The sequence below is a fragment of the Telopea speciosissima genome, chromosome 6 (assembly GCF_018873765.1).
Source record: "Telopea speciosissima isolate NSW1024214 ecotype Mountain lineage chromosome 6, Tspe_v1, whole genome shotgun sequence".
In the NCBI taxonomy this organism is placed as follows: Eukaryota; Viridiplantae; Streptophyta; class Magnoliopsida; order Proteales; family Proteaceae; genus Telopea; species Telopea speciosissima.
In genome coordinates this window covers 67272191-67397661 of record NC_057921.1, presented here as the reverse complement: position 1 = coordinate 67397661, position 125471 = coordinate 67272191, and the positions used below count along the sequence as shown (strand labels likewise).

The 125471-nt window shown below is 38.9% G+C and overlaps 12 protein-coding genes, 2 long non-coding RNA genes and 1 pseudogene across 24 annotated transcripts in view; 6 read left to right on the top strand and 9 right to left on the bottom strand.

Moving 5' to 3' along the window:
* Positions 1–2612, bottom strand: part of LOC122666128 (U-box domain-containing protein 44-like) — a 10551-nt gene extending 7939 nt beyond the window's left edge. Inside the window, exons 1-2 of the mRNA XM_043862252.1 lie at positions 1161–2612; positions 570–873 (exon numbers count right to left, since the gene is read on the bottom strand). Of these exons, the coding sequence (XP_043718187.1) occupies positions 570–873; positions 1161–2390 (1534 nt within the window). The 5' untranslated portion in view covers positions 2391–2612. The remainder of the gene's footprint in view (positions 1–569; positions 874–1160) is intronic.
* Positions 2613–6538: 3926 nt separating this feature from the next.
* On the top strand, positions 6539–15887 carry LOC122666130 (annotated as a pseudogene).
* A 1178-nt stretch (positions 15888–17065) lies between these two features.
* On the bottom strand, positions 17066–17963 carry LOC122666142 (mavicyanin-like). 2 transcript variants are annotated; one of them, XM_043862271.1, is made up of 3 exons: positions 17884–17963; positions 17653–17847; positions 17066–17474 (listed from the first exon to the last, which is right to left on the bottom strand). In XM_043862271.1, exons 2-3 carry the CDS (start codon positions 17843–17845, stop codon positions 17083–17085), a joined length of 585 nt encoding a protein of 194 aa, XP_043718206.1. In that variant the 5' UTR covers positions 17846–17847; positions 17884–17963; the 3' UTR covers positions 17066–17082. The 2 variants fall into 2 exon arrangements, with proteins under 2 accessions (XP_043718206.1, XP_043718205.1); XM_043862270.1 differs by having other exon boundaries at positions 17653–17862; positions 17897–17958.
* A 2544-nt stretch (positions 17964–20507) lies between these two features.
* Positions 20508–20937, bottom strand: LOC122666143. The gene is made up of 2 exons (XR_006333498.1): positions 20667–20937; positions 20508–20554 (listed from the first exon to the last, which is right to left on the bottom strand). It is a non-coding gene; the product is annotated as an uncharacterized LOC122666143 (long non-coding RNA).
* A 5451-nt stretch (positions 20938–26388) lies between these two features.
* Positions 26389–29843, bottom strand: LOC122666141 (calcineurin B-like protein 7). The gene is made up of 8 exons (XM_043862269.1): positions 29717–29843; positions 29496–29578; positions 29255–29314; positions 29009–29117; positions 28810–28862; positions 27987–28067; positions 27784–27896; positions 26389–26845 (listed from the first exon to the last, which is right to left on the bottom strand). Exons 1-8 carry the CDS (start codon positions 29784–29786, stop codon positions 26764–26766), a joined length of 651 nt encoding a protein of 216 aa, XP_043718204.1. The 5' UTR covers positions 29787–29843; the 3' UTR covers positions 26389–26763.
* Positions 29844–31289: 1446 nt separating this feature from the next.
* Positions 31290–37471, top strand: LOC122666086 (protein FAR1-RELATED SEQUENCE 5-like). The gene is made up of 5 exons (XM_043862196.1): positions 31290–31300; positions 33063–35005; positions 37129–37201; positions 37304–37364; positions 37457–37471. The coding sequence occupies exons 1-5, from the start codon at positions 31290–31292 to the stop codon at positions 37469–37471; spliced, it is 2103 nt and encodes a 700-aa protein (XP_043718131.1).
* Positions 37472–39205: 1734 nt separating this feature from the next.
* On the bottom strand, positions 39206–47001 carry LOC122666140. 3 transcript variants are annotated; one of them, XM_043862267.1, is made up of 3 exons: positions 46291–47001; positions 39556–39730; positions 39206–39335 (listed from the first exon to the last, which is right to left on the bottom strand). In XM_043862267.1, the coding sequence occupies exons 1-2, from the start codon at positions 46999–47001 to the stop codon at positions 39569–39571; spliced, it is 873 nt and encodes a 290-aa protein (XP_043718202.1). In that variant the 3' UTR covers positions 39206–39335; positions 39556–39568. The 3 variants fall into 3 exon arrangements, with proteins under 3 accessions (XP_043718202.1, XP_043718203.1, XP_043718201.1); XM_043862268.1 differs by having other exon boundaries at positions 39206–39356; positions 39569–39730; XM_043862266.1 differs by lacking the exon at positions 39206–39335 and having other exon boundaries at positions 39434–39730.
* Positions 47002–51425: 4424 nt separating this feature from the next.
* LOC122666127 (uncharacterized protein At4g10930) lies at positions 51426–65044 on the top strand. Of its 5 annotated transcripts, none has more exons than XM_043862248.1 (15): positions 51426–51491; positions 51934–52137; positions 52805–52890; positions 55767–55857; positions 56162–56211; positions 57447–57516; positions 57622–57731; positions 58133–58198; positions 58419–58978; positions 59390–59473; positions 60549–60624; positions 61174–62476; positions 62578–62652; positions 63034–64140; positions 64510–65044. In XM_043862248.1, exons 2-15 carry the CDS (start codon positions 52069–52071, stop codon positions 64753–64755), a joined length of 3993 nt encoding a protein of 1330 aa, XP_043718183.1. In that variant the 5' UTR covers positions 51426–51491; positions 51934–52068; the 3' UTR covers positions 64756–65044. The 5 variants fall into 5 exon arrangements, with proteins under 5 accessions (XP_043718183.1, XP_043718186.1, XP_043718184.1 ...); XM_043862249.1 differs by having other exon boundaries at positions 51428–51491; positions 52023–52137; XM_043862250.1 differs by lacking the exon at positions 51426–51491 and adding an exon at positions 51869–51933 and having other exon boundaries at positions 52023–52137.
* On the top strand, positions 56219–56654 carry LOC122666144. Its single transcript, XR_006333499.1, has 2 exons — positions 56219–56413; positions 56588–56654. It is a non-coding gene; the product is annotated as an uncharacterized LOC122666144 (long non-coding RNA).
* Positions 58564–88062, top strand: LOC122666129 (probable inactive ATP-dependent zinc metalloprotease FTSHI 1, chloroplastic). The gene is made up of 16 exons (XM_043862253.1): positions 58564–58575; positions 76356–77209; positions 77284–77368; positions 78346–78780; positions 78957–79010; positions 79121–79186; positions 80389–80484; positions 80570–80698; positions 81224–81276; positions 82933–83128; positions 83552–83666; positions 84576–84850; positions 85377–85460; positions 85739–85851; positions 85943–86192; positions 87781–88062. The coding sequence occupies exons 2-16, from the start codon at positions 76479–76481 to the stop codon at positions 87964–87966; spliced, it is 2868 nt and encodes a 955-aa protein (XP_043718188.1). The 5' UTR covers positions 58564–58575; positions 76356–76478; the 3' UTR covers positions 87967–88062.
* On the top strand, positions 66055–68144 carry LOC122666132 (pentatricopeptide repeat-containing protein At3g49240, mitochondrial). 2 transcript variants are annotated; one of them, XM_043862255.1, is made up of 2 exons: positions 66055–67878; positions 67918–68144. In XM_043862255.1, exons 1-2 carry the CDS (start codon positions 66090–66092, stop codon positions 68058–68060), a joined length of 1932 nt encoding a protein of 643 aa, XP_043718190.1. In that variant the 5' UTR covers positions 66055–66089; the 3' UTR covers positions 68061–68144. The 2 variants fall into 2 exon arrangements, with proteins under 2 accessions (XP_043718190.1, XP_043718189.1); XM_043862254.1 differs by having other exon boundaries at positions 66055–68144.
* LOC122666137 (E3 ubiquitin-protein ligase SINAT5-like) lies at positions 68545–74748 on the bottom strand. The gene is made up of 3 exons (XM_043862265.1): positions 74437–74748; positions 69763–70149; positions 68545–69148 (listed from the first exon to the last, which is right to left on the bottom strand). The coding sequence occupies exons 1-3, from the start codon at positions 74623–74625 to the stop codon at positions 68786–68788; spliced, it is 939 nt and encodes a 312-aa protein (XP_043718200.1). The 5' UTR covers positions 74626–74748; the 3' UTR covers positions 68545–68785.
* Positions 88063–89477: 1415 nt separating the features above from the next.
* On the bottom strand, positions 89478–108562 carry LOC122666134 (CLP protease regulatory subunit CLPX1, mitochondrial-like). Of its 3 annotated transcripts, XM_043862261.1 has the most exons (17): positions 108550–108562; positions 106682–106686; positions 100199–100634; positions 99669–99731; positions 99365–99464; positions 99092–99171; positions 98694–98744; positions 97958–98032; positions 97767–97844; positions 97064–97120; positions 95154–95224; positions 94959–95058; positions 94674–94778; positions 93579–93641; positions 92544–92666; positions 90769–90936; positions 89478–89619 (listed from the first exon to the last, which is right to left on the bottom strand). In XM_043862261.1, exons 3-17 carry the CDS (start codon positions 100586–100588, stop codon positions 89548–89550), a joined length of 1596 nt encoding a protein of 531 aa, XP_043718196.1. In that variant the 5' UTR covers positions 100589–100634; positions 106682–106686; positions 108550–108562; the 3' UTR covers positions 89478–89547. The 3 variants fall into 3 exon arrangements, with proteins under 3 accessions (XP_043718196.1, XP_043718195.1, XP_043718197.1); XM_043862260.1 differs by lacking the exons at positions 106682–106686; positions 108550–108562 and having other exon boundaries at positions 100199–100985; XM_043862262.1 differs by lacking the exons at positions 99669–99731; positions 106682–106686; positions 108550–108562 and having other exon boundaries at positions 99365–99465; positions 100199–100363.
* LOC122666135 (UV-stimulated scaffold protein A homolog) lies at positions 105894–108543 on the bottom strand. The gene is made up of 2 exons (XM_043862263.1): positions 108343–108543; positions 105894–107735 (listed from the first exon to the last, which is right to left on the bottom strand). Exons 1-2 carry the CDS (start codon positions 108541–108543, stop codon positions 105984–105986), a joined length of 1953 nt encoding a protein of 650 aa, XP_043718198.1. The 3' UTR covers positions 105894–105983.
* A 5754-nt stretch (positions 108563–114316) lies between the features above and the next one.
* LOC122666115 (aspartyl protease family protein 2-like) lies at positions 114317–115824 on the bottom strand. The gene has a single exon (XM_043862229.1). It carries the CDS (start codon positions 115802–115804, stop codon positions 114368–114370), a length of 1437 nt encoding a protein of 478 aa, XP_043718164.1. The 5' UTR covers positions 115805–115824; the 3' UTR covers positions 114317–114367.
* Positions 115825–125471: the final 9647 nt, after the last annotated feature.

Genomic DNA, 125471 nt, shown 5'->3' with positions numbered 1-125471 from the left:
ATCAAACACCATTTTGCAACCCAGAAACGTTATTCTGCAAACAAAAACACCAAAATACGTTTTTGGTAAGAAATGGAACAGAAACACGCGTAACGTTATCAAATGATGCCTAAGTAACCTAATGAATTTAAACACTAATACTGATTAGACTAAACTTAATTACACTCAAAACAGAACTCAACCAAGCTAATAAGCATCCTAATCTAACCCAAACACTTAACCAAAGGCGCTAATCTCATGTTAACCCTATGGACCTAAATTTAAGCTTATAATTGGTCCATTATAGACAAGAACACTTAATACAAAACCCATAACTCATTAGTAGCAAAATAAGAGCAACTTTAGACCGGGCCTGCATTATCGTATCATGAGGGTTTCTCACTGCATAGATCCATATCCTCAATTATAGCATATTAATTGTCACAATATAGTGATAAAATTGTAGTGGTGCTTCTATGCTTCCAGTTTGTATTTTACACGAGTTTTATCCCCCTCAGACCTATGGTTTTATCAATGAAGTTGTGGTTATTCAAAACAATTTTTTTTTTTAAAAAAGGGCAAGGAAGTACCTGAAGAAAGACGCAACAATAGAGGCTTGAAATAGTTTGCCCTTGCCATCTGTACAACATTCTGATCAAAAATTGAGAGATTATCCAAAAGCTCCTTCGCATCTCGGGCAGCTTGTGTATCGTCTTGGCTTGTCATGGTCACCAAGAGGAATATGCAGCCCTGAACCTTCCCAATGTAGTGGCGTACCACTTCATTTTTTGACAGTTCCAAAAGCAGTGCTACTGCTAACTTACTTTCCCCAATACGACGTGCAAGGGACTTAACAATAGATTCAATGGCATTTTCTGTATGAGCAATTTTTTCCTGCACAGCATACACATTGTCTTGAAAAAGTACATAAACTAAGAAAAACCATCTTTCTAACCATATCCAAGCTTTATTGAGAGATGAAGGTTTTCCTTGTAGGCTACAAAGTACCAAGGATGTCATATTGAGAGGATTTCTAGGCAAAACAAGCCAAAAATAACTACTTCATTTTATTAGAAAAAGAAAAAGCAGTGTATATAGGTCAAGCTAGTTCTTAGAGAAGTCCTCTTCTCTGTTTTGGCAATAAACTGAAAAAGAGAGACAAACTGGAGGTAGAAAAGTACCTTGCTATTATTACTGTCCCTTGCTAGAATGCAAAGAATGACCAAAACATGATTCCTCATATCACAATTTTTTGTAGCAAGAAGTTTGATGAGAATAGGAATATAGTCCTCCAATACTACCCATTCCCGGTGCAAGTCTCTTTCTTCACAAAGTTCCTTCAGCTGGCTAAGGGAATTTAGCACTTCTTGCTCATCATCTGAGAGGAGTTTGGTTTTCATGGAGGCAATTGTAATCATTGTGTTCCTATCTTTCCATTCTTCAATTGATTGTCGCAGAGTTTTGTTAGGCCGTAAAATTGATGTGTCCAGTGGAGTCACGGTCAAGGGACAAATGGTGTTCCCCTCTGCAAACCACTTCTGTATTGCACTTCTCTCAAATGTCTGTCCAGAGGAAGTTTCCACAGGGTCCACCATAACTTCTCCAGTGATTGGGCAGTAGAATGACTGAAGAGGTTCCAGCGGTTGGCTACCTAAAGAGTTTCGCTTGATGATATATTTGATCTCCTTCTCCTCAGGAGATGAAGCAGCATCAGCCCTTCCAAGCAATGCAATGATCTGATCCATTTGTACAGCCTCAGCCTTGTCCTTCCTCAGCTTTGTTTCTTCTATCTCCTTCTTGAACTCTTCGAATTCCTTCTTCAATGCTGACTGTTCAGGTGGAATCCCAATAGCCTCTGCAATGAGAACCAACAGATTATTTGCATAAGAACGGTCAACAGTCCTCTCCCGTATTCCGGACTCAATTTTCTTCAGTATATCGTCCTCTGCTACAGCTGCCCTAAACTCTGCTCTCAGCATGTTATCTTGCAGCTTGCTGATCTCTTCAGTGATACCAATTGAGAGATCCAGTGAAGCCAAAGGGATGAGGCCCAATGCCCGACTGATCTCTCTTGTGGTGTCCTCTAAGGACTTAACAATCTTACGGCAATTTACTAGAAGATAGACCTTGCTTCTCTTGCTACAGTCCAAGACGAGCTGCTTCGCAACTTTGATCTCTCGGTTAAGAATGTCAACAGCATTCTTTAAGCTATCTGAAGCATTGATATTTTTCTTGGACAACTCTGTCAGAACAGGGACGATCCTCTCCAAATAAGTTGAAAGTTCAGCAAAATTTTCCTTTTCAATGAGGACATCTTCGGCAGCATTTACTGTCTCGACTATGGCATCTACAATCCGGGATAGGACTTCCGAAGCCGGAACAAGAGAAACGTTTAGAATCATGTCCGCCATCCTGTTGCCCGCAAGCAGAAGCTACGAACGCATATTGATAATCTGGCAATAGTTACCGAACTCAATGCTAAAAATTGGCACCATGATCAAAGCCAAAATTCCCATCCTTGTTATTCATAATCACCTACATCGGTACCACCCCACAAGAAAACTTAATCACAGAAAAGAGTTGTAGAAGATATTTTCAGGAATATGAGAATTTTAGAGTAGTCCGGAAGATGATGGAACGATATTTTTTTAGATAAATTGAAAATCTCAGACAAATGCAACAGTAAACATGGAGGAACAGCGAAAGTATATTGAAGAAAGAACCAGAAAGTCTAGACCAAGATGGCAACAATTCAGGAACCTAAAACTAAAGTACAAATCACCAAATTTATCGCGCAGAATCTAAACCTATGGGTTGAACAAGGAGCTAGGACAGATGAAACAAAACAGTTATTAAGAAAAAAAATATATCAGTAAAAAAAAAAAGAATTAAAACAGAGCTAGAGAGTGTGTAGTTATTGATATACTTAAAATCTGAAAAATCTTTAAATAAAAGTAACGACTAGTTTCCAAAAAATTCTACTTGTTTCTGTCGTGGTGCAGTAAGCGAGCCGAATACCTGTGAAATCGTCAGGAAATCAAGAGAGCCTTAGAGGTAAATCCAGCAAATTTCTTTCCGCAGTGGTTTGTACGGCTGTACCTCAAGCAAAGTAGCCCAAGGGGCGTCGGAAAAGAGAGAAAGGAACTAACCTATCAGAGCAGAAAGCTTCACACAAAAAGCTGCAAATTCAAATGAAATTCTGGAAGAGTAACAGGTCGAAGACAGATAAAAACAAAAAACTACCCCAAATTTCCCCCGGAAGGGAAGACCATAATCCACCAACAAGATAATCGCCGCCGGAGCAAAGACTCCGGAAGGGAAAAAAACAACAGAAAACGGAGGACAGAGGAAGCTTTGTACCTTGTCGCTATCCCCAAACTTTAAAACAGTGCAGAGTGAAAGAGGAAGGAGTCCTCGGTCAGCAATGGGCAATCGCTACCGTGTAGACTGTATAGTACTTTTCACTACCATTACCTTCCCTGGAAGGGCATTCATGGAAACATAAATATACTGCCTATACGTTTCGTCGTGTTCGGTTCCTCTATATGTACCAGTAGATGAACGTACATATAAGAGCCAACCACCTGTCCTATTTTTCTCCATTTTGTCACGTAATTATACGTGAAACCTACATGTACGGATAGATGGTCTGGATTCAGATAGACAGAGTTTTGCCAAGGCCAGTACTCCCATGAGTCTCTCTTTTCTCTCCAAAAGATCCTTATGCCCTTGTTACGAAGGGGAGAGAGATGAACTTCAAAAGGCAGATCATGAGCAGTCTGGATAAAATATCTAGCTTTATACAAATTAAGAAAATCAAGCAAAATGTTCTTAACGTCCCATAAAACAGTGAAAACTTCCCACGACCATTGCATAGTAGGTTGGGTGAGCCATTGGATCAAGTCTGCGCAGTCAGTCCAGATGGTAAGAGGAGTGTCGAACCATGATCCTATCTACCGCAGTCCAAGCAGTAGTCCTTTTGCTTCTGCTTCTGGTGTTGATTCTGCTTAACCAAAACCAGAACATGCACATAAAAATTTGGGGCGTTGTTCTCTGTACCGTAGCACAGCCTGCGCCCAGGCACATGGAGGTGGGCACAATGACCACCCTACCCCCCTACACAGGCTGCCCATGTGCCTGGACGCAAGTTGCGCTGCGGCACAAAGAACATTCTCCCTAAAATTTTATTGTTTTGGATGATGATGGCCACCCATCCTGCTTCCCCTGCATCTTTTAAAAAATTGCCATCACAGATAAAAGAATCAACGCTTGTAAGATCAAGTAATTCCCTGAGGGTGGGTGAGGTCTGAACTGGGCTAGGATCAGGTTTTGGGGCAATCTAAGGTGTACGTGGTATAAGGTGTAGTTCTCCAATCCATCGGTTCATATTTTGAAGATCTGTTGATTATTGAAACAAATCAGACAAAATTCAAAGTAAGGGTGATCCAAATCAATTCTCGTTATTGTTGAGTTTTGATTCTCAATAGGAGGGATTTTTTATTTTTTTTTTATGAAAAACAAAAGGAAAAGTCCTGTAGGGTTGAAGTTTGGCGATGAAGTAGATCCAAAGACCTAAGCTCATATGGATATCAAAAGTTGGTAGACTTTAAGAAAGCCCAGCCCAAAAGCTAGCTTGAGAGGAAGGAGAGCCCAAAGTCTTATAAGCACACATCAAGTCACCAAGGCAACCGATGTGGGACTCAAGAGTGTAACATTCCCCCATGCTTAGAAGACAACGTCTTCGTTGGCCCACTCTAGGCAGAGAGACAACTCCACTCTAACTTTCTTGTCAAGTAGCCCTCTTATTCCCCCTTAGATCGCCTCTTTTGAGTAGTCAGAAGATGGAGTCAATGAAAACACCAATGTTACAAGCCTTCAGAGAGCCCAACCCAAAAACTAGCTTGAGAGGAGGGAGAGATCAAAGTCTGCAACCGACGTGGGACTCAAGAGTGTAACTAATAAACAATTATCGTTTTAATTTTGTAAGACAAGTAACTTCTCAATCAAAAAGGTCCAATTACTCCTCTCCTCCTATCCTCTACATATTATTATTGCTACTAATAAATTGGTTGAGAAATTAATATAAAAGGATCCTCCTTCATTTTCTATAAAGATACTTTTTTACACATTTTTACAATGAAAGTGTTTTCTTAATGGGTACATCTTCTTGTCACTTAAGTGGTGAACTAAGAAGTTGTAACCATCTTTTAATTGCTAGTTATCGTATTCCTACAAATTATTCAATGATGCATTTAAAGTACGGGTAAACACTAATTTTAAAAAAAGTTGAAAGTTACTTAATACCATATTTTAATGCAATATTTATGTGAAATGACATGATTTACTTTCATAGGGGGAAAATGTATTATCTTAAAAGGGCAAAGAAGTAAGATTACAACTTCTTAATTCACCATTTTGGTTACTGTAAGATTCTCCCTTTCTTTTATTTTTTTGGTAAGATAAGATTCTCCCTTTCTTATTAAATGATTTTTGTTACGTTGATCACCACATAAGATATAGACATGGACCAGGATATTTGATTGAATTTGATTACAAAAAATTGATGTTAAAAAGATGAGAAAAATATATATTATATTTTGAAGAGGGTTCTCTGAGCTAGTAGTCTATCAAGGGGTAGTTTTTCGTCAATAGAGGGCAAGAATGTGTGTTAAAGAGGAGAGAAAGAGAGAGTTGCTGACGTAGCCACCGTAACAACTCAGAGATACTGTTCTTAGGACAAACAATCTTCTATCTAGTTTTGTCAAGTTTTTATAATTATTTGTTATTTCATTTGGGATGTAAGGAACAAAGTAATCCATGGGTCAACCACAACTGATCCCAAGTTGGTATTGGAGTCTGTATATAAATGGCTCAGTGATTTGAACATTACTCCACCTACCATTATATCTAATCCTAGCTTATCTCCTTGTTACCATGAGTTAAACTATCTTACCCTTTAACAAAAAAAAAAAAAAAACACCTATCTTACCTGCCTTGTCTAACTTTGAAATGCATTGTCCTGTTTTAAACTGCACAGACATTTTTTAACCTCAATTAAGATTAATAGGGTGGGCATTTTGCATTTTGCTAGCAGATCAGGGATTTCTAATTTCTACTGGGTACATTACTTCCTCTGACAGCATGAAAGCAGAACTTAATGGTCTGATTCAAGGATGGCGATATGCAAATAGTACCAACATCAGCATCAAAAAATATGCAAACAGTACCAACATCAGCATCAAAGAAATTTGGAGTTTTAATATGGCCCTAATTGGAAAATTATCACCTCAATTTGCCTGCCCGTCAATTTCCTTAATTCCCTCTAATATAGGGAGGTGGATCCCACCCGGTAGTATGTTCGGGCAGGGAGTAGAGTGGTCATTTCCACCCCCTATTAGATAGAATTGAAGATATTGAGAGGCAGGTAAATTGAGGGGATAAGGATCCGACCCTAACTAACCTTCTTAACCCTTCAAACTACACTCAGTTCCCTTGGTCTATCATGAACCGGGTTTGGCAGGTTTTGTGATATCTGTTGGGTCGAAATGAGAATGAGCAAAGCTGAGTAGCTGACACAGAAGAGGAGGCAGAAAACCCCCCATTGCAACCAGTGGAGAAGTACAGATGGAGACCCAATCCGATGGTAACGACGATATCGCATCCCTTAAAGAGATGCGCCAACAACTCGAAGCTCGTATTGGAACCCGACGCCTCGCTCAGCAAGACCTCATCGCCTCTTTACAAACTCTCGCTCCCGACCTCGTTTCTTCTCTTGATCTCTCTCTCAAGGTAGTCTCTGCCTTCAATGGCCGCCAATACACTCCAACCTCAATCCCTAAACCCAAACCCAACCCTAACTTTAACCTTATCCCTAAGACACCCCCAGAGAACAACCGCCCCATCACGCCTGAGACCCGCTCTCGCCCTCGCTCCTCCGTCGAGCCCAAAACCACCGACCCCAAGAATCATGCTCCTGCTCCGTCCCCTGCAGCTGCTTCCACCTTCCGTCGGTCAGATGGAGAGAAACTGGCCGTTGACTGCAACGGAAGCCCGCTGTCCATCGTTCGTTCTATGGTTGCGGTTTGCCTATTGGAGCGGGTACCCTTTGCGCCCACAGATTCTTCTGCGGTGCTTAGGAAGCTAGAGAACGACTCGTCGGCAACCCGGGCCGAGAAGTCCGCTTTGTTTGAACTGGGTGGTGAATCTGGTTCCATACTGGCGGTTGAAATGGCTTTGAGGTCGATGGCCCACGATAATGGCGGTGTTGAATTGGAGGAGTTCGTCGTTGGCGGGAAACCGAGGGTTTTCGTTTTGGATATTGACCGGAGCCGTCTTGTCAAGGAGTTGCCAGAAAGTTCTCAGCAGCAGCAACTGGAATTGAGTTCCGGTGATGGGAATCAAGTTCAACCGCCGGCGACAGGTGGAGCTTATAGGAGTGGTGCGGTTTTTGGGATGGGAGGAGCAATGCCTAGGCCAATGTCGGATATGTGGCTTGGACCTGCCGAACCCCATCTATCTGGATTGTCGCCTGTGTTTCCGGCTGCCGGATCTCCGTTGATAGGCCCGAGGGGCGGCCCTAGACTGGGCATGATGGGACTCCCCAGAGGGATGGGTGTTCCTCCCCTCCACAGACCACCATTGGGAAGCCCAAATTCTGCCCCTTTGAAGCCGAGAACCGAAGAGGAGGACATGAAGGATCTTGAGGCGTTGTTGAATAAAAAATCCTTCAAGGAATTGCAGAAGTCGAAGACGGGAGAGGAGCTTTTGGACCTCATACATCGTCCCACTGCCAAGGAAACTGCCGTTGCCGCCAAGGTTTGCAATTCTGGCTGTCCTGTTGTGAATCACGAATACGTTTGTTTCCACATTGCGATTGCTGAATTCTCAATTGTCCAAGTTATCCTGTACTTGAATATTGAGTTAGTTTGTTTTTGTTCAGTACCAGCTGTCTATTATGATCTTACAGCTTCCTTGCCGACTCATATAAGATGGAACATTCCCCACCCTCCTTCCCCCCCCCCCCCCCCCCAAAAAAAAAAAAAAAAAATCTTCTCCATCTCCAGTAAAATGGTGAAGAGTGGCCCGGTTGTTGGTCGTCTTGTTCTTCTTTCAAAAACTCAAGTCAATAAGCCTTATCTTGATTAATTGGCGTTGGTTACCTGAATCCTGTTCCACCAATACACTCCCATTTAAAGCCATAGCAGTCGTAAGCACCCATGTCCTTCACCACTTCAACACAGGTCATCTTGGCCTTCCCTTTACCCTACTGTCACCTTTAGTTCTCATCATATCACTCTTTCTGAGTGGTGCACTGAGAAGAAAATGGTCATGGAATTGCTTAATCTACTGATAAGAGCCTCACTGAATTTTTATCCGTTGCTGTAACTGCAGCGCTGCTGTGCGTATCTTGTGGCACAACAGTGGCTATGTGTGCACAGCGGGCCCCACTGTGCACACATGGCCGCTGCTGCGCCGCACGATGCGCACAGCAGCACTGCAGTTACAGCAGCGGATAAAGGTCCTCCGTCACTAGGTTATATTTAATCATCTATCATTAATTTTTGCTTCTATCATAAAAAATAAAAAAAAAATAGTGTGTTGATTTTTTAGCTTCAATGTCTCCAAATTTGAAAGAATTAAAAAAATGTCGTACACAGAATCTGCTGATGTTCTGTCTCTTATGTCATCCGTCATCTGGGAATTTTGGTTTATGCTGGTAACATTTAAGTCTTTACGGAAGACTACATTTCATCACCAATTTTTCCCATGCACTAACATATTTTTCTTCCTTTTTCCAAGCATTATTTAATATTGTTGTTGTGCACTATTGTTTCAGTTTAAAACCAAAGGTGGTTCTCAACTAAAGGAGTACTGCTCTGCTTTGACAAAAGAAGATTGCCGGCGTCAGTCTGCATCTTACATGGCTTGCGAGAAGGTTAGTGAAGAATAGGCTTGCTAGTGTTGTTTATTGCACAAATTTGTTTAAAGGTTGTTGGCATCTAAGTTTGTATTACTATTTGCTAACACTCCTTGTTTGGTATTGATGTGCCCCCCCCCCCCCCTCTTAAGGAAAAAAAGGTCTAACAATTTGTACTGTAAAGTTGGAGCCTTTGCATTTATGATCTAAATTTGGAGTGTTTTATGATGTAAAGTTTATTCTAAGGTACTTTGGTGATTAATTGACACAGGCGGAAGGTTCAGATCTGTAATAGAGAGATCAGATCTAGATTATAGGTAGGGTAGGGATAAGATAAAGAGAGAAGACGAGGTTTTATGATCAGATTCTGATCTTGGATGAAGAGAGAGAAGAGAGGGGGGGATGAGACGGAGTATCGCGTGAGAGAGAGGAGAAGAGATGAGATTGAGAGGGGGAGAGAAAGAAGAGAAAACATTGGGGAGAGGGGAAGGGGAAGGACTCACCAAAAACCTGAGGGAGAGCGAGAGGACTGCTTCAATGCAGGTCTGGCCACCAAGGCTCCAACTTTTGTTTCATTCAATAATTCAATTCAACATGTTACAAAAGGTTGGATGCATGGTTATTTAAAGAAGAAAATGACTCTTGGACTTTAATAACTCCTAAATACTAAAACCAAGAAACTTTATGACTAACACACTATTCTAAACTAATTACTCACCTTGAAAATAACTCCAATAAAACATTAAATTACCTAGAAATTAATACCAAGTAAAATTAATTACTTAACACAAACTTTTGGACTCCTTCATAGAAACAAAGACCCAACTTTGAAAACTGAAAAGTCTAATTAAAGCACCTATAAAAAAGAAATCAACTTGATGCAGCACCAAGTGCCCATACCCGAAGGAAGGAGAAGAAAAAGAAACAGCCCTGAAATTAGGGCTTAGTTTGGATCCATAGCTTAGGTTTACATTTAGTAGGTTCTATACTTAGTTTTATTTCAGCTTATTTGTAAACTTAAATTGAACCGGTTCAAACCATTGTTCAATTTAAGTGATTTAACTAAGTGTCTTTTGTTTTAAGTTATTAGGGGTAAACAGGTCTTTAATCTTTTAAAATTTTAAGTTGTTTTAATTAGGTCCCCCCCTCCATGATTTAATTGAGGGAAGAGTTTAAATTGTATTAGGATTTGGCCTATGGCCTTTTATTATAAAAATTAAATTGTGGGGGGCTCCCCCACAAGTTTATGAATTAAAAAAAAAAATCGTATTGCTCCTTTGTTGCTGCTGCTGCTCCTTGAGAGCATAGTTGTCATAGCGTCTAAGCGACCCAAAGCATTGGAGAGGGGCAAAACTCAAGGTGACACCAATTAGGCGACCTAGGTGTCCAAGGCATCTGCCTAGGCGACGCCTTGACAACTGTGCTTGAAAGTGTACATCCTTGTGGTTCTATCAAGGTGGAAAGGGTAGGTGGATCTCCTACGACTCCTTACGCCGTGACGGCTGGGAGGGTTCCGAAGATTGAAGGTGGTTCTATCCTTCTCTGCTGTCCAAGCTTGCTGCCAGTGGATTCTACTGTAAGTTTGAGACCCAATTTTGTTTCTAACCCTCTACTTCCCCCCCCCCCCCAAAGAATTTCATAAACCCTAATCACCCTTAACCCTGTCCAGCACTAACCCCTCATCAGAATTTCATCAGATTTGGATCATAGCATCCCCAACACTTCCCCTCCATTCGATTCAGATCTGAACCACTTTCCCTCATCCAAAACCCTAATCTCCATTAAACCCCATTGAAACCTAAGAACCTTAAACCTGCCCAGACTTAACCAGCCATTAAAAACCTCCCATATTTGGATCGAACATCCCCCTCCCTACTTGGAAAACTCGATCCCAACCCTAGCCCTAAACTCCCATTTAAAACCCTAATTTCAACCTAAATTCTAAAATCCGAAACCCTAACCCTAATTTTCTGAAATTCAATTTTATTAATTAAACATCATTCAACCTACATTAATAGCTTCCCCAGGCCTGCCTATTAATATCATATAAGACTCATCCTCATATTCATAAATCTAACCCAAATTCCACCCTAATTCCCCAGTTCTGTCCATTCGAACCAGCAGCCCTTCTTAGATCCTGTTGCTTGGCCTCTAGTAGGATCCTTCTCCTATCTAGAGCTACATTACAACATATTAACTAAGCCTAGGAAAATAAAAAGACAGGTTGGAATATGAAAAGACACTTTAAGAAAATTAAACTCAGGTCTGGTGGCTCTTTGGAGTCGATTTCATGGCCCTACCAGCAATAATATCGCAGGGACTAACCCTGGCCAGCTTAACCCGCGACTGGGCTTAATTGAGGCTGGTTCTGGGCCCTGTGGGTTAGTCTAGTTCTGATTTGGACCAAAACAGCATGAGGGATCTCTTCAGGCTTGATACTGCATCATTAATTGGCTTAAAACAACTGTATTAGTATGGACAACCGATCGGCCATGGCAGCTTGTCATGTCCTTAAGTTTCTCCTGTTGTATTTCTTGAAAATTTCATTCATCTTTGGATATGGTTGTAGTTCTGTTCAATCTATATAGTTCATGGGCATAGATTCTATTATATGCCTAGATGATTTAATTTCTGGGAGCATTGATTATTTGATACACCCTGTTACTGCAATTGGGATATCTTCTTAGTTTCAGTATTTCTTGTTACAGTATTTTGTTTTTATTGAATTGTTTGTCTTGTTCAGGTTCATTTTCGGCGCATTATCGCTCAATTTAGGGGATTGCTCATTTCTGGATACTTGCCGTCACATGAAGGTAGTGTTTTTGTCTACTGTTGCTTATGATTCTGTTTAACAAAGAATTTATACTAATTTGTTATTCTGCGGACAGACATGCAAATATGTTCACTATGAGCTTGACCCAACACCAGATATGCCAGCCATGATGATGGGGACTGCTGCTCTTCCACCTCCCAAACCATTAAAGCCTCAACGGGCAGAATATTGTTCAGAAGTAGAGCTTGGTGAGCCGCAATGGATTAATTGTGATATCCGTACATTTAGAATGGACATCTTGGGGCAGTTTGGAGTTATCATGGCAGATCCTCCATGGGATATTCATATGGAGTTGCCCTATGGAACGATGGCTGATGATGAAATGCACAATCTCAATGTTCCTGCCCTGCAGACGGATGGATTAATTTTTCTCTGGGTCACCGGTCGTGCGATGGAGCTTGGACGAGACTGGTATGTGCTTAGCTTTGACAAACTCAGTAACTTGCAATTAGTATATGAATTGTTATATGGTTCTGACCAAACAATAAATATTATGCGTGGTTTGGGGATTTAATTGTTCCACAAAAAATGCGACAAATCAGTGCTATATTGCATTTCTTCTGCGTGCGCACTTGAAACAACTCTTCCCACCCCCACCCCCCCAAAAAAAAAAAAGAAAAGAAAAGAAAAATTGTGAATATAATTTAAGCTGTTATGGGACTTTTTTCTTTTTCTTTTAATGGGAGAGGGTTCTCTGAGCAAGCGGTGTAGAGGAGCATACCAATGAGGTACAACCAAATGGTTTTGTACATAGGAGGGCAGTGAGGTCATTTCCCTGAGAGAGTGTGTGTGTGTGTGCATGCGTGCGTAACCTCCCCTAGCAGGTCAGAGAACCTTTTCCAAGAGAGAGAGAGAAGGTGCTAGCATACCCTCCCCTACCGGCTCAGAGAACCTTTTCCAATTCTTATTTTCAATAGTTCTGATGGTTATCTTTCAAGCATGTCTGTTGAATGGTAGCACACAAAGCAAACTTAAGCATTTTATGCAATGAGCCTTGCTTCTTTCAGTGATCTAATTTGAGTAGGCAAGGTAGGGTTTGATTGAAGCTCTACTGGAAACTACAAATGTAAATTTAAACATATAACTGGAACTATAAAGGCAATATGCAAACTGTCTGCATAAATTCTCAAATGAAATTGTCAGTTATCCCCTCTACATGTGCATATTGAGCCTCTCACATATACACTCGATATAGTAGTGATTTGCTTGTTGGTTCATTGTTATTTTTTGTTTTATATCTTAGGTGTTATGGTTGCCATTGTAGCTTACTAGTATGATTTTGTCAAACAGTTTCACTTGCTTGAGGTTAATTGGTCTGTAGTCATCTTGTTCCCTTTATGCGGATTTGTGCAATTGTACATGGAATTCGTGCTCCTATTGATCATACCGCCTTAAGTTTCTTCATTGCCTTATGAAATCTAGCCTGATGGTATTCCAATACGCTTGAAAGAATTCTGTGGAATGTGCATCCTGGCTGATGGTATTGTTTGAGATTTTATTTCTTCTTATTTCTGTTTTCAGCACACTATAAAGCAATGTAAAGTCTTGGTGGCTTCCCTACGATTTGATCAATGAAATTCAGTTGATAGTATAGAAGTTGTTGCCTCTTTTGTCTCTCTTCTCTTTCCCTTCTCTCCCCTCTCTCCCCCCCCCCCCCATCGATCTCCTCTCTTCTTCTCCTTTCTTCCATCAATTTGGCCCACCACAGCAGAAACATCAACTGATCTGCATCAAATACTCTTCATAAAGTTGTCATTGCAAACTGACCTTTAATAAGAGATTGCTGTCCCCAACACAAAAAAGAAGGGAATGGTATTCATTCAGATGATGAGCAAGTAGAATATTTTATTCATTGTGATGTTTAAATGGCAATCTGATTAGATAATATCTTACCATGGTCAAAAGTTCATTTAAGCTCATTCACAGCTCAATTTTCTTGTATCAGTTTGGAACTTTGGGGATACAAACGTGTGGAGGAGATCATTTGGGTGAAAACCAATCAACTTCAGCGGATTATCAGAACAGGGCGTACAGGACATTGGCTCAATCACAGTAAGGAACATTGCCTTGTTGGCATAAAGGGAAATCCAGAAGTAAACCGGAATATTGATACAGATGTCATTGTTGCGGAGGTTCGAGAGACAAGCCGTAAACCAAATGAGGTAACTGGGATTCTCATCAAATTCTGTCTGTCACTACTTTCCCTGGCACCTTTGAGTTTTTTTGCTTTAGCAGGCTACTGCTAATAGAGGGCAGGCCTTGGTGCAACGGTAAGGTTGCTCCATTGGAAACAAATTCTCTGCAAAAGCAGGGGTAAGGTGATGCAGATTCATCACCGAAATGGGCTTATTTCTTTATAAATAAATCTAGGGTTGGGTTATATGTATGTTGGGCCTTTGATCCCATGGGTTTTCTATGTAATAGACCACTTTTATGGGCCTAAAAGAGGGGTACATAGGTTGCATACGGGATTAGCCCAATATTTAGTCTATTTTTATGTTTTTAATTGAACCGGTTTAAATTGGTTGCATCCAATTGGTTCAATTGGTCTAATTTAAGTGAAGTGATCCTATTGGCTAAGAGGTTCTTATATCCTATTGGCTAGTAGGGAATCTTCTTTATTTTAAGTAGTTTAAGTTGTTTTTAAGTCATTAGGACTCTATTTTGAGTCTATTTTAGTTTCCTAGTCCGTTTAAGTGATCTAATAGGTTAGGGATTGGGTTAGGCCTTTCTTTTTTAGAGTAGAAGTCTATTTTTGAGTCTTTTATATAAGGTTGTAAGGGGCAAAGCCTTGAACACGAATTTGATTAATGAAAACTTTTTGTTTGCTGCCATAGCCGCTGCCCGCTTCCGTTGAGTGTTGCTTTGTTGAGTGTGCATCCTTGTGGTTCTATCAAGGTGGAAAGGGACTGGTGGAATCCGGTTGACTCCTTACGCTGTGACGGCTGGGAGGATCTTCTTCAATTCGAAGGTGGTTCTATCCTTCACATCTGTTCAAGCTGCTGCCAGTGGAATCTCCAGTAAGTTTGACACCCAATTTCTTCTTCTAACCCTCTAATCCTTTCCCCCAATTGATCCCTTTTATTTTTTGTTTGAATCCCATAAACCCTAACTCCATTAAACCCTAGATCTTGCTGTCCAGTTTTACAGAATTTTCAAAACACTTAAAACTCTATAATACCTACATTATTAGAGTCCTATAAACCTGCCTAGCCATACCCCCTAAGCCCCCTTTCCATTATCCTAACCTAAGCCCTAGATTTGACCTAAAACTGCAATTCTGTCCTACTGAACCTACAGAACCAACAGCCCCTTTGTTCCTTGTTATTGGTCCTGGTTTAATTGGCTTCTAGTAGGGCTTTACCCTATCTAGAACTACATTATAAGGTTGTGTACATTATGACCCTCCCCAGACCCCGCAGTGGGAGGAGCCTTGTGCACTGGGTACGCCCTTTTTAGCAGGCTACTGCTAATGCATACGTTAAAGCCATTACCTTGTTATCATTGTTATCTGTTGACGGTGGTCCTTATTATGAACTGCCTTGACCCATGTGATGCAACTTGCAAGCTGAAGATATATGCATGGCATATTGCAGATGTACCCTCTGCTTGAGAGGATAAGTCCAAGGACAAGAAAGCTGGAATTGTTTGCACGAATGCACAACACACATGCAGGGTATGTTAAGATTTTCTGATTTCTGTTTTAGATTTTTCAATCTTAGCTTCATAGACATTGTTTAGGGTAACCAGGATGAGAAGAATTGTAGGATGTGATTTTGTGTGATTGTAATGTGAAATCTGGCTGAACCAGGTGGATGTCTCTTGGTAATCAATTGAATGGAGTTCGGTTGGTTGATGAAGGGCTCCGAGCAAGGTTCAAGGCTGCTTACCCAGATGTGGAGGTGCAACCAGCATCCCCTCCTAGGAGTTCCGCAATGGAAGTAGACTTGGGTACTAGTCAATTGAGGAGCCCATTTGCAGGAATGGAATCAAAGTCCACATTGCAATATGCAGATCCCTCTGGCCTAGAAGCCTTTGCCTCTGGAGAGAAGCCAATACCCACGGATGTTTGCATGGTTGGTTTGACTTAAGAAAATGTATCATTCCCTCATGATCTTTTTTCTACGTGAGGTTGTAAATGCAATGCTTTAATTGGGTCTTGTGTTTTTTTAGTTTCATAAAAGAAAGAGTTCAGGTTTTGTAGTATTAAATTAAGTTGGATGGTCCACAAAATACCACTTGGGGGTCCCAAATAATCGATGTGATATTATACCTCTATAACTGCTAACATCTTTCCTATTCATGCTTGTCAATAAATAAGCTTCTTTTCTTCTGGATATTCAAGTTCTTAAGTTTGGATTTGTTTGGCCATTCACCAATGCTGATTCAACACATAAGAGTCATGGCAGTAACTGTTCATGAATCAGACTATCAGATTCATATCCAACTAGGGGTTGGGACAGCACAATAAGCAGAAGTACGAGGAATGCTTCAAGGACCCATGGTGAAAGAGGGGAAGGGGACTGAGTTTTTCTGCATCCATGGTGGAAAGAGGCATTCGTTCACTGTGGCCCATCCTTGCAATGTGTGGGTGTTAAAAAAGTAGGAGAAGAAAACTTCCTCCGAAGGAAAAAAAAAAAATGCCAAAAAAGATTGATATTCTTGACAATTATGAAGGACCAAGTTTACTTTACACACGGTAAAGGGATTCCCTACCTTAATCATCATTGAATCAGAATCATAAGGGCATGAACGACTTCGTATAATAAGGGGTCGTCGAATTCGTATAAGAAGGGCCGGCCGGCCGACGTATTAGACTGTTGATTTCTTCCACTGGATGAAGGAAAACTTTCTACACTATTAAAACTAAATACACAACATTCCATTTGTGCTTTAATCTAAATGTGCAAACGTGCAAAGGATCCATCTAGCTTTAAGATTTATCAATTGTTGAAACCTTCTTCTTTACTAATCCCCCAACTAAAATGATAGTTGTTATGGGTCCAGCTGAGTTTCTTATAAGGGATGTAGGCTACCTGGATTGTCGTTGGTAGATGCTACAGGAACCTGGAAACAGATTTAGAGGAAACTGGAAAGAATGCATCTTTATTCTCTTTACATCTTGTAAACAATACCAACATCTAATCTCATATATATAAGACAAACAAAATCTCATGACCCCAATCACCCAAGAAAAAAAAATCTCATGACCCTTTTACTTCAAAACAGTAATGACTTCAATTATTGTCCGGGAAAATAAATAAATTTTACCTGAATACCCATCTGTAGCTGTTCTCTGTCCCTAGGTCCTAATGATATCGAAGTAGCTCTGATTCAGATCCGGGTACTAAATTTAGATACTGCTACTGACAATCATAAAGATCGTCGACCCGAGCACGGCAGCCAATATGGTTGCTGAAAGGCTTTGTAGAGGTAAAGAAGGAGATGCCGTCGGGATAGACCCAAACACAGTTGGGTAAGAAGGTGAAGTGTCTGGCAATCCGGTTGGTGCGTAAGAAGGAGGAAGGGCAGACCCATTTGCGAAAAGTACTGAAATTTGGAGCTTCTGCGATTTCTCGCAGTGACCCGGCACTCCACTGGTGAAGTAGAATCCGCCCGGTGAAGTTATGTTAAACAACGAATTGCCATCGTTCATGTATAAGATGGGATCCTTGAGGTTGCAGTCATTGAAAGCTTGCTCCGTGACTTGGATTATTGAATCTTGACTTGGTGGGTAGAGGAACACTGCGGGGAGGGAGAAATCAAGAATTTTTCAAAACCCGTGTGTATGACAATGAACAGAACAAATCAAATATGAAGAAATGGAGTTCAATCTTTTGTAAATTCCTTTTTACCAGGAATGAAAATTTTCGGATCAAGTATCGAAATGAAGAATGAAGAGAATCGCAAGGGGAGAACTTACACAGAGAATCTCCAATCTTAAGCTGGTGGTATTCAGACCAGTACATGTAGATCTGGGGATTAGCAGAACTGGGTATCCCCCAAGCATGTAAATCACCTACCTTGAATTGATAGCAAAAGACATTGCTTTGCAACAGCAAAAGAAATTGAACTGTACAGAAAAATTGGCATCTTGAAAACCTAATATTAGCCATCTTTTTTTCTCTCTCTCAGAGTCAGAGGTAGACACACACTCTCACTCTCACTCTCACTCTCTCAAACAGTTTGAGCGAAACACAGAAAATCTATTGGCTCGAAGACTGTTGGTCTTAGTGTAAGACATATGATAAGATATGGTATTTCAAGGGATCTTGCATTATTTCTTATAAACTGCTAAAAAGAAGTATGAATCAGGGTGTCAACAACACAACCACCCCACCCCAAAAAAAGAAAGGAAACTGCCCCCTGAAATTTTCACTAGTAATGGAGAATTAGTACACATAGAAAATAGAAATGGCTAAAACAAGCCAAAAGATAGGAAGGAAAAGCCATTGAAAAACAATAATGCTAACTCCACTGGAAAACCTGTTGCACAGATTTTTCAACAATTTCCAGATTTTGCTTTAAGCATTCCAAAGCCATTCCCACCTTCTTGCTCAGTGTTCCCTTGCATATTTTCCACATGTTTTTTCCAACTCATGGAAAGCCAAATCACTTGTCTCCAAATGCATTTCCCAATGAATGCAAGTTCCACAACATATTGTGTTCCAAGGTAATTTGAATAAATTCTCCATAATCTGTCATGCTTGCTTTCTGGCTTGTAATTGATCCTTCAACCAACATTTCCAGGCTCTTCACTAAGGAGGCCCGTCTTGGCAGTCACCCATGTCCTTGAATCAAAACCAATCCACTTGTCCAAACAAATCATGGTGAATCAAACATCAAGCATTTGGCGACTCCCGAAAGCAAGTTGCAGCTAATCTTTGACTAATTTTAGACTAGTACTAGAGAAACAAAGGTTGGGAGTCTTCCATCCAATAGTTTAGACCATGAACCAATTAATATTTATGAAAATCACAGTTGCATATAACTTGGAACTTGACACCATGCCATACTTCAATATGACATCTCCAGGAAGCATCCTATTCAAATCTACATATGCATTCAAAAGAAATATCATAAAATCTAGGTTATTTTAAAGAATAATTTTGGAAGAACTGCTACAAAGATAACCTTTGTATCTGATTAATTGTCCAACATTAGTATTAACTGTCTTTTCCAAAGTTAATTATATTTGTGCCATATTAACGGAATGATAAGAAGTTTCTGGCCCTGCCCCTACCATGCACAGGGATGAGGAAAATAGGACCTAACCTCTCAATATGCAACTAGTCGAGTAGGGATTATCCCAACTAATTGGGGTCGACTACAGAGGAATCATGTTTCACCATTTCTCTCTATATAAAAAGACACACTAAATGTTAACTCCTAGCCATTCAGTAGGAAAAAGATTCAAAGAAGTTTCATCAGATGAAATAATACAATTCTTCAATCAGTCTCATTCTTTAGCTTGGTTAGAGAAGATAAGAAACAGTTTCAGGGGAAAATCTTTTTAGGTTATAGCAGTCATGCATCTCAATTTAGACGAAGCCATCCTGATTCAAAAGAAGAAACAAGTTCAGGAGTCTTAAGGGTGTCTGAAAATGAAAGTATAGCTTCTTGCTAGACATGAGAAAGCGAATGAGAAAATTGACAGCTGTTTCAGCAGAAATGAAGACGAATTTGTAATGATATGAAAAGGCTTGCTCGATTGGAACTAAATGGTTACTGCAATCTTGATTGGGCCAAATCATCTCCCAACAAAATTATCCTATAGGAACTCATACATGTCAATATTTGATCACCCACTACAACGTATCCCGTCAAATTTGGAGAAGTGGTAAGAAAGGATATGCATGTGGTAGGGCTCGACCCTAGTATGACCGTAGATAGAGTTGTTTGGAAGACAAAGACCCGTGTAGCCGACCCCTTGTAGGGGAATGTTCATTGGGATGCTGCTTTGACTACTGCTTCGACTTTTTCCTTTCCTATTTTCCATTCTTCTTCCTTTTACTTTTTTACTTCCTTCTACTTTCTTTTACTTCTCTTATCTCTTCTACTATCTTAGCCTCTATAGGGTCCATGTAGCCGACCCCATTTAGTTGGGATAAGGTTATGGTTGTTGTTGTTGTTGTTGTTGTACAACGTATCCCGTCAGTGCATATGCAGAGCTACACATGGAAAGGTTCTCCTTTCTCATCCCTCCGATTAAATTGTAACATATCGATTTTATATACTTTTAGCAAATAGCAACACAGCCTCAAAACTAAAGATCGAAATTCAAAAAGTTGCAGAGTGATAATTAAACTCCATAGGTTAACATATCAAACATGATAAATAATATATGAGATCAGAGAACGAACCCCAGTAGGTAAAGGCACCATAACTTGATTCTTCTTGGAGGTAGACTTCACCCATTCGTAACGTGTCACTCCCAACCCACGTTCTCTCAACCTTTCTCTCCTCAGCCTCTCTTCTGGGGATATATTACTTTCATCAAGTCCTCCATCAGGAGGGCTAAAAACCAGTTCTTGCTTACATGTTTCTAGATCGAAGGCGTAAACCTTCCTATTCAGAGTGTTATCAGGGCTAAAAAGATAAGTAATCAAGCTATCATCGGGACTGAAGGTGATAGAAGAAGGAGCCACATAGCCAGGCAGAGGATACTGGACAATCTCTTCTACAGGGAAAAGGAAGCAATCATCCGTGGTTTGTGGGATGGTGCTGTCAGTTACAGGCATATCGGAAGAGAACGATCGCTCACGTTTCAGGTTCTTCTTCTTCTTCTCAATCTGGTCGTTAGATTGCATTACAGAGTCAGCAATCTGAAATGCCAAAGAAGCCATTAGGTTACTGATCAAAACAAGCAGGAATCAAAGAATAGCAGAAGCAATGAAAGATTCAAAATTGAAACGAGAAGGTAATTCCATAAGTTACCACTGCTAAGAAACTCTAAGACGAATAAATTGTAGAATAAACCGACCACCATCAGAAGAGCCGATCACGGGAATCGTGATCGAAACGCTAGAACAACCTATAGCCATGTATATACACACTTGTGGGAGTTCAGGGAATCAGTTAGACCAGATAACTGAAATTTATCAGAATTTCTTCGAACTAAAGCAACCGAATAACTTGACTCGATCGATCAATCATTGATAAAATTCAGTTTATCGTAGAAGATCCAGAATCGAACGGAAGAAAATTTAGGTTTAAATTTCCATTCCCGGAATAGACCTATAAAAATTAATGGAGGTATGGTATGTATGGATGAACTGTGACATTCTTCTGTTGAGAGAGAGAGGGATTTTTTTGTTTTTGATAAAAAGAGAGAGAAAGGGAGGCCACGAACCCATTATTGTATTTTACATACATGGATTGTTGCGCTTAGATTGGAATCTTTTTAATTTATAATTGTTTTTTAATTATTAGAAAATCTAGGCTCCATCTTTGACGGTCAGATTCCAATCCAAGTGTGAATGAATGAGCACCAAAGACTCTTATGTGGGTCCAGGATCTATATCACCCGTGCGGTCATTTTCATATTTTTTTTTTAAAAAGTTATTTCTGAAAGTAAGAGAAGTTAAAAAAGGGAAACCCATAAAAAAGACTCTTGTCTTGTTTCGGGTCAAAAAAGTAGTGGAGATCCGAGATCGTGATGATCTTCCTATTCCTTGAGAGAGAGAGTGGGAATCCTTACCGTCACGAACATAAAGTGATTGTTACCTGTCACCGCGCCGTAATGAGACACGTGCCATATAAAATCTCCTCCGTGGAATTGTTAGAGACCATCCTAAGTTCCTAACCTAAAATTCACTATCTATCAGTATAACCATTAATAGTTAATAGTTAATACAGTTCAAGCAGTACAATTTGTTGGTTTGGTTTAATATCGGTCAAATTAAACCAATTTTATTCTAGTATTGGTTCAAATCGAATCAAACCATTAAATAGAAGTTTGGTCTGAATTTTTATTGGTTTCCTCAATTAGATTATCAATCTGATATCAGTTTTCGGTTTGTTTCGATTTAGTTTTACATACAAATATTTAGAAAACAATATAAAGTTTTTATTATCATAAAAGTATATTATTTTTCTAAATATCACAAAGCATTTATTTTGTTGCGTGGACAAGTTATATATTCATTTCGAATGTTGCATAGAGAGGACATGATTTAAATTAACCACATGTCAAAGTGTAGAGTCTAGTTCAATCAAATACCCTTTCTTATATTGACATATATCTTTTGTATATCCATGCATGTGTACTGGCATTCTGGATATTACTATGTACTTTCATCTTTGGGAGTTTACATTCAAAAATGTCAAAAAAACCAATGACTCATATTTGTTTTGTGATTTGCAAAAGGATTACATTCCATTGTTACATGGATAATTATCCATGATTAAAAAAAAAAAAAAAAACATTTCTGATTGCTTACTAGTTTCTTATTGGTTTTTATCGATTTTGTTCAGGTTCGGTTTGGTTTTTAGTTTCGATCAAGCCATTCGGCCAATCTAATCAGTTCAGTATTTTACCGTTCTCCAAAATCCAAATTTAAAAATTGCTCGATAAAGATTTGATTTCGATTTGATCTTGTTCAATCGGTTTGATCAATCCAACCAATTCGGGTTGGATTTTGGCACCCCCTAATCTGGACTATAGGGTAATGATATATAATAAGCACATTAAATGGACTTGTTTGCATAGTTTGAGGTATCGGTATCGGATCAGCAAATTTACCTGGATCGGATTGGTATCGGTCAAGACCGATCCTAATCCGATAATGATCCACTAGTACGGCCAGGGTAAAAAAGTAATAACATATGGTTTTTTATTTATTAAAAAGTAGGGGCAAATGCGCCCAATTGTCACAATTCTGGGCGATCCCAAGATTCATCCCAAGACCGACCCAATACACCAATTCGAGATCGATCCAACATTACGAACCATGCTTGGTTGATCTCACCACAAGGTTCAGTCATTTTGATCAAAGCCCTATTGGGATATGTGGCTGCGTTATGTGCATTTACATGTCAAGAGTGAGTCAGAACTTGCTTAATTTAACACCCTCAGATTAACACATATTTAAAAGAAGGGATATTCTTATTGACGACACCATCAGATGTGCCTAACAATTCGTAATTTTATTTGTTTGCCGATTTAGTATAATATAAATTTTTTCAATGAGGATAATAGTATCATTTCACATGTATACTTGAAAATATGCATGATAATGACAATCCTACCCGACACACGTTAGCTTCTCAAGTACCTTTCTTGATGATATGTCACTTTCAAATTATTTTTGAAAACCATTTTGGGGAAAATTTTTATACATTTGTCTTAAAAATTTTTTGAGAAAAAAGGCAAAGGATAATTAAAATAAGGATCTTAAAGCAGAGTTATAAATTGTATTACCGGTACTATATCAGTCACTCGAAAATTGATATCAAGTAAGGTTTGGGTATATCATGTTGTCTTATGGTTTGAAGAGTCGGTATCAAAGTGGTCGAATCAATATATCATACTGATATAAGTTGGAGTTGGTAACGATTCGTGGCCAATCTCGTATTGGTGGATCAATACATATCAAGGGTAAATGATACAAAAAACAAAGAAGTGGCTTTTAAATGAATATAAGGGAAAATCCATCTGATATTGACCGATCTGGATCAGTATTGGCCCAGACCTATCTCATATATGATACCAATTCCTAAATACTGAGTCATATCGGGCCAAATTGAAATTAAAAAAAAAAAAAAAACTTTTTACCCATGGCAGGTGCTGTTGTGCTCAATCTTTAGGGGACACATGTTGGATCGTCCACCTCTCATTTTGAAAGGTACTCGAGAAGCCAACTAGAAGAAGAAAAAAGACTCCAAAATGTCGTCAAGCTTTAGAGGAATAGTTCTCTTCCCAAATTTCATATATACCTGATATGTTTCATGACATATCATCTTCTTAGGAAAAAGAAAGAGCTTGACTCATTCCGGATTATTAGAGAGACATAGAGTTGTGTTTGGTACATATTTTTGGAATAGATGTTGGGTATAGAATGTATTTTGAAATTTGATTCTTCTCTATTTTCTCGATTGAAAATACATTATAGACCTAAAATATGTTCTAAGAATGCATTTCTAAAACAACTTTAGATTTTAACACTTTGGGTGGTTTAATCTAGAACCAATCTAGTCCTGATTCTTATACATAAGATCATCATCTTATTGATGTGTCATAAGACAATTTAGGGTTTAAATGGTTTTAATACTAGGAATAACCAAATGGATAAGAAATATGTTATATTTTTTTTTTCCCGGTTGAAAATAAAAAATATGTTTCAGATAGGAGAAAGTTTTACCTGGTGGACTCTCCACGACCACAAATATATCATCATAACTACCTAATTCTCTATATGTTAAAAGTCCGAAATGTGTTTTCACTGTTCCTAAAGTCCCATCCAAGTGCATTGATAGCCATTGGGTGAAAAGATTTTTCTTTATATCGCAGGTGAAAGAAAATTCATGCGTAAGAATATATTTTCTCCTTAATTCTGAAAAATTGTACTGGTTTGGTTCTAGTTTATATCCTTCATACATTGAACCAAACCGGTTAATCAGAACCGAACTAACACCCACGGAGGCTTCCAATACCATTGCACGTAGGCTGCCAGGCAGGAACTCTGAACCCAAGAAGTTGGCGCACAAATAATGGGAGTACATTGGGCTGGCCCACCTATCAAAATTCATCAATTACCCAACACGTCCCAGGCCCAACTTCTATCAACTTACCCATTCCCGCCTCTTTGAGACACTCTCTCCCTCTATCTCTCGCGGTTCGTTGTCTGCAATCGCTTTTACTCTTCTAACCGGATTTTCTGCAACTAAGAGCTCTGCAACCACCTCAACAAGAACCTCAAAGCCTCTCCTTTGAACCTTCTAATGTCGATGATCCCTCATGATTTACAAACTCGACGATGTCGCATGCTTCTCTGGTTCTAGCACTATTCCTTCTTGGAGATTCATCCGTAGATTGGAGAGGTTTTGTTTTTTTCATCGAAGGATGGATCTCCGTTCATTTTCTGGGTAACCTTCAATATTCTTTTTCTACACTGCAATATTTTTTTATTTTATTTCCATATTTTCTGTTTCTTTTAATTTCTTTATTGAATTACGGACTTGGATTTCTCTATATTTTGATTCCATAAAATTCTGGATGTTGAAGATTTGTAAGTTTATCCAATCAGTTCTGATGACGTATACTTACTTTTTCTGTTAATTTGATTAGTATTACGTTTTCTCTATATTTCTAAACTGTAATTGTGTTGGCTTCATATTTGTTGTGATTTTAGCATTCCATGTGGTCAAATTTCAATCAAATAACTGACATTTGGGAATTATGTTTATTCTCTGGGAGTGAACACTGTCATAATAAATAGTCGAATGACTGCAACAAGTTATAATCGGTGTCGATCTTTATGTGTTCAGAAAATTGGATCACACTCAGGGTTCACATGTTGGTTTTGCTGAAATTTGCTATCTGGTTAAATGGAAGAACAGAAGTAACAGAATGTGTAGTAAATGAAATAGGTGAAAATCAGTGACCTGGTGAGTTAGAAAGTGTTACTTTGGTCAAATTGACTGTACTCCCAGCTGACTGCACCATTTGATTTTCACCCATTGAGATATACTCATTTTTTGAATACCATACCTAGACTAACCTACTTTACAAGGATTGGTATTTGACATTCAACAAAGTAAGCTGTCAGCCAAGAGATCTCCTTTATGGTGGATCTCTTAGACCTCCTAGGTGTGGACCATATTATATGTCATATTAAAGAAGTCCACTTCTGATGTCTGCATCCTCGCTTGACTATATCCCTTGTTCCAGCGTCACTTAAAACCTGAAATTCTTGTTCTTGGTTTCCTTTATCTCAACATGTCTCCTTAATGCGGCAGATTCAACAAGCTAAAGACACCTTCCAGCAGTTCATATTAAACCTAGGCAAGGAGGCAGCGAATGCTATAATCTCAAAGTTGGTCGTTTACCTTTCAATCGGAGCAATGATTATATACATTATTATCTACCAATGAGGCAATGGCTATATACATTATTATCTGGTGCGCAGTCCCTCTACATTACAAGGGTGTTTCTCTTTATCCTTATTTTCTTATTGGAGATCTAGCAAAAGTATCTGTTATTCATAGCCATACCCCCATGCAGGTTTTTGAAGTAAAATCCGACACTTGCTGTGGGTTAGGACTGTATAGAGGTTGGATCATGTGCACCTCATCAGAGATGTCAGAGATGGCATGCAATAATGCATCAAAGCATGTCTGGTGGGATCAGTTTCATCCAACTGACGCTTTGAATGCCATCCTGGCAGACAATGTTTGGTCTGCCCTGCACACAAACATGTGTTATCCCATGAACTGAGAGGAAATGGTAGTACCAAAAATCAGATCAACTGATTAAGAAGCTTCGAAAATGGTCATCCTTATATCCACATATATGTGAGTGATGTTTCATAGATTTGTAATGATTACTCTCATTATCAAGTATAAAAGTAGCTACAATTTGACTATGATGTTAATGCTGCATATCTCTAGAGGCAGGAGTAGGTTGTTGACATGATACATCATTCTTGTTGTCGAATAATGGTGTAATGGTTGAAAACTCATCCGCAGAACTTGATTCTTTGTAAGTGTGCAACAATGAGGACAAAAGGTTCAAGGCTTGGTAGAAGCAGGGTGCCAGAGACGGACACATGCCATCTTCAGTTGAAATCTCAAATCCATTCAATATGTACGTGCAACTCTGTGAAACTGCAGTGAGTCTATTTCATTTTGAACATTTTTACATAGCTAGGACCAGCTAGTGACTTAAACTGTGCTTCTGATTTACATGTCTTATCAACAAACATAAATCCTATGAGGGACTTTTTGTATCTTTGTTCCTTCATCACCTTAGTGCCCTAACCAAGGATGCCTTTGGTTGTTTGGTTTAAACTTGGATGGACTACTGTTCAGTTTTTCAAGTTTGTGGAGGGAAATTATTAGTTTCATCTTCGACTTCTGAATTCATTGTGAAGCTAGGAAATGCCATTCTGATATCCCTGCAAAAATGGAATTTCAAAGACTGCCACTGAGTTATAAATGAGTACAACAGAAGAACTTAAGAACATCACATGAAACCAAAATCCTTGGAGGCTTCCAAATATCATTAGGTTTTTCATAAAAGCAAGCTATTTATTAAAATCGTTTCTTTGTTACCATTAAAGCGCGAGAAAAAAGTTTTTTTTTTGTCTCTTTTATTGGCTCGATCAAATTCTTCAACATTTACACCTCTATTGAGGTTTGATCAATAGATCATTCAACTAACTTCAACAAGCTTTACACATGTATGATGGCAGCAATATGGCCAATCAATTGTAAGTACAACACACAAAATTAATTCAACCTGATAAAAAAAAATTGTACAATATAATTTATTTTCAACCAAAGTAGGAGGAAGTGTTTCAAGATTCATTTTAGTTTTCATTTTTCAGTTATTAGATTTGACTGAGTTTCCTTCAGACTCAATGAAAATATACAACTTGATTGAGCGTTCTCATCCTGATTAAGTTCAATCAACCTACTCAATCTGAGAAATACAAATGAACTGTCTAATGCTCAATTAATTGTCAGTAGAATTTCTTTTCAGAGTTTATTTTTCTTTCTCTAATGTTTAATTGTATTGTTCTTGTCTTAACTGTCTAATATAGGTCTAAGACATCTATGATTCAGCCATTACTCAAAAGAAAAGCAGAATTTATGATGGAAATCCATTTTGTGACAAGGGGTTCAGTTTAATGTCACCTCAATCAGGAGTTCCCTCACAAAACTATGGGTCTTCAGTGTTTGGGTTTCCCATCATTTTAGATCTGAAGAATGTGAATAATTTTATGTTGATGAAATGCAATATTTAAAAAGTCACATAACAAAACAATAAAAAACTCAATAAGAAATGTCTATAAGCATTAACAGAAATATGGAAACAAGGAAAGAAAGTTACTTCAAATATGGGATGGTCATATTCCTTAGTACGGATGGGTTCCGAGCCACAAGTTCTTTCCATTCTTCCAGATCAATCTTTCCGTCACCTTTTGAATCCGCTTCCAGAAACGTCTTTAAAAATGCAGAGGATATATAATTAAGCATTTGATGATCACATTATTTGTTAAATTAGTAAACATCACAACACCAAGCAGTCCTTACCTTATCAATAATAGCTTCAATTATGTCATCTGATAGGAGTAAGTTCGATTCCTCTAGAACTGCCAAGACCATCACCTTGACCTTCAGCCATGGAAGTTCAAAAGAACAAGCATGCCTGTTAGCCTTATTTCTATTGACTCAATTAAGCTTGTCTCCTGTTTTAGACTACGTATTTCTAGTGCTGAAGAACTAACATGAAAATTTATTTCACAGGATTCCATTTCAATTCAGAGTCTTCAGACCTGAGTCCTGTTAGAAATTTAAGTTCTAGTTTTGGTATCTGAAATTGTAAATTTTGCAAGGTCACTGATCTGTTAATCAGAGACCCAGTCAGACTAAGTTGGTGATGTGAGACTAAAACCCATCTACACCATATTTATCCAAGGATTTGCAGTTATTGACCCCTTGGAGGTAGGTTACTTATCCTGGGAATAAGGTAATACAGCTTGAAAACATCAAAATTTTCTTCATAAAAGAAATTACTTAAAGAGTGACTATAACTCTGCTCAGTCTTGAAAATATGCTAACATGGGCAAACTTATGCATATAAGCTAGCTGGGAATAACTGGTGATCTTAACCAAGTCCAAGGGGTACAAAATTGTACCCCAATTGCCTGCTTCAAATAGTTTCACGAATCCAAGTTAATAGTCACAATAGCCATAGTATTGATCTTTGGTGTGCTGTGTATTTTATGAGCTAGAATTTCTCTTAAGAATTTTACTGAAAATAGAATCCGGTCGTGTTAAACTGTCCCACTGCCATACCATCGTAAGCAGCATGAAGAAAAACATGATTTAGTGTTATATAAGTCTTGATCTTTACCTCTCCACGTTGTATGAACCCTGTTTGTGATATGTCATACAATCGAAATGCAACTGCAACATCAGACAGTAACATTATTTGAAAGATAACTTCAGAGATTTATATATGCATGGATTCTCACTTAGCAATGCATGCATAATGGACATATAGTACATGTGTACACTAAATAAGTATTTGATATTGAAAAAGATTTTCATACATCCAACTTTGGCTGTTTGGGATGAGTTTGGGTGGAAGACACTCAAAGATCGAACAAACTCTTCAAATTCGATCACCCCATCGTGTTTGGAGTCGAACAAATTAAAAATCTATTAAAATAGAAACAATTTGTCAGGCACAATCAAAACTGAAATAATAAGATGTTATTGTCTTTGACATGAATTCCTTTTCCAATTACATATCACGGATTCAATTATCTTAATGAATTCCAAATGCAGGAACTGACCCTGTCTGCAAGAATACTTTGCTTCTTACTGTTCCTGAATAACCCCAGTTGAAACTCTTCCTGCAAACCCAAAACTAAGCTCAATTGTTTAGGATTTAGCCACCACATCAAAGAAAATAGAATTTGGTTAGACAAGACAATTAAGTGGGATATTGAATCGCCTGGGCGTTTTTTAGAATCAGCTACAAGCTTTCATCAACTCACTACTCATCAGCAGGGAAGAAAAGATTTTGAATATTACTTTGCTTATGAATCCATCATCAATTAAGGAACTGCTTAATTTCCTGAATAGCTCATACAAAGCTTTGACTTCCTCCACGCTAACTGCAAGCAATACAAACCCAGCAAAAAGAAAAGAATAGATAAGTATGATGCCTTTGAAATTGAGTGAATATTTCATAATCCTCAGGAAAGAAAAAACAAGCATGGTTATCACTAAATAAAAATGAAAATGAAGCTTACAACATGTTTGAGCTGCAAGTGTATGGAGGTCCTTGTATCCAGACCTTCTTTTCACCCAGACACAGCCCATCAAAGGAAACTTGTACTGGAACTATGTGGGTTGTTCTTCACTCTTAACTTTGTATCCAAACAAAAGTTTTTATATTTGTCTTTTTGGGTGAAAAGAATAAAGATAGAAGAGAAGGCCATTAGGCTTTAGTGCTTTTTTAGGAATGCTAGTATGGGTTGGACTGGTGGAAGCATCTACAGTTTTCCTTGAAGGGGTAATACAGTTAGTCACACTATCAATGAGAGCCATTCAGTTGAAAAGAGTTACTCAAAAAAGAGCTTTACCTTTTATCATCACTCTTTAATAGTGAAGAAACGAAATAGTAAGGACAAAATGAACTAATTGATTCATATCAAAGTTCAAGCCTATTTTGATTTACTATATTTGGGGTTACTTCTTTCATAAGTAAAGGATGGATCTTACCTAGTTATAAAGAAACTTGAACTCAAGAGGGTTGGAGGCTTCCCTTTGAATCAAGGGAAGAGTGTCTAGAAGTCGTCACACTGCTTGTAGAGGCTAAACCGAACCTTCCTTGGCACTTCGTCGTATACTCAAGTGTAGCTCAAAGTTGAGAACCAAACACTCAAACTCAAAGAACTCGGTTGAGAAGGCACTGAGTAAGGACCGAGTACTGAATTGGGGGATCCTCCTCTTTATCGTCTGAAGGAATTAATGTGGCCCTTTGACCAGAGAATTAGAATATGAGGTACACCCCAAGCATAATATTTATAAAACATGAGATACCCATGACATAATAAATCAATCGTGAGATATCCCAAGCATAATTTCTCTAAACGTTAGGTACATTTGGTATAACCTACTCTTATTGGTTTAATGTATTACTTTGTTGCACGTTTTTTTTTATCAATGTTTTAGGAAATGAACCAGACCAGGCCTTGGATCATAAGCTTCTAATTAATTATCTGATCAACCATGGAGTATTATTCAAAAAGGATATTACTCCAAAGCAATCCTTTGAGAGAGGGTGGACCTTAGCGCAACGGTAAGGTTGTTCCATTGCAACCTAGTGGTTGTGGGTTCAAGTCGTGAAACAGCCTCTCAGCAAAGCGAGGATAAGGCTGCATACATTTGCACCCTCCCTAGACCCCACAATTCAATAAGTCTTGAGTGATAGTTGGAATCTGGTGCTCTTGATTCCTAGCAGTACCTGCTATGCTCTTGATTCCAAGTGGATTGCCCAATTTCCAAGTGACCTTTATTCATTCCAGAATTCTTGCAGGATTTTAGGTTTATTGGAGGAATTTATTCTCTTTTAAAGACAGTTTTAAGCCCTTTTTAAGAGCACCAATTCCTTATTTAACATGAAAGATTTCGTGAGTTGCTAAAATGGCATCCTTGTATGATTTTTGTAGGAATGTTTGGAAAGAATTTGTTCTCTTGAAAGGATGTTCTAGTTTTCTAGCCTTTAAGCACATAGTTCATAACTTCATATGATTTGCATAAGCTACTTTTAATTTCCCATAATAAGTGTCACAAAGATCGGTTCAAAAAACCATGACAACTATGGCTGTACTGTAAGTTATTCCCAGAAATTCCATCAGAAAAGAGAAAAAAAAAAAAAAAAAAAAAAGGTGGTTTAGGTACAGCCACAAAACAAAAAAAAATGGTTCTTAAAACAATTTGGAATTAAACCATTTACTATGATTTTACATAGCATCTGAAAGCAAAGGTTGATGATACTCTCTCTTTAAGACTTAGAAGAAATAATTCATCTCTGTATTTTATCAATAATCTGTCATGTATTGATGAACAAGTTCTGGATTCAAATATGTGAGCTGGTTCCAGCATGCCTATACCCTGAGCCCTTTCCATCATGAACTTTATTATTGGTGCGTGGCAGTTTAGATGGCCCCCAAATTTGATGCACAAATTCTGCATATCATCATTTATCAACAACGGTCACAATTTTGGGCAACTATGAAATTTCCATGTATTGTCATAAAAATCTAAAATAAATCTCAAAAAATCTAGTATGTGAGCTCAACATGAAATGAATTGAAATATTCACAAATTAAAGGGAAAACCTCATACATGATAAGTCATACAATTGAGAGAAACCATCAAATGTGATATGTAATCTATCAAGAGGATCTTAAATCTATCTAATGGACAACTCCTGCCGAACCCAGTTTTCCAGTCAAACTAATAAGGGGAATGGACCCCATTCGGACGAAGTGTTTGAGCAGGAATAGAGTGGTCATTATGGCCCCCTTGTTAGGAGAATTGGGGACTAGGCCGGGTAGGGGACTGGAGTGATAAAGATCCATGGCTGAGACGGCGAGGGAAAAGGGGACGATAGTTTCTCAAGCACTGAAAATTTGTAGTTCTATCTCTAATTTCAAAATACTTAAAAAATTCGACACGTGGCAGGGTAAAACCCAATGGTCATTTTTTTAATCCAAAATGTTGCTCACACAACCCTAACCTTTCCCGATTCTCTCTCCTCTCTCACTGCTCCCTTTCTCTCTCCGCCGATCCTCTCATCTCCTCTCGTCTCTCACTCGCGGCCGGAGAAGCCCTCGGAGACGGCAACGAGCGACTCCCTGCTGCTCCCTCTACGGCTCTTCCCTGCTGCTCACCGGAGCCTCTCTTCCTCGAACGCCTCACCCTGCTGCTCCCTCTAGGGTTCTTCCCCTGCTGCTCACCCGAGCTTCTCTTCCTCGAACGTCGCACCCTGCTGCTTACCCGAGTCTCTCTACGCCGACTGAAACTCACCCTGCTGCTACCTCTGCGGCTCTTTGACGCACGCTTGTGTTAAGGTGGTACATTTGCGTTCTGAGTTTTTAATACTATTTTATTCTTGTGTTAGACTTGCCTATGCATTTGTTCCTTTGCTGTCATGATTAAGTTTCAAGATTTTTATGATCCTACAAATTTTGTTTACAGTGTTCAACATTTCATATCCATTAGTAAGGTTTATTCTAAAATATTTCTATTTAATTCCTTGGATAGAATGTTATATATTTTAAGTGTATTGCAGTTAGGTTGGTTTGGAAGCATTTGTTGATTGGGGCATGTTTTGTGTTGTTCATTGCTAAATTTGATCAGTAAGTTTATAAATCCTAACAAAAAATATTAGCATAATATTTGTTGTTATGGTAGCTGATAATTGAATATTTGTCTTTGAATTGTAATGCTTTGTGCTGAAAGCATGAAACAGCTTTGAGTTCAGACTTAATTTTGAGGAATCACATGCTGTTTTTCTATACTTTATAGTTGGACCATATTTTTTTATTTTTTTTTAAATTAATGAATTTATTTTTTGCTATTCTTCAGGTGGGTTATGGATAATCCAATAGCTACAGCGGATAAAGACATAGGCCTAGATGATGACAGTAAGCCTAAGATTGGTATGCTATTTAATTCTGAGTATGAGGCATTTGATTTCTATAATAGTTACGGAGGAAGACTGGGTTTTAGTGTCAGGAAAGAATATGCAAATAAGAGCAAAAAAGATAAGGCAACGATAACTTCGAGAAGATTTGTATGTAATAAACAAGGTAAGCGGCAAAAAGACAAGCGTACTATTGGTATATCTAATCCTCGAGCAGAAACGAGATCTGATTGTCCTGCTCGAATGGGAATTAAGATTTTGGAAAATAAGAAATACCAATGCTATGATTTTGTTGAAAATCATAATCATGAGCTTCATCTACCATCTACCACTCACATGTTGCGGTCACAACGGAGAGTAATACAGGCCTTTGAAATTGACTTGGCCAATGATTCTGGAATTAGACCTAAGGCCATGGGTAAACGGGTGGGTGTGAGACAGAACCTTGGTTATACACCAGTAGATCATTATAATTATCTCCGAAGTAAACGTCAGCGTGACTTATGGTATGGTGAAGCGGGGAGTTTGTTACAGTATTTTGGAAAACAAACCAGGCTTGATCCCTCTTTTACCTATGGGTTGCAGTTGGATACAGAGGAGCAGATAACAAATATTTTTTGGGCCGATGCGAGAATGTTAATAGATTATGAACTATTTGGTGATGTTGTTACCTTTGATACTACATTTTGTACAAATGAGGAGAATAGGCCGCTTGGTATTTTTTTTGGATTTAACCATCACAGAGGAGTCGTCATATTTGGGGCTGCACTTTTATATGATGAGACGGTTGAATCATTCAAATGGTTGTTTGAGGTTTTCTTGGAAAGTCATGGTCAAAAGAAGCCTATAACATTTTTTACAAATCAAGATGCCGCAATGGCAAATGCAATTTCGGAGGTGTTTCCTGGAACATGGCATGGTTTGTGCACTTGGCATTTAATGCAAAATGGGATTAAGTATCTAGGTAACATAATGAAGGACGGATCAAGCTTTCTATCAGATCTGAAAAAGTGTATGTATCATTATGAGGAGGAAGTACAATTTGAGACTGCATGGAAGCAGTTAAGGACTAAGTATCAGGTTGCAAATGGTTCATGGTTAGATCATATTTATGGACTTAAGCAGAAGTGGGCCAGATGTTATATGAAGAATACATTTACAGGAGGTATGCAGAGTACACAACTGAGTAAAAGTATAAATGCTGACTTAAAGGAGTATACAAAGTCTACTTTAGACATTGTACAGTTTTTTAAGCACTTTGAAAGGGTTGTCAATGAGAAGCGTGCTAATGAATTGAAGGCTGAGTTTGAGGCAAGAAATAACCTTCCAAGAAACTCGTTTCCCCATACACCCATTATGATAAAGGCAGGAAAAGTCTATACTCCTTTAATCTTTGACCTATTTCACGAGGAGTATACATGGGTTGGTTCTTGCTACATAAAATGGAGGAATGAAAGTAATAGCTTGCGTAAGTATGGTGTTGGTATTCTTGATTTAGAGGTGGAATATGAAGTTGAGTGTGATCCATCCGAGTCTATAGTTGAATGTAGCTGTAGGAAATTTGAGACATTTGGCATCTTATGTCGTCATGCTTTGAAAATTTTGGACGTGTTAGATATCAAGCTTATTCCTAAAACATATGTTTTGAGTAGATGGACACGTGCAGCAAGAAGCATGGCAGTGGAAGATAGCAAGGGAATACAAGTTGAGGAAGATGTTAATTTGGATTCTACACAGCGTTATAGAATTCTGTGTCGTAAACTAGTAAAGATTGCATCACAAGCATCCGATTCAGTAGAGGGATATGCATTGGTGAACAATGTTGCTAGTAATTTGTGTAAACAATTAAACAATCTTGTCAATCATGCTCCAACTCCAAATCAAGGTGAGTCAACTGAGGAGTCTATGCATACTATATGTTCCTCCCAAGCCTCTACAACTCAAATATTGCTTTAATAACTTAAGTATGTGCTTAGATAAGGTATGATTGATGCAAATTCCTTATTATGTTTAATTGCTTCATGAGCAGGTGAATGTTGATCTATTTGCCTCCCAACTTGCCTTTCCTTTTGCACCTGCTACTACAACGGTGGACTTATTTACTACTCCAAATCTAGTCTCAAACTGAAAGCAAATCTTCAAATGTTGATCTGAGTTAGGGTCATATATCTATCTCTCTAGATCTAGTGAGGGGTTGTAGTCATTGAAATTTGGAATTTGAAGTCTATTATTATAAGAGATAATTTCTGTCAATCAATAGGTAGATTTTAATATTGAACTGTGGTGTTGTTTGTCATGGTGTAATTATGGAAATTGAATTGTTTTTTACTCTATTTGTTCTTTATATCATTTCATGTTTTGTGGTTCATTATTTTTATTATAGACCTTAACTAACACGATTAATGTAGATAGGTTAGTCTTTAGCTCAAAAAGGATGAGCACCTGGGTTTGTTCCCAGGAGATGATGGTTAAAGTCTTGATGGATTCTCATGTATTCATCAGTAGGATCTTTATTTACTGTTATTGGATTTCTCTCTAAATCTGGTTTCTTGATGATGGTGGTGAGACTATTTACATGTACTCCTAGTTGGGTTCTTAACTTTTTGCCTTATTTTGGCTTGGCTGCTATCCTGCCCTTTGGGCTTTATCTTTCAGTATCTTTTTTTGTCTTGCATCCCATTGTGCTTTGTCTTTCATTATCTGTATTTTGGCTTACATCCCATTGTGCTTTGTCTTTCATTATCTGTATTTTGGCTTACATCCCATTGTGCTTTCTGCTTTGGATCTTGCAACAGGCCTTAATTGGCACGAATCTCTGTCATTTTGTTATACAAAAACTAGTTGGAGAATTGAAGAATGAAGACTTATGTTTGTGTATATACTGTTTAGTCTCTTTTACTGTGGTACTCTAAAATTCACTCAGTTTTTTGGGTTGGTGATCCTATAAATCAGCTATTCACTGTTTCGGGTATCATGAGTACACTAGGTAAGAGATGAAGTGAAGTTTCAGAGTATAGGAGGTTTGAACAGAGTTCCATTGAATATGACTATGAAGTTAATTATGAGTAAGCCAAGGAACAGGTATGCTTTTTATTCAATTCTGATTGTGAGATAACTGTGGACTGGTTTTGGATAAATATAAATATGCAGTCTCAGGTTTGAAGATGATAATTTAATTAACAAAATATGAAGATGCCAGTGCTCATGCAGGGAGGGATTCTGGAAGCATCATTCCTACTTAGATGATCTTGCAGGTTTTGAACTTAGATGGATTGTCATGACCATGCAATCAATATAACCCACTTACTCGCTTCCTCCATTTTATTTGTTGACCACTACAAGTATTACCAAAAAATTTGACTGATTGATCAATTTACCTTGAAGATCTCCTATGAAGACCTGTCAAATTGTGGGTTCAGATCCTGCATGTTTTCCATCTCCCTGGTCAGTCTGTTTATATGCTGCAGATTTACACCTCAAGGCAAATTATAGTATTTATATTTTCCTGTTATAGGATGTACAAAATAATTTTGTTTCAATTGACTATTCATATTCTGTTATTCCCATTAGTCTTTCAGAATTTGCTTTTTTATTTGTTGCCTGTTACATTGGAAGGAAAAGATATGATGCCCGCATTGATCATAAATCTTATTGATGAGGGGCAGTATTTGATTGAATTTAACCGACTAAGCTCTTGTCTATATTGTTTAATAGAGAAAAAATGTGCATATACGGCTGAGAAATAACAGTTCTTCAACCTGTGATCTGCAGGGTTGGGTTTTGATTGTAACAGTATCCATTGTTTACATGAAAAGTAGAGTTCTTTCAGAGCTTTCAGCCATCTTCAAATCATAATGAATCTTGCACCCAAGAATGCTTCCCAGATGTTTATGTCCAATTCCTTTGATTGATCCTGCCTGGCCCATATGATCAGTCATTGAGATATAATTCTCTGGTTTAGATTGGTTCTGGAACTGTGTAACCATATGAGGAAACATTAACCATCAGGATTGATGACTTTCTTCAACATCTTGAAATACGGCAGCTTCTCCATTTCCATGAATGCCGAACCCATACTTGTGTAAGTCCATGATTTCACATCTTCTGAGATCCCTCAATATTTGATGAGCCAAATTCAGCTTTCCAAAATTTGAATACATATTTTTCAAAAGTGCCTCTAAAGATGTATGAAAACCAACTTCAATGCTGGTTATGTAACCATGGATGATTTCTCCCGTGATAAGGTTTGCAAGATCAGCGCAAACTTACGGTAGAACTTTGAGTACCATTTCTAGATCTCCTCTCTAAAACATTTTTTCTTTAATGCTTTTTACAGGATGTTTCTGGGTAATTGGGATGGTTCCTTATCCATTCCAATCCCAAGGGGTCAATTCCAAAACTGTCCCGATTCCTATACGGTCCTAAAACAAAGATCCGGTTCCAGTTTCTAACTAATTAATTTAGACATATTCAACGGTTCCTAGTGGTTTCAATTCTAGCCTTTCTCTATTGGGTTATCGGTTCTGGACCTGTTGGGAAACCCGTGCCATTTAACAATCGGGTCTAAAATTAACTCTCAGAAACATCTCATTTAGTAATGGAATGTGTCGGTGCCGGATTTTAGCAGGACAAATCTATTCAAGGTCTAAATTGACACCCTTTGGGGCAGAGCATTTATGGCACTAGATGGGTGTATTCTTCCTTCACCCAGCTTAAAATGTTGTGAGTAGGTTGACCATGAGGTCACATTGCACATTTCAAGTTTCAACCTCAAAATAGAGGTTTGGAAATCCACTATTTGAAAGTCCATATTGCCAAATTCGTATTCCATTAAGGGAAGCATATCTTGAAGGTGTGAACCGTGAAGTGGTATTAAAAAGAAGAAAAAAAAAACTAATATTTTATATGGTCATGATAGGATGTGTCCACGCCCACATCTAAATTCTATACACCTCATCGTTAAAATTCATTCTATTGGAATAATTAGGGGAAAGTTTAACCTTCACTTCCTCTATATGTTGAAGGTCTTATATACCCACCACTCTTCCCAGACCCCATCTAAGTGCAATTTAGATGGAGAATGGTGAAGGAAAACTCGATCCAAAAAAGATATAAACTCCTTTAAAAGGGAAAAAATGATCATCAGAATCATATTCAAGAATTGAATTATTTCAATACCAATTCCTATCCGAGTCGACAGAAATCATTTGGAGTCTAATCAAAATCGATCCGACCAATCCTATTCTAATTTTTGAATGGCGATGTTTACTTTTTGGGTAAGAGATCTCTACTTGATCGAATAGTCTTTACATAAGCATTTGGGCCAATGAATGAGCACACCTAGTATCTATCTAGGGGGCAGAAGTATCATCTCACGGTGCCCTATGAGAGGGAGTAGGAAACACCACCAAGTAGAGATATTTTTTTTATATATAGAACATTGATGTAGACCCCCTTCGACCCCTCCCCCTCTCACACATTCTCTCTTCCTCATTAATTTGTGAGCCCCGGTTGTTTATGCTGTTAGCCACTTAGCGATAAAAATCCTCTGCAGTGCCGCAGGATGTGCACAGCACACCCGGCGGTACTGCAAAGGGTCCTAGTCCGCCACTTAGCCCACACCTCAGTCAAGAGTCCAGAATAAAATAAAAGCACTGAAACAATTTAAGCAACAGGAATGGATGAGCTTTACCAATATGGTGTAATTGCAATCAAAGCTGACTTGGAGTGATACTCAGTCATAACATGAATAATTCACTTAGGCCATGTCTGATTGGATGGAAAGAGAGCAATATTTTCCTTTCCCTGGTGGGTGTGGGGGTTTTCTTTTTTCTGTGCATTTGGTTAAAGGAAAGGGCATAGTCTTCCCATCTCGTTTTCTTTCCCAAAATGAAAGGAAAGTATGGGATTCCTCCACTTTCCAGGATTTACCCCAACCAAACAGGTTATGGAAAATGTACTTTTCCTTTCCTCCGTTTTTTCATGATTTTCCTTTCCATTTCTAATCTAACCAAAAAGATCCTGAGGGAGCTGCAGAAACCAGTAGGTGACTCTCACACAATCATTCACACAAACATCAAGCTCAGAAGGCATTCTTGTAAAACATATTTGATTATCAAAGAATTATAAAGTACATGAGTTCAACAGAATTATCCCATTGAACCAAGGGATGTAATTTGAGTTTCGCAACATTGACACAAATCTTGTGGAATTACCTGCTGTACCAACTAAGCTACCCTGACAACAGATGCAAGCAACCAACATGCCTAGACTACCCAGACAACAGATGCAAGCAATTAAGCTCAGAAGGCATTCTTGTAAAACATATTTGATTCTCAAAGAATTATAAAGTACATTTGTTCAACAGAATTATCCCATTGAACCAAGGGATGTAACTTGAGTTTCACAACATTGACACAAATCTTGTGGAATTACCTTCTGTAGCAACCTAGGTAGCAACTAAGCTACCCTGACAACAGATGCAAGCAACCAACATGCCTAGAAGAGCTCCAGCAAGGACTTGCGAAGGGGTGTGACCAAGAAACTCCTTCAGCTTCCTTTTACTGATAGGGTGTCCCTGAAACAAGTCCTCAACGATCATATTAAGGACCTGTGCACATTAGCTTTTTTGTCAGTACCAGGACAGCAAATCGCAGTATGCTTAGTAGGGTGGGAAAAAAAGTACTAACCAAAACAGACAGGTAGGGTAAACAACAAATTCAGGATGCCCTAATATGTTGAGGAGAAGCTTGGGCTGACAGCTAGAAAGACATAAATCCACCCTACATTAGTCCAGTATCTCCGCAACTCAACAAAGTCTTATCCCAACTACAAGGGGTTGGCTACAAGGATTTGCTGCTGCCATTCACTCAATCTTCTGTTCAATTACTATAACCTTAATGTCATTTTTTTTTCACTACTTCAACCCAAAACTTTGAAAATTTCATGAGCAAAAACAATGGAATGTTCACAAACATCAGACCTACCACATTCTTTTGGACATCCAGAAATTCTGTGAATACAAAATAAATAAATTGATTGTAAATTTCATTTAAGAGGCCATTTCAGTTCCATACCCAAAATGAAACTTAAGGGTAGTTTGGCTTGAACATTTTGATGAATATACACAAAATATTTTGTTTTTAAACCGGGACAGACACAAAGGGTTGTTGGCTTGATTCCTTGACAATTTTCTGATCTCTTGGTCCACCAGGGCAGAGGGGATTTGAGGTAAAATCACCAAAATGTTTAAAATTTCTTCTAGAGGCAATTATAAAATTTAACACAAGGTAAAGAAATGGCAATTCATGGCCGATTTTATATTCCATTAGAAGAAGCAAAGGAAGACCCAAAGAGGACAATCAAAGAAAATGAAATTTAGAAGTGTCATCGAAGTTCTTCTCCCCACCCTCTTTTTGGATTGCTTTGCTGTCCTACTTCATACAGTTGAAGCTAATTGAAGGCCAAGAGCTTAGTTGAAGCAAACCCAATTAGAAGAGAATTCAGTTGGTGCCAATCATTGGTCTTCTTCTACATAATCTTCTAATTTATATGTGGATATGTGTTGGGTCATTGATCCCATGTATTTTCATTGTAATGGGCCTATAATATGGGTATAGGACACCCAGGCTTCCCACAGTAAGGTGTTTGGATGGATCAAACACCAACCAACCTTGATCAGACACATGGAAAGAGCATACCACGATACTCACGATAGGCAGCAAAGATTGACTTGCTCCCCCGCTGTGATCAAATGAGAATGGATAAGAGGCTCGTGGGATTAATGCTTTTCATTATTCAAAATTCGTTTACAATGTTGGACCCCCTTAATAACTTATATAGAAGAGTTGAAAACAGACTTAAACACTAAAATGGAAAGGCCTAACCTAATTCTTAACTAATAAGGTATCCTGAATTGACCAAGAAACTAAAATAATGAAGGAAACTAACTCAAAATTGGACTGAACTTGAAAAATCCTAATCCAGCCTAACTAAAACACTTAATAACAATTAAAATAAAGAAATAAAGACACTAACTTAATTAATCCCGTATGTCTAGCCTCTACCCATATTATAGGCCCACTGAAGTGGCTCATTACAATGAAAACACATGGGATCAACGGTCCAACACATACATAACCCAACCCAAAGCTTATTTCCAATAAAATAAGCCTATTTATATGATTTATATGCATCATATGTCTTGTACTGTTTGAAGTTCTTTTGTCCGGTTGCCAAGGGGAGCTTCTTTCTGTCATAATTTACAGCATTTGCAACCCATTATTGATTAAGTAAAATCAGTTATTTACTATTTAAAAACTCTCTATTAAGTTTCTACAGCTATATCATCAGAGAATAAATAATTTACTCTAGTACTTCTGTTAAGGAGTTCCTTATTGGACTATTGTGGACTACTATAGTTTTCTTAAATTTATTACTTGGACAGTGAATTATGGGAAGCATAACCAATCAGATTAAAATCCTAGCCAAACTATATCTTTTCTGATATTTTAGGGGCTGTTAGTAATCCAATAACCCTAATATCTTATAAAGTTTAGGATTGTTTGGATCTCCATGGACGGGTGTTCTGAAGGGGTTGAAAATTCTCTTTGGTTTGCTGAAATTGTAAACAGTCAGTAAGTTTAACATTCATATTGCTGACTGAAAACTAGGCTCTGTTTCCGTTGAGGCCTACATTCATTATTCCTGCAGTGTCAGAAATCATTGCGTTTTTGAGACTCTGCATCAGTTGGACTGCCAGTAGGTTAATTCTGGATAGATTTTGCTCCTAGAATCTCGTTTGGTTCTTTGTTTGGAGTCATTTATATGGTCCATAACCTTCAGGATTTCCAGTTTTCCATATTATCCAGCTCAGAGGGGGGAGATGCACTCCTTTGATATGTCATTTGGATTCGGAAAAGGAAAATGACCATGTCGGACGAGATATTTTTGAAGAAGAAATTGAAGTTATGGGATGGGTTTAACAAGGAGTTGGAAAGATGGATCAGGGCTTATATCTCCACCGCCTCCTTTCCAGTTCTTATTGATAGGGCCATGATAAATGATTTTAATAGCACAGGAAAGACTAGGCAAGGGGACCCTATAACTCCCTTACTATAACTTATGAAGGCAGACAGCTTGAGGAGAATATTTGTATGAGCGAATAATAAGGAATGTGGATGAGCCGAAAACTGAGTAATGTCAAAACTAAGTATACTGCAAAACCCATTTTGGGCAGGGAGGGCAGCCAAGTAGCAGTGTTGGGGGCATACTGGAACATTGTTTCGTATAGAGGCTTCGGGTTAAATTGTTGGAGGGGGGGGGGGGGGTGGAGAAATAAATTTAAAAAATATGGTTTCTTACTGAAATTAGAGAGCGTGTGGATGGGTGGAACAGAGGCAAGGATGTTGGCGTGCTTAGCTGTTCAGCTTCCTTTTTTCTACTTTGAAACCCAATTTGTAAGAATTGAAGAGCGGCTACAATGTAGAATCTGATAGTGATATAGAAAAGGGAAACTGTCCCAACTCTGGAGCTGTTCAGCTTCCTTTTTTCTACTTTGAAACCCAATTTGTAAGAATTGAAGAGTGGCTACAATGTAGAATCTGATAGTGATACAGAAAAGGGAAACTGTCTCAACTCTGGAAGGTGCTTATTAGTCAAAATCTCAACCTTGTTCAAATGGTAATAGAAGCTACAACATCCCATATCTCAAGGCAACTGAAGCTCTCCTTGCGGTATCAGGAATGAGTGAAAAGAATGCCAGGTTGAGGAAGGGGTGGCTGGGTCCCGAGGTGGTAGCGGCAGTGCTACAGTGGCAGCGGTGTTGGTGGAGGTGGTGCGACATGAGGGGAGGAGGCGTCGGTGATCTGCTTAGGCATCCATAAGGACATGAAACCCTAGGTTGATTGTCATTCGCTCTGATACCATGAAGGAATCAATCTTGGGAATTGGGGAATGACTTGTGTCATTATGACACACAGCCCACTTTATTTATAATAATAGAAAATGGAAAAAGACAAGAATGCCCTTAGGGCAACACTACAATATTTCCTAGGACAGAATTACCCTTAATCCCATATTACAACAAAAGGAGATACTTGTCTTTGCAATAATAAAATTCTTCAATAGTTTTTAGTTTATTTTGGAGCTGCATCAGCTTCCACCTTGCAAGTTGGAAGGAAGGGTACAATAAGGATTGGGGGCTTGGGGATTATGTTAATAGTCTTGATGAATAAGGTGCCAATGAGTCAGCGGCTTTGGAGATTCAACCATTATGAAGGAGGGTCATTTAACATTAGTTTGGGACAAGTACGTAGAAAAACATATAGAAGAATTACCATGAATTTATTGCCCATGTTGTTTACAAGGAGGGAAATGGTGAGAGGTCAGAATTTGGAAGAACAGATGGAGAGAGGTAAATTGAAGAATCAGTGTCCCAGTATCTATATGATAGCAATGGACCAGGAGATCATGATTATAGTAGTCAAGGTATTGCCTGGGTGACAAGGCAGGCTTTGAAGGAAAATAACATGGAATATAGAAAACAAACCTAGAATATGGCAAATATACATGGAATGTGGTGCTCTCCTTGAGCACGTGGACCTCACCTAGGTGTCATGGCAGCTGGCCATCGCTTTGGCGCCATGGCAACTATGATCACAATCAACCAAAATGTTTTGTAGGGAATGAAGGGAGGTTGAGTTGGAATCCATTATTAAGGAGAGATCTTAAAGGGAGGGAATTGGATGAGAGTATAGGATTCTCTGAAAGACTATATAACCAGAGAGGAAACATACATAAAGTTGATTAAAGAAATTACAAAGAGGAAGGAATGTGAAAATTCACAAAGAAAGCCTACTATAACTACTTGGTCTGCCTGGTCAAGGGTCTCATACGTATCACATACCAACAATTTTGAGTCCGCCAAGAGGGCAGGCTCTAGCCTGGATGGTGCCAGCCACTCAACAGGGCACAGAATTTTGAGGACTGACAAAAAAGGAGGTTTTGATTGCTATACGAATACTGCAAATGATATGGACGAGAAGAATCAATGGCTAAAGACTATTAACCAGAGAGAAAACATACATAAAGTTGATTAAAGACATTGCAAAGATGAAGGAATGGGAAATTTACAATGAAAGCTTACTATAACTACTTGGTTTGCCTGGTCAAGTCTCTCTCTGCCCACCCCTGTGTCTGGGAGTAGGGGCAGTGCACCGCATGTACCCAGATTAGTTCTGAGAGAATTTCATGTTGGATATATATCAATTGTTAAGTACTCAGTTACATCAATTGTTAAGTAATATAGTTTCTAATGGATAGTTAGTGTAGTAACTTCAAGTCAGTTGCCAAATTAAAGGGTAATGGATAGTTATGGGAGAACTTCATGTTGGTAGTTCTTGTAGTAATTGTTTTAACGTATAGGTCATCATCGATTTAAACAGAAAGTATGAATGTAAGAAGGATAAGAATTTGCCAGCAAAGACTTCTGTCTTATCTTTACCTCTTTCATATCTCTTCTTTCTCTAACCTCCAATAGTCACCATCTTCCTTATCTCTTATACTAACTCCGTAATTCATCATTCCACGATGAGAGAGATTCTATCATTTTCATGTGATCAGGATTGTAACAATCTCTCAGTAAAAAATATGTAAAGCCATTACCTGAATTTCTTTGGGGTTGATTGGCTTACCCCAAAGGATATAAAACTACTGGTTACTCATTAGGTTTCTTTAGGGTTGATTGGCTTACCCCAAAGGATATAACACTATTGGTTACTCATTAGGTATATATAGGTGGAGTTTGAGGTCATATAACTTGTAGAATGTTTCCTCTTGAGATCAAGTGGGAAACCTAGAAGGTGAGGAAACAAAGGGTTAGAAGAGCCAAGCACTATGAGATTCAAGAATCTACTCGAAAATTGGATCCCATTTTTCTGTCCAGGATTGTGTTCAATGGGGTTGAGCATCTGGTAATCACTACACTGCTGAACAGCTTCAATGACATCAATGGAAAACATTTTCTTGTTGCAGTTAAAAATGAAAATAGATGACCAATGTTTAGTTATAGTTTCAGATCCTAAGGGGGCTCCTGTCCACCTTTTCTCCCCACTCCCATCCCTATTGTAGAGCTTTATTCCATTAGTCCATTTCTCCAGGTTTGGTAATACAAGCCTCCTGCTCCATAACTTGTTGATACTCTTTATATTCAAGCACATAAGTATTTTCAAAGTTTTGAACCCCTCCCCCCTCATCTATAGCTCTGCCTTCATCTGCTTCTTCAATGAGAAGAAGACTAATCTATTGTATAATAATGAAGGCTCTATAAACTATAAAGCATTCTGTTCTTTTTTTTTTTCCCCCCTTTCTTTCTATGTTAATTTTTGTTCTTGCTGGTTGTCCCACTAATCTGTTGTATGGACAAACTGAAAATTCATTATGCCAAAAAGATGTGAATAATCTGGATCAAAGCCAGACTTCAACTATAAGATAAGCAATCTCACTATACCCGAAACCAGAAAGTCAACAAGCGCTCCACAATACAAACAATACAAGTGCCTCAAATACCATCCCCAATAGAATGTATGGACATACCAATGTCAAGGAAGAAAAGGTAAACCTTCCATTGCCAACTCGGGCTTTTACATAAAATAAAGTACACCTTGCAGCTAAAAACTCACCTTCCTACAACCTAATCTAAAAATGTGCCTAAGTTAGCTCCAAAAACTTCCAGACTAATCTTATTGCCTTTTCTCATGTGAGTTTGAATCAAGAAAGTAAAAAACCAAATGGATGAGTCTCAGGTAAAACCCATACTAACATCATCGCAAGTTCTTAGAAGAGTTTGAAGCGATGAATGAAGTACATATATCATGCCTCCCTCGGAGGATGGGATGGATCATCAAATAGTGGTAACTTGCAATGTTGCAAGAGATTGGACAGATGAAGAATCAAAAACTCCTCTTGCCTGCTAAAAGTTGACACCCACCAAATCCTAATAGAACCTGGGAGGTAATTGTGGATTCTTAGAAGTTGCTAAATATGCCCGTTGCCACTTATTAAAGGTTTCTTTTTTTTAGGGGGGAAAAAAAAACTGAAATGGTTCCACACCGAAACAAATAATGTATAACAAGCAAAGGCATCAAAGCATTCAAGCCAGAGACACATTACCTCTGCTTGCATCCCAGCATGGCGACGAACTCCAATTGCGTCATACATGACAATGAGACTGAAACCCAAACAAACGGGAAAGAGTGAGTCAGCCACCCCATGACAGAGTCCCACCGAAGTCGTAAGGGCCGTACATAAGGCCGAGTGAGACGAAGGCATCCCACCAGAAGCAAAAAGAATCCTAAAATCCCATTTCTTCTCCACGAAAAAATTCAAGAACACCTTTGTCGATTGAGCTATCATCCAAGCGAGAAGACCTGATACGAAAGTCGGGTTAGCCGCTAGTGTCGCCACAAAAGGGCTAATACGAAGCTTCGCAGTGGAAGTAACACTCATAAGAGCCATCCCGATCCCTCCACACTGCAGGTACTCGCCATCCCATCCCTCTGGCAATCTCTCCGGTTGTCCAATTCCTCTCACACAAGAAACCCATTTCTCCACCGTAGCAGCAAAGTCTCTGATGCCCCGTAGAAGAGGCAGCAAAACCCAAAAAGGGTTAACGGGTGGGCCGTTATTTCGGCAACTGTTCTTCGGTGTGTTGGTGAGATTCGACGGCGTACTATATGAAGCAAATATCGCACGGCTCTGTGGCTTCTTAAATTTGTTGACTTTGAATAACGATACAGAACTGTTGTTCGAATGAACAATTATAGGGCATAGGCGACTGTAAACAGAGATCCGAGGTGAAAGATTTATGGGAATGGAGTCCATAAGTAAAGTTCAATTCCCTCCGCTAATTCAAGCAGCATCTCAGACTGGGGAGAGAGAGAGAGTCGAGCGAGGAAGGGCCGAGAAGGGCTGAACAACAAGAGAAGTGGGAACTGGGAAGAACTGGGAAGAGAAGTTTCTTCCCCCCACACAACAGGGACACACCTATTATAATGAGATGAGAACTGGGGTCCCATTGAGAAAACCTCTAGAAATTAGTGAATAAAAAATTCAAAATTTAATAGGACCCAGATTCTGTGTTCGCCATGGATTTGAAGAAAACTTTTAATCCAATGGAATATAAAGTAGACTTGAAGCATTTGGGGAAAATTTTCCGAAAAAGGAATATAACTTTGTTCCATTTCTAGATACCTCTGCTGCGGTGGACTAATCAAATGGACAGTGGCTCGGTGAGGAAGACGAATGGGACTGGATCGGAATCCTCTGCTGCTGCTGCCCGTACGGCCGGCGAGCGGCCTCATACAGGCTGGCCGTAGACCCTACATGAACCCATCTGGGCAGGGTGCATGGGCGGTGGGTAGGATGATCATTTCGTCCCTACTGTGTGAGGCAACACACCGGCCACAAGGATAGGTGGCAACGGAGGATCCAAACTAGACTTTGCATAGTAGTCGTCTAATCATCTTTGGTTCGTAGGATACTACTGTGGAGTTTGGACTCTGAAATTAGGATTAAAATCATGGTATCGGATTGGTATCATGGTTTTAGTAATGCCAATACTGATTTGATATCGATTTGGATCGGTCTAGAACGATCAAGTTTACCCATGTTTTTTTCACACAAAAAAAAAGAAAAGAATTTTTTCATATTTTTATCCTTGTCCATACCGATCCACCATTACGATATTAGCCTGATATTGGTCTCCACTGATACTAATACGAATTGATCGATTCGATACCAATTCCTCAAACCATGGTTGATATTGGTCTTGATCGGCCAATACAATATTGTTACTTAAACCGTGGTTTGGATTTTAAAGTTTGGAGAATAGAATTACAAGCTCTCTTCCTCGCGCATCTCTATTTACAAAGAATTCCCTTTAGTCCTAACTCCTAATGATCCCTTCCATATTAATTTAAAATGATACAATTTTTGAAATTACCCTTATGTGAACCCTACAAAATCACACATGGGCCTCCGAGATCGGCATGGCCCACAAATAAGGGATGCAAACAAAGTGGGTTTAAACCCAACAAACTTTTAACAACCCCGGCCCACAACCCAAAATACATATACTTTTGTATTTTTTTGGCGGGGGGGTTGCGGAGGGAATAGAATCCCAAACTATATATTCAAAACATCTTTTTTTTTTTTGGGTAGAAAGAGGGCTATTCATTCATGCGCATCCAACGCCAAGCAAAGACAAACGGAATACATAAAATAGATAAATAACATGATAAGCGCAAGGTATGGATGGATATACAATATCCAAAACCAAGGAATGGAAATCGATCCGGTCTTACATGTCATTGACTGGGTCATCTAGGCTAGGGGATGGGTCACAACCACTTCCCTAGATGAAATGTTGTAGACACAGCTTAGATTAAGCGCATGCACATACGTGCCAAATGAGGGACCCCCATGAGGACCGAAAAATCCAACACCATAATGCCCACAACTACCGATATGCTGCCATAGCCTACTTTCAAACAGACTTGCTAGGTCGACAAAGGTCTGCTGAATCGGTGAGTGGATCTTCGAACGATCGAAATAAGGCCACTAAAAACCATGCAACAGCCTACTTTCGAGCATCGTTCGGCAACGGGAGAGGGTTGGTGAAGATTGACCGGCGACTGGAGCTTCATAGCCAATGATAACCGCAGTGCCACAAGCACCATAGTTGGTATCACCTGCAAACACATAAAAAAATAAAAAGAAAAAAACCTTCCACAGAGACCCGAGACATTGAAACAGAGCCTTAAAGCACAAAATCTGTAATTTTTGCCGACGAATACAAACAATCCAAATCACCAACAGAGCAGTCCCACTATGAGCAGTCCCACCATTCATCAGTAGCAACACGGTGGAAACCATGGAGACCATGGCCCCAATAGATACCAGATCAAGGAGCGTCTTCCTGGCCTTGATCTCTGCCTCGCAGGATTTAGCCATCCCCATCACCAATGCAACAGCATGAAGGGCATCAGCACCTAACATCTGGTCGCCACCATGCATCACCACCGCAGCACCGAGCATCTGGCTTGGATTGGCATCACCATGGTGATAATCTGAAAATCTTGTCAAATTTAACAAAACAGAGACTGATGAATATACAAAACATCAATCCTTAATATTGCATCCATGTATCTATGAATAACGAACATATATTTTTGGGAAAAAGAAGATTGCCAGACTACGTGGAGCTTGCGCTCAACACAGGAAGGGTGAAATAACCAGTTCACCTCACGTGAAATGAAAAACACCACGCAGCGTGACAGCAATGCCCGTCCCTAAACTTTTGTACATAAATTGGATTTGACGCAAGAGACAACTACTTAATTGATAATTAGTAAGGACATTCATTTTAATGGACCCCATTACTGGCACCTAGTGGGTCCTGATTTGGCCCCCTCGTGTGGGGCCTATAAAAAATAACAAGCAAATAGGAAAATCATACAAAATTTTAAAAAGGGCATAAAAATAGTAAATGATTCAATGTCTCAATTTCCTAATTACGTAATAAGCGAAATTATGGACCAAAAAAATTAGCGAAATTCAAAATCCTAATCTCATACAAATTGTCAAATTGTCTTAGATACATTCCCGAATACTGCCTATGAGAATCTAAGTGTCAATATCGTATTGGTGTATTGATTGATATGTATCGGTGTCAGTAATACTTGATGTCTTGATATTGATACCATACGATATCAATATGAATTGTAATTATTGGCAAAAAAATTATTTTTTTGAATTTGCACCCGATACGAGTAGATACAGCTCGATGCATATGGTATTGGTATTGACGATGACCAATATAACAACCGATATTATTACCTATGACCAAGGTATCCGAGGGAGTGTTTGGATCGACTCTTGTACTTAAACAGATGGGAGATGGATTAAGGGTAAGAGTCATTGGATCAACTTTCGTACTTAATCAAAAGGGGGATTATGGGGTGAACGTTGATACATTGTTCAATGCTTTTTTCTATTAGCATTATACACACGTAGAGGAAGAAACAAGGTCAATAGATGTTGATTCTTGTATATATAAGGTTTATGTCATTAAATGAGGGAGGAGAAGAGAGAGCATGTGAAAGGGTGAGTTCACTGTAGTCAAATAGCCACCATGGTAGATCACTATTTCAAAATTTTGATCGGTTAAATCAACCACGAGCGGTCCCAATTCTGTATGTTTCAAAGTGGTCGATTATAGGGTTTTTGGGATTAGATTTCTGGGTTTTCAGACTTGAGGGACCGATTCTCGAGTTTTTGGGATTGTGTTAGTCCAAATTGGAATCGACTTTTACCTTATTATTGAAGAAACATCCTTCTCTTGTCGAATCGTTGGTCTTGTCGATGAAAAGAATCTCTCTTGGAAATAGATTAAGAGTAGGGGCGTAAGTTTGGGTTGGGTTGGATTTTTCAATCTGAGGGCGAGTTAGGGTTGAAATTTTCAAGCCTTGGGTCAGGATCGGGTTGGGCCAGGATTGAGGCTTCAGGCAAAGATCGGTCCGACCTTGCCATTTGTCAAGTTATGCTTTATAATTTATTGTTTACATTTTACAATTTTTGTTTAGTATCTAATTATCTACTGGTTTATATAAAAATAAAAAAAATAAAAAACAAACAAAAAAAACTATTATCTATTGAACGAAAATATTTATAATTTTAAGATTGTGTTAAGTTTTTTAATCCAAAGAAAAATCAAATAATAGTATAATAGTCAATTGAGTATGAAATAAACCAATACCCAATCGCCCAAGACAAAAAATCAAGGTAAAAAACCCAATCATTGACAAAAATTAGGGTCAATCAGGGCCAACCCAGCCCAACTTGCCCCGATCGGAGTCAATCAGGGTTGGATTGGGCTGGGCAGAGCCCGGCAGGCTTGGGTCTAGGTTGAGATATCTCAGCCCGACCTAAGGCCGGGTTGGGCTTGGGTTGAGCTAAGGTTTTAAAATACCCGCCCCAACCCAGTCCTGTTTCACCCCTAATTAAAAGAAACTTTGCGTCCTAAAAATTAGAGGCCCTTATGCTTTAAACCTACGTGGGCCTACGTGGCAAAGACAAACAGTCGACGTCAACATCCAATTGCTGACTCAAACCTCTCGCCCCACCCACCACTCTCTGCTACTGCCAGCTAGTTGCCAGTCAGCAGTTACGGATATTGTCTCAGGAAACCCGCGAACCCGAATATTTCCCTTTCTTGCTTTGGTTCGCCGGGAGAAGAATTAAGGAAGAACCAGAAGAAGAATTAAGGAAGAGGTATTGGAAATGGTGGTTTTCTGTTAGTTTCAGCCTTTCAGGTACTGCAGTCTCTCTCCCACCCCCCACCCCCCCACTCCAATCTCACTCTCTGTCCTTCCCAATTGCCAATTCCCTTTTGTTACGTTATTATTATTCGTTGATAATAGTTATATTCCCCACGCAATTTCAGATGTGATCAATGTGTAAAACCCTTTAGAAATATGGACAAAATGTCCATTCCTGCAAACCCTAGACCATTTTAGCTTACAGGAAGGTGTCAGGGCCATGATTCTTGTTCTTTTTTAATGTTTAGGTGTGGGCATACGGCATATAGGGTAAATTCTCTGGTTTCCACTTACTTAGTCTTATGTAAACCAATCCTCCTCTCCAAATTATGTTTATTTTTGTCTTCTGACATTTGTTTTGGTCCAGAAGCGGATCTAGATGAATTTGTATTGAAATTTCCTCAAAGTGGCTGATCTCTGCGTCCCCATGTAATAGGTGCTTCTCTTTCTCGTAAAATTTTCATCAGAACACTTTATAAGGTCTTTACATAGTAACTGAAGGTCTTAGTTGGTTATCTCACGCAGGATCTGTGTAGATTTTACTTTGAATGCATATTATTCTTCTGACAAAATGGTGGAACTGGAAGTTGAAACCAATGGGCTACTGGAAGAAGCTAATTTTGAAGTTGGGGATGATGTTGTAAGTTACAAACGTTAACTGCTATGTGATTCAGTTTTTAATATGTTCATTCCACTCTTACTGCTGGCACCTATGATGGGTTGAATCATGAATGTTCTTTGTGATTGGATATCTAAACTTCCATGAAATACTTTTACTTTGACGTTGAGGCTCCATTAAATATACATTGAAGAAACCAAGAAATGGTTTGGGGATTTTTTTGGGGGAATTTCTTTTGTCCAGGTCCAGGGATCCTATGACAGTTATAATTGGCAAGTAATCGGTTGTTGAACATTTTTTTTGTTATTGGAGTTTCTTAGTTTGAAAATTTTTCTAATTAAAAATATCACTTGCTTATTCATCGAAAAGAGAAAGAAAAAAAAAAAAACCCTCACTTGCCCAGCTGAGCTGTTTGAAAGACAAACTCTTATGTTGCCATAAATGCGGGATATTTGGTATATCTTAGCAATTCTTTAGTTAGCAGGTTATAATCGCTGCCTTTTCTTTTAAGCAAGGTTTCCACATAGCCTATCTTATTCCCTTTGCTGCAACTCTTAGTTAAATACAAGCAGATAAGGAAGCTTGAAGGTCTTTGCTATTGTTTGTTTGACAGTGAACTTATCTACAATTCACGTTGTGTGGGTGTGAAAATTATCTGTTAAGAGTAATCTATTGTGTGTATGTGCAGGATGGTGCTGCTTTTGAGAATGAAAGATGTGGGATTTGCATGGATATCATTATTGACAGAGGAGTTCTTGACTGCTGCCAGCATTGGTATATCTTTGAATTATTCTCATTTTTAGATTTTGTAAAATTTTAGCCATTTTTGAGATTATATGCCATTTCAATGTTGTTACCAGTCCACTGTCTATCTCCCTCTGGGCAACAATGAATCTAATGCAAGGATAAAATTACTGGAATTAATGGTTGTGTACATATATATATATATATACACAAGCTATGTTCATCTAAATCTGTGGGTTCAAAACTTGGAAACAGCCTCTCCTGCGATGCAGGGAATAAGGCTGCATACATTTGCTCCTCCCAGGCCCTGCAGTAGTGGGAGCCTCATGCACTAGGACGCTCTTTTTTGCCCATCTAAGTTTGTTTCTGGTTCCCTATAGTTTATTGACAAAAAGTGAACACAATTCCAGCAAAATCTGGCCTATTGGTTTCACATAACAAGTACTATTAACTTTACTCCACAAATGGTGTTGGGCTTTACAGCTAATGCCTGGACTTAAAACATTCAAAGGTAGCATAGTGGATTAGCTTAAGAAGCAAAAATTTTGGTTACTTAGGCAGTGGCTGATTTTTTTAGCAAGATAGACTGCTTTCCTTGCTTAATTTTTTAGGTGTTGAATCATGAAGATAAGATATCTTTTGTATAACTTGTTTTTTGCCTTCCTTGTACCATGTACCAAAGCTTTCCTCCTCCCGTTGCCCCTATTTCTGCAGATTATCTGTGCTTCCTCAAACAAGATGAAGTGAAAATAATTTCTAACCAAATTTGAACTTCTACAGTACAAGCAAATCTAAGACACCTAAGAAAAGATATTTAGATAGCCAAATAGAGGAAAGTAGTGACAAGTTAGGCCCATAATGATCTCAGATAATTTGCATAATTTGGGTATCTTCTTTCGTAGTTGCTTGATTCCTGTGGGTGGCTGGACTGTTCACAAAGCCCATAGGAATGTGTTGGGCCTGATAAGTACTTCAAGGCCAAAGTATGGTAATGTAGAGCTGTAATTGAATGATCAAAACAGTACCAAAATAGGATATTTTCTCAGAGAATAAAAGCTCACATTAGAGAGCAATCACATAGCATGAAATCAGATGGCTAGAATGATCCCAAACTCCAATCAAGTTCAACAAACAATTGAAGGAACAGTTGCTGAAATTCTGAAATCAATTGGATGGCCAGCTCAGCAGAAATGGTTAAGTCCCAGTAGCAATATGACTTGGTGTAAAACAGTAAAATAGCTAATGGAATTAGGGTTTGGAGGTGAAGATAGGTTACTGATTTCAGATATGAAATTAACCTATAATCAGTAGCTAAATAGGTTCATGAAATCAGAATTCAGATGTAAAACAGGGTTTAACAAGGTAAAGGGCAAAATAGAGATTTCACTCCAGCAGACAATTGGCTGGTCATAATTGAGTGAGATTTACATTGAGTTCTTAAGATTGAATCCAAATTTCAGCCAAATCCAAAGACTGGTTTGCTTAATCTCAAAAACATGTAAATGATTTTCTAGAAGAAAGGATTCTAGTTGTAGGAAAATAGAAGAATACTTAATTGTTAATGGATGAAGAAGATGATGGAATAATAAGGACAACAAAAAATAACACCCGGGCTTCACAACGCAAGGTGGTTCAATTGGATCAAACACCAACCTACCTTGATCGCACACAAGGGGTTCCTTGATCAAACACAAGAGATCTTCAAACATGAGAGGCAAGCAAAAGCTGCAATTTCTTTACTAAATTCGTGTACAGTGCTGGTCTCCCTTACAAACTTACATAGAATACTAAAACCGACACTAAAAAGGAAAGGTCTAACCCAATTCTTAACTAATAAGGTAACCTAAATTGACTAGGAAAGTGAAATAATAAAGGAAACAAACTCAAAACAGGGCTGGACTTGTACAGTCCTAATCCAGCCTAACTAAAACACTTAATAACAATAAAAATAAAGAAATAAATACATTTAACTAAGTAATCTTGTATGTCTAGTCTCTACCCACATATTATAGGCTCATTAAAGTGGCCCATTACAAAGAAAACACATGGGATCAAAGGTCCAACACATACATAATCCAACCCAAAGCTTATTTCCATTAAAATAAGCCTATTTAGGTGATCTAGCCACCTCATATGGCTCCATCTCAATGACCGTTTTAGGCCCAATTCCATCTCAAGAAGAACTGTAAAATTCTGGATAACAGTCTTTTTTGACCTTCTCTTTCCTCCAGCTGGGTTCTCCATCGAGTATGTCACCTGTTGACACTGCAGATGTGAAAAATTCCAAAGGAACATAGATGGATAGAGCAGGATGCAGATATTTGTTTGTCTTGGCGGACATGTTCTTGATATTTCACCTCAAACAGAATTATTGCAACGTAGAGAAGTTTGATCTGCATTATTTGCTTCAGAACCCTTTTGTTTCTTGCATCTCTGTGATATGAAACCTTACGTAGATTGTAGATACAAGCTGATTCACCTGTAACAATAATGGTTACTCATTGATGAAGCATAGCTTCATCAACAGCTGCTGCTGCTGCTGAACCATGCTCTTTGGGCAGATTGCTCAGCTATCTGCAATATTAGTTCATATTTTGTAGTTGCTCCATACACAGTGATTGTCTGAATCATTTAAGAAGTCATCATTTCCTTGCACACTTTTTTTTGAGTATTTAATGCATGTTCCTCACCAAGTTTCTCTACACTTGTTAAACATTCAATTTTTAACATTTGTTTCTGTAAACTATATGATGTTGGAGTTTACAATGGAAAGTTTATTATTATTTCTATTAATTTATTATCTGGAGTGGGGTTAAACTAACCACAAATATAAATACATACCTGTTTATATTTTCTTTGAAAGTACAAGCCGGCCGGATGATGCAATTTCTGCACATGAATTTCAGGTTCTGTTTTGCATGCATTGACAATTGGGCTACCGTTACAAATATCTGTCCACTTTGCCAGAGGGAATTTCAACTAATCACATGCATCCCAGTGAGTGTCACCATCTATACTAGACCTTTGGCCTTGCAAAATTGAGGAAATGTATCTCATTTTCTTTTTCTTGTTATTATGAGCATATTACTATTGTTTTTGTCATAATCTCTGTTCTTGCTGCGGTTGTTTATGCATTTTGCAACTTGTTTGTAAACCTTATATGCTGCCATTGATCTCTGTTCCATGTAATCTTGCAAAAATTGTTTTTGTCTCCTTTCTTGAAGTTCTCTTGAAGCAATGATTTCAGGTTTATTCTACTTCATGGCTAACACATGCTATGGCTTTCATTTGATAACCTCAGGTTTATGATACAATTGGAAGCCGAAAAGCTGATGAGGACTCATTTCCCAGGTAGTAATTCATTTCTATACATATCCCTTGGTGTCAGTTCTTCAGAAACCTTTTGTCCAACAATATGTCGGAATACACCACTATAACGTTGGTGCAAGTGGACATAGAGAAACTTTGACTCTTTAGAATTATACCAGTATTCAATCGTTCCCATTTGACATGAAACAGAATTATAATATTTTTTTAATAAACTTAATATAAGGTTGTGCTTGGCGCGATGGTCAAGTGCTCACTTGCTGAACGCTTGGTCACGGGTTCAAGTCCTAGAAACAGCCTCTCTGGAAACAGGGGTAAGGCTGCGTACATTTGACCTTCCCCAGACCCTGCTAAACACAGGAACCTTGTGCACTGGGTACGGCCTTTTTTTCTTTATAAGATCAAAAGCCTTATTTTTTCTGCTTCACTCATCTTCTTGTTTCTCTTTCTAAGGCATTGTTGGTGTTGAAAAAGGAAGTGGTGCCATTGAGATATAAAAATAGTTTGGATTGAGGATATTGATGGCCCCAAAACTAATGTAGTTGATGTTCACCGGATTTAGAAAACTGGAGTTTACCTTTGACTGAAGCTCTACTTTAAGTACATCATACCCGATTAGTGATGTCATAGGGTTTCATGATTTATCTGATGAAGGTCTGAGGGAATCATTTGTAGTGTACTAAGACTGGAAGTTGAAGCCAGACATAGCATACAGAGTCAAACAGACAAAGCATTCCATGAGGTTAAACGACTCTTGATTTGTAGCCATGCAAGATAAGGTTGCACATCCCTCATAGTTGCTGGCTTGCTGCATGCATAACTATACTAGTTGCTGGTTGAGATGGATGACTAGCAAGACCAAGAAGGATATTATCAGAGATAAATTCATAACAGGAAACGTAGAATTGCATCAATAGATGACAAGATGAGGGAAACTCGAATGAGATGGTTCAGGCATGTGAAATGAAGATCAACGGGAATTTCTATGGTATAACTTGGTACTGTTAATTGTTAAAAGATCATGGGGACTTGGATTGAAGTGGCAAGGAAAGACACGAGTGCTGATGATTTAAAAAAAAAAAAAAAAAAACCTATGGCCTTAATAGAGTAGAAGATATAGGCATGTAGCTGAACCCAAGTAACTGGGGTAAGGTTTCACTGAGGGAGAATAACCTCTATCTGATTTCACTGCTAATATTTTCTATTTCCTACTACCCAGTTTTGTTACTAATACTCTGTGGTATTGTTTATGTATGCAGAGATGATGATTGGTGCATTCAAGGAAATTGCAACACTCTTTCTTTTCCATCATATTACATTGATGAAAATGTAATTGTCCTCTATTGTCTTTCAAAAGTTATACTTCCTGTTTCCATTTTGTCCGTCAATAGATTTTACTGCTATCTAATCCATATGTGGTTTATCACTTTCTAGGCAGTAATCTGTCTGGATGGGGATGGCTGCAAGATACGAAATGGACTGGTAGCCGTTGAAGAAAATTTGAATCTTGATACATCAATTGCTTGTGATTCATGTGATTTATGGTAAGCATTGTTCTTTCAATGTATTGTTTCAGATATATTTTTTATAGATTGACAATACCACTAAACCAGTTATTTACAACTGGTGGTGATTCTTGCAAATAAACTTTGCTGAGTATTGCAATCTTTTCATTTACTAACACCCGCCTCTCCAATACAGCCAGTTGTACAATTGCATTTAAGTGGTTCTGAATTGCACAAAAAAAAAAAAAACAAATTCCATAAAGTCAGAGGTTGAGAAATGAAGCCATCTGTTCTATATTGTGCTGATTTGGGTATTTCTATATATATATATATAGATATCCGCTCCTATTTTGCATATATTTTGTTTGTCCACAGCAATTAGTGCTATTCATTTATCACTTTGGTGCTCTACTGATGGGCCTTAACTTGTGTGGAGACAGGTATCATGCTTATTGTGTAGGATTTGTTCCTGAAAGTTCAACAAATAATTCGTGGTTGTGTCCAAGGTAATCAGAACTTTGTCTGATCTTTCAGAGTTTGCATTAAGTTGCAAATTTTTCTGTTTTCCTTGCTACTTTCTAATGTACCGTTCAACTGTTGCTTTTGAAATTAAGTAAAAAGATTGAATGGAGATTTGAGATTTCTTGTCAGCTAATATGGAATTATTTTGAGTGGTCCAGAAAGAATATGGCCAATTTAATTATCTTATTTGTACTCTTGTAATAGGTGTATAACTGATGAAGTGCCACCAGAGTCTGATTGGATTTCAGCACAAAGACAAGGGAACCAATTTGGTCCTGAAACTTCTGGTCATGAATCTTCAATTGATGTTGGTTTTTCAGGAAAAGTGTCAGTATCTGTTGCTGATGCGGGGGAGACTGCTGTCGTTGTCTCATTGGTTGAAAGAGTGCAGTGGACTCAAGAATCAAGTGACAATCTTTTTGCAGTAACAGAAGTTGTCATGGACCCAGAGAAAGAGACATTTCTATCCAATTCCAATGCCACTAGCTCCATGATGGAAACACAATTGAAGGAAACCACTAAAACAAAACCAAACATTGGGGCACAGGAATTATCATTAGGATTGTCCTCATCACAGGATACATCCTTGACTCATAGCGCATTGGTGACAAAAAGTTATGATAAAGCAATTTTTGAGCCAAATGGTTCTGATGGATGTATTGTTCCTTTCAAACCTTCCATTCAACCCTGCATTGCGAGTGCTCCATCTGAAAGTGAATCCAGTGTTGTTCTTCATCTTGACCCATCTGTCAGATCTTTGTCAGGTAGCAACACAATTTTGAAATTTTTTATTTTATTTTCAAATTGAATGATTTGTATATAATGGGTAAGTTTAAACTGTAGGAAAATGTTGTTGTAACCGAAGTTGGTGAAAAAAGAAGTTTTAACCTTATTTTTTTTGCCCTTTTAGTATAACACACTTCTTCTTTCAATGAGGGTAAAACCTGTCATTTCACATGTATACTCAAAAAACGTGCAAGGCAATGACAGCTCTTGAGAATGACATAATTGTTTTGAAAACCCTTTTTTACCCCTGACTTAAAGAATTTTGGGGAATAAGACAAGGGGCATTCCAAAGAAGGTTACAACTTCTCAGTTCACCACTTTGGCCACAACAAGATGCACCCTTAAACCTTATATATGTTTGACATGTTCTGCTTATCACAATCTTCTAGTTGAGAGCGAGATTGATGATGCAACAGAAAATCAAGTTGCCAGAAATATGCAGCAGTACAATTCAGCAGAACCTTCTTCATCAGGTAAGGTTTGTTGAATGGCATCTGCTTCTCTCTTTCATGCCATTCTTTTACTGCAGATGCATGATTATGTCTGTTGGTGTGAGGTGTTACATAAAGTTTTGGGTAATAATTTGTTCAAATAGTTTTAAAACCTGGACCAGACTGGTTTGATTATCTAAGTGATTGGGACCAGAGTCACTACACAATCTTATATCTGATCTGATATTTATCAGGACCAGTCTTACCATTGAACTGGCACTTGAACTGTTCACCATGGTTTAGTTCATTCTTAACTTAATTTAGGGTTATTCTAAAATGAAATTTCAATAACAATAAAAAAAGAAAAAAAAAAAGAGAGGAGTCTTTATGTCTTGTTACCGAGGACCTCGTTTCAAAAAAATACACCGTCTGGGTGCTTTACCGGGATTAACTAGTAAAAGGCCTAAAGCCAGAAGTGATCCTAGAAACCAATCTCGTTCCGGGAAAAGGATCCCATGATCCTGAACTGATCTTAGCTGGGATCGCAAATCCCAAGTTTGTCTATGAAGAGCGGATCTAATTGTATTAGTGTCTAGAATTGATTTCTTCTGTGTAATATTAATTGATAGGGCTTCATTGGTAAGTGCTACAAGATCTCATACATTGGAACCCATGGTTATGGACCCGAATCCATTAGTATGGAACATTTTCTTTTTATAGCCTGAATTGTTCGTTCTAATTTCTATTGTGAAGCATTTACATGAAGATTCTATTGTAGATTTGTTCTAACAGTTTTGAAAGTCAAACAAGAGTGATCAATTGAACTGCCTGATTGTGATCAGGGCCACAAAACAGTTTTGAGTTATGTCTCACCGGATGATTGAACTGGCAGTTTTAACAGTCAAACATATCAACCTGGCACTGAAACCATTGAACTAGGTTAAAAGTACATCTTTCAGTTGTGAGGGTAACAGGGTTATAGGGCTGACTTGGGTCAGTCCACAGGCCTGAACTGGTTGAACAAACCTGCACTGTTGAGGGTCATTTTAAAGTACTTACCATGTTCATTCTGTTATCATACTGTGTCTCATAAGCCTCATTGTTGCATTCTCTTCAGTTGGCAGGATGGACCGTCATGCTAATGCGGATGTTGTTGGACTTGCGGGTGTAAAGAGAAAGTCCATGATCTCCATGTAAGCAGTTGCTTAGAAACATCTGGCCCAATATGTATTGAGCTTTTACATTTGTATTTTCAGTTGTCAAAACCCATTGCTATAGTTGAAATTTCAACCAGTTTTCAAAGCTTTGTATCTCCATATGAGAAAATTGGATTGGGCTGAAACTTACTAGGCTAATAGATGATGGTGTAGACAACACCTCCATAAAATTTGAGTGCCGATGGATATTCCAGTTGGAGGGCGGACCTTGACGCAACGGTAAGGTTGCTCCATTTGCGACCTAGTGGTCGCAAATTTGAGTCGGGAAACAACCTCTCTGCGAAGCAGGGGTAATGCTGCATACATTACGACCCTCCCCAAACCCACAATGGTGAGAGCCTTGTGCACCGGGTACGCTCTTTTTTAGATATTTGGGCCAGTCTGATAAGCTTACCAGAATGGACCATTCTAGAAAACATCACCCAAGAAGGTGAAATTTCATTGACATTTCTCTTTGCCTCTCTAACTTCTCTGTTTGTTTTCCTGTCTCTAACTTTTCTCTCTCCTTTCCTTGGTCTCTCCTAGGAATTCTGTTGAAAAGTACAATTGTACTGAAAACGAGGATGGAGAAGCTAGAGCTAAAAAGGTTACCAAGCTTTCTTCAAAGAAAGCCCTACCCGAGGAAAAACCTCGACCGACTACCCAGAAGTGCCAAGTTCAAGATTCTGCTCTCAAAGATTTCCAAAAAAGCTCCAGACTTCTAGCAATTTCGGAAAATGATAAGTTGCTAGGTGATCAAGAAAGGGAAACTGAAACTTCAGATATCATGAGCATAGTTAGGGGGACAGATCGGAAATCTTCTGAAGGGCATCAATGCCCAAAAGCTACTGATAAATCCACTAGAGATAAAGATAATGCTGCTGGATTGAGAGTGAAGAAGATCATGCGAAGAGCCACAGAAGACAAGGAGTCATCAGTGCAAGTTCAGAAACTGCGGGAAGAAATTAGAGAAGCAGTTCATAACAAGTCCTCAAAAGATCTTGGTAAAAATATCTTTGATCCAAAGCTTCTGTCTGCATTCAGGGCTGCAATAGCGGGACCCAGAACTGAACCAGTTCAAAAGTCGAGTCCTTCAATTGTGAGGTTGAAGAGGTCAATAGTCCCGAAAGGGAAGATACGTGAGAATTTAACAAAGAAAATATATGGAACAGCCAGTGGAAGACGACGACGTGCATGGGACAGAGATTGGGAAATTGAGTTTTGGAAGCATCGGTGCATGAGAACTTCAAAGCCTGAGAAAGTTGAGACTCTGAAGTTGGTTCTTGACCTTTTAAATAAGGGCTCAGGGATGGAGCAAGAGTCTGAAATGGATATGGAAAACCCCATTCTTTCCAGGTTGTATTTAGCTGATGCATCTGTCTTCCCACGGAAGGATGATATCAAGCCTCTCTCAGTTCTTACAGGTGTTGGTGACCAGAAAAAGAATGATGAATGCAAAATAGTGGAAAAAGTTTCTATACCAATTGATAATCATATGGTCCAGTCTGCTACAGAGTCAACAAGTAAAGATTCAACAGAGATGAGCAATCCTTCCTTCGATAATAAAGGGAAAAAGAGTTGTGCTCCAAGCTTAAAGGGTGAAGCTACTTGTCGGAATGTGAATCCATATGATTCCACAAACAGGGCAAACTCCATTTCTTTATCAAGTAGTTCCAAAATAAAATCCCAATCTAAGAAGGAAATGGCTGGTAAATCTAATGATGTGAAGATAGATAAAAGGAAATGGGCACTGGAAGTTCTTGCAAGAAAGACTGCTAGGGAAAACAAGAATGAAAATCAAGGGAAACAGGAGAACATTGGAGTGCTCAAAGGAAATTATCCTTTATTAGTACGTCGATATATTTCTTTTGCTGAAACAAAAAGCTATCCAGTTTATTTAGCTTGGAAACACCTCACTGACATATTTTTTTCATTTGATTAATTTGGCAGGCTCAATTACCATCGGATATGAGACCAATATTGGCACCGAGTCGCCATAATAAGGTCCCTACTTCAGTTAGGCAGGTATGTGGTACCTCATGCCATAGCCCATAGCTAAAGTAACTGTCTTACTCTTCCACACTAGGACAAGTCTGATCAGTTCCCCTTAAATAATTGGCCTGTTCTTTCACTTTAGATCTCAAGTACTTTTGAAATTGTGGAAGGCACTGCCCTAGAATTCATGCTTTCTGATAGCCACATTTTAATTTCAAATGTGGTTAAGTTTCTCACTTACAGAAGTATCATCTTTGACACCATGTGAGAATCATTCAGTAGTTGCTTTGAGGCAGAGTCTTCCTATGCTGTCTTTTTCCCCTTTTCTTTTTAGCAATTGGTACTTTGTGTTGACGCCAGTGTATTGTTTGGGTGACTGTTTTTCTCACATACCAAATACTTGTCATACAGGTACAACTTTATCGTCTGACAGAGCATTTTTTGAAGAAAGAAAATCTGCCTGTCATCTGCAGAACTGCTGCAACAGAGTTGGCTGTTGCAGATGCTGTTAACATTGAAAGGGAGGTTGCTGATAGGTCAAACAGCAAACTAGTGTATGTAAATCTATGTTCTCAGGTGCTATCACAGCATGCAAAGAACAAGAAGGATAGTGGAGTTGAAGAGTCAAAATCTTCTCCTCCATCAGAAGACACTACTGGAACTACAGAACCTACATTTGAAGACACTCTGTCTGATCCCACAGTAGAAGATGCATTGAGAATGGCAGGGCTTATATCAGATTCCCCACCAAACAGTCCAAGTTGCGTGACAAAGAACCTTGATGATAATGACCCTACAGAAACGGTCATAGAGGAAGGAGGACCTGAGAGTGTGTTTGACATGGATTCTCATCCAGAATTGGATATATATGGAGATTTTGAGTACGATTTGGATGATGAAGATTATATTGGTACTGGTGCTTTGAGGGCATCCAAATTACAACCAGAACCAAGTGACTTGAAAATGAAGGTGATCTTCTCTACTCTTAATATCGAAAAGACTAAAAATGATCAAGATTCTAAAGATAATGGGAGGTTACAGACTGTTGAGGTCCCAATGGACTCCTCTTGTATTCTGAAATGTGAAAAAAATGGAGGCTTCGGAATCTCAACCTTGGAGGTCAAGGAAAATGCACCATGTCTTCCTCCTGAAACGTTGCAAGATGAAGGAAATGAGGAGCCTTCTTTGGCGGAATGTGAAGAATTATATGGCCCCGACAAAGAACCACTGGAAAAAAGATTTCCACAGATAGCATCAAGAAAGCCAGATAAAATGATTGGAGATGGGACCTCAACTGAGAAAATAGCTTTTCCAGAGAATGAGAGTTGCAAACCAAGTATAGTAGCTAGGTCATCCAATGTTGTAACAGATAGCTGCACAGGCAGATTTGTTGCAGATCAAGATTCTTTTGGTGGGGAAAATTCTCCGAATCTTTCTTCAACGAGTCAAAATTTTCAAAGGAAGGAGTTGGAATGCAATGACAAGCAATCTGGCCTCAGCCATTCTATATCTAAGAAGGTAAAAAGATACCTAGACTGGTCTCTGTTTGTCACAGTTGCCTAAGTACTGGTCGTTTTGCATATTTGTTTGAACACTGTAATAGACCTCACAGAATTTTTTTGGGGGGATGAATGAAAAATTCATTACCGAAGAAGAAATGCAGGGGGCCCCAAGAGAGCGGGGAAAACGGAACATAAATAAAGAAAGGCCAGCCCTCAACTAGGAGGAGGGGGGGGGGATACAATGGAATGGGGAGACCCCGTGATTCATCAATTAGCCTATTTCAAAGCCCTCGGAGATTAAACTGCTTTGGTCCATATTTTTTTCTTATATTATTCAAATATGCTGGCTTCCATTTTTCTTATTGTTTTATCTGAATTTTTGTAGGTAGAAGCCTACATTAAAGAGCACATCAGGCCACTGTGCAAGAGTGGTGTGATCACAGTTGAACAGTACCGATGGGCTGTAGGTAAAACTACAGAGAAGGTTATGAAACACCATTCAAAAGCAAAGAATGCAAATTTCATCATAAAAGAAGGCGAGAAAGTAAAGAAACTTGCAGAGCAATATGTTGAGGCAGCACAGCAGAAAGGAAGAATGGAAATAGCTCCTAATTTAAAGACTACTATTTAACCTCAGTTCTTCAGGTTCTTTCGTCATTTTCCCGTCCCCTGTTGTTTCACAGTGAAGAAATGAGGTTAACATCCAACCCATGGTTTGGTCTGAAATAAAAAATACAAATAAGTCTTAGATAGGGCAAACCAAATTTCACAAAAAAAATTCAGGGTTGGATGTATCCTACTTGGACGTGTATGTACATTACTGTACAGTGCTAGTGCTTCCTAACATTTATTGAGTTGGTTCACCAAACAGAGGACAGAGTTTTGATCCTGCTATGATTTCTTGGGGTACATTAAAACCTTACTCTTACTCTTACCGTAGTTGTTTCAAAAGCAAAAGGAGTTTAAGATTACAATTTATATTATCGTAATATAATACAAAAATCTTTGAAATGAGTTCCAATTTAGATTTCTAAAATGAAAGCAGTGGATAATAATTCTTGGGTAATGATTTATGTACCAACAAAATAATTATCTTCTTATAATTCAAATTCAAATTTCTGGAAAGAAAAAATTGAAACAAAAGGAGCCTAATGATGTTCTCAAAGCACATCTTGTGTTTATTGCCATGTGGAAGGATAATTTGGAAATTCTACCCGTTGAATAGATCGTGATCTTCTGCTGCTGTCTGTCCATGCAGTCGTGGCATGAGTACTAACCAACTTTGGGGATTAAGTAAATCTTTTTAAAATAGAAAGTAATGGATGTAAAACAAATTTGAAACCTTCTTTTCTTGTAATTTTTATTCTTATTTAGTAGATCTAAGTAACTTTCCATAATAATTAGGAGCGATGTTTTCTACTTAGAGTCGTACAAGGAGCACAGGCTGTGCCTAAACACATGGGGCTGGACGAGGCAGTCATTTCGGTCATTCAGGGGGACAGGCCGGTCATTACGCTCACCCCCATGTGTCTGGGCACATGTACGCCCCCAGCCCTAATAATTAATAAAAAAAATGATCTATGCACGGCTGTGTATGTGTATAGCCAATATTTCGGTCCTTAATCCAATAAAAGATACAGAAATGGTATTCTTAGTCCAATAAAATATATAGAAATGGTATTACTTACACACCCTCTCCTCTCCCGGTCGACGGTTGAAGTGGCGATCGTGTACAACCCTTAATCGATTTAGGTTATGGTTATGCTAAAACTTCAAAGACGCTGCCAGTATGGACAATACATTTGGCTTACAGTAAAATGTCAAATAGTTTGTCAGAAAAATGTATTTTTCAGAATAAAGCCGAAAAATGCCCCAAAACCCTTCAAAACCCCCCCTTTCTCTCCTAGAGTTCAAGAAGAAGTTTGCCCCTTTAACCTTTCTTCTCCTGCCGACGAAGGTGACGAAATGGCTCTCTCCAAACCCACTTTCCTCACCCACCTCAAAACTCTAACGAAACCTCACCATCCTTGTAGTCCTCCATCTTTCTTCCTCCAACGTCGCCTTCTCTCCTTCGCCAGCCCTGAAGAAGCAGCCGCCGAGCGTCGCCTCCGCAAGCGCCGCCTTCGAATCGAACCCCCTCTCAACTCACTCCGTCACTCCCAACCCCAACAACGTCCCATAAACCCTAACCCTAATCCTAACGCTCCCAAACTCCCAGAATCCGTCTCCGTTGTCACCGGCAATCGCCTCAATCTCCACAATCAAATCCTTACCCTCATCCGCAAGAACGACCTCGATGAGGCCGCACTCCTCACTCGGCACTCAATCTACTCCAATTGTAGACCCACCATCTTCACTTGTAACGCTGTCATGGCCGCTCTCCTCCGCCAATCTCGATACTCCGATCTTCTCTCGCTTCATCGATTCATCACTCAGGCTGGTGTCGCTGCAAACGTCGTCACCCACAATCTCCTTATTAACGCCTACTGTGATTGTAGGAAAACTGACACTGCTCTCGAACATTATAAGCAGCTCATCAATGATGCTCCATTTAATCCTTCTCCAACTACTTATCGCATTCTTATGAAGGGGCTTGTGGATAACAACAAGGTTGATCGGGCATTAGAACTGAAAAATGAGATGCTCGACAAGGGTTTCGCGCCGGATTCAATTGTCTATAATTATCTCATGTTGGGGCTTGTGAAGAAGTCGGATCCTGACGGAGTTCTGGCTCTTTATGAGGAGTTAAGGGAGAAGCTAGGGTTTGTCTCGGATGGGATCGTTTACGGGAGCTTGATGAAGGGATACTTCCTCAAAGGAATGGAGAAAGAGGCGATGGACTGTTATGAAGAGGCCGTCGGGGAGAATTCTAAGGTTAGGATGGCTGCCGTGGCTTACAATTCGGTGTTGGATGCGTTGAGCAAGAACGGTAAGTTCGAAGAGGCAATGAAGCTATTTGATAGGATGTTGGCAGAGCACAATCCCCCTAGGTGGCTTACCGTGAATCTGGGAAGCTTTAATGTTATGGCAGACGGCTTCTGTGCGGAGGGTAGATATAAGGATGCGATTGAGATTTTCAAGAAAATGGGTGAAAAGAGATGCATGCCAGACACCTTGTCTTTTAATAATATGATCGAACAGTTATGCGGCGCTGGGATGGTTTCAGATGCAGAGGAGCTTTACCGGGAGATGGCTGAGCAAGGAGTTAAACCAGATGAATTTACTTACGTTCTGCTCATGGATGCCTGCTTTGCGCAGAACCGGGCAGACGATGCTTCTGGGTATTTCAGGAAGATGGTGGAATCGGAACTGAGGCCTAATGCAGTCGCCTATAATAAGGTAATTGATGAATTGATTAAAGTGGGGAACATTGACGAGGCAATGGTGTTCTTCGAGCAGATGGTGGAGAAGTTGAAGGTAGACTCTGCTAACTACCAGGTGATGTTTAAGGCATTGGGTGAAGCGGGGAAGCTGGATGAGGTACTGAAGTTGGTCGCGGGCATGCTGAATGATGAGAGTGTGGGTCTGAGTTCAGAGGTGCAAGAGGTTGCAGCGGATGCTCTGAGGAAAGGGGGAAGAGAGGAGGAATTGGTGAAGTTGTTGGAGGAGAAGGAGAGGGAAAAAGCTGAGGCTGCTGCCAAGGAAGCGGAAGCAGCAGAAGCAGCCAGTGCAACCACGGCCCAGTCTGCTAATGTCAGTGAGGCTGCCGTTGAGTCCGTCCTAAAGAATATAGCGAAGGTTAGAGTGGCTTCTGGTGACGAAGAGAGCAGCGAGGAAGCTGTTAATAATGAAGTTGGTGACGAAGAGAGCAGCGAGGAAGCTGTTAGTAATGAAGTTGGTGTAGGTCTCAATCCTGTGGATGCGAGTGAGGTGGTGGAAGAAGCTAGTAAGGCTGATGATGCTGAAGATGGGTCAGGTGGTAGAAGGGAAGATTGAAAGAGTAACAGCATCACCGTGGTTTCTCTCTTTTTCATAATTCCTCCTTGTTTGGAACGGAGTAGATTAATTGATTTGATCATCTGTCTTTTGTTAGTTTGTTGAGATCAACTATTATTTGGAATTGATTGGAATCTTGTACCCAAGATGAGTATAGTAAATTCAGTGAATTGTTCTTAGCACAAAGTGTGAAGCTTCTTTCCTTTTCAACTTCATTTAAGGGTAAGTTTGATTGTCCAGAAAGATGCAGACTATCTGGTTGAAATATTGTATGACACAGGAGAAACTGGGCGTGAGACGACCTTTTCTGGTGTTTTCCATCGGAGAGTTATATTGTTGGGATGCAAGAAGTTAAGTGCTTCAACAAACCATAGATGTTGCAGCTCTTGCTGTGTTAGATCAAACCTAAGCGATAAAATCTATTTCACCAAATTTAATCTAACAAACCAAAAGAAAAAGTTGGAAAAATTATAAGCCAAGCCACTGAAGAACAAACCTCTCACATCTATAAACCTTTCACGATTCCCCAGCATCTTGTACATAATTAAGCTACCAGAAAAGTTGGCACACATACAACACGCAGAGAGAGAGACAGAGGAGCATAGGATTTGGACGCACACGACCAAGAACCAGTAGAAGCGTAGAACTGTAGTCCCATGAGTCTCAAAACTACAAAGAATGGGTATGCAACCCCAGCATAACACAATGAGACTGTTAATCACATTTCAGCTACAAAGATTGGGAATGCACACGCCAGCGTCAGAGTTCTGTTGCTCCTTCCAGATACGCCCTGTAACCCGTAGCTTCAATTCCTTCCTGTCTCCACCAGAGAAGAAAAGTGCCATGTTCCGTTGAATAACGAGGCCGTCATGGCTGTCCCTGACCTTCCGGTGGCCATCGCGAATGCTCCGTGGTGTGCCCTCCCATGTGAGTTTACGGCCATTTGCCCCAACCTCCAAGCTGTAGCTAAAATTGCGAGCCTCATTCTCATCACCCATAAAACGGAGGAATGCCATGTACACGGGAGCCATGCCAAGCTGGAAGGCTTCAAAGTGCAGGCAGAAGTACTGACCGAAACAATTGAAGACCTACAAAAAGAGCAACATTGCCATCAGGATTATACTTTGGGATTGGGAGCCTGAATCTTATTTGCAACCAAGAGAGCTGGGCCATCCCAGATAAGGTTCTGTGACTAGCACATCAGTCATGCCTGCTGCAGTTTTTTTTAATAGATTGCTGCAGAATAAATTGTTTCAATTGTTCTTATTGATCTTAACAGTGCTACTTCTGAGCCACATCCCCATGGAGTGCCCACACTAATCAGGTGACTTATAATTGTTATCACCCAATTGTTGATAATTAATTCCAAGTATTTTTGTCCCTAGAGTGTCCATATAGTGTCACCCAAGTAGAATGATTATTGAGCTATGATCCAGAACAAGGTTCTCCACACACTAAATGGTCCAAATTGTCTCGTGAATAGATTGAATATGCTTCATGGGATGAAGACATAAAAAACCCAAGATAGAAATGCGGTGTATAAATGGCAAGACTGGATTAAAAAAAGTGTTCCTCAGAACTTCATTATGCTACCAAACTATGGATGATGAATGAAAGTGTTCTTGTTGAGGTCCATTACAATTTTCTGTCACCATAATCTTGAAATCCAAACTGAAATTCTCAAAAAGAAAACCATACTTACAGTAAGCATCCAGGTGGCATTTTCAACTTCACGGGGATTAGACTTGACATAGCGATGATTGAATGTGCATCCAGTGTGCATATCAACCTTATGATCATCCCTCAAATGGTTAACAAGAAAAGGGATATCCCCCACAACAGAACACTCTGATCCAGCATATGGGCAGTTGTATGGTCTAAAGTTGCACTGTGCTTCATGCTTAAGCTTGCTGTAGTAGGGGAAGATCTCCGGGCAACCCAGGGAGCAGTATTTGCAGGGTAGTTCAAGTGACTCGGCCACCTTCTCCAAAGCTAGACACCTGATGTCTCCAAGTTCCTGTCTACAAGTAGGACACCGATTGTGCACTCTTGTTTTACAGGTGGAGCACAGTGTGTGGCCATTGTGGCACTGTAAGAATATTATTTTGTTAGAACATCATTAATGTTGCCTTCTTTTCCCAAGACAAGAAGAATAGCAAGTACATCAGAGACTATGATTACAGTATAAAAAACAAATCCAACATAACATCATTATACACTTCTAAGGTCTGTCCCATTTTAGCTTTAAGCTAGTAGTCCATACATCTTCAGTGAAAGCAAGAAAATCCAGACCATTGAAAAGCAAGAACAAAGACAAACACAAGGAGAAGCCCATCCTATAAAATACAAGTTAACCTATCTAGTCACTTAGCATAATAGGTGTTTCCTCTCTTCATTGTGGTCTGCATTCAGAGGTAGGCCACAAAGATTATGTTCTCAATTAATAAGAATGAGACTGAATTTATAGTCCAGGTTATTTTCAGAGACATTTGAGATCAATGTAATCTGCCACTTTGGCTTCATGATTAACAGCTAGGTGGGAGATACAAGGACACTCTGTTCACTATCTTTCTAATTTCTAATTTATCCCTAGTATGTATAAATCAGATCCATTGTAGCTTCCCACTATGTCACCCCATGAGTGGCAAGACCATGCCCACTCTCCCATCCTCACACCAAAATTTGCAGGTGCCTCCATAATCTATCTGGTTTACTACTAATTTGCCATGACCATTAACCAAAAGGAATTTCTTCATCTAAATGAGTTTCTCAAACCCAATCCATCCTCCTCCGGTTTATGAACCTCTTTTGGATCCACTGTATAGTATTTCAATTCATCCTCCTTTTTCACTTCATAGCAAATCTTATGATTTTTTTGCAAATTTCATCAGTAACAAGACTTAGGGAGGAGTGAGAGAGATTTATAATTGAAAAAAAGAATAGGAAGAAGAAGGGATGCTTGCAGGAGAAGCTTCAAACCTTGATGAAACCACCTTTCTTCGATTCAATGAGCTCCATTCCCAAGATGCCAGTTTTCTCATTCTTTCAACCAAAATTCCATACATATGCAATCTTGAAGTCAGCCGGTAGCGGAAAACTTATACCTTGATGAAATAGAAAACTCCTAGCAAAGCAGGCCACAAGCTCACCCATGTTGAGAATCTCAGCCAAACTAGATGTGACAAAATCTTGGTCCAGGTCTGACTGTGGCATGTCTCTGCCTATTTGTCCAACCTAGACCCTGTACGAAACCCAGATTTGGGACAAAGGTCTATAATCATGTCCAATACGGTTTGTCCAAACTATCATATTTAAAGTATATGTATTCCCACAAAGTTATGTTTCTTTAAGTATAACTACTGCTACAAAATGTCATACACAAGGTTTGAACTCAAAATCTAATGTATACACAAAAAATCCCTTACCAACCAAGCTAACATTCCTCGTACTGCATGAAACAAATTACCTCAAATTCAGACAAACTGGGTCAAGTTGTCCAAATTGCCTAACACACACTGGATCCAGTTTTAAAGCCGTATACATTATTCATGCCCATAACGACCATATGGAGATCCTTCTTACATTCTCTAATTCTTTCCATTAGTTTCCTAAGCAAAAAAATAACTTTTGTGGTTGATCTTCTTGGCATAAAACCAAAATCGTTATCCGAAATATTAGTTTCTTGTCTAAACGGGTTTTTTTTTTTTTTTTTGGTGAATATCTAAACGGGTTTCAATTACTCTCTCCCATAATTTCATAATAAGACTCATAAGTTTTATTCCTATATACTAATTACAACTTTGAATATCACCTTTATTTCTTTACCATATATATATATATATATATCACCTTTATTTTAATAAATTGGAATTACAATGATTCTCCTCCATTCATCTGGCATTTTTCTTGTGCTCATAATCTTATTAAGCAAATTAGTTAGCCAAGTTATTCCACAACTCAAAGTGTAACCCCACCATATTAAAACCCTTAAACGCTTTTGAATATTTGACTGAATAGAGCAAGATGATTCCTGCCATGGATTGCCTTGCCATTGAGATGCTCGCTCTTATTGTGCATCTCGTCTATACCCAAGTCTAAGTTGTGCATGATCCTAGCAGTCCAAGCTTCAAACCGGTGCAAGTGTTAGGTCCCACACACACAAGACAAATCAACCACATTCAGATGGTCTAAAGAGGCCACACAAACCCCTAACACTTTTGCTCCAGAGACAGCAGAGGAAGAAATGATCAAAAGGACCTTCACATGCAGTGTCCAACGAAAACAAAAACCTTGTCTGGGATATATAATCCAATTCTCATTCAAGCCTCTAATGATGGGATATCTAGATACCATGTGTCCAAAGGAACAATCTGCATGACAAACTTACATTTGTTCACTGGTAGAGTGAAGTAACACCATCATCATCAATGTATGTCTCCAATTTTGAAATCCTTTCCTCAACTAAAAAATTGTGAAACAATATGGAGCACTCAATTACTCTTCAATCGACACAAGAAGTGATCAGAATGAGTAGGGAAATCTAGAAGCAGGATGGAGAATCACAATATACTCCTCAAGACTGATAAATAGCCATAACTCAGCAAGCCATTCAATATTCTATATAGCCTCTTCAATCAAGAAGAGGTTAAGGATGTGTCAAAGAATTATGTTAAAAACCCAACAGTATTCAAAAAGAAAAGTAAGCAACTTTATTCATGAAGCAACAGAAAGTCAAATGACCAATAGCATTTAGGAAGTTAACAATTAGAAGGAATATTATATATTAACATTATGCATAAACGAATTGAAAATTAATTAGACCCAACCTCATATCAACATAAATGAGTACAATGCAAAGAACTGAATGAATACATGATAAGAAATCAATTGATAACTTGACCAAAATATAAAATATCTAAACTAAGTATAGTCATGCAATATAGCTTTTTGAGCGATGAATTCATGGACGGCCCACGAAGGGAGAGCTTCTTGTACAACCCAAATATTTGCCACATGGCATCTCAGATGTGACCCAAATTTGGAGGACAGGTAGACCCCGAGGTCCCTGGTCACATGTCAAATTTCGGCAGAAGCAAAATCGTCCATGTGGTGTAATACAGCTTTAAAAGTTCAGGACTAAGAAAACGGTGCACACTAATGGATAGAATCCCAATAAGGTGCATTCCAATACACAGGAGCCCATTTGATTGAATTAGACGTCAAAATTCAACATGTTGCTGATCCAGACCATGTCCTCTCTATCCAACGTTGGAGTTGCAAAATCATCCTTCCATGAGGCACAATAAGGTGGGCTGCCAATGAACCTTTTCCTGCTTAGGCCATGCAAAACCTTTTCTAGTTCTTTTCTTCTACCACTGAAAGGTCTTTTGGTTCATCAATTAGTTTTAGTTTTCAACATTATCTTGACACTCGTCTACTATGAGTAAAGATGTCATGAATACCAACAAGAATGAGGAAACAGACGGTTTTCCTGTAAGCAAACATTAAACAAATACGGACAAAATAAACAACAAAAGGACCACAAAATTTTTCAAAAATACATTCTATGTCTCGACCTGCATATGTATCTAGCCAATTCCAGGAATAATTGACTAAGTTAAAGATGTCCCAGTTCTCCTTCCCTGGTCAATAAATTTTTGGTGATCCAAATGCACCATTGAGTTCATCAACCGAAACAAAAAAATGATACCCCACAATTCCAGCAAAACAAAAGAGGCACAGAAGAAAAAATCAAAACCAAGACAAAACTTCAACTAGTAAAAGTAAATATTGCCCTCGGTGGAACCAGAAAAATTGCAATACCCTGCATAACAGCTGAAGATTAAGAGACTGCCCATCAAATAGCGCCCCAGATTACCCCGTGCAAGAACAGGCTTGGCATCAGCAATTTTTTGAACCCTTGAAGCATTCGAATCCAATGTCATGTCCCAAAAACCATAAAGCCCGAACAATCAAATATAAGTATCAATAAAGAATAGAGCAAGAACCAATCTGACTGGAAATAATACTTCAACCAACGTTACTCCCTCCCGAGTTCAACCACAACTGTGTGAAATTCGACAACCAATACCAAAGGCAAATCCCCCCCCCCCTCCGGGGTCATGACTCACGACCAAAATTACAGGGCAAATATAGAAAATTTCGCAATCGAATCGAAACAAGTGCCAACATTTATACCCAAAAATAATAATTTCCTTTCAGACCCACATTATCATCCCCATTTCCCAACCCAGGTGCCCCAATCGCATCAAACACAATCGCGCAGTTTCAATATTTTGAAAACATGAAATGATAGAGAGACATAAAGGAAGAGATGTAGGCCATTGAAAAAAAAAATTAAGGAAAAGAAAGAGACCTGATGGATAGGTGGGTACATTGAATTGGTGCAGACGGGGCACTCGAGCAATTCATGGACGCTGGTGGCCGGAGATATCACCGGGGAGACGATATTGTTATGGGTCTTGGTCGAGAACTGATGATGATGGATCTCTTCCCCGTCGATCCCGTCCGAGGACGATATACATTCAATGCTATCCAATTCCATTCATACAAGTATAAAAAGCCAAAGAGAAACTAATGCAGAAAAATATAAATGCTAACGAGTTGTTGTTCTGGGTTTTCTTCTTTTCTCTAGATTCTTCCTCTTCTATGTCATCCCTTCGTCCTCGATTTCTCGACAAAACGAAAGCACAGCAGTAGACCAGAGAAGAACAAGAGAGGGGGGAAAAGAAAAAGAAAACCAGAGAGGATGGAGGGAAAGAGGGAAAGTGAATGAAGGATCTTGATCGCAATCCAATAACAAACATTAACCCCCTCTCTCTCTTTTGTCTATTTTTTTTTCGTCTAATTGTCTCTAAAGAGGTGCTTTGCTTAGTTGGCTTTGCCGGGTTTCGGGAAACTGAGAGAGAAATAGCTTACCGTCGATGTTGCACCGTAGATTCTAATCGGACGGATTTCAGACATGAGAGATGATGAGATCCCATTATCTCTTAATAAAGTCATGACTCATGAGCGTCCATAGCATACGTGTACACAAAGAAAAGAAAAAGAGTCCCCACAATGCCCGTGTGGGAGGAATCTACACATCACATCAATACCAGTGCGGATAATCGTATCACCTACGGGCAGTCTATATGGTCAAAGCAAGAGAGAAAAAACATAACAAAGATCTTCATGTGAGAGGGAAATTATATTCTTGACAGTGGGCGAAAATTTTCTCCTTATTATTAAGAAAATGAGAAAGAGGAAGCTTCTGCACATATTAGACTGTTGATATTATTCACCGTAGATGAAGAAAAACTTTCTACTATTTAATTTATAATTGAGAAAAACTTTATACATGCCAGTAGTGAAATATCTTCCTTTCACATGAGTTTTTTTTATTATTTTTTCTCATACCTTAACCATGTAGGCCCCATATGTGATATAGTTCTTCACGCTGCTATGGCTGTGCTGTCGAAGATTTCCCCCACACCAGTGCAGTAAACCGTCTCCCTTTATATTTACTCAAATTCTATTGTAAATTGTAAATAGTTTTTTTCTCTCATCTTATATATAATAAATTTTTGGGCAAAGGTTCCCCGTAATGTCAATGTGAAGGGGATCTCCCACGCCACAACAATTTAAGTGTAAGAATCAATTTCATCAATAGGGGTCCAATATTATGAATTGATGTGTGGATATGGATCTTTTTCAGTTTTACTTTTAAATTTCATATTCTTTTCTTCTTTTGTTTTTTTGTTTTAACATTTCTTACTTTTCTTTAAAATGAACCCGTTACCCTTGATACAACAATAACATAATCTTATCCCAACTAAAAGGGGTTGCATCATTAATCTCCAATCAGCTCTATTAGAAGTCAACCATGATCGTATTTGTTGATACCCTTATGTGCACTCTCATTGGCCCCTAGACTGGTTCATGAGCTACACAATCAAGTAGTGATCTCTTACCCAAAAAAAGGTGATAGGTCTAATGTTAGATTAACCACATCGTTAACTCACACTCTCTATTAAAAAAATTAGAAACAGTGGCTGAAGAGATTCTCTTTTTACCTTGTATGAAGATAAACTCAGGATTTTTTTCTTGGTAATTCCAACTTTTGTTCCATTTATACTGTATGAAGACAGCCTTAGTTTGTTAAAAAGTTTTGTATTGACCCTTTTAGCGTTAATATTTCATTAACTTTTTTTTTATTTAAATAAAAATTCACAAAAATTACAAACATCTGATAGGGGATAAAGAAACCTTAAAAGCTCCCAAAACCTCTGGGAGCTCTCACCAACAGCTCTCAAGTCTCTTCCCGCCCGAAGAAATTTCTCCTTCGAAGTTACGAACACATGAAATGACTACTTTTCTTCGTAATCTTTGATTCTATATGAGACATCGCTTCGAACAATGAAAGCATGTGAGATTCTTTCAACCCCTAGGGCTTTTCATCCCCAATGGAACGGCAATGTGAATCTCCAGAGGTCGCAGGTGAGCTTGATTTCGATTCGTAAGAAGCCGAAACAGCTCAATTTCAACAGAAGCATCGGAAGAAGGGGAATTATCTCCCTTTCATATGCGTCGTCTTCTGGGGAGTCAGATTCGCAGCAAGCGTCTCAGTCTGATAGTGGCAGTAAAGCTACTGCGGATGACTTTGTCTCCAGGGTTTTGAAAGAAAACCCCAGCCAATTGGAACCCAGGTTTCTGGTTGGGAACAAATTCTATACACTCAAAGAAAAGGAGAACCTGACTAAGGGTCTGGATGTCGGGATTCTAGATACTGTGAAGCGGTGGATTACGAGATCAAGGTCTAAGCAGGTGAGAGATGAAGCTGGTGATCAGAGAGGAGAATCTTCGGGTCCTGTTTATCTCAAGGATATGTTAAGGGAACACAAGGGGAAGCTCTACGTTCCTGAAGAGGTTTTCAAAGCAGATCTATCTGAAGAAGAGGAGTTCGATAGAAATTTAGAGGAACTCCCCAAGATGAGTTTCGAAAATTTTCAGAAGGCCTTAAAGACCAATAAGATTAAGTTGTTAACGTTAAAAGAGGTTTCAGGGATTGCGTCTGGCTATGGATATCGAGATTTCATCGTGGACTTGAAAGAAATCCCCGGTGAAAAGGCTTTGCATAGAACCAAGTGGTGAATATCGTGTTACTTAGTAATATTTTTGAATTTGGTGCTAATATTGATTCTCACTCACAATGCAATGGCAGGGCAATAAAATTGGGTGAGAATCAAGCACAGACCATCTTGGAGGAGTACTCGGGCCCAAAATATGAAATTGAGAGGCACACCATGGTAATCAGTCGCTTTGCATAACCACATACAACTCTGTGGAAGATCCCATCCCCCCCCCCCCCCTCCCAGTCAATATAGCGGTAGCATGAAATAAATAATTTGGAAACTGGTTGATGCTTTATTTATGTATTTAATTATTGGCTACCAAGAATGTTAGCAATGGTTTATTCAGGAGAACACAAATTAGAGTTGAAGGATTCTCCCCATGATAACTTTTTTCTTTTTCTAATTTAAGATAGAAAGCAAGCAACTGCAACTTATGCAAAACATGATTTAAATTCCATGTGCTCATGATATTTTCAGAAATTCTGTGATTGCATTCTTTCAATAGTAACCAGAAGGGGACAAGAACATAAAAATATTTTTGCTTAAGGGAATAGGCAAGGTTTGAAATTTTGGATTTCAACCCCATTTCCATTTCTGTTGAAACCGAAATATTTTGCTAAATTTCTGTCATTTCGACCAAAATTTGAACCACGGGAATAGGTAAGGGATTGGGTGGAAGTTGGAAATATAGAGTAGTAGTAAAGGAGGACGAGGAATAGGAAAAAAGTGAAGAAACAGCACAACTCAATGAAATTTTTGTTCTCTCCTCCTTTATTTCCCCCATAATTTGACTGAAAATTCTCTGAAATCTTGAAAATTTCCACCAAAGCTTTGGTCTTGAGCCAGGTATGAATATAGTTTGCTGTTGTGACCCTGATTTTAAGAACTTCATCTTGACACAGTCAACCTGGAATTCAACAAATATAACACCAGGTTTTTGAGTTATCAGCATCCAACATTGCTTAATCTGTTTTCTCATGCATTGTTATTTTTGTGAAGGATTTATCATTGGATTCCATTTCTTTCCTTTTTGCTTCTTTTTAAAAAATATATATATATATCTGAGATGCTGTTTGAATTATGAGTATGTTATTAAGTGTTCGAGATTTCAGTAGTTCCAAGTTCTCTGACAAATAACTCTTGAAATACAGTCCTATGTAGGAAAATTGCCTGAGTACCCTCATCCTGTGGCGTCTTCCATATCTAGCAGAATGATGGTGGAACTTGGTATGGTGACAACTCTGATGGCTGCCGCTGCAGTTATTGTTGGGGGGTTCCTGGCATCAGCAGTATTTGCTGTCACCAGTTTCCTGTTTGTGGTGGCTGTATATGTTGTTTGGCCTCTGGTGAAGCCATTTCTTAATATTGTCTTAGGTATTGTTTTTAGTATCGGAGAGAGAATCTGGGAGAATTTGGTTGATATATCTAGTGATGGAGGAATTTTCTCAAAGCTGTATGAATACTATACTTTTGGTGGTGTGTCGGCGAGTCTTGAGATGCTTAAGCCAATCATGCTGGTCCTTTTGACTATGGTCCTTCTTGTCCGATTTACTCTTTCAAGGAGACCAAAGAACTTCAGGAAATGGGTAAGGATTGCCTCATTTTACAAATTCTAATAAAGTTGATATGCTTTAATTAGTTAAAGTAATGGTGCTTCCAAAGCTGGATTATCAAGGTCTTAGTAATCTACTTCATGTTTCTTCTTCTTCTTTTCCCCCTTTTACCCCCTGATGAGTAATCTTAGTTTATATATCTGATGCAGGATATTTGGCAAGGGCTTGAATTTGGACAGTCTAAGCCACAAGCTCGAGTCGATGTTAGTTTTTGAAACGTGTTCAATACATCATATATTTTTTGGGGGGAAAAGAATAAAATTTTCACACTTTTTAATTTTCTTTCTAATATTTTTCAATGGCATTCCCTCAGGGTTCAACAGGAGTGAAATTTAATGATGTGGCAGGTATTGATGAAGCAGTGGAAGAACTCCAAGAGGTAAGGTGTTTGTTATACCTCCAGTTTATTGAAATGCATCATAGCTCATTTCTTTGTTCTTGGATGTTCGTTTATGAGTTAGTGTTTGTACTGTTCACCCTATAACTGGTGTCGTAACATCCCTTCTATGAATAATCTAAGACCCTACATCTGATGCTGCCCTGCATTTTACAACTGCTAAAATTGTTCCGATTGTGTTAGTGCTACTGTAGGGGGTATTTTGGGTACATAGTTCTGGTTTAGTGGTACTTCATGTAATGTTTAGTAGTTTAGGGTTATACTTTTAATTTGTCTTTTCTCATTAAGTTATATGAGCAGCAAAGTAGGTCACAGTTTGGCACAATGACCAAGCCGTGAGTGTTTTCTTCTCTTATACTTGCAACTCCTTTCCTCTCTTCTCCTCTTTCTTCTTCTTCCTCATCCTTCTCTTTTGCTAACACTGGTTATCTGTGTTTGGTATTACTTCAACAATCAATCCCTATTTTTGTGTAGGCTCCAAGCCCCACCTATTTGGGCTTATAGAATGGGCCCATTACAATAAAAAACTTAAAATTACTTAGCCCATGACCAATATAACCCATTGGGGACTTAAATTTGGAACTAACTTCTTGAACCACGGGCTCAATTTGACCAATTTACATCTGCATTCTTATTGAGGGTGAACCTCGGCGCAATGGTAAGGTTGCTCCATTGCGACCTAGTGGTCACGGGTTTGAGTCAGGAAACAGCCTCTCCGCCAAGCGGGTAAGGCTGTGTACATTATGATCCTCCCCAGACCCTGCAGTGGTGGGTGGCTTGTGCACTGGGTATGCCCTTTTATATCTGCATTTTTATTCAATAAGATTATAAGACTATATAGATATATACTTAATAAAACTATCTAGATATAGCATTTAGGTCTGTGCACGTTATTTCACATCTTCATACTATGCAGCAATACTATCTAGATATATACAAGTTATTTCTTGTTTACACGCTTACTCAATAAAATTATATAGATGTATACAAGTCATTTCACGTCCACATCCAGATTCAATAAAACTATTTTAATCGGTTTCATTCTTTATAAAATGCATGTCTTTTCTTCTCTTTCTTACAACATATTATGTATCTGTTTCATGTAGGCTGAGTGTATTTCTGTATTTTTTTTTTTTTATCTCCCATCTCAGATTGTAATTTTTCGCTCATATTTTGTTGATCAGTTGGTGAGGTACCTGAAGAATCCAGAACTATTTGATAAGATGGGAATAAAGCCTCCGCACGGGGTTCTTTTGGAGGGTCCTCCTGGATGTGGAAAGGTCTTAACTTGACAGAGCCTTGCAATTGGGGTGTAGTAATTTATAAACTATATCTCACAGGATAATGTCTTCTCACTTATTTCAGACTTTGGTGGCCAAAGCTATAGCTGGCGAAGCTGGTGTTCCTTTTTACCAAATGGCTGGTTCAGAATTTGTTGAAGTCCTAGTCGGTGTTGGTTCTGCCCGTATTAGGGATCTGTTTAAGAGAGCTAAGGTGATTGTCTTACCCACTTCTTTTCTTTACATGGAATGTTCTACCCCCCCCCCCCCCCCAAAAAAAAAAAAAAAGCTCGGGAAGGAAAAAAAGCTCATCACCACCACAAAATGTTGTCTGTTTTTATATTACTTTTTAAAAAAAAAAAATCTATATTCCACTTCTAACGTTTACTATATTAGAGATGCCAATACATCCAAGATTGAAACAAGAACATAGTTATCTTTGTATAAAGTTGTTTCTATAAGGAGCACAAATAATCTTTGTAATATGTATATGTTTGTGTATCCAAGTGCCTCTAACTTATTTGGATGCTGAGGTTGTAATTTTAGGTTTTTTTTTTTGTGAACTAAGAAAGCACAAGGTTATTGCAACGAGCTACAAGGATCATTATGTTTCTTTTCCATTTGTTCTTGATGATTTCTGTAATCATGGAAAGCTAACAAAGTGAGTTCTGTAATTGAATAATTATTTTATATGTGGGAAGACTAAATTTCTTCAAAATTTCATTGTTTCTTCATACAGGTAAACAAACCATCGGTTATCTTTATTGATGAAATTGATGCATTGGCTACTAGGTATGGTGTATATCATGGTAACTTTCTGTTACTAGTGGCATTTGAATAATCTCTTTCTCTTTAATTTCATCTGTTATTGGGATATATTACTCGCTAGTTTGTAGTCATCCTCCTATCCCCTTTTATTATATAAGTATTGTCTGTATGTAGTTTTGGCATTTTGCAACCAAATGGGCGAGCCTTGGCGCATTGCAACCTGTTGGTTGTGGGTTCAAAACTTGGAAACATCCTCTCCTGCACTAGGACGCTCTCTCTTTTTTTCTTTTTATGTAGTTTTGGCCTTTTGGTGTCTTATATTGTTTACTTTCAGTTGTTTCTTGTATTCAAGCATTTTAGGGTGTCAAGGTGTGAACCTTGAGTTCTATTGGTCAATCATTAATATGTAAAGCTTTATAAGTCAATAGTTTGGTCACAGATTACACAAGTGTTGCCAAATTCCCCTCCCTCTGTAAGGGATACGAACTTCTTGTGGAAACACTATAATGAAGTTTGTGGAAAGCAGAACTACCATGTTCGGAACTATAAAATAGACTGTATGCCAATCATCACCCCTCACTGATTTAGTAAAATTTGGACTTCAGCATCAAAGCAAAATGAAGAGAAAACACTACGATAATAAGATTACATTGGCATATATGTTCCAGCATATAAGCCAACCCTTGTAACTCTTCTGGGAAGGCGGTATTTTATGTCATGAGTTCAATATTTGGTAAAATGAGATGTTTGTGCCTGGGACCTTTTGCTTACTGAAATGAAAAAAAGCATCCTAGAACATATCTTCCTACTGGTAGCCCAGCTAATGAAATACTCAAAGTCATCACCGATGATGAAGTTTCTCAGGTTCAGTTAGGGTTTAAAATGTTGAGTACCTTTGTCATCTTAGTCCTTAAACGATAAGAAAAGGTCAGGAAACATAGGAAATGTCTAGAACTTCTGTAGAAATATTGGAGTGATGAAGATATTGCAAAGATTTTGAAATTTGGGAAACAGTGAAGAAAATCAAATTGCACATTTTGTATTCAGATAGTCTTCCCATTCACATTCCATGGAGCTTTTCTAGATATCTTTTTTGGCTTGGAATGTGTTTTAGTGAGGCAACTTATTTTCTTGGTCTTAGGGGAATTTTAGGGTCTCTGCTCCTGTTCATCATCTGTTGGAATATTTGAGAGGGAAGAGAGATTTCGGATTTTAAGTCTTGCATTCTTCTGAAATTCTATTATTTGAAATGTAGAGTATTTTTATTGACTAAGGGCATACAGATGGGGGATTATATCTTAAGGAGAGATTGAATTCTAATGTTATTGATAATAGAAAATTTTGGAAGATAAGAGCTTCATGCTGATGGCCTCAGGAATCATGGTAGTGATGTGTTCTAAACTAACTTTTTGTGTGAGCATTTTCAAAGTACTCTATCTCTTCTGGTTGGTTTTCCGAACATGAATAAAACACATAGTTTTTGTAAAATATCCAAATCATCTTCCTACCAGTTAAATAGTTTGGCAAATTTGTTTATGTTATACAATAAATTGATTTATTTATTCATAGAATTTTTAATAGCATATTAGTATGGGTAGCCATGAAAAAATAATAATAATAAAAAGCAAATTAATATTTTATTCATCAAGGAAATGACTTGGTTTTCTTTGGCATGATCAGGCGTCAAGGAATTTTTAGTGAATCCACCAACTACCTATATACTGCAGCTACTCAAGAGAGGGAAACTACGCTGAACCAGCTTCTGATAGAGCTTGATGGATTTGATACTGGAAAAGGTGTCATATTCTTAGGTGCAACAAACCGCATGGATTTGTTAGATCCAGCACTTCTTCGGCCAGGTCGTTTTGACCGAAAGGTTTGTTTTTTGTTAGTTAATGAAAATAGGAACAAATGGAACATCCATCCACCAGGATATCAAATAAAATTTAGTTGGCAAAAAAATGTAATCCTATCCAGTAATGAGTGTATGCTGAGTTCAAGACAAATGCCTAATGATGTATTGAGCTATTTATTGGAGTATGCAATTGGCAAATTTTTCAATCTCTCTTTGTATAAACTGTTTCTTGTCCATGTATCTCTTTATATGGTGAAAGGCCCTCCACGGCTCCACCATGACAAGCATTCTCCTTGCCAATGGCAAAATCCTTTGGCAGCATCCCAAGCCAATCAAGACAACAGACTGAATTTGGTGCTTGTTGCTTTAACTTTCTTCCTGTGATAACTTTGTCAAACATTGGCTTGTTATTTTCCTATTATTTCCTTTTTCCTACTTTTGTAGATAAGAATCCGTCCTCCAGGTGCAAAAGGGAGGTATGACATCTTAAAAGTTCATGCTCGTAAAGTGAAAATGTCTCCATCTGTTGACCTTCACATCTATGCACAGAATTTACCTGGTATGACGTCCTTTCGTTTTCAATATTCTTGATTTATTGTGTGCATCATCTTATATTCAATTGCAATCAATTGGAAACCTTAACATGTAATAGAGCCACCATGTTTGGTAGCATACTGGGGAATATGTGTCAATTTTTCGTCAAGAATATTTAGTTGATAATCATTTTAAGAGAATTGGACCAAACTGGACAGTTGAGACCATAATTGCAAACCCTGCGGTTTGGTTCAAGCCACAACCTCTTTTTCTAGGAATCGGTCACTCTTGATAAAAGAAGGGGGAGGGTGGTTTTTTTTAATGAAAAACAAAGCCAGTTGAAATGTTGCTTGCCAGAGCAAAAAATGGGTTGAAGTTGATTGAACCTATACCAGATCCTCAGGCATTTCATTGCCAGTCTGTTTTTCAGAGCTGACTTATAATGTCTGAGATTTCTCATCTAATGAGGATGACTTTGTTACTGAGTAAGTAGGGAGGAATTCTTCTTGTAACTATATTCATTGATAATCATTTGTTGGATTATATTATGTCATTTACTAATGATCACATTAGAAGTTAGTTGGTATTACTACAGAGTAGGCTAATGCATCTCAATGATGTACAATCTTCGCATGCTGGTATAGGATATAAAATGTCAAAAAGTTAGGCAAACAGTTTAGAATAGCCTATTGATCAGATACTTGGATCCTGCATATGGGCCCTGGGTCCTGATGTGGTAGTTTGTCTTGTAATCTACCATAATTTTAACCTGTTACTTGTCGTTATGTTTTCTTGATCCTATTGGCTGAGTGTTCTAAAGCTTTCACTGAGTATTTAGGCCCCACATATCAGGTTGATTTAACAAGTTACCATTATATAGTTGGTCAGCGTTCCAAGTGACCTAGAGATCTGAAGCCATATATTTGGTTATCAGGGTGGACAGGAGCAAAATTAGCACAGCTACTCCAAGAGGCTGCTCTGGTGGCAGTCAGGAAAGGACATGATTCTATTCTTCAGTCAGATGTGGATGATGCGGTTGATCGACTCACTGTGGGACCTAAACGGGTGGGAATTGAACTGGGTCATCAAGGGCAATGTCGTAGAGCTACTACTGAGGTTGGAACTGCATTGACATCTCATTTGCTGAGACGGTTTGAGAATGCAAAGGTTGAATTCTGTGAACGCATCTCGATTATCCCTCGTGGCCAGGTTGTAATTCTGTAGGGCTTTTCCCTGGTCTCCCTTTTGTTGTTTCTTTGTCAATTTTTTAGAGGGCTCCATTTGTATTCCCCTCCCCGCCCCCCACCCCCCTTGTATTTACTTCTGCATGCATTTAGAGGCATGTTAGTAGAGTAAAATACTAGTGAACTTTTTAATTGAGCAAATCATGCTAGTGGCGCCAAATTTCATGTTGGCTAGAACTGCTCCCATTTGGTCTACTACTGTTCTGTAGGTCATGGAAAACCATATTGGTGCAAAAAGGGTACTCACCAAACTTATAATATCTCCAATATTCAAAACCTCCTAATTTAGGGGCTCATATAGATCATCAGTCGTGTCTATTTGTTAATCCATATATATCTACTTGGTTGGACCTTCAATTAATTCAATATGAATGGAGTTCTAATGTGTGTCTGTCTTTATCCAATATGTCTGCTTAGATCTATTTACTTTGATGATGGATTTGTCTAGATGTATTTATGCAGAAAAATATCTTGTTTATTGATGCATGCAGACATTCTCTCAGATTGTTTTTCATCGTCTTGATGATGAATCATATATGTTTGAGCGCCGACCCCAGTTGTTGCATCGCCTTCAGGTCTGATTGCTCAGTTCAATTGATGTCTTGATCACTGTTAACCTGCTTTTTCTTTCCCAGAAACAGATTAGACATGGGCTTCGGCATGTGCCACCCTGCTTCAGATTCAGATTCACTTGATCCCCTCACAAACTGTGTATGGTGGTGTCTGTCTCCCTACCTACACAAATGTGACAGTTATGGAATGGGGATGAATATGCTGAAGTCTACTGAATACCGACGTTTCTTTTTCCTTCTTCCAAAATGCACCATTTTGATTCGAATTAATATATGTAAAGGTATTACTTGGAGGAAGGGCTGCTGAAGAGGTTCTTTATGGAAGGGATACATCAAGAGCATCCCTCAGCTACCTTGCAGATGCATCTTGGCTAGCTCGCAAAATTATAACCATGTGGGCCTTCTTGAATTAGTACATTTAAATATTTAATAAGGACTTTATATGCTAGTGATGTTGTAATTAGTTCCTTTGCTGTCCCCATTAGATGGAATTTGGAGAACCCAATGGTCATACATGGAGAGCCACCTCCTTGGAGGAAAAAAGCTGGTTTTGTAGGGCCACGGCTGGACTTTGAAGGATCACTTTATGATGACTATGACCTGTTTGAACCCCCTATCAACTTTAATCTGGATGACCAGGTTGCGCAAAGAACTGAAGAGCTGATTAACGAATTTTACGGAAGAACGGTTTCTTTGTTGAGGAGGCATCACGCAGCTCTGCTCAAAAGTGTCAAGGTATGTGATGTATCTTTGTTTCACTCCCTACCCCTCTTTTAAGAAGCTTGTTGCTTATATGGTTTGTATGACTGTCAGACAACTTAAGAGTAACATAATGGTAAGTTGAGGAAAGGTGATTGAATTATTTGCTTCCCATGAGGCCATGATGCACAGCTTTGCACTTCCTTATTGTTGTTTTCTTTTTCCTTCATTTTTTTTTCCTCAATTGGGCAAAACTGGGGGAGAATGGTCACAAGATGGAAGAGAGAAGATTATCCATGGACTATTTATTTGTCTTAATCTTCTCTAAATAACACTGGATCGACCTACTTCGTGCAGAAATGTGGGAAGCCAATGAAATTGTTGGTGGTTATTTATTGATTAAAACTGGAGCCTAGAAGGTATAAAAGATAATCTAATGGACTAATGGATTGTTGCTTCTGCTTCCGCAGTTGTGGATTGCAGACTCATATCCAGGGGCATATGAGTCTGCCATTTCGGCTACCAGAATAGTGTATTCCACCCACATCCCCTTCCTGGAAAGTAGTCACTACCTGAGCCCACAGAAGATGCTTTTTGACCAATAACTAATTACTTATTCGTTGGTGTATTAGTGATCTCTCCAGGGATTGTGAAAGATGTTCCACTAGAAATATTCTCATTATTGAATACATGCATTAAGATACGAAGGTTTCAATTTTAAACCCACCAGTTGGGGGATTGGTGACCTGGTGGATTTTAGAGTTAATAGAATGTTCAGAGGATGGGTGGGATCCTTGCAAGAAGTTGCAGACATATCATGTTGAGACCAGCTAGGTGGGCTTTTTTACTGAAGTTGTTTCACAGGATTCTGCTAAACGTGGGAGCCTTGTGCACTAGGTACGGCCTTTTTTTTTTTTTTTTTTTTTGGTTTCACAGGGTTCTGTTGACAACATAATTAGGTATTGGCCTTAATATTGTCTTTGCTTCAACCCAGTTACCTCAGATACAGTAGGTGGACTTTCCCCTATTAAAATTCTCAAGCTTAGCTTTGACGGTAGCTCCTTGGATAACCCGGGGCCTGTGGGTATGGAAGGGTTTGTTAGGAATCATGAAGTCAATGCAGTGCTGGTCCTGTATGGGCTGTGTTTTGTACTTGTAATTTGATCATGCCTAATTGAAAGAAATTACTAAATGTCTTGGGTCTCTTCTTTCCATGGATGGTCTGATCTGCTTATTGAGAGATGAGATGAAGCTATGGTTATTAAACGGTTATCTTCTAGCTTTTTGGGGCCATGGGCAGAGGAAATATTTGCATCTCTTAATTTCTTAGTTCTGATGCTAGCAGTCTATTTGTAATGGAAAATTGTGTTGGCTATTGGGTGGCCAATGATTTAGCCTGGATGCGGTGACTAGACTGCAGTTGTATTTGGGGCTCTTTCCCATTATATATTCTGTGGTTGCTGGACCTTTTGCTGCTCCTATAAAATCACACATTTATCTGTAAAAGACATACGATATCTACCAATTAATCTATGGGGTTGAGTTGCATGTATAGCATGGCTGTGATTTTTGTTTTGTATGTGATACTGAACTACTGACAGTTGAGCTTATTCTTTCTTCACAGGTTCTTCTGGATCAGAAGGAGATCAGCGGGGAACAAATTGAGTATATCCTGAATAAATATCCTGCAGAAACACCCTTAAGTCTTCTTTTGGAGGAGAACCCTGGGACCTTGCCATTTTCTGAAGTAGAACGAGGTCATGGTTTGGAGTTATCCATTCTGGTCACATCTAAAGCAGAGAACCCATGATGAGGGATGGATAGTTCTACTCGGTTCAAGACATTCAGCGATTACCTAGGGCACAGAGAATCTGACATTATGAAAGTGATACTCAGATAGTTATGTACATTTTCTGCTGTTTTTGAAATTTCAGCGGGATTTTCATACTAAAAAATAAAAGAATGTCAACCGGTGGAATCTCAGCCGGTTTTTGTCAATTGGTGCTTCTGGTAACCAGCAACAAAAGCGTGCTGGTTTAGAGCTAATTTGTGGCAAAAAAGAGCGCCCCAGTGCATGAGGCACCCTGCTGCTGCAGGGTTTTGGAGGGGCACATGCATCATTTGTCTCAAAGATTGTATACACAAGGATTTTAACTATGTTTGGAACTTACCTGCCAAATTTGTTTTATTTCATTATTGCTTTTACATACATTTATCAAACACTAGCTGTTTCTTAAAGATTGTAGGACGCCCACGTCCAGTTTTCCATTACACTGGAGAAAATTTGCATTCTTTTGTTAACTAATAATAATGGTTTAAAGAGGTCTTGTTAGACTTGTTCAAATTATTTGTCTGTGTTCAAACTTTGTTATTTACTAGATTAAGTGAATATCACAATGGAGAGGGGGGGGGGGGAGGGGAGGGGAGCAGGGAATCCCACATTACCTCGTCTCATTCCAGATTCAATTAAGCATCTGCTTCTTAAATCAGCTTAGATATAGACCATCATAGGGATAAGTATTACCTTATTGCAAGAACCATCTCTTTGCTACAAGTCCAGAGGTGTTACATTTTGTTCATAATATCTGGCGTTCAGCTTAGATATAGAGCATCATAGGGAAGAGTACTGCCTTATTGCAAGAATCATCTCTTTGCTTTAGGTCCAGCGAAGGCGTTGCCTCTTCTTCATGATATCTGGGGTCAATTACTCTCATGAGATCATCCCCAGATGACAATGGCCCTGCTCATAATTGGGTATCTCCACTCGAGTTTGCGATTTTAGTCTACCTGAATAAAGCTGCTGATGCTTAGCTACCCAAAACAAACTCATACAAATAGCCATATTGATCAAGGTTTAAAAAACCAGATTTGTCAGATCAGAATCAGCACAGAATCGGCTTAAACCCTAGAAATTAGAATCCCAAAGAAGCAAAGATTTGCTCAAATCTGTGATAAGAGTCAAAATACTTGTAGATCTTGCTACATGAGGTCAGTTTCATTGACTCTGTGCTGTTCTACTTGCTAATAAAAGGGAAAAAATGGACACAAATGAGGATCCAAGTGCATTCATGGGTGATTCGAAAGAAGATTGGGAAATTGAATTGAATCAGGATGAGGACCAGCCGATTCCTATTCATATTGGTCGATTCACCCGATTTGATGTCGAGTTTTGAAACCATGACATTGATGCTTTCTAAATATCAGCGACCTTAGGTTGCTCCAATCTACATTTTCATGCTTTCTAAATTTCAGCGACCTTAGGTTGCTCCAATCTACATTTTCAAATAACCTTGGGGACTCATTCTTCCGGAAACCCATTATAATTAATGTAACTTAAATACATATTAACTTAATTACAAGGTTGAGACCACAAATGGACATCGCCAGAAGACTACATACTGGCAACAACAGAAGGGAGCTCTGGTTCCACTTCCGACTCCCCATCAGATTCTTCCCCGGTTCTCTGAAACGCAAAACCCATGTTATCATCTCATAATATCTTCAGGAAAAATACAAAGGAAACGGAAACGGAATATATTTATTAGAGAAAACATAATAGCCCTATTTTCGCACAGTGAAGACTTGTTCAAACTTGTGGCAATGAGTAAAACAGATAGATTCTCCAATCATATTACTATTTAGACCATACTCATGGAGGGAGTACCTCAAATGACCATGTTTCCTCAATTCTGATAAGGAATTGTATAACCCTTTTATATCTCTATTTCAAATTTATCAAAGGTTCTCATCAGCACGAAGGCAAATAATTTAAGATATCCATAATGCAGTGATTTTTAAAGACATTTAACTGAATAGGACTACAATAAGGCCATATAATCAGGCAAGAAATGTTTCAAGTCAGGTCCAGGTGCCCCATATATGATGGATGGCGAAGTGGGACTCCTAGCTTGGGGGTGGCAACCAACATCAGTAAAAACAATGGAGCCAGACTGTGAATGTCTGTCCACCCATTTGACCTTAGAGAACCACCAAGACTTCACAGGCAATGGAATCAGTAACAAGCAATATAATTGCCTCGTTCGAATCTAGACTTACAAAACTTGAGGGGGAAAAAAAAAGTAAACTTGCAGATGGATGGGTTCTTTCTTCCCCATTTATTGGATGAAAGAACTCTTCACATCAGAGTTAGAAAGAACTGAGGGTTTCACCATATTCACCATTGAGGTGCACAATTCACTACTGAACAACCTAATTTGTTAGGGATTGAATCTACAATCATGGTGGAGACAGACCTAAAGTGTTTGTACCGGAGTCGACAAGTTAATATCATGGTAGTATAAATATATTATGCATAATGCTATTGCTCTAAATTATAAACTTGCAACAGCAACTTTCAGTACTTGCTGAATAGTAGAAATAGGGCATTGATGAAACCAAAGCAAGCAACATCAATTCCTAACACAACATTTTCCATCTGGTTAAAATTTCAGTATCTTTTTTAAATCATTGAGCATGTAATTATCAATTCAGTTACCCATTAGCATATGACCATACAGTCTATCAACTATAACAAGCAGATGAAAAATCTGCTCATTTTTCATTCAAGCTTCAATTCATAAGCAGCTATCACATCAAACTGATGAAAACATACCTCCGGATCATCTGCCTCCTTCACAGTTTGTTGTGAAAGATACCGATCCAATGCACCATCACCACTTAGGATTTTAGCTTCACAACCACATCCTTCTACAGATCCAATGGCTTCTTCATCAACCACAACAGCATCTATTTTATCATTTCCACTTCTTGTGTCTGGAATCTGAAAAGAATCAAGAACAAATGCTATTATTTTAGCTGATGGGATCAAGAGGTACCATTTCATAAAGCGAAAGAAAAATAAATGAGAGGATGGCATTGGAATGAAACGGAGATGCAAGAGGATGTTTGCTCCCTGTCAATCTTGTCTGTCAAATTAATTTTCAGTAGTTTATTAATTTTATTTCCCAGGAAATTTTAAGAATTAACTCACCCAAATTTCTAATTTTTTTGCCAGGTATCTTTAATGCAGGGACACGATCAGATGTGTTTGATCTCAAAATCAGGGTCTTGGATTTGTATTTGTAAATTGAGGCATTGTAATACCATAGGCCCAAACTATATGATAATTTTTAAATTAGAAGTAAATAGTTTCGAATTTGTTTGTGGGACACACTGGTTAGACGTGTATGGAAGTATTATTACCATATTATTTTATTTTTGTTAGTAGTTTAATTAAATAAGGCTTAGCCAAATTGTGTGATCCAATTTGAAGACATCTAAATGGGTTTGCGGTTTCTAGAATTCTAGGAATTCTGGAATCTTATCACTTCAGGTCGTGGGGTAATTTATAACAGTTATTTTAATTGTAATAATGAGGCTAGATTAGGACACTATAAAGTCTAGCCTTTGGGTTAGTTTTTGCTTCATTAATTAAGTTATTAAGATAGATTAGGACACTCCAAGTTAGCCAACGACTAGAGGAGTTTTTCTTTTGGTTATTTCTTTTGTTATTCGAATCAAGTAGGGACTCTTCAACAGCAACCCACAATTGAAGAGTTTAGGAAGTTTAGAATCCTGTTTTATTTCCCTTTTTTGTTCAGATTTATAAATACATGTAACGGTTAACAGCCTCATAAGATTTGATTAAAGAAAATTGAGGTTGTTGCTTCTCTCTCTTCCTCCCTCACAATTTGGGTTTCTCTCTCTTTTCTTCTTTCCCTGCGATCTCCTCTTCTCTCCCCCATCTTCTACCCCATGACTCTTGTGGCTGATAGAACTTCGTCCTTCTTCTCTCCTGCAGAAACCTGCTATTCTTTTCTATTTGGATTAGCTTCAGATCTGATCTGAAATCCGTTTCCCACCTATTCCTGGGCCTGTGAGCAGTGTGAAATCCGAGAGTTGGATATCAAACTGCATCAATTTTTCTCCTATACCTCTTGGATGCGAAAATCAAATAAGGATGACCAAATCAAATACAATATTGTTTTGTATATGACTGATCGAAACAGAACGATTAGAACTCCAACAGTAATCACATATTTGGCTGAGGTTCCCAATTGAAGTGCGTAAAGATCTACAACTGATACTGCACAATTTGTAGTAGAGCAAATAATGGAGATGAATCCACAGTTAACTAGATCTTATGTAAGGCCAAAAGATGACTTGACTGATGGCCCTAACCCTTCAAATTCATTGTCTTTTGAACCATCAGAACAATAATTAGTGAACATAGGTATGGCACTACTCTCTACCAGGACACTACATTTTTCTTTTCTAAAATTGACTATAGCAACTGCAATGTAACACAACATCCAGGAACTCACTTGATATTTTGTGACCATGCCAGAGTTATACAAGTCTCAAGTTCGGGAGGAAAAGAGTGCATACCTCATACATTGCATCCATCAAGATATTCTCCAATATGGAACGTAAGCCTCGAGCCCCCGTGTTTTTAGCCATTGCTTTTCTAGCAATTAGTCTCAATGCATTTTCAGCAAAATGTAGCTTGACCTGAGCCAACAAAAGTAGTTCAAATCAATATGGCTTAAAGTGGTATGCATGATTGTGGATCCATCACAGTGAATGCCTAGTACATTAAATACAACACCTAAAAATGTAACAATGCAATCAGATCCTATACACTCAAACTGTCACTTGGAACTGAAAATGGTTCAAGGGTTGATTTCACCCATCTGTGCAAGAAAAACCTTAATGACCCAGAAGACCTGGGTAGTTTGTCAAGACAGAAAACAGCTAAAGAGGGACTGAACAGGATGCAGAACAGTAATCATGGATCAGGGGTTTACATTTTCTCTCATTCTCATCTCAGGTATATTGTTTGCTTTCCAATTCTATTTTATTTCCACGGACTGAATTTGACAGAACAAAAAAGGGATTGAATATGAATTCATGGTGCAATCAACATTCAAGACAAGCACATCTTACGATGGAAAAAGGAACTCCAAATGGAGAGCAAAGAAAGCTTGAAAAGAACAAAAGAGGGAGGGGGAGAAATGTCGGTGATTTCTTTCATGACACAGAAATGTTAAAAGAAAGGGCCTACCCAGTGCACGAGGCTCCCGCCACTGCGGGGTCTGGGGAGGGTCATAATGTATGCAGCCTTACCCCTGCTTTCACAAAGAGGCTGTTTCCAGACTCGAACCCATGACCACTTGGTCACAATGGAGCAACCTTAACATACGCAACCTTACCCTACAGAAATATTAAAGCATGTGCAAAATATATAACACAATGGGAAACCACTTGACCTGGTGGCCAGACATTTGTCCTGGGATGAGTCACCAAAATGTATAAATGTTTATGTCGCACCCGGTAACTATTAATGTTCCACAGATACACATTATATCAAAGAAAAAGGAATGGAAGAAGAAATTCTGAGAAGAACTGAGAAGAAAAACTTACACCATTCATTTGAAACATCTTTTTGTATTGTTTTGCCAGGGCACTCTTTGGCTCAGTGAGAACCTAGAAACCAAATCCTTATCAATTGTCAGCGTACACTACGTAAATTCAACAATTACAAGACTCAAAAAATAGAGAGAGAACTAGAAGTTAGTGTGTCAATCGGTTGGTCCCAGTTGGTTTTGATCTGATTGACCCAGACACACTACCTCTATGGGCCCAGCACGAGACTGACAGATTATATAATCAGTGCCAGATTTTCCAGACCAAGACCGTTTAGTATATGTTTGGTCGGTCTCAGTTTGTAAACAGTTTCAGTCTTCCAGTTTCCAATTGATCTAGAACCAGTTTAAGACTGATAATAGACAGATTTCTCTTAATCCATCTTCATTCAATTAGAGGCTTATCCTATTCGGCTCTGGGCCTTAGGGTCTCAATATTTTATTCAATTTACTGACTATACAGCTTAAAAAAAACTCAGACCAACAGGCCCGGAGGCCCATACATACATTACATTAAGCATCTGGTCCATCAGTATAGTCTGTTTTTAATTGGCTTTATTTTTGTCAGTTTTCAGGCTACTCAGGTCATTTAGTAAGTTCCCATGGGTCTAACTTGTCCAGACCGGGATCGACTGAATATTTGCATAACTCATTTACCCTGACTGAGACCAACTATTAAATAGCAGGCCAGGTTTGGTTCGGTTTTTCAGGTCAGATTGGGTATTAACACCCTCAGACAACAGGTTAAGAAAGTTAGTACTCTTTGTCACTGTATTTGTGTACTGTGTTCTAGTAATGTGTGTGTGTGATATATCAGCTTAGATAGCCCGGACCCCGGAGTGATCCTTCATACTTTCTATGACAAAGGTGAGATATCAAGGCTTTACTAATTACTATTTGGGGAAACCTATATAGGATAATTTATAATTATTGCTGCTCACCCAAATACTTCTCTTCTTTTAACTACTTTATCAATGATATCTCAATAAGATTTTATTTATTTATTTATTTTCCATTTCCCAAATTATAAAGAAAAACTACAAGCACCTTGCACACATGAGTATAACAAACGTACATCGTCAGGTTATATTACCTGAACAAGCTGATCTTCATTGAGAGCTGATAAACTGATGAGGATAGGGAACCGTCCAATGAATTCTGGTATTAGACCATACGCAATAAGATCACTGCTTTCAACCTGCATATACAAAGTGTATTTTCATATAGGGAGTGAATCTATAACAAGTTTTGAGCCACAAGGAAAAAAAAAAACAAACCCAATTACACTTATGGAGAAAAAAAAAAGCAAAAGAATGCCAGAGAGAAGTTTGCAAGCTATAAGCATTTACTTGCTAGTTAGAATTTGATTTACACTTACGGTTTCCAATAAAGATGATGTCAGCATAGCATTTGTCAGACCACCAGTCCTCATATTTGCACGCACTGGTGCTCCAAACCCAATTGAAGAATCTTGCCGTCTAGTAAGATATAAAATATATTAAATTGAAGAAACACTCCACAAGAAGAGCATTATGGGAATTAAAATGATCATTACTTCTATATAACCTCTAACCTCTCTGATATTGATTTCTCCAAGTCAATGAAGGCACCCCCACAAATGAAGAGAATATCTCTAGTGTCAATCTGGAAAAGAAAAAAAAAAGACAGATAATAATAATGGTAAACAAAATAAAACTGATCTTATGGGGTACATGTGACATGAAACTCATTAGCCACACTAAAGGGCAGGAAAAGCTACAGTCAAATCCATTGATTAGTGGCAAGCCTGAAGGCGTGTTCAATCTAGAGTCTTGAGCAAATCCTGAGTATCTAGAAAGCAGTAAAGGAGAATATTGAAAATTGCAAACCCAAAATAATACATTAGAGGTTTCAGATGATTTAAATTTTCAGAGAAGGAAACAGAGATAGGCGGTGGAAAAATAAATCAACTCTACGTTCTCAAAGGTTCAGCAGTGGAAGTGTGCCACCCTTTTAAGGAAAAAATTTATGTCTCTTTCTCCTCTTCAGATCAGTTTCTTTCCACAGAAGATGGATACAGATGAGTGAAAAGTAAAATAACTCATAAGATTTGAAAGATTCAGGGAGAAAAGTAACCCTGCACTTTTGGGGGATTTTTTTTGGTTTCTTTCCCCATCCATTGAAAAGATTTTCTCCTTTCTATTTGTGGAATATAACAGCCATGACAAGACCTTGAACTTTTCCTTTGCATTTGACAGCCAAAGAACTCTAAATGGGTTTCAGCAAAAATCACTGTATTCATCCAGTTCTTTAATGTGCAGCTTCACAAGTTTGCTAGCAAATTTCTGTTTATTTTTGTCCTCAAGTGTAGTCGCACACTACATATCAAGTTCTACAAATCTAGGATGAACCTTCACTGTTGGATTAAATACCTAGTTGACTGAATTGTTATTGAACTACAGCTTCAACGATAGAAACTGAAAATATATCCATGCCCACTATTGTAGCACTTAATTTTTCAAAAGAAATATTGTTCCAAGCTCATAGTTGTCACGTCGTCGCGTGAGGGGTGTCATGTCGATATATCGACATGTCGCCCGCCATGGTGTTGCCATGGTGATCATATCGACCATGTTTTATTTTTTATTTTCTCTATTTTTAATGTCATTTAGTATGCTATAATATACATCCTATAACATAAAAAATTAACATGAAAGTGTACTACTAATCTCCTATGGTTTAATTCATGAAAGTGTAATATCCATTAGTGTATATGAAATCATGGATTATCAAATAATTGATAGCAATAGTCTTGCTGATAATAAAGTTGAAAAATCATGAGAGTTGAGATATGATTCATATGAAAGTGACTACAAAAGTAACAAAACAGAAAAACAATTACAAGAACGTAATTTATATTGAGTGAATAAAGCTAATAAACAACCCATCTAAATAAATAAAAAATTGCTGATGTGAATATGTGATTGTGTATTAGTCAATAGTGAATTAGTGTTTTTTGTTTGATTTTTTTTAATTTTTTTTTATGTTAAGGAAAAAGCATTAAAATAAAAAATGGTTCAAATAAATTAAGTTTTATAATTTGAAACAACCATGTCTCCCAATATGGCCATATGTCGTGGTATGGCGTCCATGGCGGCGACATGGAGGCCATATCGGTCGATATTCTTACATCATCCATATCGGTGGTCGATATGCCCACTTCTCCAGCGATATGACGCATGGCGGCGACGCCATGACAACTATGTGCAAGCTTCTTCATACTTTTCATTAAATTTCCCCGGAAAACTTTATTTTCCTCAAATTTCCCACAAAGGAAAACTTTCTTGACACAATATTGTTTTTCTAGCTTAGGACACCTTTTTCTCATTCGAAACTACAGGAATTCAAAATGCATGAAAGTTCCTCCTGCCAGAAAAATTCCTAAACAATGAAGATATATGTTTTGCTGGCCAGTTTATCAAGTATGCCATAACCAGTAAATACCTGAATATTGTCACCTCGAGGATGCTTCCGAGCTCCCTTCTCTGGGACATTAACCACCTGTTCCAGCAGAGGATTGAATTCCAAAAAGGAAAACACAGTGAAGCAACCTTTTATGCAATAAAAACTTGTCCAATATAGTGCATTCTGTTAGTAGCCAGGAAAAACATGACCTATTGTCCAGATAGAACTACTGAACCAAATGACTCATTGTCCAGATAGTATTACATAGACAATCCCATTGTTGAAATAATCAATGAGTCAATGGAAAGTTCCAACCCCTCTAAATACAATATGGCTTGCATTGGTACGCCATTGATAGCTTGTCCTTTGAACTAACTATAGGCACCCCGGATGTCATAGAAGAAGGACCTAAGATGAATGCCGCCTCAACTTTACTGCAGAACAGACTCCCCATACAGAATGAGGACAACATATAAGAGAGAAGATCTGAAGTACATTCCAAATCCCTCCATACTGGACAATGGGGAGAAACAAAAGCATCAGACTCCCAGTTGGGTGGACCCACATAACAGATTTACTAGAATTAAGAGATAAATGCTAAGATAAGCTGATCTAGTAGGATCATCAAACACAAACACTGGGACATGAACTCCTTCCATAAAACCCTGATGAAGTTATTTGTTTTTTGTGAAGCTATCCCAGGTTTCCAGAACAAGAACCAAAAATGCACATGAAAACTCACCGTTCCTTCCAACATTTTTAGTAATGCCTGCTGGACACCCTCGCCTGATACATCTCGGTTGATGTTGAGACTCTCAGCCTGCATATGCAAAGACAAAGTGGTATGTGACCGTGCTTAAAAAAATAATAAAAAAATAAAAAGCACCACAGTAGTTACTATATTTCCCAACCATCGGTGGGCATTGTATTGACCTTTTTGGCGATCTTATCAACCTCGTCAATGTAGACAATGCCCTTCTGGGCAGCCACCACATTAAAGTCAGCAGCCTGATATACAATACAAGCAAACCAATGACCAACTTATGATATTAGATAGAACTTCATATGGAAATTAAATTTTCATGATAATAGTATCAAGTGAGTACAAGTAACAGCATAGTTATGTCCAGCCAAAGGGAAGTCTAGGGGTTCCCTCAGCTATATTGCAAGCAATGTTCAACATGTTCTAATTAAGCAATGATGCACAACATGAATAAATCGTCACTAAACAATTATCTCCTAAAAGTGAACGATTTGTTGAACATGTATGACTCTGCAAAACCAAATTGATAATTTCTTAAATCACGTGTTTTGAACATTGATACATCTCTTTACATCATGGCCCATTAAAATAAGCTAATTTACACAGCCCTAAATATCTGCCACGTGGCAGCTTAGGCCTCGTTTGGTTGTGTTTCCGGGAACATCTCCACAGTTCAATTTCTTCCATGATTTCTGTCGTGTATGAATCCATCTGGACTGAAACTTTAGATATGGGTATGGATTGCTAGACGCTATCTGAGGCCAAAAAATTTGATCACCAAATGTGCCATCATGTGGCAAAAATTGTACTGATGATGTTCTGGGAAAGTATTTCAAGAAATAACAGCAGGGAGCAAATCCTTCAGTAAAATCTACAGGGATTCCATAGGATAGACTTGAGAAATACCGTAAGAAGCTTGTATAATATGGACTCCACATCCTCTCCTACATATCCAGCCTGCACAAAAGAATACTTCTCAGAGCTCCAATGGAATCAATTTATTTTTCGTTAAGCATTCCAACTTGAGCAAACAACAAGATCGAGTGAACAGGGCTGGTTTGTGATTGTTCCTGGAACATCCCAATTGTGCTGTTGGGATGTTCTGGGAAGTTCTAAAAATAATCCCAAACCAGCCTTAATTTCCTTCTGATTGAGTAGTCTACCAAAAGCTTGCCTGGTCAAAGTGACACATCAGAGTTGAAATACTAGCTCCGTAGCACCTCAGTAAACATTATTCTGGATTGACCTAGGAGAGAAGAGAAAAGCGACAGTACTAAATAATAGCTGAATAGAACCCAACTTGCCTGGGTCAGTGTTGTTGCGTCTGCAATAACAAATGGAACATTCACAAGCCGTGCCAGAGTTTTTGCAAGTAATGTCTTCCCTGTCGTTAAAAAAAAAAACATATTACATGTGTAGAAGGAGATCAGTACCCTAAAGAACATAAACAATTCCTCCTGTCATTTTACGATGCTTTCCAGAGGATAAATCTGGAATAAACATTATAAATAGGACGAACTCATTCCATACTGTCAAAGTAATGCAATCATTACAGTTAATATAACAATGGTCCACACCTGAGCCAGTTGGACCCATTAGAAGAACGTTACTTTTCTCGAGCTCTACAGAATCATCATCCGTTGAATCGACTTCACCATTAACTGCAACTCCAGCAGACCTAACATCCAAGATTGTGGTGATGAGGGTTAAGAACAAAGATTTTGAATGAAAAGTATAGCAACACTGGAGTTTCAGCTGGCAAAAGGTGACCTTATAGTGCTTCTCCTTATAGTAAATTTAGAGTTACCTACGATTCTAAATTATTGTGAGCCCTAATTGTAAGTAAAGAGAGAGAAAAAGGTCAAAGCAAGGTCAAGCTACCCACTTAAGCACAGACTCGTAATATATTCTCTTGTAATGGTTGTAAACCGCCACAGAAAGTACCTGCATTTGTGAGATGCAGTTAGAGAAGAATGTTTGAATAAATAGGTTTTTGTACATAACTATTTATGGACATTAGGCTACAAACTTAGTTGAAAATAATCCAAAAAAAAGAAAGGATTAAACCCTACTGCAACTGCAACTTCAGTACAGACCATCGATTCTCCTTCAAAATACTTGTTATTGCTCTCCAAATTACATATTCCCGGATGTTTGACAAAAAAGTGACAATGAGGAAAGGAGTAGATACGATTATTATCTCCAAAACAGACAACAGTTGACAACGAAGTTATGCCAATATAATCCTATACTCAGCATTCTATTTGTCTACAAACAAGGAACTTTACAGAACTTCATTGCCTTCGTCAGTACAATAATACCTTCGTGACGAGATTCAAAAGGGGAAAAAATTAAAATTTAAGTTCAAGCAATAACTGAAAACTGTAAAGTAACGAAGATACTGAAGTTACCTTCTTGGCTCGCTCCTGGCCAATAACATAATCATCGAGTTCTTTGCAGATTTCCTTTGGGGTCGGAAATCTGTTTTCAAAATTCCCTCCTACCCAACTCCCATCATTGGAATTCGAACCAGAACCCATGGATGCTCCACCGCCTCCCCCGCAACGCACTGAATTCACTTTCATGGCCGCCGAGCGAACCGTAAGATCATCTCCCGGTGGTATCCAATACTCAGGGGGTTCCCCATAAGACATCATAGTATTCGCTAAACTAATCGATTCTGTGCATCGGTCCTCACTGGAATTCGATAAAAGTTCACGACTTTGCGAAGACCCTATACCCTTTTCAACTAAATCTCCTTGAAGAGAAACCATTCTGAACCTATTGAAATGGTTCGGCATCCTGGTCCAAAAATCATCCCACTTTCTTCTATAATTGCAATGAAAACTATATAACCTATCTTGGGAAACAGCTCTCGAAGTTGCTTCTTTTAAAAATTTCGACCTAAAAAGAACAGCAGCAGCCGCCATGGCTCTGCTTCTTTCTTTCCCCTAGATAAGACCGCCACACAAGAAGGCTTTTTTTTTTTTTCTTTTCAATCCCTTAGCAATACATGCTTCAAAATTTACATGCGGGAAGTAAAATGAAAAAGGATTTGCAGAATTGAGGAAGAACTCTAATGGGTAACCCTTTACTCTACGATTACAAGCTTGACCAAGCAGATTTCTGCACGACGAAGAGTAAATGAGAGAAACGAAAGAGACGGGTCATACAAGAAGCACATCTAGTTTTGAACTCTGGACAATAACCAGTACTTCACGGATTTTCGTAAATCTCTGTGATATTTTTTCGGGAAATCTAGACGTGTGTTATTGTCTAATAATTTATAGACTGAAATAAGAGGATAACCGTCTAGTATCCCCCACCAATCTGACGTGGAACCCGCCACCATGGCCACATAATGGAATTGGGTGATGTTAGTTTATAAGGTTCCGTTTGGTTACGCTCTGCCTGAGTGATTTTGCCGATCTTCTGTTCTGCAAGAGTAGATTGGGAGTAAAATTTTGTTTGGCGGATCCTGCTTGATTGTATGCTCTTTATCTGGTCGTGTGGGGGATGCGGTCCCCGTGTTCAGATACAGGGCCGCGTGAAACTGTTGGAGAGTCAGATTCATCATTCATCATTCATCATTGACAGTCTCTATGCACCCAAACGTCATAGGATAAAATGATCATCCTACCCCCATGAAATGAATAATCTCATCCATGTTAGACCCTGAGTTGTGCTCTTATTGTCCCACGTTGGTGTAGGTGCCAATCCAATGCTCAGATATTGTGACTTAAAAGAGGTTTTTTCTTCATCTTGGATGAAGGAAACTCGAATCTATGTTCATCAATCATGCTGCATGTCCTGAATTTAAATAACTATCATGATATAATCTACTTTATTTGGATGAGCTTATCCTTATCTAATTAATCTATAAAGCTGCGAAATTATATTAATAATGAAAAGTGGGTCTCACATTGATCTTCAATTTTGACTTATGTGGGCCCATCTTTCATTATTCATATAATTTTGCAGCTTTATAGATTAAATAAGGATAAGCTCGTCCAAATACAGTAGATTATATCAGGATAATTATTTATTGGACAAGAGATCGCTACTTGGTAATGTAGAAACTGCATCAAAATGTAAAGGCCAATGAGAGTATGGACTGTGGCATTTGTTTGGATGTGATTTTTTATTTCATTGGACCTGAATGGTCATTTCACGGACAGAAATGATCACCCTACCCCTTATCCAGACACACTGCACGATGGACCCGGGTGAGGTCCACCCCCTTCTTATTAGAGGCACCAGACAAACTGTACCAAGTAGGAACCTGAGAAGATAATTTTGCTGCTCAACAGTGCCATTGGTGTTGCGTACAAATTCCTCCCCACATGAGATCGTGAGAAACCATCTCCCAATAAATATATTTAGGGAAAGAGAATGCTACCCCTACACCCTGACATAGGCGCATGAAATAACTAAAGTGCGACGACTTCTACTACTTGGCATTAATAATTAAAGGAAAATTTACACATACCACCCCTGAGATTTGATGAAAGGATAATTTTACCCCCCAGTTTTGGAAAATTCTGCGTACCCCCCTGAGGTTTGCAAACGGTAACAAATAAGTCCATTCCGTCAGTTTATGATTAACACTGTTACAAATATGATGTGAATTATCGAAATTGCCCTTGCAAGAAACCAAAAAAAAAAGGGATTTTTACAATTACCACCCCCAGATCTTTCATATCTATTATTATCCCCCCAAAAACTTTCAAACAACTAATACCCTCTCCTGTTGCATACTAATGACAAAGTGACCCCCACCGTTATAGACCCGTAACAAAGGGTGTTAGTAGTGATATGTTGTTGTCACGGAATATGTAGAACCAAAATGCCCTTCATCCAAACCCTTCTTTTTCACTTCCTCCTCACTTCACCTGTTGCAGCAAACCGGAGGAACAAGAACATCTTTGGCTTCCTTCTCCGACGAACACCTCTTGCTCCGGCAGCGACCATCTATGCAAATAATTTCTTCTATGCTTCTTCTTCTTCTGTGCTCCTTCTCGGTCCTTCAACTGTCAAAGCTTGGTACATATGGAGAAAATTTGATTCTCTTTAAAACTTTGGATTCAAGTATACCTTCATCATGAACCGAACCCAAAAGGGGGGATTGGAAGTCAAACTCCCTCTTCCGAGGTGAAACCAGGAAGTCATTGAGGAAAAAAAAAAGAATTAATTGAAAACAGCCCATTAACCGAACCCAAAAGTGGGGATTGGAAGTAAAACCCCTTGTCCGAGGTGAAACCAGGAGGTCATTGAGAAAAAAAAATGAATTAATTGAAAATAGCCCATGAACCGAACCCAAAAGGGGGATTGAAAGTAAAACCCCTCTTCCGAGGTGAAACCAGGAAGTGATTGAGAAAAAAAAAATGAATTAATTAAAAATAGCCCCCCTGAAAGTTGAAACCATGTGTAACATTTAAAAAATTTCAAAGGAGTGCTGAAGGATGATGATGAAGATTGATGCTTTTAGATCTTTAGCAATTAGGATTTTTTATTTTGGCCATTTGAGAGCTCTGATCGAGTCCCTGTACAAGAATGTCTGTTCTTCCTCTGATCTGCGCTTTCAGATGTCCATAGAAATAGAGAGGGGCAATCCTGGAAAGCAAATATAAAAAGGAAATAGAAGCACAACCTTATGGTTGTCTTCAACCTTACGACTAACCCAGAAAAGCATAAACAGCTACAGTTCGAAAGAGATTACACCTTCATGGGTTCTCTGTTGGCTCCAAATTTTCAGGGGTAAGTCGATATTGAAGATCTCTCTTGGATGTACATCAGTATCAGCCCAAGTACGAAGCAGGAGAGATGTATTTGATGTTTGAAACTACCACTGGTGGAGGAGGGTAAATCAGATATGAAATTAGCTTTGCAACTCACTATTACAGCAAGATTTGGGAATGAGTATTCTACAGGTAATGTCGCCCTAGCACAAGTATTAAAGCCCCAAGTTTTGAGGCTAATAGGAGCAGATCTATGAGAGATCGATGTCTCTCTTATACACCCAGAACTTGTTCAAGAACAGGGGAGGTTTCAGGGTATGCGACACGGAGAAGAAGCAAGGAAAGAGTAGGAGAAAAGGGAAAGGGTGAAACGGCGATTTGGGTATTTTATATTTGAAAGTGAAGAGGAAGTGATGAAGAGGTGTTCGCCGGAGAAGGAAGCCGACGATTTTCTTGTTCCTCCGGTTTGCTGCACCTGGTCCGGTTTGCTGCACCTGGTGAAGTGAAGAGGAAGGGTCTGGATGAAGGGCATTTTGGTTCTACATATTCCGTGACAAGAGCACAGCATCACTACTAACCTCGTCCGTTACGGGTCTGTAATGGTGGAGGTCACTTTATCATTAATATGCAACCAGGGAGGATAGCAGTTGTTTGAAAGTTTTTGGTGGGGGTTAATAATAGATATGAAAGATTTGGGGATGGTAATTGTAAAAATCCCCAAAAAAATAAAAAATAAAAACAAAACCTGCAACTCATCTTCCCCAAATCGATTGGGGAAGATGAGTTGCAAGTATCCAAATACTCACACTTATGGTCATCTGGAGATTTTGTTATTTCAAGAATAATATTTCAGGTTATTCTTGCAACTCATCTTCCACTGCTATTAATGATTTTTGTAAAATGGATTAATGAGTCTGACTGTACACTTACATTGGAAGTCTGCGGAATTAATTTCGTCAGCTCCCCTGAACCAGGGCTTCTCTTAACGCTGTGGAGAGAGAGAATCAACTTCGTCATTAGGACAAGAGACAATGGTGATCTCTAAATAACCTTCTTGAGGGAAGGAGCCATTCTCAAATGGAGGTCCTGGCAATGGCAGAGAAGACTTGATAACACATGAAGGACCCGAAGGCAGGGTACCCATATCGATTTTCTTCGATCCAGGATTGAATCTAATCTTCTGCATGAAATCCACCAATTCTGCACACACCTCCCAGCTTATATCCGCAGTAGGACATAAACCCAATGAAGCTTCGGCTGCGAAGCCGAATCTAGACCAACCATATACTCAACAGCCTCTGCAACAAGCCAAGGGTGATAAGCCCAATTGAATGAAGATTTTGGGGGAGCTCCATGTCGAAAAACACTGAAACTCACCCTACTCTGGATATTTGGACGATTATAACCAGAGAAGCTATCTCGATCCTTTGATTCATTGGTCATGGAAACCTTTCCAATCCCTGACCGGAAGCTCTCCACTTTCGTCTGCCTTGTGTCTGTAACTTGATTAACTCTTCTGTAATAACAAAATCTCCAGATGACCATGATCAGAATCATTATAACAACAGCAGCAGACAATGCCGCCACTGCATTTGATGAAATAGTCAACAAATATATTCAGGTTTTCCCCTACTTTACTGTCCTTTTTCCCTACAATTCTACTAACCCGTTTTCCTTAGACTCAAACGGAAAACACACAAACAATTCTAATGGTGAGTATTTGGATACTTGCAACTCATCTTCCCCAATCGATTCAGAGAAGATGAGTTGCAGGTTTTTTTTTTTTTTTTTTGCAAGGGCAATTTCAACAATTCACATCGTATTTTTAACAGTGTTAGTCATAAACTGACGGAATGGGCTTATTTGTAACTGTTTGCAAACCTCGGGAGGGGGAGGGGGGGGGGAGGGGGGTATGCAGAATTTTCCAAAATTGGGGGGTAAAATTGTCCTTTCATCAAACCTCAAGAGTGGTATGTGTAAATTACCCATAATTAAAAAAAGGGGCACTGTTCTCTGTGCCGCAGCGCAGCCTGCGCCCAGGCACATGGGGTTGGGCACAATGACCACCCTGCCCCCATGCATAGGCTGCCCATGTGCCTAGGAGCAGGCTGCACTGCGGCACAGAGAACATTCTCCCTTAAAAAAATTCGCATGATTAAAACATCTCTTTTTTATGATACAAAAGTTTAGATAGGATCCATTCTTTCAACAAAAATAACCTGATTTTTTATATTTTCATCTCAAATGGAAAACAATCCATCCCTTTTCCTTGGTGGAAAAAACAATCCTCCTCCCCTTATACTTGCTTAACAATGTACAGCTCGGTCCAACATATAAAACAAGTTTGGCCAATGAATAAAACACCCTTCCAGTACTCACCTCAGACAAATCACTGAGCATGGAATCACCCTCCAAGTTAGAGAACCCACAAATTTAAGAGCAAAAATAACGCATCAATCTACCATTGATTTGGAAAAGCTTCCCGATATTTTGCATCCTCCCCGAATGTCAGCTGTCTTACTGTTGCATCTGTTGCACGAGAATTCAAAAGCCTCTTCGCTAATCTATCTTTTGGGGTAATTTTCTTACGCAGCATTGATGCAAGTGTTTGTTTCTTCTCTCTGGCCACGGTTTTGTTCACACCCACTGATTCTAAAGCGTCTCCAAATTTAGCAGACCGTGAGGTTGATGTAAGTGCAGATTGACGCAAGACTGCTTCATTGTGCTCACGAACTTTTGCAAGTTTTGCACGCTTCAGTGACTTTTTATCATTTGCCTTTTGTTTTGCTTCATCTCCATCTCTATCTCGCACATTCTTCACTGCCTGTTTGGCCAATTGCTCGACTATTTTAGACCCCAAATCAAGAGTTTTGTCATCCGTGGATGAATTTTCAATGATTGGATTTCCTTTAGAATCTCGTGGTATGATGGGCCCATGAAACGGGCAAACTTTCAAATCTCTTCTCTGACAAAGTCCTCCCTTACTCAAAGGAGCATGGCACGGTAGGATTTCAACATTGTTTTCCTTGTATAATGTAGTCTGAACATTCAATTCAGCAATTTTCTCTGCTGGAATAACTGCATCATAGTCTACCCGGCCCCAGTGACTCTCAAGCTCCAGTCCTCTCTGGTTAGCCAAAACATCGCGGTTTGAACCCCAACTATCCAGGAAAGATCCCCAAGTCATAACAGGAGCTTCGGCCAAAAGCTTTCCCTTAAGAGAGGTTATATCAGAACCGTCTACTGCGTGATCCACGGTCTTACTGCCGCTTGGATCTGTATTGCGGGCAGCATTCTTCTTTTCCTTCAGAGTTGACGTACTGCCAATATCTTCACATGGCTTGCTAGGTTCCCCACAATTCCCACCATCAAAAACTTCTATTTTACCCTCCTCCCACAAATCCTCTTCTTCACGATTGATAGGGTTGGGAAGAGCACAACCAGATTCTTCACATCTCTTCTTCACTGATAGCAGACGATTTCGAATATCAATGAGATCTTTCAATGTGGAATCTCTAAATCTGACATCTTCTGTTTCAACCCTCACAAGAACAACCATCCATTCTTGCAATGAGACCAGATGTTTTGTCACTAGGAGCTTGTACAGTTCCCTCAGTACATCAAAAACAGCTTGATTGTCGTTGTTCTCATGGACCTTGTGCCCTTCTTTTAATGAAGCAAGACGAATCTGTTGTAAAGCAGAGCACCGGAATTCTTCAACTTCATCCTCCTCCAAGGCATCCAATGTCATTAATTCATTTTTGGAATTAAGAATCTGCAAACATTCCTCTATTTCATCAACTGTTAACAGAATTTCACCCTTATATGAAGCAATGGTTTCCCTAAGAGAGGCAAACTTGTTTTGTAAAATTTCTTTTGACCTCATCTCTCTCTCTCTTCTCTCTTGTTGTATCCGAGATGCATTTTGCTGAATATTTGGAAACTGAAACCGAAGGGTATTCTTCAAGTAGTCAAATCCTAACCTCACCTGTCTGTAATGTATGCTAAATGAATCATTCCATTTCTCTAAAAACTCCATTGCTTTCGAACGAAGCTTCACTGCAATACCATTAGGTTCAGGGAGTTGATAGTTCCTTCCGAAACCAACACTCAAACTCAAAAACTGATCAAAGTTCACGACAAATAGGGATCTAAATAGCTTTGACCGCATGAACAACTCATCGATTATGAGAAGTGCAAGGTACCTTACCTGCAAAAGTAATTCAAGTTTAGTTGTTCCATGCGAAAAAACTCTCTCTTTTTAAACCGGAATAAACTGAGAATGACATTTAATGAAGATATGGATTTTTATTCACCCAAAAAAAGATATGGATTTTGAAATATTAGATATGATACTCTTTTTGAAGCATCTAGGTAACATGCATTAAATTGAAAGAAAATAAATGAATTGGCAAAAAGCTCTACAGCTGTCTCAAACTTCCTATGAGTAAGAACACCATCAATGAAAACAACAAACCTTCCATTTAGCATCCATAATGAATCAGCAAAATTCAAAAGTTCCAGTGGTCATTCCCAAATAGTTTTCGAGTATGGAATTTGATCCAGGGATTCGATACCCTTGTAAAGCAACCCTTATGATTGAATTTCAGGTGTGATCACTTTTCACATCAAAATTTCGCATAAGAAACCATGACTTGAAAGCATATATCAAATTTTGTTTGGCAGACATCAAAACATGGTGTTGAGGAGGATATATTACGTTTTTTCATCTTAGATCACTAACAGGTAACCTATAATTCCATTGAATACAATTGCAATAGACGGACATATGGTTCAGCATAGTTAGAAGAAAGAACCTGGGAGTGATTTTTCTTCATCTTTTCCATTAGGGTTTCGACGGCGAGTCGAAGTTCAGAGTCGGAGGAACGAACGACCAATTTGATGGATTTGAGAATTCGAAGATCGACATCTGGAGCCGTTGAGTTCGTTGCAATCTCGATCAACGACCTCACCTTCTCATTCCCATCTCTCTGACTCTCCTCCTCCTCCTCCTCCATCACTACTAATCAATTCCAGTTTCTTCTGTTCCAATTCAACTACCAGAGGCTGCTTCCGTTCCAACTTCAGGATACGCGACCCATCCACCGACCTCAAATCCTATATCGAAAATTTTGCAAACCCTAACATTTATTCCCCCAATTTTATCTTTAAAAATCGTTGACATTTTGACTTTCGTCCCCTTCCCTCCCGAGGAGGATGACGATCTATCCCAGTTTGGCAGTTTCCAACGCTTCACATCTATCGCCCCCAATAAATCCAAAATTTCTACGATTATTCAGATTTTTGGCTCGGTCTGTTGCAATGAAAATTAAAGAAAAGAAAAGGATATTTTTTTAAGGGAAGTTTTTTTTCACATTTTTTAACTTTAAAAGGAAAAAGAATGCTACTTGATTGCGTAGTTCATGTGCCCAAACATAAGATAACGTGAATTTACTATCTCATCCCTTGTGAAATCAAAAAGCTGATCCATGTTGATACCCCTACTTGCACTCATATTAGCCCCTCCACTGGTGCAAGGACTATACGATCAAGCATTGATCTCTTGCCCAAATTTAAATTAAATATTTTGGTAATCATTCTCCCAAAACACTTGTATAAGCTACTTAAAATTATTATATATTTAATAATGTTTTTTTTAGATGTAATTTTTATGGGAAAAGGTTCTCTAAGCCATCGTGTACTCGTTGTATAGATGCTGAAAGTCACAAAATTGCTGTTGAAGATAGTCAGGAACCAGAAACTGTGGTTGAGTCACATCAACAAAGACACTCTGCTTAAGGTCTGAAACGTTCCCTGTAATAGTACACCCGGGGGTTCTTTGTGTTTTATCTCCAAGATAAAGCAACCATCGAACCTTGGTCTTATGCACTCAAGGGCTTACTCCCTTAAAGTCTGAAACGCCCCCTGTAATAGTGCACCTGGGGGTTCTTTGCGTTTTATCTCCAAGATAAAGCAACCACTGAACCTTGGTCTTATGCACAGAGACTGCGGTTACATGGGAGAGCAAGACTAGGCTCAAAAGATAGTTTAGAGAGGAGAGAAATCTGAATTCTGTTGATGATTTTTATGAGCCCAAGCCCATTGCTTATATAGGCAATCAAAGGGTCCAATCAACTTAGGGACCCCTCCACACAAGAGAGAGGAGGGTGAGTCCCACACTCAAAGGCTTACATCCTTAGTTTGAAAGGCCCCTTGTAATAGTGCACCCGGGGGTTCTTTGCGTTTTATCTCCAAGATAAAGCAACCGCTGAACCTTGGTCTTACGCATAGAGACTTCGGTTACATGGGAGAGCAAGACTAGGCTCAAAAGATAGTTTAGAGAGGACAGAAATCTGAATTCTGTTGATGTTTTTTATGAGCCCAAGCCCATTGCTTATATAGGCAATCAAAGGGTCCAATCAACTCGGGGACCCCTCCACACAAGAGAGAGCAGGATGAGTCCCACACTCAAGGGCTTGCTCCCTTAAAGTTTGAAATGCCCCCTGTAATAGTGCACCCGGGGGATCGTTGCGTTTTATCTCCAAGATAAAGCAACCACCAAACCTTGGTCTTACGCACAAAGACTTCAGTTACATGGAAGAGCAAGACTAGACTCAAAAGATAGTTTAGAGAGGAGAGAAATCCGAATTCTATTGATGTGTTTTATGAGCCCAAGCCCATTGCTTATATAAGCCATCAAAGGGTCCAATCAACTTGGGGACCCCTCCACACAAGAGAGAGGAGGGTGAGTACCACAATCAAGGGCTTACAATGTGAGACAAAACTTTACACAAGTTTTAGCTACATTCTACACTTACAAAAACAAGATACCAAATGCAAGGGGGAATGTTTTGAAACTAACATTTTAAATAAAACAAATACAACACACCGGGGCATGGTACGTTAGTACCTTTGTGTTTATCTCTGTCTGTCTACCTCACATGAAATAATTTGGCTGCTTTCCAATGTACGATGTCAATCTATTACACCTCATTGCCTCATTGATGTGTGTCCATCTGCCCTTCCCTCTAATTTCGATTGAATATAAACGGAGCCTTACTTTGTTTTAAAGAAAAATGGAAAAAAAAAAAAATTTTGAAAAATGTTTTTGGTTGAATTTTTTGAATGGTTGGTATAAGGGCAAGAGATCATTGCTTGGTCATGGAATCCCTACACTAACATGGGGGACCAATGAGAGTGCACACAAGAGTATCAATACGGATAAGATTTTTTATTTCAGGAATTATCCATCTTAATAAAAATCTACCGTCTTCTTTCCTCCTTCCCAATCAAACCATCTCTCCCTTCGATTTTCCAACAATAACTCATCTTCTCCATTCATATCATACAACTTCAGCAATGTAATAATGCATCAAAGGTTGCTTTCAACTCCAATGATGGTAGCTTCGCCGACACTTAAGATCAGCTGCCTCTCCTCCTTCATCTCCCTCTCTTTGTGGATCATCGAGTGATCATCTATGTTGCAAGTTCAAGAGCAGGCTTCTTCTTCTATCTCCCTCTCTTTCAAATTGGTTAGCGATGTCTCTATTATAACTTTTCTTCACTCTATTGTACTTTGTTGAGCTTGTAACACTAATAATACAAATCCTATTTTAAACATTATCAGAAGTTCTATTTCATGTTTAATGAAAAATTATAGCATTATTTTATTGACGCATGAGATGTTTGAGAATTTCCCATGTATTCTAAATCTCCCGAGCCAATTATTGAATATTTGATAAAGGAGTTTCAATAGTCCATACCTTTGATTTAGTTTTGAATCTAAGAACATGATGATCTTTTTCCATTTATATTCGTTAAATCTTGTCAACCAAATAAAAAAGGGGGTGCACAAGCCACAAGGACCACGCACGTACGGCAACCAATGAGAGTACGCATTGGCATCTCAGGGGCCGGGTGATCACTTCCCCCTCCCCAAAAAAAATTGGCTGAAACTTGAAAGTACTTTATAAAAAGATGGTTCTTGTGTTCCATAGGCACTTTGGATGCTCTTTTTATTCTTTTTCTTTTGTAAATATTCCTAGCAAGACTTTGGAGTTGGGACTTTAGAGGCCCTCCAGCCTTTCTCAGATGGAGGAATTGTAAGGCATCCAAAGGATTTGCTTAATTCAGCTAAAGTAGAATTCGATATACTGCTTTTTTTAGGAATTTTTTTTTTCCAATTTTATAAAAAATATTTCACAAACAGTCAGTGTACAATAAGTCCTCTCACATATATCTTTTAATTATTATTTTTTTCTCTATTGAACGTGTAAATCCCACATAGATGATACCGTTCCTTCACATTGGCGTGGGCAATCCTCTCCCTAATTTTATTTACTTTATTGCGAGATCTTTTGGCTTACTTGATCGTTAAGAATAAATTGCAATCTGTATTAGTTACTAGCAGTAAAAGGTAATGGGTCCCAAAAACCCTAGAATCGGTCTCTCCGATCTGAACCTGATGATCTGGTCTCAAAAACCTTAGAATTAATCGATTCGGCATGACTGGAATTAGGATAAGATTGATTTCTTCTGATTCAACCAAAATTTTGAAACTATAAAGATGAAATTTCAACATTCATGGCCTTCACATGAGAAGGGATGAGACAATGGCACGGTTTTGCAGGTGGAAAGGAATACATTATGGGTTTGCATTAAAATGAAGAGCCTTTTCAACTTAGCTCTCCCAAACTACCAAGTACCACTTACCTATATTTAGAAACCGAACGGTTAGAGGTCATTGTCTCTTATTTATTTTATCTTATGGTTCTTTTAAAAAAGAAAAGGGGCACTATTCTCTGTGCCACAGCACAGGCTGCAGTCAGGCACATGAGGTGAGTACAATAATCACCCTATTCCCCTGAATGGCAAGTCTATGTGCCTGAACACAGCCTGTACTATGGTACGTAGAACATTCTCCCCCCAAAAAAGAAACTTACATGCCTGAAATATATCGATTCCAAAACCAATCCAGAACCTTTTAAATCGTGGGCTTACCTGTCCATCTGTTAGAACAGGAGCACATTTGGAGGCTGGAGCTTCTTCATCATTAATGAATTGGAGTACTAACAAACCATTTCTCTTTCTCTTCTCCACCCAAAAAGGGCGGCCTATTTGAGAAATCCATTAATGCAAGAGAGAACTAAGAACATAGGAAGCGGTTGGGGCTTGGAGTAGATATACATATAATAAATGAATGAAAGTGTAATAAAGTTCCCCACCTATCCAAGTTCTTAAAAAGTTTCGAAAATTGTTTTCTAAATTAATGTGATTCATCAAATCATCTTCCGCTATGGTCCAACCTTAATGGTACCGTATCGGACCAGGAATCGATTCTGTTTGGAAGGGTCGAAACTACCCAGAAATACCCCAGCCCACTGAGTCTATTACTAAAGAAAACGACGAGGAGTCTTTGTGTGTTTGTAGGTAGAGAGACCGGTGGCTTCTAAAGTAAACAAGAATGTTTTGTTGTTGTTGCCTTATTAGTGGACAGTAAACTAAGGCCACACATTTTAAAAGTAAAAACCAAGATAAGCTAAAGTGTCTTTGCTTCCCCTTCCCCACAGCTGGAGGAAGAAACCAAAATTAAAGTCTTACAATCTTTATCATACTCTATGAGAAACCCATGTGAAGAAATCGGGTGTGATCGATGACTTGATGAGGGTCTGCTTTTCGTGGAAAGTTTCCCTTCCCCAACCTTAATGACATATGTGAAACAACATTCATTGAGAGCGAATCGTATTCATTGAGGAAAGAAAGGTCGGAGTTACACCAATAAGAAATATAATTAGATAATCAAAAATTCAGATTTTACTAGATATTTTAACTCCAAATCCATCAACTTGACCATTTCATACGAACAAAGTACTAGGGGAAACAAGAAGGATTTAGTAATCGGTATTGGCCTCGTACCAATCCATCAATATAAAATCAACCAAGAATCAATAGACCTTTGTCGATGCCAATCTAGATTGGCTCGTATTGATTTGATGAAATTGCCAATTTTTTTAAAAAAAATTATCCTTGATCCGTATTGATTCATTGATACTCAATACCGACCTCTATAAAATCAAGTATGAATATTAATATGAATTTATGGGATATTAATACGAATTCTTCGATCCGATACCGATTCCTCAAACGATACTATTTTAGATTTTTTTGGATAGTACTACCATTTTAGACTGATAGGGACTAAAACCAACAATATCAAACCCAAAATATTTGCAGCACGCCAGCACCAGCCACCTGGCCCACCACTCACCAAAAGTAACTGTGCCGTACTGCACTACCACGACACTGATTTGTACTATCTAGACACTCCCCCTTGCTAGTAGCAAGTAGCCAACAACCCTCGTTGGAAATTGTTATGGAGTTGGCCCATCACCACCAATTCCCCATTCAACCCTCCTCCGCTATCCGGGTTATCCATTAGGTCATCAAGGATTTAAAACGTAAAAACCAATCCTGAAAAGTGGGCCCTTAGAAAAAACCCATTTTGCTAGGGGTGTGAACCGATTGGATAGGATCAAATCGGTTTCAATCGGTCTTTAACCAGGTCAGCAATTGACCAATGATTTGCTTTCCTTGCCATACACCACAAACTAGTACCCGGTTAAAATAGCTGATGACAGAAGATTCCAGGACAGTTAATGAATGGTAACTTTCTAACCAAAAATAAAATTACCCTTCGTTTCTTGAGTAAAAATTACATAGATTAGCTAATAATACTACACCACATCCTTAATTCCTTACATAAATTCAGAATTTTAAACAAAAAAAAAAAAAAAGGAAAACAAAGAGGGAAAAAGAAAAAAAAATCTGTCGCCCTCTCTTGTCTTACGCGCATCCGTTCGGAGAGAACCCGACACGAGACCCGGCACTATCGAACACAACCCGATAACCTTGTTGCTGTATATTCCCGATGATCGACAACCCACTTGTCGTCCCGGCGAATGCGAAGCAGAAAACGCCGTTATTATCGACTGGTATCAGATAATTGTTAGCCGGCAAAGCCAGATTGGCCCCACCTCCGAAGTGCATCACCAGCGTTGGAACCTTTACCACCGACTTCCCTGACAAATCGTAACACGTGTCGAACAACGAGAACCCAGGCGCTCGCTTCAATTGTGTTCCTGCACGGAACGCATCACGAAGCGCTATGTAAGCCCGGCGAGTCAGACGAGTTACTGACGTGCCTGAGTCGACGATAACCCCACCGTTGCCAGCCGCGTCAAGGCGGAACATTGAAGCCGTTATCCCCGGCACCGGCACACCGCCGACACTCATTCCGGTAACCTGAACGTAGTAGAAAGTGTCGAGTTTAGGGTTTGTAAGCATCGGAGTGAAAACGGCCGATCTCGATACGGACGATTCGCCGAAAACAATCGACGAAGGCTTCGACGCGGATGCCTGACGATCCACGAGGCAATAAGAGAACTTCCGACCAAATCGACGCCCAGTCTGTGACGGAAAAGACAGTCTCCCTCGACCGAGTCCAAGCAACCCGGCAGCGCCGATGAACAAGCCTTCATTATCATGGCCGCACCCGAGCGCCACATTCCCAACCTTCCTCCTTCGAAATGTTAGTGTCTCTGTCGAGAAATCGCCGACGGTGAAGGATCCGTCACCGTAAGAGACCTGGTATAGGCACATCTTCTGCTTACTGCAACCTGACACGTCAAGCCTCCGGCAGAGCGGCGACGAACACGTAACGCCAGCGTAGGAGCCAGATTTCTTGGGATCGAAGACGGGATCGGCTTGGGTGTAACATTTACGACAAGGAGAGCATTGGATCCAAACGATGTCACTGCCAGTGTCGAGCACCATGTAAGCGTACTTGGGAGGAGTTCCTATACCTAATCTCGTGAAGTACTCTCCACTGCCTTGAGAGAGGCCGGATATGATGGAACTACTGAAGTCCCGAGTGGCATTTCTCCTCGCCCTGGCGCCTGCTGCCATGGCCGTCAGGGTTTCAACCCTAGCTACATCCCTCTCTAACCTCCGGTTAAAGAGGGTTTCTGCGGTTGCGTTGAAGACCAGAGCATCTCTGTGTTCTAAAGGAACAGTGAGGGTGGTTTCGAGGCTAGTTTCAGCGGTTTCGAGATCAGAAAAGGTTGAGGATTCACTCCATGAAAGATCTGGCTTGTGGGTAGGAGGTCTAGGAAGAGGTCCCAGTTCCAGGTTTTGGTACTCGAGCGGTTTTGCATAACCGCCTGTGTGGCAAATGAGTAGCAAGAAGAAGGAAAAGAGAGTTGCTTTAACCATTACTTCCATGGAGGGGGAGAGGGAAAAAACCCTGGATCTTTCGAATTGCAGGGACGACGAGAGACAGAAATATATAGAGGACTATAGCTATAGGAGAGACCAAAAGGAGTTGGGACTTGGGACTTGGGACTTGGGACTTGGGAGCTGGGATTTGGGAGCGAACTGTGGTGTGAACGCGGTTCTTCTATCTCTCTCTCTCGGACTCTCTACTCTGTCTCTCCCACCACCTCTGCACTTTTTCTTTTACTCCTTTTGTTTTTCGATGGACAAATTGAAATATTTCCCCGGACCAAATTTTGCTGCTACAGTTCAAGCAGGAAATGGTCCTGTGGTAGCCAACGAAATGAGATCTTAAGAGTTTTTTTTTAGTTTTTTTTTAAGAAGCTTAATAGGTATTTTTAAAAAATACTAAAATTCAAGAAGATATTTTTGATCTAGGGAAGTGAATTATTCCATTTCCTCGGCTGCTAGCCTTGTAACAAAAACATTCATGCTACAAGTGTAGCAGTAAAAAATTTTCCTATTTCCCCTTAGTCATCGGGCCTCAACATCAGGGATACCGTATACGTCATTGTCGACTGATACTGGTATTGGTCAGTTGTATCGGATCATGGCTGTTGTATCGATCATCTATGATAGTGAGATATAGATACGTATTGATCATATCGAGCCGTATCAGCCTGATACTATATCAAAGCAATATTATTTTTTATAAAAAAACATAATTGTACTGTTTCAATAATATATTCTTTTTGGATATTATGACAGATAAATATGTAGGAAATGGTCTATATTTACCTCATGTAAAATTTCAGATTCAAAATTTATTTAGACCATTGTGTAGATACATGCATTCCATTGGTGATCCACATATTCTCTCTTTTTTTTTTCTTATGGTAAAATTTAGGGGTGCAAGTTTGGCCTTGTCGGCCCGAACCTGCCCTGGCCCGCCCTGAGCCCGAACAAGGTCTGGGCTGAGATAACCCTCAGGGCTGGAAACTTCTAGCCCTAAGTTAGGGTCGGGTCGGGTTAGGGTTGAGGCCTCGAGCTAAGCTTGGCCTAGCCCGGCCCGACCCTGATTTAAGTTATACTATAAAATATATATTGATATAATTTATACATTATGAACTTTAAATTTCACCCACAAATTTTTTTATATAATATACTATATATGAAGACAATAAGTGTTATAATATAATTTATTATATTGTTATTTTATGTAAAATTAATAAGTTGTTCCCAGCCCATTCCAACCCATGCATTTCTTTCCCCCTCCCTATGATTAGGGCCAATTAGGGTCTGCCCGGCCCGACCCAAACGGCAGGTCAGGGTTGGATTTTTCTGGGCCTGAGTCAGGGTCGGGTCGGGCTTGGGCCCAGCTAAGGGGACTTAGGGTTGGGCTAGGGTTCTATAAAGCCCGGCCCAACCCGACCTTGTTGCAGCCCTAGTAAAAATCCACACATCCTCTTTTGGCATCTTGACATGAATGAAAATCTTCTGTCGTATGCAGGGTGTGTGGTGCACATCTTGCGGCACAACAGAGGCCACGTGTGCTATGCCACACTAGCGTGGCCGTGGCCTCACACGTGGCCTGTTGTGCCGCAAGATGTGCACCGCACACCTTGCAGTACAGCCGAGGATCCGGATTCCTCTTTACGTACTTTTTTCATTGCTTAATTTTGCTATTAGGAAAACTCCCTTTGATGATGTGCTTTTTAGAAAGATAACTCTTCAACATAATTACACGGTTAATGAAAACAACTACTAGCACAACTGGCTTGAAGTGAGTGCAATAAAATATAGTCTTAGGAGATTTCAAGATCGAGGCCTCTGTTCCTCATTTAGTCTAAAATCCTCCTCCACCATCCAAAAGAAAAAAGGGAAAATTTCACAGACACCCCCTAAAGGTATTTAATATACCCGAAACTTACCATATTTCGTCAAAATGGCAAACTTCCCCCTGACGTTAAGCAGGGTGACCCCCCAAAGATAAAATGCCGATTTTACCCTCTTAGTATCACCCAAAGCAGAAAATGATGATTTTACCCTCTTGGAAAAATTACTAGGGCAAGATCAGATTCTTCCCGTTGGAGAAGAACAACCACCGTGGGCATTTTCATCTCCGGCGATTTCATCTCCACCGTGGGTTGGCACGAAGAGCATTCAAGGTTCTTCATCTTCAACATTCGCATAAGGGGTTTTTTTTACCCTAACATTCTTCTTCCTCATTTCACATTTTCTTCTCACCTTTTTACTCCTCCCAAATTCCCACTCTACAAGCGGCGGCGGCGCTTGGGTTTGCTTGCTGCCAAATTCCAGAGAACAGCGACCGGTGCAAGGGCCAAAGTAGCATCAGCGCAGCTTCTTCCAGTTCCAGAATTCCTTTGAGCAGCAGCTACAACCTGCAACTTCCAAGTTTGGAACTCTTTCGAGCTACAGCCACCTTAGGGAAATAGGTTAGATTCTTAAACCCTATTTCACTCTCTGCTCAAGGCAGATTGGTTTCTTGTTTGATTTTAGAATTTTTAGGAAGAGAAGAACAGGAAAAAAAGAAAAGGAAAAGGGAAAAAGAATTGGGAATTTTCCCATTTTCGAGCTGAATAGTTGCAGAGAAGGTGGGAATCGAGTGATCAAAGACTGTTTCAGTGTTTATTTAGAATGATAGATTTGCGAGATTGAAGCTGGTCGGACCCCAGTTCTTAGTTAAAATTTTAAATTAGAATTCTCAAATATCTTTTTTTTTCTTTTTGCTTTTTTAAAACCCCTTTGCCTTCCGCCGATCTTCAACAGAGCATTAATGGCGGAAAAGTTGCAGTCATTTTTTTACCAATCCATGTGTAGCAAGCTTTTATCCTTAGAAACTCCAACAGAGCTCTAATGGCAGCAACAACGTCTGAAGTTGCAGTAGCAATAACAATAGCGGAAAGTGGATATTGGCCCTTAGTTGCAGACGAAGGTTCTATAGAAATCTGAAAAAAAAAAAAAAAAACAAATCCTAACCCTAGATCGAGAGATCGATAAACAACAAGAGGGATTTGAGAATGAGTTTTTTTGTTTACGGGTTCTTGGCTGAGGCTCCTCGAGGATGATGTCGAGTTCGAAGCCGAGAAGCTCGAGAATATCTGAATCTGTAAACGAATGATTTTGGCCTCCAGAAAAATCTGCTTTTTTTTTTCTTCTAAGCAGGCGTTGGATTATCAGCCGGGGAGGTCCAGACGAGATCCTTCAACGTCGGTCTAAGCTCTTTAGAATAGAGAGGGCTTTACCCTTAAGGGTATTATGGTACATTTAACCCTTCTATGGGTAATTTGGCCATTATGAGAAAACTAACAGCAACTTAACGCCAAGAGCCTGACGGAGTGAACGAAGTTCATATTTCTTCATAAAATAAGGGTAGTCTGTGCCTTTTTGACAAAGTAAGGTAAGTTTCGGACATATTGGATACTTTTAGGGGGTGTCCGTAAAATTTTCCCAAGAGAAAAAGATAACACTTGAAGAATATGTAAGAGAAAAAAATCTCTCTTAATAATGAAATGAAAAGGAGATTATAAACGTCATTTTGGTAGTTATATATATATATATATTTTTTGATAGTTATATTAAGTGCTTCACTAATTGCGAAACATGATGGACCCATTTGATAAAGGAGTCTCACATCCATCCTAGCTGTACAATCCCCTCCCTAATCAATTGCAAATGTTGGGTTAAATATTAAATCAATGCTTTTAGAAACTTACAAACATGCACACAATCTTAAGGCTTTTCTTAGATTGCACTCTTATCAAATATCTATTGACTTGTTCTTATTTTAAAAAAATAATATCTATCTATTGGCAGTTTGGCATGTGATTTATTTTTGTCATGTTAGGTTAAAACTTAGACACATTAGTAGAAGACCCTGAGATCTCTTTCTTTTTTTTTGTGAAAGATCTTGAGATCTCTTTACAGTTGTAGTTCTATTCAAACCATCACAAGATAAATCTAGGCTGTGTTTGAAATGCATTCTAGGTCAATTACGCATTTTTGAATGATAAAAATAGTAATAGATCATGAGTTTAAAATGTGTTATGGGCAAGAACTAGCATATATTATTCTTATGTCTAATCAAAAAGATAGTATTCGTATGGTATAGTCATTTTATTGATTCTATATCAATCGCCAAAAAAAAAATTAAAAAAAAAATCTATAAATTTATTAAAATATCTTATTCATATAAATCGCATAGGCCATAAACCAAATAATCACATATTCTATGATTTCCGTTAAAAAATACCAAAAAGACTCTAATTCAGGTCAGATATTAGATGTTCCAAGGTAACGTGTCCGGAATCACGGAAAGAGGAGGAAGAATGTGAATGGTCCTACGATGGTTGACCAACAGATCCGGACTCAGGTGATGGAATCATGAAACTACTAGTAGTCCTTGTACTCTCTCTTGTGTCCTTTAATAATTGTGTTAAGCGTGTGGGGACACACATCACTACTCACAGTTCTAGAACAAGGAATCGGTCCGGTTAGAATATCGCCTGAACCCTAAAATGGCTAGAATTGGTATCAGCCTTGATTGATTTGGTCGATTAAGTTAAATCAGTTAGAGAAGCCTCATCCTTTGATGTGATTGTCGTTTTCCAAGATTCAAAAATCATTTTAGGTTGTTCTCTTCCATGATCGTTTATTGTATTCGTTTAATCACACATATAAAATGTTAGAGGGTTCAATTCAAAACCTTATGACAAGCATTAATTGGAGAGAGTTCCTTGGATACATAAAGATATCAAGAATTTAAATAAATTGATGTGAAACCATAATCAAGGATTTAAAAATTAAATAGGATCAGCTGATTCCAAATGATCCAGAATGGAATCAGTTGAGATCGATCCTAACTAATCAATTCGGAATAAATTGATCGATCTTTGTATGAAAACAAGGGTTATGAATCTACACAATGATTCTATGACTGATCTAGACCTGATTTGAATCAGAATCAATTGAGACCAATCTACATTTAGATTCCGTGTATTGTTAAACCCTGATTATGACTACAAGAAAAAGAGTACTGAAAATTGTATGATCTTCATATCGAAACATAGAGAGAGACACATAATCACCACCGACCCCCATAAAAAAATAGAAATCTCACCGTATTGAACCTTTCGTGCATGACCACACTTTTCTTTAGGGAATCCTCTTGTCGATAAGGGCATCTTACAAAGTAAAAACGGTTGGGGGGGGGGGGGAAGTCCAGTCCAAAACGCACATGTGCCATGTGGTGCTCAACCAAACTTGGCATGGTAAGAGCCAAAATTGTTGACAATTTGACGTGTTCATACGAGGACCTTTGGGATTGTGAACTATCAATATCATCCCTCCCTGACTCAGATTCTCATCATGTGCACCCATGTAATTTCTAAATTCTAATTCGAGGGTATATTAGGGAAATGTTGTGATTCTAAATTAAATTTCATGCACCCTGGTCCTGTGTCAGGACGCAGGGGCGATGTGTCTAACGTGATCGGGTGGCGTTTACTTTTTTTTATTATAGCATTTAATATACAGCGTTTACAAGTAAATTTATAAAATTGTTTCTACAATACAACATGGGTAAACTTAATCAACAAATCAACCATGTATTTTTTGTGACTAAAGAAAGAAGGACCGAGTTTTCCTCTAGCCACAGGGTAGGGGGATGACCATTATTGCCATAGGATGGGGTGCCAACAAAGTTTTAGTTCAAGGTATCGTTCATTGTTGATGCTGATATGGCAATTCATGTGAAGTCGATTCTAATAAAAAATCACTTTTCGAACAAAAACACGTTTTTTTCCTGTATCTGTTGAACATATTGATGATCACCATCTAGACCGATATATCCAATGGTCATCTCTTCTTTGGCAAATCTGAAAAACCCGAAATAAGGTAGTATTTAACTTTGAAAATCTGAATTTTGCTGTTACCATCAAAGCTTTTAATCATACTGTGGAAGAAGGTAGACTGGGTACAAGCCGATTTCTTAATCCTCATTTGCCCGATAATAATCCTTCTTCATACTACTTGTCTTTTGATTTCAGCCTGCCTGGTTCTTCTCCAACTTTTGTACTGGCTTTCACTGATGGGGCATGGAACAAGAAGTCAATGAAAGATGGAAGGAGAGTAATTCTGTTCAATGGAGTTAAGCATTTCATTGCAGCTAAATGCAAGGCTGGTTCAAGTATCTCAGCAGCGTCTATGGAGGTAGAAAGTATTCGCGTTACTGCTGGGTTATTCAAACCTGGTTTTATTCTCAGATTGCCAGGCCCTTGCCAGCTCTCTTAACGGGATCCCATCCTCCCTTGATTGGACTGCACTCTCTATTGTGGAGGACATTTTATCTATTTCCTCAAATTTTATAAACGTTGAATTTCATCTTGAATTGAAATCGGATCGGCCAATCTGATTCGGTTTACCTCATTTCTTAATTATTTCTTCATATTCCAATTTAAATCAGACCGATATTTGAGCTGCTTCCCAATTCTAAAGCCGATCCCATTTTCACCTCCAAATAGCAGAGGATCGGCATCTATGAATCAGCTCTAATTCAGATCCCGATTCCACTTTTTAAAACCTTGATGGAGAACCCGTGGGCCGTGGCCATAAAAGAGAGGAAACCTTCCCTTCAATGGGGTCCATCATATCAATGGGGTCCATCATATCAATGCCGTTCTCTTCGTTATCCATCGCATCATTCACATGTATGGTTATCAACCACATTCTCTCTTTTCTCTCCACTAGCTTACTAAAGTGGTTCTCTAAATGACTACATCCATCGATCAATTCATCATTTCACAGTCCCCGCCATACTTATAGGTATCGGTGTCAGAGGTCGTATATCGGTCTCTGATAATATCGATATCGTTCGTTGCATCTGTAAAGGTTTGGTATCAGATTACAACAATCTAGGATCAAACGGAATATAAAAAAAAAAATTCAATTGGTATAAGATTCGATATCGACTAACATTAGTATCGATATTGGTATCAATACGACCGATTCAATACCGATACTTTGATCCATGATCCCAGTCTCCCAGCCTCCCACAGGTAAATAGGTAATGCTCTAAAATGTTGAAGTCTTGCGAAATTAAGTAATTAGTGCCATTAATTTTACTTCCAAAAATCACACGGCATATATGGTGGGCCCGGGCATTATGATGTGCATATGTTAATTATACCAAATGCTGGGCCCAGCCCATATGGACTGTAGCAGGCATCCTAATCATGTGATGTGACACCTTTGCTTGAGTGACGGTTTAAAATCTAATTTGAGCAGCAAAATTTGGTATTATCTGTTAATCTTGAATGCTTAAGTCAATCCAATCATCCGACAATCTTGCTAGGTGTTCATATCCTACCAAATCCTTATTTATGTATGGGACGCTGTTCTCTTTGCCGCAGCGCAGACTATGCCGAGGCACATGGGGGTGAGTGCAATGACCACCCTACCCCCCTACACAGGCTGCCCATGTGTTTGGGCGCAGCCTGCGCTACGGCACAGAGAACATTCTCCCTTTATTTTTTTCCTTCTTTCTCATGTAGAAAAAAGAAACATTTGCAAGGGTAGTGCTTGTAAATGCATCACAAATGAAATTGGGAAAATTACATGATTAACACCTTTTGGGTTTTCATTTACAAAACTGTCCACCCTAAGTTTGAGTTAACAAAAATAGACAAAAACAACTAAACAAGTTAAGGTTTACAAAACTGGATAAAATAGTGTCTCTCCCTCCCACACTTATTTTTTTAGACATTTTTACCCCTGTCATTGCCTTCTCGCCCAGGCATCCTCCTTTCCCTGCAACCCTACCCTTGTCCCAGCCACTGCCATTCTCTGCTACCCCAAGTAATAGAGGGGAAAAAAAAATAAAAAATTTAGAGGGAGATCGTTGAGGAAGGAAGGACAATCACTGTTTTGTCTAATTTTGTAAAACTAAACTTGTTTTTGCCTATTTTTGTTAACTCAAACATAGATAGACAATTTTGTCAATGAAAACCCAAAAGTAGCTAATCATGTAAATTTCCCAATGAATTTTTTTTGAATAAATTACATATGGGGTACTAATGTTTAGAGAAATTACATAAGAGGTATCTCATGTTTGATATATTATATTTAAGTATTTTTTTTATATTTTCAATTTTGTGCATACTACCACAGGAACTCTTTTCTACCAATGGGGAGATGATTTAACCTAAGGTTTGATTTGGTTTATTCTCTCTCTTTCCCACTATGGGGGAGTTTGTAATTTTTATCCTCTCCTGTTCAGGACCGTCCTGCCCCTCATATGGGGTGCGAAATGACAACTTAACCTCCCTCGGGCAATGTATTTGGGTGGGGGGTTAAGTCGTCATTTCATGCCCCCATGTGAGGGGACAGGACAATCCTGTTCGGGCAGCAAATAGGAGATGATAACTATTCGGGAGTTTGTGGACACTCTACTGGAAAATGAGAGAAAGAAAAAAGTATATTAAGGTTTGATTCAGTTTATTTTCTCTCATTGTTTCTCTTTTCCATTGTGAGTGAGTGATGTGGCCGATTTGCCCGAGAATGAGAGACAAAACCGCCAAACATAATATCGATGGATAAAATTGAAAAAATATGAAATAAAACGTATGATAAATAGAATATAGAAAAGAGAATGCCACTCGGTCGCACATTGTACACCACTCCTGCGCCCAGACACAGAGGTGCACAAAATGACCGCCACACCCTTGTTCAGTTCAAGGGGGTGTATCGATCATTATGCATGCCCTTATGTCTGGGTGCAAGGGTGGCATGTGTTGTGCGATCAAGTGACTTTCTTTCTCCATATCACTATGATTGATTAAATGGAACAATCACCACATACGGAGCATAAAAATAGACAAAATACAATCATGATATTGACACAAAATTAATGTAAATGAATTCGATTATTCAAAATACCACATTCCCTATTGTACGAGGGTCAAACCACATATTAATAATCGATGACAACATAATAATTGCACAATTACATGGAGCATAACCCCAAGCATCCTATTTAACTATCACCATTATTCTGTTTACCAAAAAAATAAAAATAAAAACCAGTTCCCCACTGCCCCACTTCCCCACTTCCCCAATCCGTACTTGTACACTTCATATACGATTAGGTGACATCTGTCCCACTTGCTATCATCAATAGGGTACACTTTAAAACAGTTCAGAAATTTTTTTTTGAGGGTTGGGCATGTCGCCGTTCAAAACAAGCGGACAGCTTTACCCAAAAAATACAAATGCCAGCATCCAATCATTAATTTGAATCCTCTACTGCCGAGCTGCCTAGTAGGACCTTGCTGCCCAGACATGATGTTGAGCGTAATGTCCACCTTATCCTTACCCAAATGCCTTACCTGAATGGGGGTAAAGCGATCATTGCCCGTAACACCGTATCTAAACAACACGGTCCTGCCGAGACAGCTCGACAGTAAAGGTCTGGATCCATGTACCATGGATTTAGTTCAGGTATAGGTGACGGCATTGGACACCACCGGCTGATACCGTCGGCCGATCTGTATTGATTAAGTTACGAATCATCCGATACGACCGATCCAATATCGATTTCTAAAACTGTGACGTGTATGCTGCATGGGCAGCAGCACGCAACATATGTCTTTTTTACTTC

Coding starts and splice junctions, on each gene's coding strand:
- LOC122666142 (XM_043862271.1), bottom strand. CDS start 17,845: ATGGCTAATATTAGGTTTTCAAGATGCCAATTTTTCTGTACAGTTCAA. Junction 17,475..17,652: donor TAAGATTGGAGATTCTCTGT/GTAAGTTCTCCC, acceptor CCCTCCCCGCAG/TGTTCCTCTACCCACCAAGT.
- LOC122666141 (XM_043862269.1), bottom strand. CDS start 29,786: ATGGGCTGTGTCTGGGTGAAAAGAAGGTCTGGATACAAGGACCTCCAT. Junction 28,068..28,809: donor GGTTCATACAACGTGGAGAG/GTAAAGATCAAG, acceptor CCATGGCTGAAG/GTCAAGGTGATGGTCTTGGC. Junction 27,897..27,986: donor TTGAAGCTATTATTGATAAG/GTAAGGACTGCT, acceptor GCATTTTTAAAG/ACGTTTCTGGAAGCGGATTC.
- LOC122666086 (XM_043862196.1), top strand. Junction 35,006..37,128: donor TGCTCCAACTCCAAATCAAG/GTGAGTCAACTG, acceptor ATTAACCATCAG/GATTGATGACTTTCTTCAAC. Junction 37,202..37,303: donor AATGCCGAACCCATACTTGT/GTAAGTCCATGA, acceptor GTGCCTCTAAAG/ATGTATGAAAACCAACTTCA.
- LOC122666140 (XM_043862267.1), bottom strand. CDS start 47,001: ATGGACTCCATTCCCATAAATCTTTCACCTCGGATCTCTGTTTACAGT. Junction 39,731..46,290: donor ATGCTGGGATGCAAGCAGAG/GTAATGTGTCTC, acceptor TAATGTGCACAG/GTCCTTAATATGATCGTTGA.
- LOC122666127 (XM_043862248.1), top strand. CDS start 52,069: ATGGTGGAACTGGAAGTTGAAACCAATGGGCTACTGGAAGAAGCTAAT. Junction 56,212..57,446: donor GATGAGGACTCATTTCCCAG/GTAGTAATTCAT, acceptor TTATGTATGCAG/AGATGATGATTGGTGCATTC. Junction 57,732..58,132: donor TGTGATTCATGTGATTTATG/GTAAGCATTGTT, acceptor GTGTGGAGACAG/GTATCATGCTTATTGTGTAG.
- LOC122666132 (XM_043862254.1), top strand. CDS start 66,090: ATGGCTCTCTCCAAACCCACTTTCCTCACCCACCTCAAAACTCTAACG.
- LOC122666137 (XM_043862265.1), bottom strand. CDS start 74,625: ATGGAATTGGATAGCATTGAATGTATATCGTCCTCGGACGGGATCGAC. Junction 70,150..74,436: donor TGTACCCACCTATCCATCAG/GTCTCTTTCTTT, acceptor ATATTCTTACAG/TGCCACAATGGCCACACACT. Junction 69,149..69,762: donor ATGCCACCTGGATGCTTACT/GTAAGTATGGTT, acceptor CTCTTTTTGTAG/GTCTTCAATTGTTTCGGTCA.
- LOC122666129 (XM_043862253.1), top strand. CDS start 76,479: ATGAAAGCATGTGAGATTCTTTCAACCCCTAGGGCTTTTCATCCCCAA. Junction 77,210..77,283: donor GCTTTGCATAGAACCAAGTG/GTGAATATCGTG, acceptor ATGCAATGGCAG/GGCAATAAAATTGGGTGAGA. Junction 79,187..80,388: donor CAGTGGAAGAACTCCAAGAG/GTAAGGTGTTTG, acceptor TTTGTTGATCAG/TTGGTGAGGTACCTGAAGAA.
- LOC122666134 (XM_043862260.1), bottom strand. CDS start 100,717: ATGGCGGCTGCTGCTGTTCTTTTTAGGTCGAAATTTTTAAAAGAAGCA. Junction 92,667..93,578: donor AGATGTTTCAAATGAATGGT/GTAAGTTTTTCT, acceptor TTGTTGGCTCAG/GTCAAGCTACATTTTGCTGA. Junction 90,937..92,543: donor TGATGGATGCAATGTATGAG/GTATGCACTCTT, acceptor GATTCTTTTCAG/ATTCCAGACACAAGAAGTGG.
- LOC122666135 (XM_043862263.1), bottom strand. CDS start 108,543: ATGGAGGAGGAGGAGGAGGAGAGTCAGAGAGATGGGAATGAGAAGGTG. Junction 107,736..108,342: donor TGAAGAAAAATCACTCCCAG/GTTCTTTCTTCT, acceptor TTACTTTTGCAG/GTAAGGTACCTTGCACTTCT.
- LOC122666115 (XM_043862229.1), bottom strand. CDS start 115,804: ATGGAAGTAATGGTTAAAGCAACTCTCTTTTCCTTCTTCTTGCTACTC.